Source organism: Bufo gargarizans, chromosome 8, assembly GCF_014858855.1.
Source record: "Bufo gargarizans isolate SCDJY-AF-19 chromosome 8, ASM1485885v1, whole genome shotgun sequence".
Taxonomy (NCBI): domain Eukaryota; kingdom Metazoa; phylum Chordata; class Amphibia; order Anura; family Bufonidae; genus Bufo; species Bufo gargarizans.
The window spans coordinates 169,602,063-169,746,241 of NC_058087.1; the positions used below are offsets into that span (position 1 = coordinate 169,602,063).

Below are 144,179 nucleotides of genomic sequence, written 5' to 3' on the forward strand. Positions count from 1 at the left end.
TATTTTTTCCTTTTTATTTTGTTCGCATTGTGCGGTTTTTTATGCTGTGGACCTAGTGTTTTTTTTACAGTACCTTGCAAAAGTATTCACCCCCTTGACTTTTTTTGTGTTTTGGTGCCTCACAACCTGGAATTACCGGTAACATGGATTATTTGAGGATTTGCATCATTTCGTTTACAGAACATGACCACAACTTTAAAGATGTTTTTTTTTATTATTATTATTGTGAAGCAAACAACAAATAGGACAAAATAACAGAAAAAGTCAATGTGAATAACTATTCACCCCCCAAAAGTCAATACTTTGTAGAGTCACCTTTTGCAGCAATCACAGCTCCAAATCGCTTTGGATAAGTCTCTATGAGCTTGCCACATCTTACCACTGGGATTTTTGCCCATTCCTCCTTGCAAAACTGCTCCAGCTCCTTCAGGTTGAATGGTTTGCGCTTGTGAACAGCAATCTTTAAGTATGACCACAGATTTTCTATTGGATTGGGATCTGGGCTGTGACGAGGCCATTCCAACACATTTAAATGCTTCCCCTTAAACCACTCTTGCTTTAGCAGTGTGTTTGGGGTCATTGTCCTGCTGGAAGGTGAACCTCCGCCCTAGCCTCAAATCACGCACAGAGTGGTACAGATTTTGCTCAAGAATATCCCTGTATTTAGCACCATCCATCTTTCCCTCAACTCTGACCAGTTTCCCAGTCTCGGCTGCTGAAAAACATCCCCCCAGCATGATGCTGCCACCACCACGTTTCACTGTGGGGATGGTGTTCTTTGGATGATGTGATGTGTTGGGTTTGCACCAGACATAGCGTTTTCTTTGGTGGCCGAAAAGTTCAATTTTAGTCTTATCAGACCAGAGCACCTTCCTCCATACATTTTGGGAGTCTCCCACATGCCTTTTCGCAAACTCATAACGTGCCTTTTTGTTTTTAGATGAAAGTAATGGCTTTCTTCTGGCCACTCTACCATAAAGCCCAACTCTATGGAGCGTACGGCTTATTGTCGTCCTATGTACAGATACTCCAGTCTCTGCTGTGGAACTCTGCAGCTCCCCCAGGGTTACCTTAGGTCCCTGTGCTGCCTCTCTGATTAATGCCCTCCTTGCCCGGTCTTTGAGTTTTGGTGGGCGGCCGTCTCTTGGCAGGTTTGCTATTGTGCCATGTTCTTTCTATTTGTTTATGATAGGTTTGATGGTGCTCCTGGGGATCATCAAAGATTTGGATATTTTTTTATAATGTTGGAGCGGGCTCTCAACCGGAGCCAAATACGTTTGCTCTACTGCTCCAAATTAGTGTAATCCTAGGATTTTACATGCAGGGAAGAAATCCCACTGACACCAGGCAAGGGTCAAAGCAGTTTCATGTTTATTCAAGAAAGTTAAGCAGTTTATAAGTACATCAGAGAGGACACCCCCCCCTGAGGCTCGTGTCATTGTTCCATTGGCTAGAATACAAAAAATAAGAAAAGAGAACATTTGGCATCTGCGCATTGTTTTACTAACTTTGGAATGCAAACTATATAAATATCTAACAGCAAGCGCCATCTTGTAATGTCTTCTTCTCTAACAGCAGTATAGCATACGTCATATGTGACACATCAGGAAGGCGGGTCCTCTTGGGGAGGGTGAAACCTTCGTGCTTTGGAGTAGATAAGACGTTGTCTGAGAGCTGGAGTATATGGGAGCCATCTTAGCTTATTAAGCGCCTCTGGACCGCCTAACGCAGGATCGCGGTCCGGAGGCGGCTGTCCCAGGCAGAGTGACGCATATACGCGTAATTTCGCGAGACGCGAGATTTCCTGTGAACGCGCGCACACAGGTGCGCGCGTTCACAGGATCAGAAGGTAAGAGAGTGGATCTACAGCGTGCCAGCGGCGATCGTTCGCTGGCAGGCTGTAGATGCGATTTTTTTTACCCCTAACAGGTATATTAGATGCTGTTTTGATAAAAGCGTCTAATATACCTGCTACCTGGTCCTCTGGTGGTCCCTTTTGCTTGGATCGACCACCAGAGAACACAGGCAGCTCAGTAAAGTAGCACCAAGCACCACACTACACTACACCCCCCCTGTCACTTATTAACCCCTTATTAACCCCTGATCACTCCATATAGACTCCCTGATCACCCCCCTGTCATTGATCACCCCCTGTTAGGCTCCATTCAGATGTCCGTATGTGTTTTACGGATCCACGCATCCATGGATCGGATCCGCAAAACACATACAGACGTCTGAATGGAGCCTTACAGGGGGGTGATCAATGACAGGGGGGTGATCACCCCATATAGACTCCCTGATCACCCCCTGTCATTGATCACCCCCCTGTAAGGCTCCATTCAGACGTCTGTATGTGTTTTACGGATCCACGCATCCATGGATCGGATCCGCAAAACACATACAGACGTCTGAATGGAGCCTTACAGGGGGGTGATCAATGACAGGGGGTGATCACCCCATATACACTCCCTGATCATCCCCCTGTCATTGATCACCCCCCTGTAAGGCTCCATTCAGACATCCGTATGTTTTTTACGGATCCACGCATCCATGGATCGGATCCGCAAAACACATACGGACGTCTGAATGGAGCCTTACTGGGGGGTGATCAGGGAGTCTATATGGGATGATCACCCCCTGTAAGGCTCCATTCAGACGTCCGTATGTGTTTTACGGAGGGGGTGATCAGGGAGTCTATATGGGATGATCACCCCCTGTAAGGCTCCATTCAGACGTCCGTATGTGTTTTACGGATCCACGCATCCATGGATCGGATCCGCAAAACACATACGGACGTCTGAATGGAGCCTTACAGGGGGGTGATCAATGACAGGGGGGGTGAACATCCCATATACACTCCCTGATCACCCCCCTGTCATTGATCACCCCCTTGTAAGGCTCCATTCAGACGTCTGTATGTGTTTTACGGATCCACGCATCCATGGATCGGATCCGCAAAACACATACGGACGTCTGAATGGAGCCTTACAGGGGGGTTATCAATGACAGGGGGGGACATCCCATATACACTCCCTGATCACCCCCCTGTCATTGATCACCCCCTTGTAAGGCTCCATTCAGACGTCTGTATGTGTTTTACGGATCCACGCATCCATGGATCGGATCCGCAAAACACATACGGACGTCTGAATGGAGCCTTACAGGGGGGTGATCAATGGCAGGGGGGTGATCAGGGAGTGTATATGGGATGTCCCCCCCTGTCATTGATAACCCCCCTGTAAGGCTCCATTCAGACGTCCGTAGATGTTTTGCGGATCCGATCCATGGATGCGTGGATCCGATCCATGGATGCTGTTTTGATAAAAGCGTCTAATATACCTGCTACCTGGTCCTCTGGTGGTCCCTTTTGCTTGGATCGACCACCAGAGAACACAGGCAGCTCAGTAAAGTAGCACCAAGCACCACACTACACTACACCCCCCCTGTCACTTATTAACCCCTTATTAACCCCTGATCACTCCATATAGACTCCCTGATCACCCCCCTGTCATTGATCACCCCCCTGTAAGGCTCCATTTAGAAATTTTTTGGGCACAAGTAAGCGGAAATAGATTTTTTTTGTTTTTTTGTTTTTTCTTACAAAGTCTCATATTCCACTAACTTGTGTCAAAAAAATCCAAATGCGTAAAATTTTTTAGACATTTATATTCCAGACTTCTTCTCATGCTTTAGGGCCCCTAAAATGCCAGGGCAGTATAAATATCCCACATGTGACCCCACTTTGGAAAGAAGACACCCCAAGGTATTTTGTGATGGGCATAGTGAGTTCATGGAAGTTTTTATTTTTTGTCACAAGTTAGCGGAAAGGGAGACTTTGTGAGAAAAAACAAAGAAAAATTAATTTCCGCTAACTTGTGGCCAAAAAAAAAAATCTTCTATAAACTCGCCATGCCCCTCATTGAATACCTTGGGGTGTCTTCTTTCCAAAATGGATCACATGTAGGGTATTTATACTGCCCTGGCATTTTAGAGGGCCCCTAAAGCGTGAGGAGAAGTCTGGAATCCAAATGTCTAAAAATGCCCTCCTAAAAGGAATTTGGGCCCCTTTGCGCATGTAGGCTGCAAAAAAGTGTCACACATGTGGTATCGCCATACTCATGAGAAGTTGGGCAATGTGTTTTGGGGTGTCTTTTTACATATACCCATGCTGGGTGAGATAAATATCTTGGCCAAAGGCCAAGTTTGTATAAAAAAATGGGAAAAGTTGTCTTTTGCCAAGATATTTCTCTCACCCAGCATGGGTATATGTACATTGCCCTACTTCTTCTGAGCATGGCGATACCACATGTGTGCCACTTTTTTGCAGCCTAGGTGGGCAAAGGGGCCCACATTCCAAAGAGCACCTTTAGGATTTCACAGGGCATTTTTTACACATTTTTATTTCAAACTACTTCTCACGCATTAGGGCCCCTAAAAAGCCAGGGCAATATAACTACCCCACAAGTGACCCCATTTTGGAAAGAAGACACCCCAAGGTATTTTGTGATGGGCATAGTGAGTTCATGGAAGTTTTTATTTTTTGTCACAAGTTAGTGGAATATGAGACTTTGTAAGAAAAAAAATAAAGAAAAAAAATCATCATTTTCCGCTAACTTGTGACAAAAAATAAAAAGTTCTATGAACTCACTATGCCTATCAGCGAATACCTAAGGGTGTCTACTTTCCGAAATGGGGTCATTGGTTGGGTTTTTCTACTGTCTAGGCATTGTAGAACCTCAGGAAACATGACAGGTGCTCAGAAAGTCAGAGCTGCTTCAAAAAGCAGAAATTCTCATTTTTGTACCATAGTTTGTAAACGCTATAACTTTTACCCAAACCATTTTTATTTTACCCAAACATTTTTTTTATCAAAGACATGTAGAACAATAAATTTAGAGAAAAATGTATATATAGATGTCGTTTTAAAAAAATAATTACAACTGAAAGTGAAAAATGTCATTTTTTTGCAAAAATTTAGTTAAATTTCGATTAATAACAAAAAAGTAAAAATGTCAGCAGCAATAAAATACCACCAAATTACAGGGAGTGCAGAATTATTAGGCAAGTTGTATTTTTGAGGATTAATTTTATTATTGAACAACAACCATGTTCTCAATGAACCCAAAAAACTCATTAATATCAAAGCTGAATATTTTTGGAAGTAGTTTTTAGTTTGTTTTTAGTTTTAGCTATTTTAGGGGGATATCTGTGTGTGCAGGTGACTATTACTGTGCATAATTATTAGGCAACTTAACAAAAAACAAATATATACCCATTTCAATTATTTATTTTTACCAGTGAAACCAATATAACATCTCAACATTCACAAATATACATTTCTGACATTCAAAAACAAAACAAAAACAAATCAGTGACCAATATAGCCACCTTTCTTTGCAAGGACACTAAAAAGCCTGCCATCCATGGATTCTGTCAGTGTTTTGATCTGTTCACCATCAACATTGCGTGCAGCAGCAACCACAGCCTCCCAGACACTGTTCAGAGAGGTGTACTGTTTTCCCTCCTTGTAAATCTCACATTTGATGATGGACCACAGGTTCTCAATGGGGTTCAGATCAGGTGAACAAGGAGGCCATGTCATTAGATTTTCTTCTTTTATACCCTTTCTTGCCAGCCACGCTGTGGAGTACTTGGACGCGTGTGATGTAGCATTATCCTGCATGAAAATCATGTTTTTCTTGAAGGATGCAGACTTCTTCCTGTACCACTGCTTGAAGAAGGTGTCTTCCAGAAACTGGCAGTAGGACTGGGAGTTGAGCTTGACTCCATCCTCAACCCGAAAAGGCCCCACAAGCTCATCTTTGATGATACCAACCCAAACCAGTACTCCACCTCCACCTTGCTGGCGTCTGAGTCGGACTGGAGCTCTCTGCCCTTTACCAATCCAGCCACGGGCCCATCCATCTGGCCCATCAAGACTCACTCTCATTTCATCAGTCCATAAAACCTTAGAAAAATCAGTCTTGAGATATTTCTTGGCCCAGTCTTGACGTTTCAGCTTGTGTGTCTTGTTCAGTGGTGGTCGTCTTTCAGCCTTTCTTACCTTGGCCATGTCTCTGAGTATTGCACACCTTGTGCTTTTGGGCACTCCGGTGATGTTGCAGCTCTGAAATATGGCCAAACTGGTGGCAAGTGGCATCTTGGCAGCTGCACGCTTGACTTTTCTCAGTTCATGGGCAGTTATTTTGCGCCTTGGTTTTTCCACACGCTTCTTGCGACCCTGTTGACTATTTTGAATGAAACGCTTGATTGTTCGATGATCACGCTTCAGAAGCTTTGCAATTTTAAGAGTGCTGCATCCCTCTGCAAGATATCTCACTATTTTTGACTTTTCTGACCCTGTCAAGTCCTTCTTTTGACCCATTTTGCCAAAGGAAAGGAAGTTGCCTAATAATTATGCACACCTGATATAGGGCGTTGATGTCATTAGACCACACCCCTTCTCATTACAGAGATGCACATCACCTAATATGCTTAATTGGTAGTAGGCTTTCGAGCCTATACAGCTTGGAGTAAGACAACATGCATAAAGAGGATGATGTGGTCAAAATACTCATTTGCCTAATAATTCTGCACTCCCTGTAAAGCTCTATTAGTGAGAAGAAAAGGAGGTAAAATTCATTTGGGTGGTAAGTTGCATGACCGAGCAATAAACGGTGAAATCAGTGTAGTGCAGAATTGTAAAAAGTGGTCTGGTCATTAAGGGTGTTTAAGCTAGGGGGGCTGAGGTGGTTAAGAATGATATCCACATCTCCATTAGTACCCCCTTGGATCTCATTCTTTCCCTAACAAAGCCTAGCACATCTGTCCTTTATCTGTCTTCAATTTTTCGACTCTCCTCTTCACCAGCTTTCATGACAACCCATTCCTTATGAATAGCCACCCGTGACACTGGATTTAGACATAGGTAAGTCACATGTATGTCGCTACCGCTGAATACCTCTCTAGGTGGTATTGGGGGGGACACAACAGAATGAAGTGGACCTTGTCTCCCATCCTCACACAGCTTTCCTATGATCACATCCGGGGCAGCCTCAGCTACGGCTTTAAACAAAAGCCTCCTAATGCAGGGGATGACACAACAGACAATTATACTGCAATGATCAATAATAATCATTTCAGTTTGTACCAAGGTCAGTTTCCAATTTTTAATCCAGTTTTCAAACCAATTCTCCCACGAATTGTCTATCCCAGAATTCCTCTTCAATTCTTCTGAGAGTGAAGAGTGAAGTGAAGTAAGCCCCTTCATGGCAATTATGACCTGGCCATTGGGTCCTAAGTTATCGGGAATTACAGTGCAGCAGGTCTTACCAATCATCTTGCACACACACCCTTTTTCTGCTAGTAACATGGCTTTGAATCCATCTGGAAAACCCCTGGGCACTCATATGACATCTATTTACACATGGGAGTTGACTAAATCTCTAGTAGGAAGACACAAGAAAAAAAATGCATGAACATGAAACCTGTTAAAAGACAGACAAGAGTATAAAAGGATTATTTTCTATGCGTTAAAAGTGTATCTACATGCTCACTGCAGGAAGGGGGCATAAGACAGAGCATCATTGAAGCCTTTCGGTTGTGTGGTGTCCAAGGTCCAGATCCATTTTGTCTCTAATTGGGCCAGGCGTTTCATTAGGTTACCACCACGCATCCCTAGGTCTATGTGGTCTATCCCACAGACCTTCAAAAGTGAGGGGTCACTATCATGAAAGTTCCTAAAATGTCTCGCAATCGTTTTCAGATCGTCCGCATTAGTGGAATCCTTTGATTTCACAATGTCTCGGATGTGTTCACGAACTCGTGTTTTTAGTTCCCTGCTTGTCAGGCCGTCATACAGTACAGACCAAAAGTTTGGACACACCTTCTCATTCAAAGAGTTTTCTTTATTTTCATGACTATGAAAATTGTAGATTCACACTGAAGGCATCAAAACTATGAATTAACACATGTGGAATTATATACATAACAAAAAAGTGTGAAACAACTGAAAATATGTCATATTCTAGGTTCTTCAAAGTAGCCACCTTTTGCTTTGATTACTGCTTTGCACACTCTTGGCATTCTCTTAATGAGCTTTAAGAGGTAGTCACCTGAAATGGTTTTCACTTCACAGGTGTGCCCTGTCAGGTTTAATAATTGGGATTTCTTGCCTTATAAATGGGGTTGGGACCGTCAGTTGCGTTGTGGAGAAGACAGGTTGTTTTTATTTCACTTTGTCATCTCTTTTCCTTCTGCCAGGTGTCACTTATTTAGACTAATCGTCTTCCTTTATATTCCCTCCCATACTGCCTCACTTTGCGGTTTATACTACTTCCTGGATAAAGCGTTCACTGCTGGAGGCTGCTGCTGCTGTTTGCTCAGATAAGTCGTACTTTATTGTGTTTCCTTGCTGGCTTGATTCTAGGTGACCCTGACTACATCCGTATTAAGTGCAGGGAGCTGGTGGTCGTGTCCCCTCACTATTATAGGGTTTTCAGGTGTCACACAGTCTTAGGTACGTGGGCATGCAATCGTCTACCATTGAGACCCTTGCATGTGCATAGCAGTCAGGGAGAGCTCTTAGGGTTTTATAGGGCTCCCCTTTATGCTCCTTAGTTTGGGATCAAGCCAGTCGGTCGTTTATTTATAAGTTCCAGCTATCTGCAAATTCATCCGTGACAGAAAATCATGGCTGCCATTAAACGATAATCCATATTCCTGATAACCATAAACATATACAGTACAGACCAAAAGTTTGGACACACCTTCTCATTCAAAGAGTTTTCTTTATTTTCATGACTATGAAAATTGTAGATTCACACTGAAGGCATCAAAACTATGAATTAACACATGTGGAATTATATACATAACAAAAAAGTGTGAAACAACTGAAAATATGTCATATTCTAGGTTCTTCAAAGTAGCCACCTTTTGCTTTGATTACTGCTTTGCACACTCTTGGCATTCTCTTAATGAGCTTTAAGAGGTAGTCACCTGAAATGGTTTTCACTTCACAGGTGTGCCCTGTCAGGTTTAATAAGTGGGATTTCTTGCCTTATAAATGGGGTTGGGACCATCAGTTGCGTTGTGGAGAAGACAGGTGGATACACAGCTGATAGTCCTACTGAATAGACTGTTAGAATTCGTATTATGTCAAGAAAAAAGCAGCTAAGTAAAGAAAAACTAGTGGCCATCATTACTTTAAGAAATGAAGGTCAGTCAGTCAGAAAAATTGGGAAAACTTTGAAAGTGTCCCCAAGTGCAGTCACAAAAAGCATCAAGCGCTACAAAGAAACTGGCTCACATGCGGACTGCCCCAGGAAAGGAAGACCAAGAGTCACCTCTGCTGTGGAGGATAAGTTCATCCGAGTCACCAGCCTCTGAAATCACAGGTTAACAGCAGCTCAGATTAGAGACCAGGTCAATGCCACACAGAGTTCTAGCAGCAGACACATCTCTAGAACAACTGGTAAGAGGAGATTGTGTGAATCAGGCCTTCATGGTAGAATATCTGCTAGGAAACCACTGCTAAGGACAGGCAACAAGCAGAAGAGACTTGTTTGGGCTAAAGAACACAAGGAATGGACATTAGACCAGTGGAAACCTGTGCTTTGGTCTGATGAGTCCAAATTTGAGATTTTTGGTTCCAACCACCGTGTCTTTGTGCGACGCAGAAAAGGTAAACGGATGGACTCTACATGCCTGGTTCCCACCGTGAAGCATGGAGGAGGAGGTGTGATGGTGTGGGGGTGCTTTCCTGGTGACACTGTTGGGGATTTATTCAAAATTGAAGGCATACTGAACCAGCATGGCTACCACGGCATCTTGCAGCGGCATGCTATTCCATCCGGTTTGCGTTTAGTTGATCCATCATTTATTTTACAACAGGAAAATGACCCCAAACACACCTCCAGGCTGTGTAAGGGCTATTTGACCATGAAGGAGAGTGATGGGGTGCTGCGCCAGATGACCTGGCCTCCACAGTCACCAGACCTGAACCCAATTGAGATGGTTTGGGGTGAGCTGGACCGCAGAGTGAAGGCAAAAGGGCCAACAAGTGCTAAGCATCTCTGGGAACTCCTTCAAGACTGTTGGAAGACCATTTCAGGTGACTACCTCTTGAAGCTCATCAAGAGAATGCCAAGAGTGTGCAAAGCAGTAATCAAAGCAAAAGGTGGCTACTTTGAAGAACCTAGAATATTACATATTTTCAGTTGTTTCACACTTTTTTGTTATGTATATAATTCCACATGTGTTAATTCATAGTTTTGATGCCTTCAGTGTGAATCTACAATTTTCATAGTCATGAAAATAAAGAAAACTCTTTGAATGAGGAGGTGTGTCCAAACTTTTGGTCTGTACTGTATGTTTGCATTTTACATTTGATTGGTATGCCCCGATTGGAGGAGCACCCATTTAAATCTTCTAGTAGGAAGACTGTACCCCCAGAGGAAGGTTTCAATCGAAACACGCATTGGGGTGTACGGTCTTCCTGTGGATTTGTTATTCTAATAAATACGGTATGTGACCTTTTTCCACCTATTTGCAATACACCTTTGTTGTTGAGCCTCATTGAATAGGTTTTTACCATACCTTCTGGCCACCTGAGTTTGGCTTGCACATGCACTTTACTATGGTATCTGCCGCATTGGATTAAATAGATGCCTATCCAATCAATTATTTACATTTGAGAGCTGCTATTTTACACTGGCTATATTGAAGTTTGCACAGGCACTTTATATTTAATGGCACTCTGCACTTTCATTGATAGCAGCATCCTATCTGTAGGCTCTTGTGTTTAGGTCTCTTGTCCCATTATACCTCTGTACTCTAAAAATTCTCCCAGGATTGTACTGCACTTTTTTCAATAATGCATTTGTCTGTCATTTCCTTTGTATGTTTTAATCATGTATTTCAATAAAACAATATTTTTACTTCCTCATTTGTAGTCACTCCTTTTTACACCCACTAGTCCCTTTCCTCCTTCCCTGCCTGGTTCTGTAAGGTCTTAAGAACTTCCAGGGAGACAGGAGGAGTTATATCAGGGCCTGAGCTGTGTCCACTAAGGCAGCGGTCTACCTAGGCAATTTGGCAGCCATTGTTGCGGTCTGATCTGCCTTGGCTTTTCCCTTAGCCTCCTCCGAGTCTGTTTTACAGTGGCCTTTTGTGGTCATCACTGCCACTCAAGTTGGCGATATGAGGGCTTCCATCATAGACCTTACCGATTCCCCATATTCGATGGATTTACCTGAAAAGGCCAAGCAGTCTCTGGCTTAACAACTGGGCCCATAGTCATGGGCTATCCCAAAGGCATACCTGAAATCAGTGTAAACGTTAGCTTTTTTTCCATCTGCTTCTCTGCAAGCCATCTCCAGAGCCCTTAGCTCTGCTTCTTGGGCAGACATGTGCGGTGGTAATGTTTATGTTTTTTCTTTTTCATGTTTAGTCACCACTGCCCAACCTGTGTAGTACCTGCCATTCTGGCCGATACTGGATTGCCTATTTCCTAATCTTGGTCTAACCTTTCCCCCTCAGCTGTCTTTGTGTCATCTTCACTGCCTCCCCAGCCATCCCTAAAAACATGGGTGTCTGTGGGGACAGTGATCAGGGCACGGTCAACCAACGCAGAATACTATCCTCATGTGGTGTGGACGAGGAGTACCACACACAGCACAACTCTCTAATCTGGGTTCTGGGTCCCGCAGACTATGCAGGTCTATCCCCCAGGACCATTATAGGGTGGCAGACTTCCTTTGTCCTTTCTCTGTTGCAGAGGTGGTTTAACATTATCCACTTTCTCTGTCTCTCTCTACACCTCCTCTATACCCTTTCTGTAGTGTCCCACTAGGTAAATGTGGGCACTACACAAGGGTCAATTGGGCCACTTTATCCTCCTACTCCTAAGGGACAGTGGCAGTGTATTTCTCAGTCCATTTTAATATGTATTTATGTGTATTCTCCCCTGTTAGCCATGCAGCAGACCTAGTAGGGTGCAGTTATTCATCCTAGACACTAGAGGGAGATAGGGAGCCCCTAGTATATATATTCAGGCCCAGACAGGGAGGGATTAGTCTGTGTAGTCAGGAGTCTGTGGAGAGACAGGAGTGACAGGGCACCAGCCAGAGACAAGCTGAAGGCTTCTAGTTGCCACCAGGAGGCTAGTGGAAGGATCCTAGCCTGCCTGAAGTTCTTGAGCCTGGGTTAGCTCAGAAGAATCACCCCAAGAGAAGAGTTTGCCTCCTGGGAGAAACCTGCAGATCCCCACAAGCAGAGCAGAGCAAGTGTTCCAGCTAGTCAAGTAAGCTGAAGGGCAGAAGGATGATCAATTTAAAGCAAGGGATATATACCGGAGGAAGATTGTTACCAAGGATAAAAGCCAGCATTAGGGCACCCGGGCCTTGGGATAAGAACAGACAGGAGTTCTTAGGAACAGTGTGCAGTATCTCTGAGGAGAAGGTACAGCCTGATCTGTGTGTATTATTGTTACCCTCTGAGTATCTTGTAAGGAACATTATACATGCCGTTAATGTGAAAGCCTGCTTGTAATGTGAACCTGCTATATGGATCTGAACTTACAATGGACTGTATAAAGTTTAACTGTCTCCAGTAAAGAAAAGTTTGGTTCACCACAACCTGTGTTCCTCACTTATTACAACTATAAACTGGTGTGCCACCGTCACAGGCACTGGCGTCACGAATCTTAAAGGGACCTTGCCCTAGGCAAGTTAAACACCTGCAACATCCAGGGCACCTTATCCACCATCAGGCCTGGTCCCTAAAGACAGAGTGTGCCCCAGAGGACCCCTGTGCCAGCCTCTCCATCACTGCTGTACACCTGCCCAGGGTCTCCCTAAAAACTGTGAGTAACCCTCGTTTGCCCATTAACCGTGACCTCACATCGCAGTACCCTGCAGGGCAGCGTACTGCATTTCCTCACTACTCACAGCCAGACTTCTGTCTGGCCTGTGAGCCTGTTATCTTTCAGCCACCCTTTTTCCTACATGCTTTTTTCTCACTACTATTTGCAGTTTACCATCGGGAGGAAGGGGGGAGAGGAGCACTATGGGGGCATGTCTACACCTTTCATTAGCTTGCTAATGTCCTTCACTGCCTGTCTACATTCTTTCTTCCTTACTACATCTCAAGGTTATCGGCAACCACAACAACCTGTTATGAATCGAGATGAAGTTGCCTCCAAGTGCTGACTTAATCCTAGTAAAGGAGAAAAAACATAGAAGTGAAAAGTGGTTCTGCAGTTTGTCTTAACTGATGATCTATCCTCTGGATAGATCATCAGCATCTGACCTGCGGGGGTCCGACACCCGGGACCCCTGCCGATCAGCTGTTTAAGAAGGCAGTGGCGCTCCAGGAGCGCTGCGGCCTTTTCACTGTTTACCGCAGGCCCAGTGACATTACGATTAGTATCAACTGGCCTGGGCGCGGCTAAGCTCTGTTCACTTGAATGGAGCTTAGCCCCACCCAGGCCAGTTGATACTAGTCGCGACGTCACTGGATCAGCGGTAAACAGTGAGAAAGCCGCGGCGCTGCTGGAGAGCCGCTGCCTTCTCAAACAGCTGATCGTCAGGGGTCTCGGGTGTAGGACCCCTGCCGGTCAAATGCTGATAATCTATCCAGAGGATAGATCATCAGTTAAAACAAACTGTAGAACCCCTCTAAGGCATTTCATATAATTAAACAATACTACAAATAATAAATTATCGGTATATGTGTATCCTTAACTTACTGAGTTCAGTAGTCTATGTGGTGCTACTTAGATTTATGTTTATTTTTTTCATGCTTGTAGCCGTATCAGGCACTAACGGCCAGTAACTAAAATGGCCGCTGGGCAGGGAGTGAAGTTCCCTCAATTAAGATGGCCGCTTGGGGGTGTGGTAGGGTCTCTCAGCGCCATCTTGGAGGGTAGTATCAGTTGCGTCATACATTTTGTCCAGCCTAATTCCTTATACTTAAAGGGGTATTCCCATCTTAATGATCACTGTTATATCTGTTAATGATTTGACAGTGATCATTTTTCTAAATACATTTTATTACACAATTCCCACCCTTTTTGAGAAAATAAGTCCCCTCTCACCTGATGTTGTCTTACGTCTCCCCTGGTTACGGCCACCTCTCCTGTCGAATGCCACCGGGACGCGCTTGCGCAGAAGACTGAAGATTCTCTTCCGGCCGGGCCGCGCACGCCAGCTCCGTACTATACAGGCCAGGAATAAGTCACCATGGCGCATGCGCGGCGTGCGTGTTCAGGACATTGCGCGGCCCGGCCGGGAGAAAAACTTCAGTCTTCTGCGCAAGCGCGGCCCGGAGAAAACGACACTAAATCCAGGAAGTGGATGTCGCGCTGGACGAAGGTAAGTATTAAAAGAAGATGGGAATACCCCTTTAATTATTTTTCATGCTGATGCTTGCATTGTTTTTCATAATATCTAGAATAGAATGTTCTAAAATCAAGGCCGAATCTCCTGTGAGAAACTTTGTAATAATTTCACTGCTCTTTCACCTAAGGCCAGATCTCACCCCACCCTGTGTCTCTGCGATTTCCTTCATTCTCGACTTAACCCTTAGAACAAACATAGAAACATTTCCCATACATTAAAGGGATTCTGTCATGAGATTTTACCCCTATAACCTAAACATATGCCCATGTCCGTACTAATAACATGAATCCTAAGCTGGCCTTATTAAACCTGCTTATGGCTCTATTAGCCCAAAAAACAGTTTTTTATAACCTGTCAATCACCTACCTAAGGTGCCCAAGGGGATGTCCGTTAATACAGGGTGCCCGGCCGCACCCATCGCCGTCTGGTGCCCAGCGCCGCCCTCCCTGTCTACAGTGCCGCCTTAGTTACCTCAGCGCCGCCTCCACAATCCTCCCGTTCCTCTGCCAGATCCCGTGCGTGCGCACTAGGCTCAGCCTGATGAGCCCGTGCGGACCCCTGGCAGCGGCTTCGTTGAGCAAAGTGCGCATGCACCGGCCTGATGCTCAGTACCTCACGCACATTGCCTCTTAGTATTGCAGATATTGTACTCGCATTCACACATTCCAAAATCGTGACATCACTCCCCTCACAGCTGCGGCACCCGCTGTCTCCCTTCATACATCTCAGCCACTAGCAACGGGGCGGTACATTCACCGGGCAACGGAGACATGGTGCCTCCCATGGTACACAAAGAGACAAGACACAGCACTCCCTAAGAGGGATGGCAGTCACAAACGGACTTGACTCTTGACGGGTACTGTCCCACAAGTTTACTCACTCGAACACAAACAAGACAAAAACAATCGGCACCTTCCCGTTGTGTTTCTCTCCAACAAGCAGAGCTCACCCCTGTGCAGGATTTTTTTTTTCCTGGCTCCCATGTCTGGTCTGCCAGGCAGATATATTCCAGTCCCCCGGGGCTAACCCTCTGCCACTGCAGGCAGATAAATTATAGCCCCCCCCCCCCGGGGCTACTCCCTCTGCCACTGCAGGTAGATAACTTTAGTAGCCCCTAATTTGAGCTCCACCCCCCTGCCAGGGAAATTCTCTTGCTCTGCCTGTGAACTGTTAAGGTGCCTGACACAAAAACACAGACAAGACACAAACAGAAATCCACAGCAGAGAAAACCTTTCTCTTTCAGTCTATGGTTCTAGGGCCCCGGGATTTCACATCAGCCGAAGCTGCTACTCACAATATAACATCCACAGCAGAAGAGCTCACCACAGCACGGCAGGGTACAGCAAGAGGCAGGCAAGATAACCAGTTTTCTTACCTTGTCTCTGGGGCTGTAATCCCCGTCCTCAAGTGTCATCCACCGTGCTCCTGGAACCTAAACCTTTGGCTAGTGATGCTAGGCTCTCCTAGGGCCCCACGTTGGGCACCAAACTGTTGAAGCAGGCTCTCAACCGGAGCAAAATACGTTTGCTTTACTGCCCCAAATTAGTAGTGTAATCCTAGGATTTTACATGCATGAAAGAAATCACACTGACACCAGGCAAGGGTCAAAGCAGTTTCTTGTTTATTCAAGGAAGTGAAGCAGTTTATAAGTACATCAGAGAGGGCATCCCCCCTGAGCCATTGTCTCATTGGCTAGAATACAAATATAAGAGAAAAGAAATAACATTTGGCATCTGCACATTCTTTTACTAAGTTTAATATGCAAACTATGTGAATATCTAACAGCAAGCGCCATCTTGTAATGGCTTCTTCTTAGCTGATTAAGAAGGATATCCAAATCTCCATCAATAACCTAACACTGACTTGTACTTCTCAACAACATTGTCCCTTACTTGTTTGGTCTTCATGGCAGTGTCTGGTTAGTGATGCCTCTTGTTTATGTGTTTCAGCCTCTGGGGCCTTTCAAAAAAAGGTGTGTGTATATAATGACAAGGGAATAAATACTTTTGCAAGGCACTGTATGATTTGTTATCTTACAGCTCGAAATGTCGCATTTGATGGCATTTTATGCGGATTCTCTTTGTTATGTGTGGCAAGATAATGAGCATTCCTTAGCAGGGAGTTTGTATATTCCCACCGCTAATTTGATCGAGAGTGTGAAGTGTATTTAAAGCCCTGCAGGGATAGTCTCATTAGGTTACGACTAAGAACACACTTGTGTTCGAAACGCGTCAACCATGCTGGGGTGAAGGTTTGTGTCCATGTGAGTCATATGCTACAAGAAGAAATAAAGTGCAACTGAGTTTTATTTCAAGTGCTGGAACTATTATCTTCCATTTCCAAAAGAGTGACTTGCTTGGCACGTTCCGTGCACAGGGCTTTGGATTACGAGGCGAGCTGGATTTTCTTTAATGGACTTTGCTGTTGCATTGTGTTTGTACTTTTGGAGTTTCAGCCATGCGCATTCACTTCATTTTATAGCTGTGCTGACTAAGGCCTCTTTTAGACTAGCGTGTCCTGTGCGGAAATTACGCTCTGTGTGTGAGCTTAATTTCCCATTATGGACGCTGCTCGTTTCACAGATCGTTTCATACAGATTTTTGTCACTATGATTCTGTAGAAGTAAGGTCATGCAGAGACACACAGCATTATACATCAGTATAATGCGGTGCGCTCCTGTGAAACAAGCAGTGTCCAGAACAGGGAATGACTCTCACAAGGAGCACGATTTCCACACAGGACACGCTTGTGTGAAACTAGTCTGACTGTCTTTTGTTTGTACTCAGGTACTGCCAACTGAGGGCGGCCAAAACCATTGCACATGACAGGTAAATGAAGGAGCTGCAGCAGGACACCCGGGGGCCACTGGACAAACTCAGTTTCTGGATGGTAGAAACGATGTTCTGTGTACGTCCAGCAGAAAGGTCTGTCAGGGGGATCTTCTGGTAGATCTGATAGGAAAAAAAATATAATAATAATAGAATGAATGAAAGTTTAAAAGCTGTCTTCAATTCCACCCATGATGGTGACAGAGCCACAAGTGATCGATCAAGTATTGTGCAGGATATTTTTTTTTTCCTGGCTCCCACGTCTGGTCTGCCAGGCAGATATATTATAGTCCCCCCGGTGCTAAACCTCTGCTACTGCAGGCAGATAAATTATACATATATTATATATATATGTAAGACTTTTTGATCACCGTTATTCAATTTTTGAAGGGGACAAGATGACCAAAAAAATATAGCCAATCGCGTGTTTTTCATTTTTCTTTACTTTACAGCAGGCATGCTCAACCTGTGGCCCTCCAGCTGTTGCAAAACTACAACTCCCAGCATGCCCGAACAGCCTACAGCTATTAGCCAGCCTACAGCAGGGAATTGTGGACGTTGTAGTATTACAACAGCTGGAGGGCCGCAGGTAGAGCATGCCTGCTTTACAGCATTCACTGCACAGGAATGTTTTTATTTTTTTATTTTAATAGATTAGACATTTTCAGATGCGGCGATACCCAATATGTTTATTTTTTTATTGTTTATATATTTTTTCATTTATATTTCGTTGTTTTTTTTTTGCTCTTTACATTCTGCTGGACATAACTTTATTATTTTTTGTCCATGGCTGTATAAATATATATATATATATATATATATATATATATATATATATATATTTATATATTTTTTTTTTTTTAATACATTAGTGTTGTGCTGCAATTTTATTTTACAGCAGACATTGACATTTGAAATCATAAATAAAGCTATAATTTTTTTCGGCAGGTTGTTAATTCTTTATTATAAATATAACTAGCATCTATTTAGTTAGGCCCCAAAAATAGACTATATGGTGAGACAGATCTGCGGTCCGTCAATTATCAACACAGATCTTCCACGCAGGGAAGAAAATGGTCTTCAGGGCCACCTTTTGGCAGCCAACATGTAAGGGCCCTTTCACACTTGCGTTGTCCGGATCCGTCGTGTACTCCACTTGCCGGAGGTACACGCCGGATCCGGAAAAACGCAAGTGTACGGAAAGCATTTGAAGACGGATCCGTCTTCAAAATGCGTTCAGTGTTACTATGGCAGCCAGGACGCTATTAAAGTCCTGGTTGCCATAGTAGTAGTGGGGAGCGGGGGAGCGGCATACTTACAGTCCGTGCGGCTTTCGGGGCGCTCCAGAGTGACGTCAGAGCGCCCCAGGCGCATGGATGACGTGTACATGCGATCACGTCATCCATGCGCCTGGGGCGCCCTGACGTCACTCTGGAGCGCCCCGGGAGCCGCATGGATGGTAAGTATGCTGCTCCCCCGCTCCCCGCTACACTTTACCATGGCTGCCAGGACTTTAGCGTCCCGGCAGCCATGGTAACCATTCTGAAAAAGCTAAACGTCGTATCTGGCAATGCGCCGAAACGACGTTTAGCTTAAGGCCGGATCCGGATCAATGCCTTTCAATGGGCATTCATTCCGGATCCGGCCTTGCGGCAAGTGTTCAGGATTTTTGGCCGGAGCAAAAAGTACAGCATGCTGCAGTATTTTCTCCGGCCAAAAAACATTCAGTTCCGGAACTGAAGACATCCTGATGCATCCTGAACGGATTTCTCTCCATTCAGAATGCATTAGGATAAAACTGATCAGGATTCTTCCGGCATAGAGCCCCGACGATGGAACTCTATGCCGGATCCGGACAACGCAAGTGTGAAAGGGGCCTAAGTCAATCCATGATTTAAAAAAAAATTCTAAGGGCTCATGTAGATCCTTAGCACAGCATTGTATCATGTATAAGACCATTCTACCCTAGATGAAATGCTTCTGTACACCTCCAATACATGGAGGCCAAAGGAACATGCCACACTTTTTTTCTGGTGGACTGGTGTTAAATAAAAAAAAAGCTCTTTATGTACGGGAGGTGAAAATGGCCAAGCATAAATTGAAAATTAAAATAAAAAAAATGTAAAATGCAAATACCTTTTTCCCAATTTATTCGCCACCTGCGTGTGCAAAATTAAAATGAAAATTAAATTGAAAATTAAAATGAAAAGCGTAAAATGGAAATGAAAAAAAAATCGAACATAAACGGCAGCAGGTGTCACTTTTCATTTTGGAGCCAAAAATGTCTTTAAAGATGTTTATAAAACACCAGTATGTGTGATAATAATAAAAAAATGAAAATTAAAAGACAAAGGGCTTTAATAAAAAAAAAAAAATTTCATTAATTTTGCATAGGTGGCAAATGAAATGGCAAAATGGTATTTGAATGTACACTTTTATGGTTTTCATTTACATTTAGTTTTTGGCTGCTTTTACCTCCCATATCTGTGCACGAGCTGTTGAAACAGAATTCTGATTTCCAAACCAGAATCACCAGTCTGTAGTGGCCCTTAGTTTTTTTTTCTCTGAAGGGACATATTCGTTTCCTAGTACCAATGGTCGGTGGGAGTCACAACAGTCTCTCCCAACTCCATTAACTCAGTTTGGTTCTATGCGGAGAAAGCAATAAGCGATGTCCGAAAGCTTTGCTGTCAGAGGGAAGACTAAATCGGTTATTCGATCAGGCCAAGAGTATTTTGATACTGTTGGCGTGGTTACATATTCACACCATACAGCCAAAACTGTGGGGCTGGGATTTAGGGCACAGTGAGGTTTTTACTAAAAGGATCTGTATTTTTGTTTGTTTTTTAAATGAACACCGCCATTTCTGTCCATGACCATGTCTGGTATTGCAGCTCAGCCCCACCAGAGTGGTGCCACCAGCCTCATCAGAGGTGCCATTTCTGGGGAAAAAAGCAGACAATTTTTTTAATCCTAAACAACCCCTATTACTCCTGGCAACCTGTTAAAAGAGAACAAGACAATCGCCGTTTGGCCCTTTAATGGTACCAGTACCAAATCCTAGCCAATTCAGGTCTACGCCTGATGGGTAGGTGGGTTGCTGTATGCTGGGCATTAGGAAGTTATTTCTAAAACGTGCTATCTGACTCAACAACCCTCTACAGTCTTGCCTGATATTTGGGAACAAGAAAGCTGAAGTTAACGACACCCAACATCCCCAAGAATCAGTTGATTTGAGAAGCCTCCCACTGGAAACTATACAGTGGACAGAGCTGGAAGCAGAAGGGCTTGGTCCACTGTATGGTGGTCATGCCGGGGAACTGCAGCTTAGATCTCATTCAAGTAAATGGCAGATGAGCTGTGGTATGCCAGCACCAAAAAATACACATTGGACGGAGATTTCAATATTATAGGCTTGGGAAAACGCTCTTTATACTAGTGTAATATGAGACTGTCCACTGTGTGGTTCTTCATATGTGGTGGTACATACAGTGAAGATTTCACTTACCTCATTCACATACTGACACATGATAGCTCTGACCGCTTGCATGTTGGTGGTGTCCATCATCAGCGTGACCGCCTGCCCCTTGCGGATCTTCACCACTCCCTTAAACACCTGCGGGTTGTTATAAAAGGCGGCCATTGTGGCTATAGACATGACCTGAGGACACAAGGAGGATGCATTATTATAGAAGCCGCAAGTGCTCCCCCCGCTAGACCAAAATCATGGCTGTATATTTATATGATGTCTCTGCAGCCAGATGGAACTCAAACGGAAATCAATGGAAGTTGAACTAACATACATCACATGCAGCTCTGGATTTGACTGGAGTATAAGACATGAAGACTCATGCAGTCAGTGTAGTGTTAAAGTTGCTTCACCGCTCCTTCTTCACTCACCTGTGGGATGGCGCAGAAGTTAAACACCCTCTGGTTTCTCAGCCGGGACAGGTAGAGAAGGACATCGGGCACGTGCTGCAGAGTATTGGTCACCAGTTCATTCAAGCACTGCACAGCCGGCACTACGTTCTCCGGCTTGGCAAAGTCTGACAGTTTTTTGCCGTATTTGCTCCACACCTGAAGAGGACAGATAAGACAGTGTTGGTTTTGATCACAGTCATGCAGCGAAGAATTCAATACTATCACCCCTATCAGCCTGTACTCACCTCTCTGGGCCAGAACTCTCTTCCTTCCAGCTGGTCCTCCAGGTAATCTCGGATGATGTTTGTTTTCTGCAGGAACATACCCACAGACCTTGAGAGTCTTATATCCTCACCAATGTTGGCGTCTTCCAGCCCTGAGGCAGAAAACAGACGGGACAGACCAAACATCCATAATCCGGATGCAGATTGACAGTACTAAGCAAAGAATGGAGAATCTAAGTATCAGGGTTAATACTGGAGTATTAGTCAATTTGTCATTAGTATTACTTAAGATATTGTCCCCTAACAGAGGGGGGCAGAATTACTAAGTATAGGCATGTGCAGGCAGGTTATTGGGACTGACTGCGCCTAAGGGCTACAATATACAGTATATTCACGTTGATGGGTTCTTGCTGGAAGTTGACTCAGATGGTTCCATGCAGGAAAGGAATTGGCACCTAAAAGAAAGGCCAGGACTAGACCCTGCTTGGTAATGTACTATATGGTAAGTAATTTTGATGGCTCCTGTTAAATGGGCGTGATAATAGTAAAAGAGGTGTGAATGAACCCAAAATGGGGAAGGGCTTACTGGGTCCCAAATAAATCTGGACTGTGTACATAGATCTCACAATGGACATCAACTTTCCTTTCTGTTTAACAAAAAGTAGGGGACTGTAAAAAAAAAGTTATGACTGCAGGATCAGACTACGCAGTTTGTGTTTGTTGTCTGTTACCATGGAAACACTAAGGTTTGTATAAGAGCTGCATAAACAAAATGATGGAAAAACCCTTTAAATTTTTTTCTAGGATCTACATACAGAGGACCTATCCTTATGATAGGTCATAAATATCTGATCAACGGGGGTCCAACTCTCGGCACCCTTCCGTGAGCACTTAGGCCTCTTTGCTAGGCCACGTGACACCACAATCATGAGTCACATGGCCTAGGCACAGGTCCGTCCCATTCAAGTGAATAGGGATGAGCTGCAATGCCAAGCACTGCCACTATACGATGTGCGGCGATGTGCTTGGTAAGCTTATAGTAGGTGGTGCTGGGAGTGGGACAGCCATTGTTCTTCTATTGACGTCCTATCCTAAGGACAGGCCATCAATATGTAAATTCTAGACAAACCTTTTAATGAAGACCAGTTGCAAAGATACTTTATTTTCCTTCTTAGGCGCAGTAATACTGTTAAAACATGATTGGGAAGGTGGACAGAGCCTTCACAGGGCTTAAAAAAAACTCTCACCTTATCGAAATCCAGGAGAGATTCCACCTTCTTCTCCAAGAACTCTGCCAAGCCCACCCCCATTGTGTCGCAGATGTCTACAATCACCTTCTGATAACCCACCTTCAGGTTTCTGAACTCCTGGGAAATCTAGGACATAGAGTTAGCTGAGAATATGATAGGGACACTGATGGACACACGTTACTTTTCTGTGCAGAGGCATACCTCAAAATATTTATGAAAAAAAAGTGATTTTATATGGGAGCCTATGGGCGACAGATGCCATTCTATGCCTGTACACTGATATATGTCAGGGCCTGACATATACTTCTAACACAAGGCTCAGACATAATGTGAACAGAGCCCTAGGTGGGGCTGGTACAACACAGACAAAATTTGTAACGGTCTTGAATCACCAAAACCTACTGTCTGGCACTTTGCTGTGAACTTACCTTACCAACAGTACTTTTACATGGCCCAGTCCAACAATTGCTAGAAACTGAGAGGCATAATAATATGGGCACTGTATAATACACAGGGTAAACTGTGGAATTATTCTGCAATCTACTATCTCTTACTGTGTGGCAGTTTTATGCAGGCACTGTATAGGGATTTTAAGTATGCAATGAATGGCACCATTACTTAGCTTTCTAGGCAATGTATAGTGCTATATGCCTCCATTATATTGGTATGGTATGATGGCATTATGTAGTTACTGTATGGCACCATTAAATAGGTACATATGGTGGCATTATAGCGTCACTGTATGTCACCATTATGTAGGCAATATTACATAAGCATTGTGTAGTGTTATTGGTTACGCACTATAGGGCTCCATTATATTCAGTTTGATGGTATGCAGTCACCACATGGCGCAGTTACGCAGGCACAATTATATAGGTGTAGTATGAAGGTATTATGGCACCATTATATAGGAAAAATATGTACCCGACATCAGTCCATCTTACCGTGGGGAAGTCCTGCAGAACTACACAATGCTTATCCTTGCTTTCTGTAAACCTCCAGTCCGCTTGGTACAGGTACTTGTGGAAGTTATGTAACATGGGGATTTTGGTCTCCAGACTGATGGTCATGTCGTCCTCCACGGTGTCCAGAGCTCGAAACACCAGGTATAAGATACACACTGCATTTCTACAACAAGGAACCAGCAGTCAGTACTCTGTGGGCACTTTTATGGGACTAGTCAAAATAATAATAAAAATAATAATAACAAGAATAATCATCTTTATATAGCGACAACATATTCTGCAGTGCTTTACAATCAGGGGGTTCATGTACAAACAAAATCATACATTACATGGCATCAAAAAAGTCAACAATTAAAACAAGAGGAATGAGGGCCCTACTCGCAAGAACTTACAATCTATAAGGAGACAGGGGTGACAAAAAAGGTAAAAAGTTCCCGTTTTTGAAAAAAAGTGCAGGAGGAGTAGATATAAAGCTACACGAGCCGGTCACCAGCTGATATCTTAGTGCTTCTGAGTGCAAGGGGTGTGAGGCAGGGGCGTAACTATATTGAGAGCAGGGGAAGTGGTTGCTATGCGGACCAAACTCAGAAGGGGCCCACCCAGGCAGAGGACTAAAAGATTTCGTCAGGGCCCCCTCAACAGCATTATACAATGACATTATATACAGGGACATGACATGTAGGAAATGGACAGAGAGGCTGCTGAGCCTGCTCTGAGAGAGCCAATTTGACTAGCCACAGGGGTGGGGGTTGCACAGGAGGACCTGAAAGGCCATCTCTCAGTTGGTTGTCCAATCGACTGCAGACGGCAGCTTCTGCCTGGTGCGGTCCATCAGGGGCCTCGCCAGGCTATTATGGTGGGGCACGAACCCCTAGCCAGGCTATTATGGTGGGGCACGAACCCCTATAGTACACAGTGGTGCCCAGGAAGGACATCACCTGGTTCTTGTCCCGGAGGGTAAGCCAGGATGCGCTGGGATCCACTCTCCCAGGCTCCGGTTCCGAAGCTTCCCCACCAACCCAGGGCCCCTCGCTTATGCCCAGCTGGCACTTTCCTGGGGTAAGGTTCAAGCCTGCCTGGCAGATATGCCCGAGCATCTGCGCCAGATGCTCTCTGGGATCCTCCAATGTAGGACCGAAGATGGCAATGACCTCCAGGTATGCGGTTGCGTACCCTTCGAGTCCCTTAAGCAGCTTGACCATCCGCTTAGAAGTGGCAGTTGCATACTCCATGCCCAACGATATCTCGGTGGACGCCGTCCTTCCGGGCGTTTTGGTGAACATTTCCCGGAAGGGGCGGCATTCCGGGAGGGCACCTGCCTCCCGCTCATGATGCGTCTGCATCAGGTTCACGGGTAAGGCAGGAAGTCCAGGGTGACCAGGTACATCCTGGCATTGAGCTGCTGGTGCTCAAGGTACAGGCCCCCGCACGCTGCCTGAAGCTTGTCCTGAGGTACAGGAACTAGTATCCACACTTGCTGACCCATCTGGTGGGTCCTCTTACAAGCCATCTGGTCGTACCCCCGTATCTGGACGGTCTGGGCCTGCCCATACTGTTGTGCACCAACCGCGACAAGGCCTGCGCCTTTTCCTGGAAGCGCACGACACACTCGATGACCAACATCCCAGGGGTGGCTACGTTCTCCGTCCAGGCATCTGACAGCGGCCCCTGGGTATCTGGCCATCGGAATCTCGTGCGCAATCCACAAAAACTCCACCCTGAATGGATAAGGTACCATGAATTGTATTGTCGTTCCCTAGACCACGCCTCCGGTGAGCCCGGCTGGACAGTTTCCCAGAACAACCATCCTTGGTCTCAAACCGCCCTCTGGAGGTCTGAGTCCAAGGGAGGCCATGCCACCTGCTCCGGGAGAGCTTTCAAGCTGGCGTTAGCCCCTAACGCCACCTGAAACCGCTGGTGGAACGTGGTCAGAATAGACGAGACTGTCACGTCCCCAGTCAGTTCTACTACCTGCCGGTCCCTATGCCACTCCTCTGGTGAGCCCTGCTGGACCGTGACCCGCTCGAGGTCTGAGTCCGAGGGAGGCTGTGCCACTTGCTCCTTGAGAGCGTTCAGGCTGGCATCAGCCACTAATGCCACCTGAAACCCCTGACCGGACGTATCCAGAATAGACGAGACTGCCACGTCCTATGTGAGGTCCCTGGGACCCGTCTCCTGGCCTCCATCTGACTTGGCAGCCACTGGGTCGGAAGGGGGAAAGCCTGATGGGCCTTTAGGGCCCCAGCACTCCCATTGCACGTGACAGCAGCTATGGCCGCTGCCACCGCTGGTAGTGCCTGCTTTCCCTTGGCTTTTGACCAAGTCGCCAGTCCAAATGTACTAACCTGGCCCTCTGACATCCCAGTTGTGGAGAAACCCTGCACTGAGGCTTTACCTGGGAGCCCTACTTCTCCTGGGACAGCCCTGACCTCATTTGCATCCTCCTCGTCTGCAGCTGTCTGCCCCCTGCTTGTCCCCTCAGTAGTCACACCTGAGGACAACAGGTTCCAGCATGCTTGCTGGCCACACCCTGGGGCCTCAGCACAGCGGGCTTGGATGACCCCCCCTCCCCACTGAGGGGAGAGGCACACATTACATCCCCCATCCCCACATCCCCATCAACAGGCATGCTAGCTACATTCACATCAGCTGCCTTGGAGTGAAGAGGTGTGTCTGTGAGCTCCTGAGAAGCAGAGAAACTTCCAGGGATTTTTCCACCTTTGTCCCTGGGAGCAGCACCAGGTTAGCGGGGTGATAACAGCTTCCCCAGCCCGGGCCCTGCCTCTCCCTAGGGAGCTGGTAGGGTCTGGGGCCATGGTTTCTAAAGCCAGGGCATCTGCTCCCCGTTCTGGGTCGACGGGGAGCAAAAAGACACAGTGCCTGACCCAGAGTGGAGGAGGCGAGGGGGCAGGAAGACCAGGACAAGGAGAGATCCGAGTCCCCCCTGAGGACCCTGGAAGGAAGGAGGAGGCTCAGGTCGAGGCAATGGAGGTGTCGTCCCAGGTAGGTTGGGGGTCCCGGTGGGTGGGGGAATCCACCACCCCCTATAGCCCCCGTATCGCATCCCACCTGCAGAGGTCTGAGGAGCTGGGGCGACACCTCAAAGCTCTGCGGGCTGAGCTGAAGTCAGAGTGGGTCAAATCCAATATGACTTCAAGCAAGAAAAGATTTCCCATAGCAGAGAGGATAAGGGAGCTAAGGGAGGCTATTAAAACTACGGAAGAGGAAAGAGAGCGATTAATGGCTGAAAGTGGGCCCTTCAGGGAGAAGCTCTCCAATGAGGACCGCTTTGCGGATATGAAGAGGAAAGGGGGGCAGTGTGGGGATGACGGTGAGGAAGAGGAGGTAAACCCGAGGCCCAGTGATGTAACTGGATCCGGGGCGAAAGTCGCCCCTCGGCCTGAACCTGCCCCTGCACCCCCTGAATCCCAGGAGCCAGTGCAAAGTCTGGAGAGCGAAAGCGGGGTCCCGGCCGAGCAGGTCGGCTTACCCACTTCGGATGACAGCGCTGGTGAGGACTTCAGTGACGAGGAAAGCGGCTGCAGTGGGGGCCTGATGCAGCAGATTAGTCCCCCATAGACTTAAGTGGATTTCCGTTTGGCAGTGAGCTGCCAGAAGAAGGAATTAAAATAAAAGGCAAGAAAGCTAAGGAACCGAAAGTGGAGATCCGCTATGTTTATGTCCCTGTGGCTCACTCTGTGCGGGCTGAAGGGTCCGTGCAGGGTGAGCTGCAGGCTGGTTCCCTGGATCCCGCTGTCATAGCGGGCACGGGAGGAAAGATGGCGCAGGACGCCGGTCGTGCCAGCGATGGAGGAGGCAGGGCCAGCTGCAGTGCTGGCCAGTTGGGAGTCTCTGGCGCTCTCGGCTGCTCCCCTGTGGGAGGGGGGAGTGGCTTGGCGCCGGGGTCCGCTCCCGTGGTAAAAGTGTCCCCGTCTGCCGCCCTGGTGGGCGCTTGTGGCGTGGGGCTGGGGCGGTGCGACGGGGACGCTGCTCCTCCCACACATGGGCGGAGCCTGAGAGTCCCAGAGACGGGAGGCGGTGCGTTGAGCGCGGCTGGGGGCGTGCCTGGTGATGCTCCCTTGTCTGGGGCGGAGCCGGGGGCGTGTCCGGGAGCGCGCCCAAGCGTCAGCGCTCGGTGGTAGCGGCTGCAGAAGAAGAGGGGACTGGCGTGCCTGGGAGCAGTGGTTCCACAGCACGCCAGTCCCCCGCTAAGGTAAAGAAAATAAAAAAAAAATAAGAAAGGAAAAAAGGTGAAGAGGTTAGGGAAAGCTGGGTTTGTGTTCCCCAATGCGGTAGCGGAATATGTAAGAACTGGACTTATTGCTGAGGACCCTGCCTCCTCCTCTAGCGCTGAGTCAAGCGCTGGAGGGGGGAGGGTAATCACGACCTGTGCTCAGGTATTGAAGGAGGCAGGCAATTATGAATACTGTAATGTCAGCTGGCCCAGCAGTTTTCTCGCGGGAGGCGGCTCCTGGAAAAGGAGTCGCCTCTAGCGGGCAAACATGTGATGTGTCGCTGGCCTCTGGGGCTGGGGGGGCTATGGAGGTGGTGGTCGGTAGGACACTGGTGGCTGGGGTGGCTGCTGGTGCGCCTGTTCGGCCGGCTGTTGCCTCTCGGGCTCCTGGGGTTGGTGACTGTAAGAGTGTGGGGGCTGTTGGCCCAGTGTCTGGTGGTAGGGTGGATGCGGGGGAGTGGTCGGCCGCTGTAAAAGTGGCAGGGGCTCCGCATGTGCCCCCTTCAGGGGGTTCTGGGGCAGCTCCTGCAGTGGCTGTAGGTAGTTTGGGGGGGAGGGGGCCGGCTCGGCTGCCCCTCCTGAGTCCGTGGCGCCTGGCAGAAGTTATGCCAGTGTGGCCGCGGCCGTAGGGGGGGAGGGGCTGCCTTCGTTGGCTTCCTCGCTCTCAGGGTCTGGTGATGGTGACTTGCAGCGACGACTGCTGGAGGCTCTCAAAAAGGGGGAGAGCTCCATCATTGTAGAGGGAAAGAAGGTTGACCTGTCATTCTGGTTTGACAGACATGGCATGAGGGCTTTCCGAGAGCAGAATGGGGGCGAAACCGCCTGGTCGTCGCCCACATCTGGCCCTGGAGTCAGATGGAATGTGGTCTGTCTCAAGTGGAGTAGCGATGAAGCTTGCCCTACAAGAAAGAGGGTGGCGAAGCTCCTGCTTGGGATGGGTTTCAAGGCGACTGACATCTTTGCCTTGATCCATCCGTACGGCTCCAAGGAGTTCGACGTCAGCTTTGTCTGGCCAGAGGGGCTGGAGCTCTTCTGGTCCGGGTATTTGCAGGCGAAGAACACGCCGGACTGGCGTGGTTTCCTTGCGAAAGCAATAACCCGTCAGAGTGAGGTCAAGAGAGTGACCGTTTTGACCCGTAACGAGTCGCTCTCTTGTGTTAACATCATGACCTGGCTGGGCAGGTACGGTGAGATCCAGGGGGTTCCATCAAAGAACCTGGATGAGTTTGGCATTTGGTCGGGCGCCTGGACGTTTAACATCAAGCTCAAGCGTCTGGGTAGTACGGTTTCCCACATTCCATCATCTGCCTTTATCGGCCGTGATAGGATTTTGGTTTTCAAGAGGGGGCAGCCTAAGCTCTGCCACAAGTGCCACTCTGCCACTCAGTCACCCTTTCAGTCGTTGTCCTCTCTCTGAGGTCAATGCGGCCCGAGCTCACGCAGGAGCGGGCCGGGAGGTCCCTTCAGCTGAGGCGGGTGCTGGCAAAGACAACAGAGTTCAGGGGTCGGTGAAGAACAAAGATGGTCCGTCCCGGCAGAGGCGGAGGGAGAGGCACCAGGCGGAGAGGGAGCGAGAGGAACCCCGTCCTGGGGTGATGCTTGCCCCATCCCAAGCGGCTGCCCCTTCCACATCGGAGACCCCAGGGGACAGGGAGCAGAATGAGGAAAGCGAAAGACTGAAGCGTGCCGAGGAGACTCTGTCCTCGAACTATGAAAGCGCTGCAGAGGATAGTGGGACAGAGTCCAAAAAATCAGATGGAAACACCGTACCAAGAAAAGACCTGACTCGACTAAAGTAGCCAGGGAAGGCCTAACCGGCTCCCCTCTGGAGCTCTCCAACCGGTTTCTCACCTTGGATGAGACCTCTGCCTTCTCTTCTTCTGAGGGGGAGGTTGAAGGAGGGAGACCGGGATCGAAGGAGGGAGGGCCTTCAGGAGGCCCCGCGCCCCCCTCTGGTGGGGGTGTAAGGTCCTCAGGAGGGGCAGCAAAACCGGGCCCTGAGACCGAGGAAGCCAGGGGTGGTGCGCAGGGGGAGGCGGTGGTGACAAATGAGATGGACACCACCGTCTCCCTTAAGAGGGTTCGTGCCGCCTTAGAAGACAGCCCCGGGAGGCGGAGGGTTGAAAAGAGTGGGAAGAAGGCCGTCTAACTCAATCACTCTGTATGGCGGTACCCGCTCTGCTGACAATGGCGACCATTAATGTCGCCAGTATTAAGTTGGATACGGCTCGTTTTACATCCTTTGATTTTTCTCAGCCGAGTTGAAGCTGACATTTTGTTTTTGCAGGAGACCAGGCTGCCAGATTTGGCAGCGGTTCACAAAGCCAGGAGGGAGTGGAGATCAGGGCCCTCCTACTGGTCTCTTGCGGCTGAGCCGTATAGCGGAGTGGCGGTCCTTTTTACCGCACCAGTAGAATGCCGACGGGCGATCGAGTTGGAAATGGGGAGGTGTTTGATCTTGGATATCCTCATGAAGGGACAAGAACTGCGCCTAATCAACATCTATGGACCCCAGTCCCAATGGGACAGGAAAAGTATCTTCATGAGGATCAAGCCTTTTCTTTTTACGAGCCGGCAAGTGGTCTTTGGAGGGGACTTCAATACCATCACAAGGTCCCAAGATAGAGGAGGCGCCAGAGACCGGCTGGGTTACAATAGTATTTCTTTAAATAGTATAGCTAGTGAGGCTCGTCTGGTGGATGTCCAAATCAGGCATACCCCAGGCCACGGGGGTTTCACTTTCTATAGAGGTAGTCAGACTAGGTCTAGAATAGACAGGTTTTTTTTAAAGGAGGAAGCTACTTTCTCACCCTTAAGGGTTGTGGAGGTAGAATTCTCCGATCACTGTCTGATTATGTTTTCTTTGAATATTTCAGAGTCCCCCCAAATGGGAAGAGGTTACTGGAAGCTGAATTCGAGAGTCCTGGAGGAAGCAGAGGTGAGACAATCCTTTGAGGACTTCCTTCAGAGTCAGGTAGCTTTGCTGGATCTTTGTGATACTAAGTCAGAGTGGTGGGAGATATTCAAAGATCGGGCGGCAAAGTTCTTCCGCCAGCTCTCGAGCCTCAGGTCCCTGGACAGGTACCGCCTGTACCAGGGTCTGAGGAGGAAACTCGAGCGTCTGGTCTCGACTGGGGGTAGCCGAGAGGATATCTCCAGAGTGAAATCTTTACTCAAGAGGTGCCAGTACGATAGGCACACATCTTTGGTTTTTGAGAGGGATTTCGGGAAGTACCGCTCGCCCGACCCTTACAGAAACTGCAAGATGTCAGTGAGTAGTAAGTTGGTGACAGGACTAGTTGATAGTACAGGATCCCTGAACAGGTCCAGATCAGGGATCCTGGAAATCGTCAGATCCTTCTACTCGTGCCTCTTGGGAAAGAAGGAACTAGATCGGGACAAGATGTCGGCTTTCCTGGCTGAAATCACCCCTGAGTCAGGAGCTCACCTCTCTTTTGACGGTTTGGTGGAAGAGATCAGTAAGGAGGAAGTTATCCTGGCGATGGAAGGGTTAGCTCTGAAGAAGTCGCCAGGTCCGGATGGCTTAACATCCGAGTTTTATAAGACCTTTAAGGACTCTTTAAGTCCCCTCTTGACTGAGGTGTTCAATGAGTGTCTATCCTCTGGCACTCTGCCGAAGTCAGTGAGGAGGTCAGCCCTGATCCTTCTGTCAAAGGGTAAAGATCCAAGTCGTATTGGAGAACTGGCGACCCATAGCACTTCTCAATGCGGACAGAAAGATTCTGGCCAAGATACTATTCAACAGGTTGGTGAAGTTTGCGCCACAACTCCTTTCAGTGGCCCAGCATTGCTCGGTTCCAGGCCGCAGCACTTTTAGTGCTGTGCTCGGTGTCCGAGAGGCAGTGGAGCAGAGTAGAGCAGGTCACTGGAAGGGGTACATGCTATCCTTAGATCAGGCAAAGGCGTTTGATCGTGTGAACCACGAGTACCTCTGGTCGGTCCTTCTGAAGTATGGCCTGCCGGGGGGGTTTGTTGATTGGCTAAAGACCTTGTATGCGGGGGCGGAGAGTTTCCCACTTGTGAACGGTTGGTCTGGCTGCTCTTTTGAGGTTGGGTCTGGCGTTCGTCAGGGTTGTCCTTTGAGCTAGCTTCTATACGTGTTCGCGATCGATCCCTTTCTTAAGAGGATCGGTCGTGGTCCGTTGGCGGGAGTCGGGATGGATCGGGCGGCGCCGGAAGCCACTCTGAAGGCAGTAGCGTACGCTGATTATGTCCCCATTTTCGTGTCCTCGAGAGGGGAGGCGGAGTACGTGATGTCTGAGGTGGACCGCTACTCGGAGGCATCCGGGTCCATGATCACTCGGGATAAGTGTGAGAGTCTCTGGCTGGGAGGGGGTGATCCAGTTTTCGATCTCCCGGACACCCTTCCAGGGCCCCAGTCGTCAGCAAAAGTCCTAGGCATCCAATTCGGCCATTGGGATTATCCCACCCAAAATTGGGATGACAGGCTTAAGATCGCCGCTCAGAAGGTTGACCAGTGGAAGGGTTGGTCTTTGACCCTCAGGGAAAGGGTGAATCTGATCAAGACTTACCTTCTCCCTATGCTGATCTATTTGGGCAGTGTGTGTATCTTGCCAGAGCCTCTCTGGACTCGGGTTTATAGCCTGTTCTTCCAGCTCTTATGGGGGAATAGGCTGAACCTGATCAAGAGAGAGGTGACTTATCGCACGAGGAGACTAGGGGGGGTTATCTATGGTCAACCCCGTGGTGTTCCTTGTGAACACCTTTGTTAAGATAAATTTGGCGAACCTCTGGATGGAGAGGGCTCCTCCGTGGATAGTCTCCTGCAGGGGGTGGTTTCAGCCTTTCTTCCAGGAATGGGAGACAGGAGGGCAAGTGAAGGACTTGCGTACGTCTCACGGATATCTTCCGGCTTATGTCACCCCGATTCTGAAGGTGATCCGCCGGTGGGGTTTGGAAGTTAGGGAAATCAGAACTCTGTCAAGGAGGTCCCTTGACGAGAGGGTCTTGTTGTCCCACTTTCAAAAGCCCCTGGCCCTCAAAGGATTGCCCAAGCTGGGATCTAGACAAGGGGTAACAGTTGCTAAATTCAGCAAAGATCCCCTTGAAGTTTTGGGACTTGACTTGGCGCTGCTTTCATGGGAGGCTGTATGTAAAGGACAACTTGAAGTACAGGAAGTCTGATGAAAGGGGTTGTCCCTGGGAGGAGTGTGGCTAAATATGGAGCACTTCCTGTTTCATTGTCCCTTTAATACAGAGGTGTACAAACGGATGGGAGCTTCCATTGGCTGGCCTAGGCTAGCCAGCCTTTCCTATGCAGAGTGGGCCTATGGAGTGTTCAGAGACCTGGGAAGGAGGGACCCGTGCACAGTTTTTCTAGTCAGTATAGTGGTTAGGTTCTACACGTGGAATGCATGGTGCTTAGTTTCTACGTGGTAGAAAGTCCTCCAAGTGGACGAGGTTTGTAGGAACATCCTGGGTGACCTGGTGAAGGTGCTTTCTCTTCAGTATGAGAGACTGGGTACCAGTCGGGCCTCTCTCCTTTTGAGAGGCTTTGCTTTTGATGTACCGTAAGTCTAGTCATAACGTTCCTGGTGGTGGGCTAATGCTTTCACCTTAGATTTTTGTTTTGTGTATATGTTGAGTTTTGGAAAAAGGCTTGCAAAGACCGAACTTGGGTCTTCGGGTAGTTTTTGTATAGTTGTAAGTTATGTAGTCATGTTGCTTGTTTCTGTTATAGAGATAGGGAGAGTTGGGGCCAGTTAGGTTGGGAGGGTTAAGGAGGGGGGGGGGGTTTATATGAGTGGGGAGGCCTGCATCTAGCCCTGGACTATGCGGACATGGGAGGACATTGGGCGAGGGGCTAGATGTGGGTGGTGGAGAAAGGGCTGGCCTCGGACTATGCGGACATGATAAAGACATGAGGCAGAGGTCAGCCCTGGGTGAAGGGTGATGTGTTAGTTAGTTGGAGGCTAGGGCTTGGTTAGGCAAAGTAGAATAGTCTTGTTTTGGTTTGTGTATTTTTAGATAAAATGGTGATAGTAAAAAAATAAAATAAAATTTTTATTAGATTAAGAAGGTTGTTTGTTTTTAGTTTCGTTTGGCAAGGTTCTTTATTTATGTTGTCTTATGCTATGACGAGTAGCAGTTGTGTTTTTGTTAGGGGTTTTTACAGTCGGGTCGGCCAGGTAAGTTTCAGTTAGGGTTTTTTATGTAATTGATTTTATAGGTCTGCTAGTTGAGGTATGAATGTGAGTGTGAGTAAGGCTGGGCCAGAGGGGTTATTGTTTAATTGTTGAATTTTAAAGCTTTGTTTTGTACTTTTATATAAAATAAAAAGAGTTACATTCACAGTATCAACATGGGTGGACATGGCATCACATTCTGGGGGATCAAACCTCAGGGTGTCAGCGGCCACGTACTTAGACACAAGCCACCGCAGGTCCTTCCCAGCAAAACAATGGAAGGAATATTTGAGGATACCCCCACCTCCCTTACTCCTCAACCGGCGCCCCAGTCCAAATAGACCTTGGTGACGGGCAGCGCCGGTTCTACTCCTCCAATCCCGGAGACAGTAAGGGATCTCCCGGGCAATAAATTATGGGGTGCCACCAGTTCAGGTCGTACCAGAGTCATCTAAGTCCCATGGCCACAGCCTGGCCCACGGTGAACGGTTGAAAATTGTCACTGGACCTCCCAACCACCCCCACACAACACAGTGGACGTTATCCGGGTCGATGACTGGGATAGGTCCCTCGGCGCTGGGGACACATGGTCTTGAAGTGTCCTGGCTGCTTACACAGGTGGCAAAGTCGGGGTTCCCCCACTGAGATGGAAAGTGTAGCAGGGGCAGGTGCCCACTTGGGCCTAGGGGCAGGGGTAGCAGGTGAAGCGTGCATCTTACCCCCTCTCCAGCCGACAGGTTTCCGGGCCTCTGAAGTCCTGTTGATGGTGTATTCATCGGCTAGGGCTGCTGTTGCTGAGGCCCCCTCTGGCTTCCAGTTGTGGAGGTACTGCTGTAGGTCCTCTGGGCAATTCCACAATAACTGCTCTGTGGCAATAAGCTCCTTCAGCTGCTGGACGGTTGTGAGCTCCAATCCTGTGGTCCATTGGTTGATCGCTCTCAGAAAGGCCTGCATGTGATCAGCCCAGCTCTGGGTAGAACCCAGCTGCAAACTCCTGAGCTTTTTACGGTATGTCTCAGGGGTCAAGTTGTACTGCCGGACTAGAGCCTGCTTGACGTCCTCGTAGCTCAGGATGGTCTCGCTGGGCAGGCACCCAAAGATTTCAAGGTCTTTTCCCCTGAGATGTGGCGTGAGGAAGCTGACCCACTGGTCCTCAGGCAGCTGGTACTGATAGCAGGCCGTCTCAAATGCCAACAAAAATGTGTACAGGTCCCCATCTTTGACCAGTAGGGGGAAGTCCTCCACCCGCAGTCTGGGAATACGGATCTTTGGAGACTCACATCGGGCTGGAGAGGGCTGCTGGAGTTGGAGCTAGAGCACTTGTAGTTGGTGCTCACGCTCGGCCTTTGCTTGCTCGCAACGCTCTGCAGCCTCTGCTTTCTCCCGATGCTCTGCCGCTGCCAGGAGGCGCTCAGAGGCTGCCTGGTCTCCGGCCTGGAGAGGGTCCAGGCCAGCTTGTAGGAGAGCAGCCGAGCCTGCCAGGCTGGGGGGATGGGCAACTAGCTCTTTGGGGAGCTTTGGCTGTGCTCCCCCTCGCCTTGAATAAAGTTGCCTTCCCCCTCCTCTCGGCCCCCTATCTGGACTGCATCCTTCCCGCCACCATTCATAGCATCGGCCATCTCCTTAGCTTTGCTCCTTGTGATACTGGCCGTCATTGCAACTGATGATCACTGACACAGACTGCAACCTGATGCACACACACACCTTATGGTATTTGCACTCAGACTACTGTTGAGCTGATCTTAAGACTCCAGACTACTGTTGGTAGTCTTTAGTGTCTGGGGGTATGGGTCCCACACTCACACACACACACTAGAATCACGATCCCACTTTGCTGCCACCAATATGTGAGGGATACCACCCCTTGTGCCCGCTTGACGGCAACTACATCAAGCTCACGAGCGCGGTATGGTCACTGGGTACCAAGACGTGATGTTACGCCCTCCCAGTGGTGACTGTAAGGTCAGCTTGGTACAGTTTACACCGACTCCTCCTGTCCACAGAGAGGCAACAAGCTGAGAGAGTCTGGTCACGGACCCAGTGAAACATCGCTTCCTCAGCCCGGGAAATCTGCCACCAGCTTCGCTTTTGATATAAGCCCAGTCCACTAACGGGATTATATAGGGTGAGAAACCAACCCGCGGTAGCTTATAACTAGGCTGAAACATGGACGTTGGGATTTGGGATCAAGATACAAGACAGCACAAGATTAAATTATATATTTAATCGCCTTAAGGGCACACTAGGTAACACACTATACGCAAAGAATTTATACAGTGGTCTGAGGTTACGAATACAGGTAGTATGGTACAAACAAGATTACACAGAGTACAAGTCAGTTACCAGGTAGATGAATGTTCCTTTGGGTTATGATGGTGGAATAGTCCTTGGCTGCGGTTACGTGGGGGCAGAGATGTCAACACTTTTCAGGTCTCTCCAAACACATGGCACGATGTGACCCCCTTTCAGAGAAAGACCCGCCCACTTGCTGGCACAAGCCTTTTAACCTGTTGCCGGTTACTCCCCTCCCAGCCTCTGGGAAGGGTCCACCCCCCCCCCCCTCTGCTGGACTGGCAGCAAATGACCCACAAGCTCCAGACCAGAAGTTCACAGGGAGATGGTTCTCAGACCAACGGAGCTGCCTGGGTTCAGGCTACCAGTAGAGTCCAAGCATGGTACCGTTATTTGGTTTCTGTGAGGAGATATGTATATCTCCCTTCCCTGGCATCCCACCGCCAGACTAAGACCACGGCCTGTTCATCGTGGCCACGGGACACAAATATGTATCCGGTTCATGTATGTAATGAACAGGCAATTCATAATTCCTTACGAACCGCCGGTTCCAACCTGTCTGATAATCTGATTGAAGTGGTGAATGGCTTAGACCTCATGCTGATAGATTCTTCCTGTCACATCAGCTTGGTTCCTAACTGACTGGATGACATGTAAATTTGTAAACAAGTGGCTTGCTTAAAGCTAGGACCCCTGCGAGTTCATTACCTCTGCTATCTGACAAGCCGAGTGTTGAAGTGAGAACTTATTTTGCATGTACACTGATCAAGGTGAATTAAATGAAAATGTCGCCGCCAGTTCTGGCAGACGTTCTTCTCTACCTCTTGTATGATGTTCTTTGTTTTGGTTTCACTTTTTCATCTCCTTTCCTTCTGCCAGGTGTCACTTATTTAGACTAATAGTCTTCCTTTATATTCCCTCCCATACTGCCTCACTTTGCGGTTTATACTACTTCCTGGATAAAGTGTTGACTGCTGGAGGCTGCTTCTGCTGTTTGCTCAGATAAGTCGTACTTTATTGTGTTTCCTTGCTGGCTTGATTCTAGGTGACCCTGACTCCGTCCGTATTAAGTGCAGGGAGCTGGTGGTCGTGTCCCCTCACTATTATAGGGTTTTCAGGTGCCACACAGTCTTAGGTGTGTGGGCATGCAATCGTCTACCATTGAGACCCTTGCATGTGCATAGCAGTCAGGGAGAGCTCTTAGGGTTTTATAGGGCTCCCCTTTATGCTCCTTAGTTTGGGATCAAGCCAGTCGGTCGTTTATTTATAAGTTCCAGCTATCTGCAAATTCATCCGTGACAGAAAATCATGGCTGCCATTAAACGATAATCCATATTCCTGATAACCATAAACATATACAGTACAGACCAAAAGTTTGGACACACCTTCTCATTCAAAGAGTTTTCTTTATTTTCATGACTATGAAAATTGTAGATTCACACTGAAGGCATCAAAACTATGAATTAACACATGTGGAATTATATACATAACAAAAAAGTGTGAAACAACAGAAAATATGTCATATTCTTGGTTCTTCAAAGTAGCCACCTTTTGCTTTGATTACTGCTTTGCACACTCTGGGCATTCTCTTGATGAGCTTCAAGAAGTAGTCACCTGAAATGGTCTTCCAACAGTCTTGAAGGAGATCCCAGAGATGCTTAGCAGTTGTTGGCCCTTTTGCCTTCACTCTGCGGTCCAGCTCACCCCAAACCATCTCGATTGGGTTCAGGTCCGGTGACTGTGGAGGCCAGGTCATCTGGCGCAGCACCCCATCACTCTCCTTCATGGTCAAATAGCCCTTACACAGCCTGGAGGTGTCTTTGGGGTCATTGTCCTGATGGTCCAAATGGTGGTCCAACTAAACGCAAACCGGATGGAATAGCATGCCGCTGCAAGATGCTGTGGTAGCCATGCTGGTTCAGTATGCCTTCAATTTTGAATAAATCCCTAACAGTGTCACCAGCAAAGCACCCCCACACCATCACACCTCCTCCTCCATGCTTCACGGTGGGAACCAGGCATGTAGAGTCCAGCCTTCCCCTTTTCTGCATCACACAAAGACACGGTGGTTGGAACCAAAGATCTCAAATTTGGACTCATCAGACCAAAGCACAGATTTTCACTGGTCTAATGTCCATTCCTTGTGTTCTTTAGCCCAAACAAGTCTCTTCTGCTTGTTGCCTGTCCTTAGCAGTGGTTTCCTAGCAGATATTCTACCATGAAGGCCTGATTCACACAGTCTCCTCTTAACAGTTGTTCTAGAGATGTGTCTGCTGCTAGAACTCTGTGTGGCATTGACCTGGTCTCTAATCTGAGCTGCTGTTAACCTGCGATTTCTGAGGCTGGTGACTCGGATGAACTTATCCTCCGCAGGAGAGGTGACTCTTGGTCTTCCTTTCCTGGGGCGGTCCACATGTGAGCCAGTTTCTTTGTCGCGCTTGATGTTTTTTGTGACTGCACTTGGGGACACTTTCAAAGTTTTCCCAATTTTTCGGACTGACTGACCTTCATTTCTTAAAGTAATGATGGCCACTCATTTTTCTTTACTTAGAATTTGTATTATGGCAAGAAAAAAGCAGCTAACAGTCTATTCAGTTGGACTATCAGCTGTGTATCCACCTGACTTCTCCACAACGCAACTGATGGTCCCAACCCCATTTATAAGGCAAGAAATCCCACTTATTAAACCTGACAGGGCACACCTGTGAAGTGAAAACCATTTCAGGTGACTAACTCTTGAAGCTCATCAAGAGAATGCCCAGAGTGTGCAAAGCAGTAATCAAAGCAAAAGGTGGCTACTTTGAAGAACCTAGAATATGACATATTTTCAGTTGTTTCACACTTTTTTGTTATGTATATAATTCCACATGTGTTAATTCATAGTTTTGATGCCTTCAGTGTGAATCTACAATTTTCATAGGTCATGAAAATAAAGACTCTTTGAATGAGAAGGGGTGTCCAAACTTTTGGTCTGTACTGTATATATATATATATATATATATATATATATATATATTTTTTTTTTTTAAATGTGCTTTAAGGGAGCGCCTAAAAATTGTTGATGAGGGCCTTACAGAGAACTGGTGCAGCTTGGGAGAACTCTTGGAGATGGGAGTGAGAGGTTCAGATTAAAAGGTGGACGTTAACATTAAAGGGAGCCGGTCACCTAACTTTTACCAATTAAACCATTAGTAATGGCCAGCAGCTTGTTGCACATGCATTCCAGACAAGCCTTTGTTATTTGACACTGTGAATTGTCCTGAAAAAGCATTTTTAATCCTTTGGATAATGGCTCGAAAGTGCCCAGTGAGGCAGGCTTTGGTTTTGAAAGTGCCCAATCCCGCCGAGCTTCCTCCCGCTATGTTCCACCCCCAGGGTAGAGGGAGAGAATGCCAGGCACAGCATTAGGGAGGAGCGCAAGACTTTAGGAGACGTCAGAGCCAGGCGTGATTATGTTTACACTGACTGGCCCTGTCAAAGTGCAGAGGGGGCAGCAGTTTTAAAGTTCTTGGTGTAATGGCAACGCCCCCGTTGCTCCTAGAGGCTAATTTGCATATATTAAAACTTGGGGCCAACACAGATGCCTTCAGCTGCCGAGTGCACCTGCAACAGGTCAGCCAGTTTCATAGGTGCAAATCTGGCAGCACTGATTAGAGCGCTGCTTTCTCTTCAAACAGCTGATCGGTGAGGGTGCCGGAAGTCGGACCCCCACAGATTTGATATTGATGAGGAGTGTACTAGAACTCAGTGGGGCCCACAGCAAATATTTCCCCCAACTTTTTCGCAATCCTCTCCTCCAGTGCAACCCCCATTTCTGCAGTTAGTCAACATCTCTCTCTCAGATCAGGCTCAGACAAATCACACATCTTTGGGAGAGATTTATGAAGACCAGCAGTTTCTGACAGTATCGATTTCTCCTGTGCTTCCGAAGGATGTGCCTAATTTAGGACGAAGTGCAGTAGGTAGTTAAGGCTGCGATGTGTGGCCTGTGATGGCTGTGCCCACGAAGGACATTCAACCAGGGCCAGACTGGTACTGAAATGCAGTCCTGGCACAAAAACGCCACATATATTATCATCCCACCTTCCCCCTCAAATCAGGGAATACAGAGGTGCACACAGCAGCAAATCTCGCTGTCCTTAAAGGGAGTCTGTCACCAACCTGACCGGTTTTAAACTGATCACATAGTTCAGTGGGACACAAAGACATGACACAGATGTTACCTTTGTTTCGTTTTTCAGATCATCCAAATCGCCCAAAAAGTAGTTTTTATGATATGCTAATGAGCTGTCGCAAAGTGCCCAAGTTCCCCCACCTAACTCCGCCCCTCAGTAAGCTCAGGCCAGCCCTGTGGCTCTGTGACATCATATTTCCCTATAGGCATTGTTAGGGACAAGTGAACACTAATTTTGTACACTGCCACTATACAATCAATAATACCACACTGTAACATAACTAATACAATGTACTGTCCCCCAGATATCGATAATATCATGCAGTACATCCCCTGGAATAGCTCCCTAAAAAAAATATGTAATTTATACATAGTGCCCCCTGCTTGAAATAATTTAAGTATACCGTCCCAGACAATGTATAATAGTATACAGCAGTATATGAGTGCATAATATGATACCGCAGTATATTACACTATATAGCAGTATACAGAAGTACATAACAGTGAATAAAAGTATATAGCAGTATATTACAATGTATAGCAGCATATACTGTAAGTGTATAACAGTATACAGCAGTATAAAACATTGTACAGTGGTATACAGCACTATATAAGTGTACAGCAGTATATAACAGCGTATAGCATTTTACAGCAGTACTAATTATATATATATTTTATACACCCAAACATACAGACACTATACACATATTTACATACAGTACAGACCAAAAGTTTGGACACACCTTCTCATTCAAAGAGTTTACAATTTTCATAGTCATGAAAATAAAGGAGATTCACACTGAAGGCATCAAAACTATGAATTAACACATGTGGAATTATATACATAACAAAAAAGTGTGAAACAACAGAAAATATGTCATATTCTAGGTTCTTCAAAGTAGCCACCTTTTGCTTTGATTACTGCTTTGCACACTCTTGGCGTTCTTTTGATGAGCTTCAAGAGGTAGTCACCTGAAATGGTCTTCCAACAGTCTTGAAGGAGTTCCCAGAGATGCTTAGCACTTGTTGGCCCTTTTGCCCTCACTCTGCGGTCCAGCTCACCCCAAACCATCTCGATTGGGTTCAGGTCTGGTGAGCTATATAGATATATATTTATCGCACACGCACACACACACACCACTCGGGTTTTCAGTAGTGAAACAAAGTGGATTTTTATTATCAAACAAATAAAGTAGCAGCACACCACTAAATGCACTAAGACTGAGTGAACAGGTGAATGTGTGAACAGGATCAAATACATGACGCCAATACTTACTGCTAAGCAGTTAAGAAGCTCTTAGCGCATACAAAAATATGTCAAGCCCACCTACCAGACGACAAGGTAGCTTCTTATCAGGTGGGACCTACTCTAACACGGAGGGTCCAGCTCCATTGTTACTCTGATTAAAAACACCAAGGGGTGGGGGATGGGCGGGGAGCGCCGAGTTCCAAAGAGGATGCCTGGTCCTCTATAATATACATTAAGTAAAAAACGGAACAGCACCTCCTGAGACAAATCGCAGGTGCAAGCTACCCGGCAATAATACAGCAAACAAAGAAAGTAGCAGTACACCACTAAATGCACTAAGACTGAGTGAACAGGTGTAAAGGGGGACTATTAATCACCAATATTATGCGAATATCGATAATTAATATTCCTAAATAGGAGGAGCCGTCTAGTGAAGACTCCGCCTATTTATACCTTTATATAACAATAACAATACTTTCGCTATGCCTTACACTAATCACTATACTAGCTGCATGCGCCTTACTTACTACCGCTAACAAGTACACACTACACAAAGGGTACAAGTAACACAGTATTTAATACACCAAGCACGCAATACAGTAATTTCACAACACTAAATACACAGTACTCCACTGCACTACACGTTCCCAAATTCCACCCACAAACTAACTATACAATACACACATACAAGTAACATTAACGACCCACCCACCTAGCTCTATACTGTCCCTAAGGGGTTACAAGAGGGTTAACTATACTGTCCCTTAAGGGTTTGTTTGCAGAGCAGAAGCATGCTCTACAGCGCAGCACCAGGGGGGTTAAATGGTAGGGGGTCAGGGATGTCAAGGTTTAACCAGGGGTTATCAGGGACACAGCAGGGGAACCAGGGGTTGTCAGAGGGTTAATCAGGGGATTGAGGGTATGGCAGGGGTTAACCAGATACTTATGGTTTGTTGCAGAGGTGGTACAGATGGGGGACGGCACGGCTCTTCTCCTGAGCGCAGGGGGGGGGGGGGTCCGGTCCTCCTTCCAGAGCGCAGGACGCGCTCTCCTATCAGTTTGGGGTCCGGTCGGGCGCTCTGACCTGAGCGCAGCACGCGTTCTGCTTCCAGGTATGGGGGGGGGGGGGTCCGGCCGTGCTCTTCAATCGGAGGGGGCGGGAGCCGCGCTGTACTGAGCGCCGATTGCACTCTCAAGGTGGGGGCCCGATCTTCCTGAGCGCAGGACGCGCTCTCCTCTACATGGGGGCCCTGACCCTAACTAACCTCTTGAGTGCCGGGCCGCCGGATATTTAAACCCGGCCGCCCGCACTCCCGCGCCCCCCTCATCCACGTGGGCCGGCGCAGTGATATGACGTCACTGCGCCGGCCCGCACATCAGGGACGCCCTGCAGACAGGCGGGAGATCCTTTGATCTCCCGCCTGTAGCTCTCAGCATTCCGGACATCCCAATGGTAATTGCGATGCCGGAATGCACATAATAGAGGGAGCGGAGGTGTCTCCTCTCTCTCTATTATGTTTAATTATCTCCAGCAGGGCTGCAGATAATTAGAACAAAAGGATTCAAATTCATTAGAATTTGAATCTTTTTGAGGTCACCAGAATGACCGGACCTTATCCGGTCATCCTGGCACCTTTACTCAGAATACATCAATGTGAATGCTTGGGCCACATTCACATTGATGCATCTGGGTCCATGGAGGGGAGGTTAATATAATATACATGAGTATGGATGCTTGGGGCACATCCATACACATGTATATACACTAATATTAGGGACATAAGGGGGCACAGATTATATAAGGGGGCACAAGGCCCCTACATATATTCTAAGGGGGCACAAGGCCCCTACATATATTCTAAGGGGGCACAAGGCCCCTACATATATTCTAAGGGGGCACAAGGCCCCTACATATATTCTAAGGGGGCACAAGGCCCCTACATATATTCTAAGGGGGCACAAGGCCCCTACATATATTCTAAGGGGGCACAAGGCCCCTACATATATTCTAAGGGGGCACAAGGCCCCTACATATATTCTAAGGGGGCACAAGGCCCCTACATATATTCTAAGGGGGCACAAGGCCCCTACATATATTCTAAGGGGGCACAAGGCCCCTACATATATTCTAAGGGGGCACAAGGCCCCTACATATATTCTAAGGGGGCACAAGGCCCCTACATATATTCTAAGGGGGCACAAGGCCCCTACATATATTCTAAGGGGGCACAAGGCCCCTACATATATTCTAAGGGGGCACAAGGCCCCTACATATATTCTAAGGGGGCACAAGGCCCCTACATATATTCTAAGGGGGCACAAGGCCCCTACATATATTCTAAGGGGGCACAAGGCCCCTACATATATTCTAAGGGGGCACAAGGCCCCTACATATATTCTAAGGGGGCACAAGGCCCCTACATATATTCTAAGGGGGCACAAGGCCCCTACATATATTCTAAGGGGGCACAAGGCCCCTACATATATTCTAAGGATCACCATGGGCAGACGTGCGCAGATGCTGGGCACATCTGCGCACATCATCCCATGGTGCGTTGGTTAATGTATGCATATATACCATACATGCCCGCACGTGTTTGCGGGCATGCATGGATATATATGCATCAGTCTCAACAACAGGTGAATGTGTGAATGTGCTACTTTATTTGTTTGCTGTATTATTGCCGGGTAGCTTGCACCTGTGATTTGGCTTAGGAGGTGCTGTTCCGTTTTTTGCTTAGCAGAAGGACCCGGCTTCGCACTGGTATATTTCATTTTAGGTTTCCGCGTGTCGTACAAAGATAGACAGTATCCCCCATAACAGTGACCTCTACAGTACCCGTTCCTTTAACAATGACCTCCACAGTGCCTCCCCTTTAAAAATGACTGCCCCTTTAGCATTGACCACCCCTTTAAACAGTGACATTTTTAGTGGCCGCCCCTTTAATAGTAACCTTCACAGTGATCGCCCATTTAACCTCTTCAGGACACATGACGTACCAGTACATCATGTATAGTTCCAATCACCACTGCCCGGCGGGCTAGATGCGCCGAGTGGGAAGGGGTCCTGTGACCCCCCCCCCCATGTCGGCGATCGCAGAAAATCGCAGGTCAATTCAGACCTGCGGTTTGCTGCGTTTCCGGGTTATTCGGGTCTCTGAGGACCCGATAACCCGTAACAGGATTGTGATCAGTGGTGTGATTTTACACCACCAATCACCATCCTGCGATCCTGAGAGGTGATGGTGACATCATTTTTTTCCCATTAACAAAGCAAGGGTTAACAACCAAACAAAACTTAATATTTATTACCCTGATACTGCAGTTTACAGAAACGCCACATTTGTGGTCGTAAACTGCTGTATCAGTAAAAGGCAGGGCGCAAAAGGAAAGGACCGACATGGTTTCTGGAAGGCCGATTTTGATGGCCTTTTTTTATTGACACCATGTCCCTTTTGAAGCCCCCCTGAAGTAGAAACTCCCTAAAAGTGACCCCACCTAAGAAACTACACCCCTCAAGGTATTCAAAACAGATTTTACAAACTTTATTAACCCTTTAGGTGTTCCTCAACAGTTAATAGCAAATGGAGATGAAATTTCAGAATTTCAATTTTTGGTAACCTTACCTCACAAAAGTGTAATATAGAGCAACCAAAAATCATATGTACCCTAAAAGTAGCCCCAACAAAACCGCCACCTTATCCCGTAGTTTCTAAAATGGGGTCACTTTTAGGGAGTTTCTACTCCAGGGGTGAACTCAGGGGGGGTTGAAACAGGACACGGTGTAAATAAACCGGTCCATAAAAATCAGTCCTCCAAAAACCACACGGCGCTCCTTTCCCTATACGCCCCGCCGTGTGGCCGTACAGTAGTGTACGACCACATATGGGGTGTTTCTGTAAATGGCAGAGTCAGGGCAATAAAGATAGTCTTGTTTGGCTGTTAACCCTTGCTTTGTTAGTGGAAAAAATGGGTTAAAAAGGAAAATTGGCAAAAAAATTAAATTCTCAATTTTCTTTTAACAAAGTTCGAAAATCAGTTTTGAATACCTTGAGGGGTGTAGTTTCTTAGATGGGGTCACTTTTATGGAGTTTCTACTCTATGGGTGCATCAGGGGGACTTCGAACGGGACATGGTGTAAATAAACCAGTCCAGCAAAATCTGCCTTCCAAAAACCATATGGCGCACCTTTCCCTCTATGCCCTACTGTGTGCCCATACAGTAGTTTACGGCCACATATGGGGTGTTTCTGCAAACTACAGAGTCGGGGCAATAAATATTGAGTTTTGTTTGGCTGTTAATCCATTTTTTCCAGTAACAAAGCAAGGGTTAAGATGTAAATTTGCCCAAAAATCTAAATTCGGAAATGTTATCTCCATTTGCCATTAACTCTTGTGGAACACCTAAAGGGTTAACGACGTTTGTAAAATCAGTTTTGAATAGCTTGAGGGGTGTAGTTTCTAGAATGGGGTCATTTTTGGGTGGTTTCTATTATGTAAGCCTCACAAAGTGACTTCAGACCTGAACTGGTCCCTAAAAATTGTTTTTTTGAAAATGTCTGAAAAATTTCAAGATTTGCTTCTAAGCCTTGTAACATCCCCAAAATATAAAATATCATTCCCAAAATGATCCAAACATGAAGTAGACATATGGGGAATGTAAATTAATAACTATTTTTGGAGGTACTACTATGTAATATAGAAGTAGAGAAATGGAAACTTGGAAATTTGCAATTTTTTTTACAAATGTTTGGTAAATTAGATTTTTTTTAACTTCATTTTACCAGTGTCATGAAGTACAATATGTGACGGGAAAAAAAAAAAAAAAAAAAAAAAAAAAAAAAACACAATCTCAGAACGGCCTGGATAAGTCAAAGCGTTTTAAAGTTATCACCACTTAAAGTGACACTGGTCAGATTTGCAAAAAATGGCCTGGTCCTTAAGGTGAAATAAGGCTGTGTCCTAAAGGGGTTAACAGTGACTTTCACAGTGACCGCCCCTTTAACAGGTACCTCTTCAGTGCCCGCCCATTTAATAACAGTGACCTCCACAGTGCCCGCCCCTTTAAGCCGTAAAGAAAAATGGCTGGGTTGTTATGGAAACCTGGAGTGAAACTGTGTTTATAGCAGTTGGGATTTGAAGAGAAAGACTTGCAGGCTTGTATTGGAAGGGGGGGCTCATTTTTTGGGAATATCTCAGGAACGGTACATCCCAGAGAGCTCAGACCCGGACTAAAACCTTCCCGGATACCTAATGTACCTCTGTGCCAAATTTGGTGAAGATCGGTTCGGTCGTGCATAAAGAACGTCTAGACAGAGACAGACAGACTCTCATTTTTATATATATGAGGCTAGCAGAAGGACCCGGCTTCGCACGGGTATATTTCATCTATTTAATTTTATGTTTCCATGTGTCCTAAAAAGATAGACAGTGACCTCCACAGTGCCCACTCCTTTAACACTGCCTGCCCCTTTAACAGTGCCCTCCACTGTGCCCGCCCATTTAATAACAGTGACCTCCACTGTGCCCGCCCCTTTAATAACAGTGACCTCCACTGTGCCCGCCCCTTTAATAACAGTGACCTCCACTGTGCCCGCCCCTTTAAGCAGTAAAGAAAAATGGCTGGGTTGTTATGGAAACCTGGAGTAAAACTGTTTATAGCAGTTGGGATTTGAAGAGAAAGACTTGCAGACTTGTATTGGGAGGGAGGGGGGTCTCAGTTTTTGGGAATCTCAGCAACGGTACGTCATAGAGAGCCGAGACCTGGTCTAAAACCTTCCCGGACACCTGATGTACGTGTTCGCCAACGGGTGACGATCGGTCACGCATAAAGAACAGACAGACACTCATTTTTATATTTATAAGAGATAAGAGACTAGCAGAAGGACCCGGCTTCGCACGGGTATATTTAATCTACTTAATTTAAAGTTTCTGTGTGTCGTTGAAAGATAGACAGTTTCCCCCATAACAGTGACCTCTACAGCACCCCGCCCCACTGTCTGCTGAGCTGTGTATCTAATATCCAACCCTGTGCGATACTGTCTGCTGTGTATCTAAGTCTATTGTACGATACTGTCTGCTGAGCATGTCGTCGTGTAGCCCTAGCCTAAAGCTGACTTAAAGCAGTGAAGAAAAATGGCTGGGTTGTTTTGTAATTTTTTGGCAATATCTCAGGAACAGCCCGTCCTAGAGTGCTGAGACCCGGTCTAAAACCTTCCTGGACACCTGATGTTCCTGTGTGTCAAATTTGGTGAAGATCGGTCCAGTCGTTTGGTCGCGCATAAAGAACATCCAGACAGACGTCTAGACCAACAAACAGAAACTCATTTTTATAATATAAGAGACTAGCAGAAGTACCCGGCTTCGCACGGGTATATTTCATTTTAGGTTTCAGTGTGTCATAAATAGATAGACAGTTTCCCCCATAACAGTGACCTCTACAGTACCCGAACCTTTAACAATGACCTTTACAGTGCCCGCCCCTTTAACAGTGCCTGCCTCTTTAGCATTGACCACCCCTTTAACAGTGACCTTCAACCTTCATAGGGCCCACCCCTTTAACAGTGACTTTCCCAGTGACCACCCCTTTAACAGTGACTTTCCCAGTGACCACCCCTTTAACAGTGACTTTCACAATGACCGCCCCTTTAACAGGGACCTTCATAGTGCCCACCCCTTTAATAACAGTGACCTCCACATTTAGTACAGAATAACGGAGATCTCACCCACCTCAGCTCTCCGTCCAGGGCTTGGATGACGGCGGCGAAGCTCCTGCTGGTCTGGTCCAGATACTTGTAGCAGGTCTGCAGACTGTCGCTCATGGAGTCCTGTTGGGACAGAGTAACAGAGTGAGGTTTGCACATGTCCAGGTTATTGGGGATAAAGCACTTGCACGCGGTGCTGCCCTCCTTCAGCCCCCGCTCCTGCAGCTTGGTGACAGTCAGTAGTGAGCACTGACCGCCAGGCTTCTGCGCAGGGTCCAGGCACAGAGTCCTCTTGAGCAGGCAGAAGGCCACTTTGCAGTTTACACTGGTGCAGTCACTGTGTACATACATTACTTATCCTATGCTGATCCTGAATTATACTCCAGAGCTACACTCACTATTCTGCTGGTGAGAGTGACTTCCCCAATAGAATAGTGAGTGAAGGGGGCGTGGCTAGCCAGGCAAGTGAGCGGCAGCAAGTTCGCTGAGCTCCCGCACTGAACCCGGCATTTTATCCTGTGGACACCTCTATACCTGCGCAAACTAAACCTTCCTGAGCCGCCGATATCGCCAGTCAGTTGAGGAGTGAGGTCCTGCTGCCCAGAACCGCCGATCCTGCTGCCATGTCCAAAAAGAGAGAAGGACGGGGTGCAGCCAGGGAGGTCCAAGATGGCGCCGGACCCGACACGCCGAGCCGCCGGGAGCGCGCAGGCACGATACAGAGAGAGGCTGCAGTGAGACTCGGCAAGTATGCACAAGACGCCGCTCTCTCACAGGCTACAGGGGACAGAAATAAGCGGGCTTCCACTGCCAATAGCCGACGTGCTGAGGAGGAAGAGGCTGGAGCAGACATAAGAGAAGTCTGCAGCCCCAATAGATATGGCCTGTGATGCGGACACTGGGGCAGATGCTCCTGATTCAGACACTGAGGAACCCACACTTAAAGATGTTATGAGAGCCATTGCAAAATGTGGTAAATCATTAACGGCTCTCAATATGCAGGTGGGGGCTATAAAAGAGGACGTCTCCATTGTGCGGCATGATTTGAAACGTTTGGCGGAACGTACCACTGCCCTTGAAGATCGTATGGGGGATGTGGAAGATGCCGTAATGCCTCTTCAGAGAGAGTCCGTTAACCAAGCAAGCCAGCTGGATTCCCTCATGGCCAAGCAAGACGACTTGGAAAATCGCCTGCGCAGAAATAATGTCAGACTGTCCGGAAAAAGTGGAAGGGGCGAATTCTACTGAATTCTTTGAGAAATGGGTGAAGGATCAGTTTGGGCCTGAAACTTTAACTCCTTTATTTGCGATAGAGAGAGCCCACAGGGTCCCTACCCGCCCTTTACCCCCAGGTGCTCCGCCAAGGCCTGTACTCATGAAAGTTCTCCACTACAGGGATCGTGACATCATCCTCAGAAAAGCTAGAGAACTTCCAGAAATATCTATTGATGGGCACAAGGTATCCTTCTTTCCCGATTATTCTATGGAGGTCCAAAAAAGAAGGGCGAGATTCCTTGATATTAAAAGGCGGCTGAGAGGACTTGACGTCTCCTACGCCATGATTTATCCAGCAAAGCTGAGAATCGCGGCGTTGGGAAATACCTCCTTTTTTGAAGACCCCAAGGAAGCTCTGCGGTGGTTGGACCGCCACGAACGCCAGCTACGAGAAGCAAGACAGAATGTGGATGGAGACTGAGCTGCTGCGATTCTTAAAGTCCCCGGCTATTTAAGTATTTCTGGGCAGGGTGTATGACTGAGTGTGTGTTTGCTATATACCTCATAGAGTCTTACTGCAGTGTAATCCTAAGTGATATTAGTTTATTTCTCTACTATGATCCAATCCAGTCTTTGATGTCCATGACAAGATTGTTCTGAATGCATACTGTCCGGGAATAGGGCGGGAGCTCGGATACTAATGGTTTAACTGTTTAAGCTTGGTTATATACAGTTCTATTGAGCACAGTAGTGCGGTTAACTATGTGCTTGCCACCCCTCCTCTGGGTAATATTTGTTACCCCTGGGCCTGATGACACCGACGGGTTCTGTTTTTCTTTACGCCTCCAGTCCCGCTATGGGAATGCCAGGAGGGAACGAGTTGGCGAACTCAGTAACCCACCTACGAGGGTTTATGTTGAGTTTAAGTGGTTTTGGGGAGTTTGTTTAATCTTTGCAGCCATGAGAATGTTCTTTAAGGGGTATTCTATCTGGAATCTTGTATTGTCTTCTAAAACTTACACTGTGAGGGAGAGGTCTTTGACTGAGCTGGCGAAATACTCAACATATGTAAATATTGAGTATTGCTAACTCAGTTAAATTCCCAAGTTGGAATGTCAGGGGTATTAAAGACGCAACCAAAAGAAGGGCGGTCATAGATAGCCTGAAGCAATACCAACCATTAATATGTTGCCTCCAGGAAACTCATTTAACATCAGACCAAACCCATCTGCTTACCCCTCAGTGGGCCGGGCAATGCTTTCATGCCACATATTCTACGTATGCCAGGGGTGTGAGCATTCTTATGCACAGGGCCATCCCATTTGAATGCAAGACAAAGCGAGTGGATGCGGAAGGGCGCTTTATATTTTTGCATGGTAAATTATATAACACTGAGTGCATTATTATTGGTGTGTATATACTCCCACCCTATTCACCGATGGTCCTTAAAAAGTTGATATCACTTATTATAGATTACCCGAGCATTCCCGTGGTCTTATTGGGAGATTTCAACAATACGATTAACCCTGCACTAGATAAATTTAATGCTACCACACTAACGGTTAATAGGGAAGTAACCCCCTTTGGGCGGCTATTACAGGAAGCTTCCTTACTTGACTTTTGGAGACTTAGAAACCCGGAAGCTAGAGTATATTCGCGTTACACAAGTACCTATAGATCATTATCTAGGATAGATATGATCCTTAGTAATGAAGAAATGGGCCAACTACTCCGAGATATCATGCATCTCCCTAGGCGACTATCCGATCATTCTCCTATCCTACTAACTGTTTGTTTAGTGTCCCCTTTAATTCGGGGAGAAAGATGCTGGAAATTTAACCCATACTGGTTAACTGTCCTGGCTGATACATCTCATGTTAAGGAGGAGTTGGCCGAGTTCTTCCAATTCAACACACATACTTCCTCCCGACTTGTAGTATGGGACGCCATGAAGGCCTTTTTAAGGGGCATATTGATTGCCAAAGTTAATGGGAGGAGAAATGAAAGTAGGGCTAAAGTACAGGAATTGCTTCTAAGGGTTAAAAATGCTGAGACTAATTACGTGATGTCCCCCTCTGCAGAACACGAATGCCAATGGAAAGAGGCTCAGCAAAAATTAAATGAAAGGCTATTACTAAATGCACAAAACAGAAGGTTCTTTCAGCAACAGAAATATTATGAGGAAGGAGAAAGAGCAGGGAGACTCAACACCAGACTAACTTTATAGCAGCGCTGCGAGATTCTAGTGGGGCGTTACATACCTCACCTGAGCAGGTAACGCAGATCATGTACACGTTTTATTCCTCCCTGTATACATCTAAATCTACTGCCCTTGAGTCGGAGATAGAAAAAGTTTCCTGCACCCGCTAGGCCTTCCCACTCTCACAGTTGAGCAACAAGCCATATTGGATGCTCCCGTTTCCCTGCGGGAATTAGAAATGACTGTAGGTGATATGACTAATAACAAAATCACCAGGGGGTGATGGTCTACCTGTTGAGGTTTATAAAGCTTTCTCATCTGTGCTACTACCTCAGTTATTAGAGGTGCTGAAAGAAGCCCAACATTTAGGCGAACTCCCTGCAACTATGAACGAAGCGATCATAGCGGTGATCCCAAAACCGGGAAAAGATGTCCTAGAAGCAGAGTCTTACCGTCCTATTTCTCTATTGCAGGTTGACGTAAAAATTTTGGCCAATCGCCTGAATTCAGTAATCACTTCATTGATACATACTGATCAGGCTGGATTTATGCCCAATATGTTGACAGCGGTAAATATTAGAAGATTATACCTTAATATCCAAGCAGGCCAGGTGCACGCCTCGGATGCGGTGGTCGCATCTCTAGATGCGGCCAAAGCATTTGACAGTGTGGAATGGCTCTACTTAATATCGGTACTTAAGGCTATGGGGGTCGGGGCAGGATTCATACAATGGATTAGGCTACTGAATGCTTGTCCTACTGCTAGGATTCAGGTGAATGGGAAATTATCGGCCTCCTTTAGATTATATAGGGGGACTAGGCAGGGATGTCCCTTATCGCCACTGCTGTTTGCGGTGGCGGTGGAACCGTTAGCTGCTGCCCTAAGGAAGGCAAGTGAGGTGAAAGGTATGGTGTATGGCACACTGACTGAGAAGGTCGCTCTCTATGCCGACGATTTATTACTATTTCTGGGGAGCTGGCGTTCATCCCTTGCTGCGGCCATGTCGATCATTAACGATTTTGGGAAATTATCAGGCTTATCCATTAATTGGTCTAAGTCGGTGATTATGACATTGTCTCCAAATCTAGAGATTGACTCCTGCCATGCAGCAGGTTTGCAGGTGGTATCAACATTTAAATACTTAGGCATTCAAGTATCAGCGCAAATTAACGAATTTGCTAACCTTAATATACTGCCACTCCTAGATAAGTTTAGGAAAAAGGTTCAGGTGTGGGTCTAAATTACCCTTGACTTTAATTGGTCGCACTAATCTTTTAAAAATGATCCTTCTGCCGCAACTTTTATATATCCTTCATAATGCACCGACTTGGATACCACTTAAAATCTTCTACACTGTTAATGCGATATTCCGTGACCTTATTTGGAAAAAAAGGGAATCCGCGCATAAAGCTTGCTACTCTATGTAGGTCCAAGACCCGGGGAGGGTTGGGTGTCCCAGATCCCTGCCGGCCCAATTACAACATATTAGAGGTTGGGGTGAAAGTGACACTGTTAACACAGTAGGAAGGATTGTGCAACACCTTATTGGTGGTAGATGTATAATGGCAGCTCTGGAGGACGGTACTTTTGATAAAATGGGAGGACAATATAGCCTTCTGCGTGTTATACATAAGGTATGGTGGAAAGCTAGGAATATAGCAGGAATTCGTGGATACACAAACTTTACCCCGATGTGGCCGAATTATGCCTATAAGGAATTGGATAATGTTCCGGCTACCAAGGCCTGGGAACGATATGGTCTTGCCCGAATATATAAGCTATATGCAGAAAAGTCCCTTAAGAGTTTTGCAGCACTACAGCAGGAATATGAGTTACCTAACTCTCTTTTACGTTTACCTACAAGTTAGACATGCTATTCAGGCGCAGGTGAAGCAGGAGGAAATAATTCCCGCTGGAAAGCATATTATGTTAGATCTTACTTCTTCTAGAGGGACGACGAAGGGGGTAATTACACTTCACTATCTGAGCCTCATGGAAGCGATCCACAAATCTCAACCGTTAAAATTGTATGACAAATGGAAGCAAGATATTCCCGGTTTGTCAGTAGAGCAGTGGGAAGATGTAGTAGAAAGTTTTCCAAATGTGGCAGTAAGCGAGGCTCATAGAGTCTCAACTCTTTCTATTACATAGGGTGTACAGGACACCGGTTTTGCTGTTTAGAATGGGGTATCGGTCAGATGATACCTGTCCACGATGTGGAGCCCATAATGCGGACCTGGTTCACATGATGTGGAATTGCCCGAGACTTCGGCGCTACTGGATGGATGTTCGGGAATTAATCAACACTGTATATCACGTACAGATTGATTTATCCCCTTTGGTATATATATATTAGGTCATATGGGAGATATCCCCGTCACTAGTGAATTGAGGCTGGCTATCCTGAGAATATTATACCAAGCCAGGAAGTTGATAGCTTTTCATTGGATTGCTCCTGATCCTCCACTCTTGTCGCAACCGATAACCAAACTACATATATTAGTTAGGCTACTTTCACACTAGCGTTCGCGTGTCCGCTTGTGAGCGCCGTTTGAAGGGGCTCACAAGCGGCCCCGTACGCTTCCGTCCAGCCCTAATGCATTCTCAGTGGATGCGGATCCGCTCAGAATGCATCAGTCTGGCAGCGTTCAGCCTCCGCTCCACTCAGCAGGCGGACACCTGAACGCTGCTTGCAGCGTTCGGGTGTCCGCCTGGCCGTGCGGAGGCAAACGGATCCGTCCAGACTTACAATGGAAGTCAATGGGGACGGATCCGTTTGAAGATGACACACTATGGCTCAATCTTCAAATGGATCCGTGGGGGCTTCTTAAAGTACATATTTGTCGTGACGCCAGTTGCAGTAAATCAACAAGGGCACAGGGCCCATTTTAATGACACTGTGGATAGTACCCAGGTATAGGAATGCCAGAGTGGGGTAGGGTAGCCTAATTGTCCCTTTAAGGTGTTGTGCACGTGTCACGATGCTCCTACCTGGATACGCTGAAACCCCAGGCATGGCCTTCCGAAGCGCAGAAAAAGGGGGTAGTAGTAGGGGGATGAAGAATAAATTGAGTCCAGACCATGTGATGAGGTTGATAACAGCTTTACTTGAATAAACTTTTCTCCAAACGATTTACAGGCTTCGTCTTGGCTTCCAGCAGGCTTTGGCATTAACTGTGGCAGGCAAACTCCTCTGCTACATCAGTAGCTCTATGGCTATGCTGTGCTAACAGGATAGCTGTATCACTTAGCTTTAGCTATAGGCTGTACTTTGCTCTTTACTCTGGTCTGTCTCTAGCTTTGTCCAGGGAACACTTTACTCCTGGTCTCTGAGGCTTTTAGCTTTGGCCTCCTTATCCAGCCAAGTTGAAGGTGCTCAAGCTGGCCCAGACAGGGCTCGTCGAAGCTGAACCTTCCCCTAGCAGGGGGCAAGCTGAACTGAACCCAAACTAAACGCCTCCATCCCTGCAGCAAGTGGGGCAACGCCCAACATTAGTGATGGACGAACAACTGCCGGGACTGTTCGCGAACCACAAGTTCGCGGCGGGTCCTATTCATTTTAATGGCAGGCGAACCTGAAGAACCTTCAGCTCATATTTGCAGCCAAGAAATAATTACTAGAAGTGCACAAATAGTTCCACAACATGGACAGTGACATACCAGATTAATTATTCGAATTTGATCTCCATTTTTTTTTTTTTTTCATTAATGCGAAGTATCGGCAATATAGTTTTCGAATACGCGCAAATGCACTATACAGTACTCAAATGCACTATAAAGAAAGTATATTGGTATATAACACCCCGCTTCAATCCGTTTTTTTGGGGGCAACTGGTAAATCACACCAGTAGAAATTATTTGTTCCAATAACGCTTGTCCCTCTATATACCTGCAGTAACGCAGCAGAACCGCACACAACTGCCGCACAATACAAATGCACTATAATATACTGTCTAACATAGAAAGTATATTATAACATTGTACACGGAAGGAAATCCATTAGAATATACAGAAAGATAAAACGTAACCTTTAATAATTTTACTATGAGGGTCCAGTCACACGTCCGTAAGTGTTTTGCAGATCCGCAAAACACGGACACCGGCAATGTGCATTCCGCAGTTTGTGGACCGCACATCACCGGCACTATAATAGAAAATGCCTAATCTTGTCTGCAATTGCAGACAAGAATAGGACATGTTCTATTTTTTGCGGAAACGGAAGCACAGATGCGGAAGTGCGGATCCGCAAATGCGGATAGCACATTCCGGCCCCATTGATTATAAATGGGTCTGCACCCGTTCCGCAAAATTGCGCAACGGGTGCGGACCCATTTTGCGGACATGTGAATGGAAAAGATATCCCTCAAAATGAAAATAAATAAAATTATTAAAAGTTAAAGGGGTTCTGCACTCTGGATAGATCATCAGCATCTGATCGGCGGGGGACCGACACCCAGGACCCCCGCCGATCAGCTGTTTAAGAAGGCAGTGACGCGGCCTTCTCACCGTTTACCGCTGGCCCAGTGACGTCAAGACTAGCATCAACTAGCGTGGGCGGGGCTAAGCTCCATTCAAGTGAACAGAGCTTAGCCCCGCCCACGCTAGTTGATACTAGTCGTGACATCACTGGGCCAGCGGTAAACAGCGGGAAGGCCGCTGCGCTGCTGCCTTCTCAAACAGCTGATCGGCGGGGTCGAGGGTGTTGGACCCCCGCCGATCAGATGCTAATATTCTATCCAGAGGATAGATCAGTTAAAACAAAGTGCAGAACCCCTATAAGCAAAAAGCATAGATGTGGTCGGCAATAACAAGTGCTCGGCGGCACCAAATCAGAAACCATATGTCCTACCACAATCCGGGGGGTTCCAATGCACATCGATGAATCCCGGAGGGAAAGCAAAAACCATCTATCCCTGGGCTAGATGATGATGTGGTATTGAAGGACAGGGTAGGCAAAGAACTGTCCCTGATATTGCCCTACAGGGGGGTGCTATTCTGGCCCTGATAGCCTAACCACAGACCACCCGCCCTGATAAGAGCGACCCCGTCCGGAACCTTACCCTATATAAAAAAATTAAATGGCCCTAGTAACCCCTAGCCCCCTGACTTCCAGGTGATCACTATATAGATCTATGTGTTTTTGACTCATTATAAAAGTATAAGTATATCGCACCCCTCTGTGTATCACACCTATCGATAGCACACCTATACCAGTCCTTAAAATTACTTTTGTGGCCCTATTAGCTAGCGTTTGGTGTCCCTAACAGCCTGTCCCTGCTCCACAGCAACCTCTCCCTACACTGGCAAAACACTGAATGTAAAATGGCGGCCAGATAAGGTTTATTTATAAGGTAGGGAGTATGTCCATGTGCTGAAATGATTCAATTGGCTGTCCTGTACCACCTGATAAATGTGTCATGGGTCAAAGTTCTTCATAATGTAAAAGAATATGGCGGGCGCAAATTTTTCCATATGTTCGGCGAATCGCGAACACGCAAAGTTCGCCGCGAAACGACCGCAGGGCAAACCGCAAAGCCATCTCTACCCACCACACCACAGAGGGGGATGTTAGAATGGAAGGAAAGGTTCCACTATGTAAGTCTACTTTCATGCTCGCGTTTTGGCTTTCCGTTTGTGAGATCCGTTCATGGCTCTCACATTCTGAATGGAAATGCCTCAGTTTGACTCCGTTCCGTCTCCATTCCACGAAACTGAGCCAAACGGATCCGTTCTGACACACAATGTAAGTCAATTGGGACTTTCAATGGAGTTCATAACGGATCCGTCTTGGCTATGTTACAGATAATACAAACAGATCCGTTCATGACGGATGCATGCGGTTGTATTATTGTAATGGATCTGTTTTTTGCAGATCATGACGGGCCCGCCCAAAACGCGAGTGTGAAAGCAGCCTAAGATATCTCTGCCTTTGATGCTGCCACCTGCTGGTGAACCAGGCATAACACACTTCAACAGTTACCTAACAAGAAATATAAATACACACTTTGCAAGTCCTGGAAATTAATACATAGGATGACGTTAGGTTAACCATAGGAGATAGCAGCAAGCAGTGTTCCCTCTAAGCCTTGGCAGCTGCTGAGCGTGGTCGGCTCAGAGCTGGGCACAGCGCCATCAAATGTGGGCGATAGGAAAACCTAAGATAATTAATCACATTAAAGAACATACAGTGTAACCCCTGCGCCATCCCATACAATACATTATAACCCCTGCACCATGCTGTACAGAATACATTATAATTAGGGTTGAGCGAACTCGAACTGTAAAGTTCGGGTTCGTACCGAACGTGAGGGTTTTTTGTACCCGGACATTTTCGTAAAAGTTCAGTGATTTAATGGCGCTTGTTGAAAGGCTGCAGGGCAGCTAATCAACAAGCGTTTAACTAGTCTGCCCTTAGAAGCCATCACAGCCATGCATACTAATGGCATGACTGGGATTGGCCAAGTGCAGCATGTGACCCAGCCTCTATATAAGCTGGAGTCACGTAGCGCCGCACGTCACTCTGCTCTTACTAGTTGTAGGGATAGAGATTAGGAAAGACTCGGATATATGCACTTGGTGTAAAGTCAGCGATCTACAGCGTTTTGGGGGTGCAATGCAACATTTTTGTACCCTGCCCTGAGCCCAATGAGACTGAAAAAAAAAGTTTTAATCCGTCTATTAGTTAGGTGGGCGTCGGCAGCCATTTTGTGCAACAGCAGTGCACCAGCACTGCATACAGTCATGTGAAAAAATTAGGACACCCTTTGAAAGCATGTGGTTTTTTGTAACATTTTTAATAAAAGGTTATTTCATCTCCGTTTCAACAATACAGAGAGATTAAAGTAATCCAACTAAACAAAGAAAACTGAAGAAAAGTCTTTTCAAGATCTTCTGTAAATGTCATTCTACAAAAATGCCTATTCTAACTGAGGAAAAAGATAGGACACCCTCACATGTATTCCCTCTTAAATTGGCTCAGATCTCACACAGGTATATCACACCAGGTGCACATAATTAGTAGATCGTTACTCTGCATGTTGAATGAGGCTTGCCCTATTTAAACCTCAGACATTTAGTTTGGTGTGCTCCTGACTGTTGAAGTGAGAGTGAGCACCATGGTGAGAGCAAAAGAGCTGTCAGAGGACTTCAGAAAAAAGATTGTAGCAGCCTATGAGTCTGGGAAGGGATTTAAAAAGATCTCAAAAGATTTTGAAATCAGCCATTCCACTGTCCGGAAGATAGTCTACAAGTGGAGGGCTTTCAAAACAACTGCCAACATGCCCAGGACTGGTCGCCCCAGCAAGTTCACCCCAAGAGCAGACCGCAAGATGCTAAAAGAGGTCTCCAAAAACCCTAAAGTGTCATCTCGAGAACTACAGCAGGCTCTGGCTACTGTTGATGTAGAAGTACATGCCTCTACAATCAGAAAGAGACTGTACAAGTTTAACTTGCATGGGAGGTGTGCAAGGAGGAAACCTTTGCTTTCCAAGAGAAACATCGAGGCCAGACTGACATTTGCCAGAGATAAAGTTGACAAAGACCAGGACTTCTGGAATAATGTTCTTTGGACAGATGAGTCCAAAATTGAATTATTTGGACACAACAGCAGAGGACATGTTTGGCGTAAACCAAACACAGCATTCCAAGAAAAGAACCTCATACCAACTGTGAAGCATGGAGGTGGAAGTGTCATGGTTTGGGGCTGCTTTGCTGCAGCAGGACCTGGTCAGCTCACCATCATAGAATCCACGATGAATTCTACTGTGTATCAGAAGGTGCTTGAAGAACATGTGAGACCATCAGTTAGAAAATTAAAGCTGAAGCGGAACTGGACCATGCAACATGACAATGACCCAAAACATACTAGTAAATCAACCAAAGATTGGCTGAAAAAGAAGAAATGGAGAGTCCTGGAATGGCCAAGTCAAAGTCCAGATTTGAATCCCATTGAGATGCTGTGGGGTGACTTGAAAAGGGCTGTACGTGCAAGAAACCCCTCAAACATCTCACAGCTGAAAAAGTTCTGCATTGAGGAGTGGGGTAAAATTTCCTCAGACCGATGTCGAAGACTGGTAGATGGCTACAAGAACCGTCTCACTGCAGTTATTTCAGCCAAAGGAGGTAACACTCGCTATTAGGGGCAAGGGTGTCCTATCTTTTTCCTCAGTTAGAATAGGCATTTTTGTAGAATGACATTTACAGAAGATCTTGAAAAGACTTTTCTTCAGTTTTCTTTGTTTAGTTGGATTACTTTAATCTCTCTGTATTGTTGAAACGGAGATGAAATAACCTTTTATTAAAAATGTTACAAAAAACCACATGCTTTCAAAGGGTGTCCTAATTTTTTCACATGACTGTATGTGCCAGGGACAAATCATTTAATCCTGTTCTTGTAGTTCAGTGGCCGACATACCCATTTTTAAAGTGCACCTGCACTGCATATGTGCCAGGGGAAGGGAAAATAATACCCTCTGAGTTCAGGGACCCAGGGGGTGACATATCCCCATTTTATTCTGTAAAGTATGCCTGTGCTGCATTTCTGAGAGTGAAATATAATCAGTTAAATCCATCTGTTCCATTGTGGGGTGACAATTATTTTTTTTTTTGTTGTAAAGTACCTCTGAGGCCTGCATATGTGACAGGCAGGCACATAAATTCAGCAAATCCATCTGTTCTATTGTAGGGGTGACATATCCACTATTTTTTAAGTAAAAAAACCCTGTACATAATTTGTGAGATTAAAATACAATCTCAGTTAAATCCATCTGTTTCATTTATGGTTAAAGAAACCCCTTTTTTGGGGGCAATAAAGTACTTTTTGCCCTGTGCTGCATTTCTGGTAGTTAAAGAAATACAGTTAAATCCATCTACAAACCGGATTCCCAAAAAGTTGGGACACTATACAAATCGTGATTAAAAACTGAATGCAATGATGTGGAGGTGCCAACTTTTAATATTTTATTCAGAATAGAACATAAATCACGGAACAAAAGTTTAAACTGAGAAAATGTACCATTTTAAAAAGGGAAAAATATGTTGAATCAGAATTTCATGGTGTCAACAAAAAGTTGGGACAAGGCCATTTTCACCACTGTGTGGCATCTCCCCTTCTTCTTACAACACTCAACAGACGTCTGGGGACCGAGGAGACCAGTTTCTCAAGTTTAGAAATAGGAATGCTCTCCCATTCTTGTCTAATACAGGCCTCTAACTGTTCAATCGTCTTGGGCCTTCTTTGCTGCACCTTCCTCTTTATGATGCGCCAAATGTTCTCTATAGGTGAAAGATCTGGACTGCAGACTGGCCATTTCAGTACCCGGATCCTTCTCCTACGCAGCCATGATGTTGTGATTGATGCAGAATGTGGTCTGGCATTATCTTGTTGAAAAATGCAGGGTCTTCCCTAAAAGAGATGACGTCTGGATGGGAGCATATGTTGTTCTAGAACCTGAATATATTTTTCTGCATTGATGGTGCCTTTCCAGACATGCAAGCTGCCCATGCCACACGCACTCATGCAACCCCATACCATCAGAGATGCAGGCTTCTGATCTGAGCGTTGATAACAACTTGGGTTGTCCTTGTTCTCTTTGGTCCGGATGACATGGCGTCCCAGATTTCCAAAAAGAACTTCGAATCGTGACTCGTCTGACCACAGAACAGTCTTCCATTTTGCCACACTCCATTTTAAATGATCCCTGGCCCAGTGAAAACGCCTGAGCTTATGGATCTTGCTTAGAAATGGCTTCTTCTTTGCACTGTAGAGTTTCAGCTGGCAACGGCGGATTGTGTTCACTGACAATGGTTTCTGGAAGTATTCCTGAGCCCATTCTGTGATTTCCTTTATAGTAGCATTCCCGTTTGTGGTGCAGTGTCGTTTAAGGGCCCGGAGATCACGGGCATCCAGTATGGTTTTACGGCCTTGACCCTTACGCACAGAGATTGTTCCAGATTCTCGGAATCTTCGGATGATGTTATGCACAGAGATTGATGATGATAGATGCAAAGTCTGTGCAATTTTTCGCTGGGTAACACCTTTCTGATATTGCTCCACTATCTTTCTGCGCAACATTGTGGGAATTGGTGATCCTCTACCCATCTTGGCTTCTGAGAGACACTGCCACTCTGAGAAGCTCTTTTTATACCCAATCATGTTGCCAATTGACCTAATTAGTGTTAATTGGTCTTCCAGCTCTTCGTTATGCTCAAATTTACTTTTTCCAGCCTCTTATTGCTACTTGTCCCAACTTTTTGGGGATTTGTTGACACCGTGGAAATTTGAATCAACGTATTTTTCCTTTAAAATTATATATTTACTCGGATTAAACGTTTGATCTGTCATCTACGTTCTATTACAAATAAAATATTGACATTTGCCATCTCCACATCATTGCATTCAGTTTTTATTCACAATTTGTTTAGTGTCCCAACTTTTTTGGAATCCGGTTTGTATTTCATGGTGTGCGAGAAAAAAAAAAAATTGGGGCAATAAAGTACCGTATTTTTCGCCCTATAAGACACACCTAGGTTTTAGAGGGTGAAAATAGGAAAAAATATAATTGAACAAAATAACAGACCAATATTTTAATATTAATAAAAGGTCACTTTATTGGGGGGGGGGGGGTGTCACTTTATTAGCAGTGGGGTCATTAGGGTTACCTTAGAGAATCTCTGTCAGGGCACAGCTCTGCACTTAGCCAGGAGCATGTAGTCAGGAGCAGGCAGTGTGACGACAGAGAGGGAGCAGGAATGTGTGACAGGGAAGTCTGGTCTGGTCTGCCCTGCCCCTCGTCTGCCTGCTCCTGTGCTCCTCAATTTTCCTCCCCCTCCCTCCTCCATAACAGCGCTTCAGGCCGGCCGGCCTTTACCACACAGCACTTGCTGAGGCCGTCCGGTCCCTTCCACAGACAGCCCACAGAGGAGACCATCCCCTGCATCTCAGCGGCGCCCAGTACCTGTCATTGAATACCTGCAGCGCGTCCGGCTCCTTCGGCAAACACCAAGCACCAGCAGCGCGGCAGGCCCTTTGATCATCGCAGTGCAGCAGCGTGGAAGGTACACTACTGTAATGCCAGACATGTTTTTTCCATATATTCACCACATAAGATGCTCTAACTCCCCCCCCCCCAAAAAAAAACACGGTACCTTTGCTGCCTGCACTGCATAGCAGACCGGGCAATAAATAAAAAATAAAAAACTTGTCTGTTCCATTGTTGGGTGACATTAACCCATTTTGGCCATCAAAAAACCCCTGCTCTGCATTTTTCAGAAGGAACTTCGGTGGGTGACCGCAAAAAATGAGGAGAGCGTCAAACAAGGGACGTGGCCCCGGTCGTGGTGCTGCTGGTGGAGCTCCTGTTACAGGGAGAGGACGTGGTCGATCTGTGCCAGCTACACGCCCAAGTGAAACACCTTCCTCAGGTGCGAGTAGGCGACAGAACCTTCAGCGTAATTTGGTAGTGCCGAATGCGGCTCTATGAATAGTGAGGCCAGAACAAGTACAGACGATAGTAGATTGGGTGGCTGACAGTGCCTCCAGTTCCTTCACATTGTCTCCCACCCAGTCCCCTGTTGAAATATCAGAGTTGGCTCCTGCAGCCCATGGCCATCAGTCTTTCACCTCACCCCCTTGCAAATCAGCCAAGCAGTCTGAGCCCCAAGTCATGCAGCAATCTCTTCTGCTTTTAATGACTCTGCTAGCAGGGTTTCCCAGGGCCATCCACATAATCTCTTCCACTTTGGGCAGGGCTGAGTGCACCGATGCCCAATCACTTATGTTTCAGGATGATTACATGGGAGGACCACCGCAGAACGTCTTGGATGATGATGATGAAACGCAGGAGCCAACTGCTATGGCTTTCTGCAGTCTGCAGACTGACAAGGAGGGCAGGGGTGAGGAGTGGGTGGAAGATGATGTAGAGGACGACGAGGTCCTCTACCGCACATGGAATCAAGGTCATGCGAGTGACCTGTGTAGTTCAGAGGAAGAGGCACAGCAAGAGGGAGCAGGGTGCAAAAGCGGAGTGGCCGTCCCCTAGACAGTATGCCTGCTACTGCCCACCGCACCAAGGGACCGAGCACACCAAAGCCAGCTCCAAGGAGTTCCCTGGCATGGCAGTTCTTCAGACAATGTGCTGACGACAAGACACGAGAGGTTTGCACGCTGTGCAATCAGATCCTGAAGCGAGGCATAAATGTTCTAAACCTGAGCACAACCTGCATGACCAGGCATCTAAGCATGAGCTGCAGTGGAGTAGACACCTCAAAAACCAAGAAAGGTCTCTGGCTCCTCCTGCTTCCTCTTCTGCTGCAGTCTCGGCCTCTTCATCCCCCTCTGGAGTGACAGTGCCACCTTCCACCCCACAAACAGAGGATGTGGCAGCAACGCCACCACCTCGGTTACCAAGCATCTCAGCAATGTCCCATGGAAGCGTTCAGCTGTCTATCTCCCAAACACTGGAGCGAAAAAGGAAGTACCCCCCTACCAACCCGCGATCCCTGACCCTAAATGCCAGCATTTCCAAATTCCTGGACTTTGAAATGCTGTCATTCTGTCTGGTGGACACAGACAGTTTTAAGAATCTGATGGCGGTGGCTGTCCCACAGTATGTTGTGCCTAACCACCACTACTTTTACAGGTGAGCCATCCCTTCCCTGCACAACCAAGTGGGGGACAAACTCAGGTGTGCACTGCGCAACGCCATCTGTGGCAAGGTCCACATAACTACAGATACGTGGACCAGTAAGCATGGTCAGGGACGTTCTCTCTAACTGCACACTGGGTAAATGCAGTAGCGGCTGGGCCTGAGGTGGATAGCAGTTTGGTGCATGTCCTTCCACCACCGAGGATTGCAGGGAGTTTCTCTTTGCCTCCTGTTGCTTCCTCATCCACTACCACCTTCTTATCCGGTCAGCGTAACACCTTCACCACCAACTTCAGCACAGCCAGGGGTAAACAACAGCAGGCAGTTTTAAAACGTATCTGTTTGGGGGACAAACCGCGCAGGAGCTGTGGACGGGCATGGAACAACAGACCGATGAGTGGTTGGTGCCAGTAAGCCTCAAGCCCGGCTGGTGGTGTGCGATAATGGGCGAAATCTCGTAGCAGCTCTGGGCCTAGCCAGTTTGACGCACATCCCTTGCCTGGTGCATGTGCTAAATTTGGTGGTGCAGAAATTCCAGAAAAATTACCCCAATATGTCAGAGCTGATGCAGAAAGTGCGGGCCATCTGTGCGCGCTTTCGGCGTTCTCACCCTGCTGCTGCTCTCCCGCTGCATCGTTAATAAAATAAGAAATCACAATGAAATATCCTATTCGACCGGCCTCTCCTATCAGTGCAAGAGGACATCGGGGAAAATAAATCTATATATAAAGAGGCGCTTAAATGTCAAAAATCACATCCTCTCAGCTGGAAGATAGTCACTGAAAAAAATTGTATGAATCCAAAAGCAAGATGTTTTAAATCGCTAAAAAACAAAACACAGAATTAGACTTACCGGTAATTCTGTTTCCTTGGATCCACCATGACAGCATATATAGAGAGATTGACCCTTGACCTCTGTAGGAGCAGGAACAGAGAAAGTTTAAATTGCCCCCTCCCATCAGTGTTTTCCAAATTACTGTAGTGATCTTACCTTGTCCGATGAGTATTCACTTCATACCTATACATTTTTATTTTTTGTGGGAGGGATATACAAGTGTCGTCATGGTGGATTCAAGAAAACAGAATTACCGGTAAGTCTAATTCCGGTTTTCCATTTCCATCCACATGACGGCATACACTACATAGATAACTAACCGATTACCAATCGAGGGGGCTACTGCTTGCAGCACTTTCCGACCAAATGCCAGGTCCGTGGAAACAGAAAGATTAAAGGCTATGTACACCTCTGGGGGGGCAATCTTTTTTTTTTATGATTGCACTGTACTCATTTTCTGCTAAAAATCTATTTATTTATTTTTAAATCGGTCTTTATTACAAATATGGAGCCCTTTTTTCTGTACAGGGCACAAATGCTCTTAGAGGGATGTGAATATTCTTCATGCTCGGTCAGCCAGCTCTGACGGGCTCCTTATCTCTGCTCTCACATATTATAAAAACTCATTATAGCTCAGTTCTTATCTTACTGATAGGAATGTGGATTAAATAAGTATTTATCACCTCTCAGTAAATTAGAGATAAGGGTTATTAGATGACCAACACAAAGTGAAAGTAAAAAAGTATGATTCACACAGCTGGACAGTTAACCCCTTTGTGACAGAACGGCTCAATATTTTTAATTAAAAAAAATATTATGAAAAATTTGCCTCCGAAGGTGTACATAGCCTTTAAGTCTATAATGTTTCACCAATGAACTCCGGCTGGGCCATGCTGCTGCTTTGCAGATCTGATCTAGAGAGGCTACAGCTTTTTCTGATTAGGAGGAGGCTATTGCCCTAGTAGAATGAGCTTTAATTCCAGCAGGACAGGAAAGTCATAGAAAACACTCAGGGGGTCATTTATTAATTCTTAATATCCCCTACAGCCGGCAGTGGAACTGTCAGAGTTATGTAGAGACACCAGCCTCTACATAACTTCGGTGGATCCACTGCCGCTTCTAAATGTTAGAGAGCTTCCTAACTGTCTTACATCTAGACCATTTTCTACACCTAATGCCTCATTCATACATCTGTGTTTTGATCAGCAATTTCCATCAGTGATTTTGAGGCAAAACCAGGTGCCGCTCTAAACACAGGACAGGTGAAGATCTTTACCTTATTTCTTATGTCTGGAGGCTCCACTCCTGGTTTGGCCTTACAATCACCGTTCGAAATCCCTGACCAAAACATGGTCTGCAAGCCTGTCCCCGCGCGCATCGTGAGCGGGGATGTCGCAGATTGCAGCGCAAAAACCTTTGTGACGCAAACTGCGCCAGAAATACACCTAAATATAGGCATATTTCTGATCATAAATGACCCACTCAGTGCTGACATCTGTACTGTGAGTGCTGGGTTTTAAACCTAGGTCTAGTCCTTGTTGTAGAAAATCTAAGATTCTTTGTATAAGGCATCTTAAACACGAGCGAGTTTTCAGCGCGGGTGTAATGCGTGATGTGAACGCATAGCACCCACACTGAATCCTGACCCATTCATTTCAATGGGTCTGCGTACATGAGCATTTTTTTTTTTTCACGCATCAGTTCTGCAACATGTTCTATATTCAGCGTTTTTCACGCAGCCCTGGCCCTATAGAAGTGGATGGGGCTTCAGTGAAAAATGCATTGCATCCGGAAGCAAGTGCGGATGCGATGCGTTTTTCACTAATGGTTGCTAAGAGATGTTGTTTGTAAACCTTCAGTTTTTTTTTTTTTTTTAATCACGCGTGTGAAAAACGCATTGCACCCACGCGGAAAAAACTGAACGCAATCGCAGACAAAACTGACTGAACTTGCTTTCAAAATGGTGCGAGTTTCCCTGAAAGCATCTGGACCAAATCCATCACGCTTGTGTGAAAGGGGCCTAACTGGTCCAAATCTGTAAGGAAATTTGTCCCCTGTCCAACTGCTAAATCTCTCCAGATTTTAAAAAAGGTATATGGCTGATGCAACCTTCTTCCTGATAGCTTTCAGAGTAGAAATTGCCCGTTGTTTTAAGATGTTGCTTTCAAGATACAGGTTGTCTACCTGAATATCTACGGATTAGGGTGACTAATCGACTCCTGGAGTGTTATATCTTCTGGACAGGGAAGAATCCATGGATCTTTTGCCATCTTCTTCAGGAGTGAAAAGCAACGTCTCTTTGGCCAGTAAGGTATGATCATACCTTACTGGCCAAAGAGACGTTGCTTTTCACTCCTGAAGTAGATGGCAAAAGAAGATCCATGGATTCTTCCCTGTCCATAAGATATAACACTATGGATTCTTCCCTGTCCAGAAGATATAAAAAGTTACCGGATATTGTATAACTTTTTGGATGACACGTGGAATTAATGGAAAAGGTGGGAAGGCATATGCTATATCCCATGTCCATTTTAGGGAAAAACCTCTAATGCCCATGGTAGCTTCTACACTCCCTGGCAGATCTTTGACTGAATTCCTGTACTGTAGGATGTAATCTGAAATTCCTTTGGAGGGGCTGAAGAGAATTGTATTCTGTAGTCCCCAGTTTATGAGGTCTAAAGCCCAGGAGTTTGATGTTGTGGATTCCTATGCTGGTAAAAACCTCTTCAGCCTTTCTCCTACTCATTGATTGTCGGCATATTTTGTAGGTTGAGGAGGAAACCTCTCAACTCCATCTCCCTGGAAAGGCTGTTTCCTCGTTTCCTTCTCTTCTTGAAACCCCCTCTTTTTGTCAGCCGCTTTTTCTACACTTTTGTCAAGTACTGGACCAAAAACAATTCAACTAAAAAAAAAAAAAAAAAAAAAAAAAAAGCTATTGAACATAATTTTGCTTTTGATGTTTTATCGCCTGACTCAGCTGAGGAGCCCACAAGAAATGCCATAGCTCATTTTAGGAGAGAGATGGATTCAATCATTTCATCCCTGGGTGTCTTATTTCTTAAATGGTTATCAAGCTTGTTTAACCAGAAGTGCATGGCTCTAGCTACTGAAGTGGCGGCTATATTTGTTTTCATGCCAAACATAGATGCATCACAGGCCTTCCTCAGTAAAACAATCAATTTTTCTTTCCATAGGATCGCATAACTTGGAAGAGAACTCAAATGGTAAGGATGTCTTTACCACCTGTACATCGATCTTTGGCACTTCAAAGATTTTAGATTTGGAATGATCAAATAAAGGTCTATTCCTGAACTCCCTGGATACCCCCGATCTCTTTTCAGGGTCTAGCCATTCATCCAGAATCATATCATTTACATCTTCATTAATTGGGAACTGTGACGAATACCACGACTCGTGCCCGTCTGACGTCACCTACGTCGAGCTCACAAGACGCGGTATGGTCACGGGTTACCAAAGCGTGACGTTACGCCCTCCAGAGGAGCAGGTAAGGTCAGCTTGGTACAGTTTACACAGACACCTCCTGTCCACGCTGGCACAGAGAGGCAACAAGCTGAGAGAGCCTTTTCACTGCCGCAGTAAAAACAGCGCTGCCTCAGCTCGGGTAACTGCCACTAGCTTCTCGTTTGATATAAGCCCGGTCCGCTAACGGGATTATATAGGGTGAGAAACCAACCTGGGGTAGCTTATAACTAGGCCAAAACACGGACGTGGGGATTCGTGATCGAGATACAAGATTAAATTATATGTTTAATCGCCTTAAGGGCACACTAGATATAACACAATACATGGAGAATATATACAGTGGTTTGAGGTTACAGATACAGGTGATCTAGGTACAACAGCGTTAAGAAGAACGATAAGTCAGTTTACCAGATACAGTTGCAAGAAAAGGTATGTGAACCCTTTGGAATGATATGGATTTCTGCACAAATTGGTCATAAAATCTGATCTTCATCTAAGTCACAACAATGGACAATCACAGTCTGCTTAAACTAATAACACAAAGAATTAAATGTTACCATGTAAACATTCACAGTGCAGGTGGAAAAAGTATGTGAACCCCTACATTAATGACATCTCCAAGAGCCAATTGGAGTGAGGAGTCAGCCAACTGGAGTCCAATCAGTGGGATGAGATTGGAGTTGTTGGTTACAACTGCCCTGCAAGAAAAAAACAAAAAAAATAAAACAAACACACACACACACACACACACACACACACACACACACCAGTTCTGGGTTTGCTTTTCACAACAAGAATTGCCTGATGTGAATGATGCCTCGCACAAAAGAGATCTCAGAAGACCTACGATTAAGAATTGTTGACTTGCATAAAAGCTGGAAAGGGTTATAAAAGTATCTCCAAAAGCCTTGCTGTTCATCAGTCCAGACAAATTGTCTATAAATGGAGAAAGTTCAGCACTGCTGCTACTCTCCCTAGGGGTGGCCGTCCTGTAAAGATGACTGCAAGAGCACAGCGCAGACTGCTCAATGAGGTGAAGAAGAATCCTAGAGTGTCAGCTAAAGACTTACAAAAGTCTCTGGCATATGCCAACATCCCTGTTAGCGAATCTACGATACGTAAAACACTAAACAAGAATGGATTTCATGGGAGGATACCACAGAGGAAGCCACTGCTGTCAAAAAAAAAAAAAAAAAAAAAAAACACACACCTTCTGGAGTGGCCCAGTCAGAGTCCTGACCTCAACCCAATTGAGAGCTGTGGCATGGCCTCAAGAAAGCGGTTCACACCAGACATCCCAAGAATATTGCTGAACTGAAACAGTTCTGCAAAGAGGAATGGTCAAGAATTACTCCTGACCATTGTGCACATCTGATCTGCAACTACAGGAAAAGTTTGGTTGAAGTTATTGCTGCCAAAGGAGGTTTAACCAGTTATTAAATCCAAGGGTTCACATACTTTTTCCAAGTGCACTGCGAATGTTTACATGGTGTGTTCAATAAAAACATGGCAACATTTAATTCTTTGTGTGTTATTCGTTTAAGCAGACTGTGATTGTCTATTGTTGTGACTTAGATGAAGATCAGATCACATTTTATGACCAATTTGTGCAGAAATCCATATCATTCCAAAGGGTTCACATACGTTTTCTTGCAATTGTATATGAGTCCTTTGGGAAGTGATGAGTTCTAGGATGGTGGAATAGTCCTTAGCTACAGTGACGTGGGGGGGGGGGGGGGGGGAGGGTGATGTCAGCGGTTTCCAGGTCTCTCCAAACACATTTGCACAATGTGACCCCTTTCAGAAAAACACACCGCCCGCTGGCTTGCATGGGCTTAATGACTTGTAGCCAGCCACTCCCCTCCCCGCCTATGGGTAGGGTACACCCCATCCTACTCTGGTGCTGGCAGCAAATGACCCATAAAACCACTTAGGGCTCATAGCCCCAGACCAGAATGTCGCAGGAAGATGGTTCCGGGCACAATAGATCCGCCTGGCTTCCGGCTACAACTAGAGTCCAAACATGGCACCGTTAGTTGGTTTCTGTGGGGAGATATGGCCATCTTCCTTCCATGGCATCCCCTCCGTAAACAAAGACCATGGGTATGTTCATCGTGGCCACAAATATGTATCCGGTTTGCGCCTGCGATGGCCGGGCGATTCATAATTCCTTATGAAATGTAGGTGCCAACATGTCTGGGAGGTATCATTGATCCTGGCAAGGGCTGATACCTCCTGCTGGGGGTTTTCCTGCAGGATCCACGCTGTCTGACTGTAGGTGTGAAATGTAATCAAATGTGGCCTGCTAGACGTTTTCTGCTATCTGGCTGCGGATTTGAAGCAGGGCCCTCCTTGTGGAGCTTGATTTACTCTGCCATCTTTCAGCAAATAGTGGGTGTGAGGACATGGATGACAGTAAATATTAATCCATATTCCTGAACACATTAGCAAGTTTTTAGCACGTAATCCCTCAAACATTTCATCTTGAACCTCCTCAATTTCCATTGTTGATCTTATGACTTAATTTGTCCATTTCATCCATAGAGAAATACTTTTCATCATCAATTATTGGAGGTGGAAGCTTCCTTTCCATCTCCTCCGGCTCTGGGGAAGATTGGGGGGAGGGGGGGGGGGGGGGGGGGGGGGGGGTCGGACAGCCTGGGGCATTTAGGAGGTATAACACTTGGGTTCGTTCACACAACCGCAAGGTCCACAATGCACGGGCACCGACTGTGGCCCAGCCATATGGGGATCGTGGACCCATTCACTTGAATGGGTCCACGATCCCTCCGTTCTGCAAAAAGATAGAACATGCGCTATCTTTTTGCGGTGCGGAGGCACAGAACGGAACCCCAGAAAGCACTCTGTAGTGCTTCCATAGTGTTCAGTATCTCCGGATTTGCGGACCCATTGAAGTGAATGGGTTCGCATCCGTGATGCGGAATGCACACGGAACGGTGCCCATGTATTGTGGGTCCGCAATATGGCAACGGGCAGCACACGTTCATGTGAGTGAGCCCTTAGACTGGGACCCCTCAAGGAGGCTAGGGAGAATTTAACGTCTTTGTGGATCAAAGATTTAAAATCTTCCATGATAGTTGCTCTTCTTTAATAAGGTTAGAAATGCAAACTTTGCATACCGTATTTTTCGCCCCATAAGACGCACTTTTTCTTCCCCCAAAATGGGGGAGAAATGCGCCTGCGTCTTATGGGGCGAATGCTGCCAGTTTTACATCGCAAGCTGCGATGTATGGGCAGAGCGGGGACTCGGGGGAGGGACTGGGAGGAGCTGGGGGCCGGCAATAGCGCCGGGGCGGTGCAGTCAGTGTAGTATAGCACCGCCCCGCCGCTCCGGTATAAGATCTCAAATTCAAGTAATAGATATTAAACATGCCCCCCAACTGCTATTACTACCTTACATCCTAATCCTTCTGTAGAATTCAGGCCGGGCGGGCGGCAGCGTAACTCGTGTCACGTGCCTGCGCCGCCTACTTTATGAATGAAGTAGGCGGCGCAGGCAAGTGACGTCAGTGAGACGCGCCGGCCGCCCGGCCTGAATTTTACAGAAGCGATTACCGTAGGATGTGAGGTAGTAATAGGAGTTGGGGGGCATGTTTAATATCTATTAATTCAATGTGACATCTTATATTTGTACGGCGGCGGCAGGGGATGGGGATTCGGATCGCGATCTGTGGATGGCACTGTTACAGGGGGGGGGGGTGATCTGTGAATGGCACTGTTATGGGCTGGGGGGTCTGTGGATGGCACATACGGTATATAACCGTGCCATCCACAGATCCCCCTGTACCAGTGTCATCCACAGATCCCCCCCATAACAGTGTCAGTCATCCACAGATCCCCCCCCATAACAGTGTCAGTCATCCACAGATCCCCCCCCATAACAGTGTCCGTCATCCACTGATCCCCCATAACAGTGTCAGTCATCCACTGATCCCCCCCCATAACAGTGTCAGTCATCCACAGATCCCCAGTAATAGTGCCATCCACAGACCACCATTAGTTCCAAACCCACAGCACACCTTTCGGTTAAAAATATTTTTTTTCTTATTTTCCTCCCCAAAAACCTAGGTGCGTCTTATGGGCCGGTGCGTCCTATAGGGCGAAAAATACGGTAATTTCTTTTTGCAATTTTCCCAAATTTTGTTTGCAGAAGTTGCACACTTGAGGAATTTAGGCTTAGTTCTGGTCTCTTTAACCCCCTATTAAGAGAACACACAGAAATTATTAAAAATGGTCAGATTTTATATTTTTCAGACTGGATTTGTAAACTCTTTTACTGTAAACACAAAATTTACATGCCTTACACATTACAGTCCTCAACATTGAAACTGCAACACAAAGAAAAGTCATGAAATTATGGAAATCACAGGATCAATAGACATGCTAATGATATGTAAATGCAAAAAAAATTGTAACAAAAAATTCAAAACATCTCGATTTATTCAGTATGGAGAAGCTCTACATGCAGAAATACACACACTTACACACCTTGGCATGCTATCATTGAAGTTATTAATGGATGTCGGAGGAAGGCTCTGCCACGCTTAATGCACTTGGGCGCACAAATCAAGATCTGCTGCTGCCAGCTCCCTTAGCAATTGCCAATCAATGACATCCTATAGACCAGTGTTCTTCAATTCCAGTCCTCAGGATCAAGTTTTTGGAATGTCCTTAGTATTGAGCAAGTGATATAATTAGGGCTGCAACGATTAATCAAAGTTATTGATAATATTCGATAACTGGGGAGGCGGGATCTATGGATGACACTATATAGCATCGTATGCTATATAGCGCCATCCACAGATCATCCCCCATAATTTGTCTTTACATTGTAATGCAAAATTTTAATAATTATGCAACTCCTAAACTTGTCTTAATATGGCCTTTGAACATAATTTTTCAAGTAAAATCATATAAACCCCTTTTATTGTCATTTTGGTGTTTTTTTCCCCCGATTAATCAATTAGTTGTCGATTTTAAGTTATTCAAATAGTTAGCTGCAGCCCTTGATATAATTAATTAGTGTTAATGCATCAGGACTTCCCACAGGTATTTATTCTGTGGGATATTCTCAAATCATGACCAGAAGGTGGGCCCCGAGGACTGGCGTTGAGGAACACTGCTGGTATTGATGCAGGGCATGGTAACACTTTGGGTCACGCAGGCTGCTCACCGTAGCACAAGCAACATGTGGCCATTAAGAGACGTTTAAATACTAATGACCCATCCTCTAGATAGGTTATCAGAAACTGATTGTGGTGGTCCGACACCCAGGACCCCTGCCGATGTTTGAGAAGGCACCGGCACTCAAGTAGTGCCCTTCTCTCAGCTTTGCCTCAGTCATGTGACATCACGTTAATCGCTCACGTGGCCTAGGCACAGCTCAGCCCCATAGAAGAGAATGGGGCTGAACGCGATACCAAGCACGGCCACTATACTGTGTACGGCGCTGTGCTTGGTGAGCAGGGAGAAGACAGCGGTGCTCACAGGAGCTGATCGGGCAGGGGTCCTGGGTGTCGTACCCCCACAATAAGATATTGAAGACCTATCCACAGAATAGATGATCAGTATTTAAGTCTTAGAAAACCCTTTTAATCCTAATAGGCAGGTACAGGTCATGCAGACTAACAGGAAGGGTGAAGAGGAGAGTCCTTAAGGGCTGATTGAAACGAATGGCGGTTCCAATGTATTACATAATAAGTGGCCCACCACGTAGGAGCCCTACCCTATATGTAGTGGGCATGCTTTATTAGATAATGGTGTAGAAATGGCACGGCACTCTTGTCTACTCTGTCTTAGGTGCTAGTTGTTATGGCTTCCCAGCCCAATATAAGTAGTAGATATAAACAGCACTCCGATGGTATGCAGAATTCAATCTTTATTCATAAGGCATCTTCACATTCAAGTGAGGTTTCGGCCAAACATGACCTTTTTCAAATACAAATTGCCAGAGAAGTAAATGGGAGAAAGTACATGCAGAAAATTGAGCTCAGGAATGGTGCCCTCACACAGTACAATGACCCCACAGTGGCCCCCTCACACACCCATCATTGCTGGAGCGCAGAGGAGCCAGCAGTCCTTTCATTCACTAACCTCTCTCCCCTTCGGCCCGTTGCAGCAGTGAGACACACATCATGACGGCATCGCTGGGCCGGGAGGAGAGAAGGAGCTGCGGTTAGTGAAAGGACCACCGGCTCCCCTGCACTCAAGCAATGAGCGCTGCCATCTGTATTGATGGTAGTGTCATAGCAGCCGGCCTGGGACCACTCAGAGCTGGACCGCCCCCCTTGGCACGCCACAGTGCAGTGGGCCCCTGCACTTGCCCAAATATACCGGGTGCTGACGCTGGCCCCGAGCCATTATCCTGCTTCCCCTGATGACACTGCCTCAGCAGTGAAACATGTCTGGTGGACGGTAGCACTGATTTCTGCTCATTTTAGCTAGCATGTGATATAAGATAGAGACAAGGGATCTGTCAGAAATATTGGGCAGAAAGAAATCTGTTAAAGGCCTATACATATTAATTCACAGATTGGTATCCGGGCATTATGGTAGCCATTTTGTCTGCTTGATAGAAGGTCAAGGAGAGTTTTTGCTGTTTGGACAAAGACCTAGAGGAAAGAGTCAGGAATAAACAAACACTCATATCGTAAATTGTGGGGGAGTCAGACAGGTACCATAAAGATAGTTCAGGCCTCTACAAAAGATAATGAGCCAGGAATGGAATGTTCTAATGAATGGTTTTTCCTTTCCCAATGAATAGAAAAGGGGTTTATTTAAAAGTTGCCTGATGTAACTTTACTATTCATTGTAGTGATAATAGTGGCAATAATGGGATTATATGCAACATCTATATGCTTATTTTTTGATTAATTGGAGGTAAAATATAAAACCTGTACTTTCAACATATCCAAACTATATTCATTATATATTGTTTGAGTATATACACATTGACTATATATATAATTTTAGTTGGGATATACCAATGTGTAAAAAGTTAATGTTTGGAACTAATTGCCTAATATTTTTTTAAGTATGTGGAGAAAGATTAAGTGCTTTGGTAGATGGTATTAAAGTAGTATATCTAAAAGCAGACTATATGTCTGACAGTCGGTATCCATTAATATCCTTTTTCCCCATATTTAGGGCTTTGTCCAGAGCTTAGGTCAAAGGTCATCTTTCTACTAGATTGTGGTCACGTCACGGGGATGAATTATACTAGTGAGCTCATCAATTTACCACAAATGCCCACCTACCTGTTCTAGATGATTGAATTATGCTAACTTACTCTCCCAGATTCTAACACCCCAATATTTTCTATCGCAATTGCTGCCACCACCTATACTATAAGGCAATAGGGGCCTATACTCACATATTCTCTCAACCCCAAATTAACACTAGTTATCTATATGGGACCTAACATCCTCTGAAACACTACCGGTAACGTTATTCCCGTCGAAAGAGCAAGTTCTATAAGACAACAAGGAAGGAACTTAGCAATTTTTTAAAATTTAATACACAAAAGTGCAATACAAAAAGAAAAAGTGTCAAATGAAAGATAAATATACATCCATAACAATGCAGTAAACAGATAAAATACAGAATACTGGCTTACCGAGATGCAGCAGTTATATTCCAGCTGTGGGGACAGTTGAGGATACGGGCAATCACTCCAATGTGGATCCCTAAAATGGCTGACAATTAACTGTTCCCAACCCCCCATTTCTACCCCCCTCAGCAGAGGGGTGGGCTGTGATGGAACCTCCCTCCTTTCGGTCCGGCCTTCTGGAACATCTGATATTATTCAGGTTTTTGTCCCACATTCCTAAACGTCTGACCGATGTGGTAATATGAATCACTGCAATTTCTCGCCGTATGACAGGGACTGCAGGTACAGGCAAGATCCCATAATCCGAGTCACCCCGGTCATAGACACCAAATATGATCGGGTTATGATTTCCAAAAGGCCAGATCCTGAATACCGAGAAATGCCTCGTGTCCAGAATGGTGTGTCTAGACTCTCCCCGAAGCCCATGTCAGGCTGAACACAATTACTAGGGTTCTGAGGATGTCGGTGTTATGAGGTCAGAGTTTTGGCTTCTGATATTATTTCATCCACCTACTGAATGGCTTAGACCACCTGCTGGGTTAGCAGCCACCATGTCTGGAGTTGCCCTGCATTCTTAGTGCCCCCTTCCAGGTCTTCATTAGTATGCCAATATGGCTTGTAAGTAGCAGGCCAGTGCTAAGTTGAGTTTCCTCTGAGAATGCGGAGTGTCTCACCTTTTTGCAGACTGGTTGGCACAATTTGCATAAGTCCTTAACAGATCAAAAAACACTGACATACAATCAGCTATTGATAATGCAAGTTTAGGAAAATCTAAAAATCTGTCTACCTCAGATTTCATTATACAGATCTTTAGAAAATATTAGAATGAAAAATTAAATGTAATTACCCAAAATTTTACATGGAACACTAGTGTCTCCTTGTGGTGGTGGAGGTGAGTAAGATACCTAGTGCATCGATGCACTATGATGTCATTAGTCACGTAGAAGACCAGACCAAGCCCACCTTCAGGGGGAAGGGTTAAAGATAAAAGATAGTATGGGTCGACAAGGCGGTGGATGGAGGAGACAGAACTAGAGAGACCTGACCATCCCTTGCTTCTGAACTGTGACCGCTGACTTCTTTCAGACAGCTAAATTTTAATTTGCTGGTAAAGTATACATTTCTATCTTTATAGTAAGCAATTGAGAACATCTAACGTTAAGGTTCTTGGAAATGGCTCACCTAACATAGTATGGGTGCGCCTGCTAAAAAGATCCACCCAATCTTCAAAAAGTTACAAATGTTGAAAAATAGATGTAGGGCACACATTGAGTTGGTATTTAACAATGTAAATTTATTGAACATCTCATCTAAAATTGTATAATCTAAAATACAGATAACATATGTAGATAAAAATAAAATAGAAATGTAGTCTCTATAGGTCCTTGACGTACATAAATCCCAATAGGGTGACGATATAAATAGCGAAGTTTGTCTGTTTCACCAACCTGGCCAATTGAAACATGCGTTTCTTTTATGCAGATAGTATTTTTTTTTGTGCTCAATTGTACACACCATAAGAGAACAAATTGCTTTTGAGGTAGTCTATAGTATAATGTATGGTACTTAGATATCGCTGTTTGTATAGAAGTTCAGCGTTAGCTTACTTACTGTTTCGCTGGATTTGCCGGCTAGCTGCATGTATCGTGGCGTCCCATGTGTAGCTTGAATTTTTTGCAGGCAGTGGTCTGGCCTCCAGAGACGTGTTCAGCGGTATGCATCTCACGTGGGACTTGGTGGGATCCTCGGTGGCTAGGTGCGGGTGTGCCGGTACAGTGACTCTCTGGTGGTTAACTTGTGCATATAGTTGGTTTAGCGCAAGACCAGGTTTTCACTCAGTGTATGATTTTTCGGCGTTCCACTTGTAGATCGCGTCACCGATACCCTCTCCCTGTTAATTACCTGAAGCGCTTCAGTTTTCAAATTTGTTGCTTACTTCATGAGAATTATTTAGCACTTACCATACGCGTTTCGGAGTTAGTCCTCAGTGGTCATTTTTCTCATGACTATAGCCAGTTTATATAGGTTCCCAGGTGTGGTTCAAATTAATTCATTTGTGTTGTGTTGAAACTATGGAATGGATTTCTGTATGGCCCTGGTTGGAATCTCAGTATATTGAATGAGATTATATAAAGTATAGACCATGTCGCTCTTGTAGGGTCTAGACCAGGGATGCCCAACCTGCAGCCCTCCAGATGTTGCAAAACTACAACTCCCAGTATGCCCAGACAGACTACAGCCATCATCCTACAGCCAGGCATGATGGGAATTGTAGTTTTACAACGGCTGGAGGGCCGCAGGTTGAGCATCTCTGGTTTAGACTGATTTGAGATCATTTCAACTGCAGTACAAATTATACCTTTCAGTCTTGGGAGGTAAATATATACATTTGATATTTACATTTGTATAAATCTCCAGAAAACCAATTTAAAGTTCTAGTCAATGGTCTGGTCGGATATATTAAATTGGTGGAAGTTTATCATTACTTTGAATCTAATGTTGGCTTATGCCTAAGGGACAAATTTTGCTCACGCGCTGTTAAACTTGGCTTTATGACCATCTGTTGGCTGGGAGAAGTCAAGCGTCAACTCTGAGCCTTTGGCTACTTACTTTGTGGGCCATTGATCAGCTACCCATTTCATTTAAAAAGTTCTTGTATTGGTTGCATTTATATGTTCCAAGTTACCCATGTTTTTCAATTGATCCTTATTCTTTGTATGTCACCAATCTTATATTTTATTATTTTGCACAGATTTTTATTAAAAATATATCTATATTTTGTATACGATTGCATCCCTCTCGTCTTCAACTCAGCGCAAATAACAAACTCATGTTAATTTTGATTTGTGAAAACAAGTTGGGAATCTCCTTCATTACAGATCCTTGCTTGTTTTCATAAACAGAAAACTGTTTATCAGAGCAGTATAAACATTGACAGATCCGGGATGCTGCATGTGATACGCGTGACTGTGTGCACAGCATGGAACCCATGGTTATAAACACTGCACGGCGGGTACAGTATTATCTGGACAAGTCTGAACCGCACGGTTCATTTTTTAATGGGAATTCAATAAAGTCAGTTTACGCGCTCGTTAGCGGGCGGCTGTTGTACCTATGGGGCCCACTTACCTCATTAGGATCTTTTTTCATGTAATAACACAAATGAGCAGCCGTCTCCACTGAAACGTATATTCCCAGCAGCACGATGCCACGTTATACGGGGACGATCCTGCCAGGACACATAATATTCACAGCACCACACACCGCAGGAGGCTCATGGGATTACATATTATTTAGAGAACATTACCCTTTTTCAATAGGAATGCTGCGTCAAAAAGGGACAGGACCCGTCTTTATTCCGCAGTGTGGCTTTTGTGGGGTTGAACATGCGGATTACCCATTGAAAGCACCAAAATACTCCATATAAAAATACCCTAAGGCCCCCTTCACACGGGTATCACGGGTGAGGGCCGGATGCGTTCAGGGTACATTGCGGGAAACCCACGCGAGTAGGTACGCAATTGCAGTTAGTTTTGAAATGCGATTGCGCTCCGATGTTCAGTTTTTTCTGCACGAGTGCAATGCGTTTTGCACGCGCGTGAGAAAAGAACTGAATGTGGTACCCAGACTTCTTCACAGAAGTTCGGTGTTCTGTAGATTATAATGGGGGAAAAAAAAAAATAGCATTCTGTATTAAAGAATGCCAAGTATAATGTTAATTGAGGGTTAAAAATAAAAAAACCATAACTCACCTCATCCACTTGATCACGCAGCCGGCATAGTCTCTTTCAGCATCTGCAAAAAAGGACCTCCGATTACATAATCGCGCTCACCACGTGGTGACGTCAGCACAGATCCTGCTGAATGAAGATAGGACCTGCGCGGACATCACCGCGCTCACCATGTGGTGAGCGCGATTACGTCAAAGGTTCTTTTGCAGGTACTGAAAGAAGATGGCGGCTGCGCGATCAAGTGGATGAGGAGAGTTATGTTTTTTTTTTGTTTTTTTAACCCTCAATTGACATTATACTTAGCATTCTGTATTAAAGAATGCTTTAAATTCTATTTTTTAACCCCTCAATCAACATTTTACTAAGCATTCTGTATTATTAATGCTATTATTTTTCCTTATAACCATATTATAAGGGAAAATAGTGAATTTACTTTAATTGGGTGCGGGATTGCTCATCCCTATCACCTCCTAGTAACCATGCGTGAGGGGAGGGAAAAAAAAAAAAAAAAAAAAAAACCACTGCATCCACACTTGCTTGTGATTTTCAAGCAGCCTCCTTCATTTCTATGGGACCTGCGTCGCGTGAAAAAAAGCAGAATATAGAGCAAGCTGCGATTTTCATGCAACACACAGCCCCATTGAAGTGAATGGGTCCAGATAGTCATCAATGAACACTATGGGCAACTAATAATTGCCAGTCATTGTCACCCAAGGTGACAAAAAATAAAAAAAAAGTTCAAATCACCCCCCTTTCCTTAACCCCTTCCCGACATATGACGTACTATTACGTCATGGAAGTCAGTGACTTCCTGCATTTGGACGTAGTAGTAAGTCATGGTGATTGGGCGGGCACCTGAGCGGTGCGCGCCTGATCACTGCAGGTGTCCGGCAGTCCCTGGTAGCCGGGCACCTGCTGTATCTGCCGGCATGCCAGCGGATTAACCCCCTTCTATGCTGCGGTCAGCGCTGACTGCGACATAGTAGTGGTTTGCTGCGGGTAAAGGAGCGCATCAAGTCCCCGCGCTGCTGTGGCGGGGACCTGATGCATGACAAGGCAGCCTGATCCCGTGCAGAGGCTGCCCAATGCCTTCCACAGCATCTGGACCTATCTTCTACGGGTGCCCGGGAGACCCAGCCTCAGGCAACCTGTTAGTGTATGACTTAGTGAATAGTGTCATACACTAACAGGCAATGCATTAAAATACAGATGTATAGTAAATCATTGCAGCGGGGAATCAGACCCTCAAAAGTTGAAGTCCCAGAGTGGGACAGAAAAAAAACACATCATCGCCACGTCCGTAACAAGCTCTAAAAATATCACATTACCTAACCCCTCAGGTGAGCACAAAAAAAAAAAAGCCATTTTTTGTCACCTTACATCACAAAAATTGCAACATAAAGCGATTAAATAGGAGTATGACCCCCAAAATAGCACCAATCAAACTGTCCCCTCATCCCACAAAAAATGAGATTCTACCCAAGACAATTGGTCAAAAAAATAAAAAAAAATGTAATCGTGAGACAAACATTTTTTGGTTTCAAAAATGCTATTATTGTGTAAAACCTAAATAAAGAAGTATACATATTCGATATTACCACGTCCGTAATGATGTGCTCTATAAAAAGCTCACATGATCGCTGTAAAAATAAACTGTGCCAAAATGAACAATTTTTTGGTCACTATGCCCCATAAAGTGTAATAATGAATGATCAAAAAAAAAAAAAAAGAGAAAAAATATATATATATATATATATATATATATATATATATATATATATATATATATATATATATATATATATATATATATATATATATATACCCAAAAATGGTATCAATAAAACTGGCACCTTATCACCTAGTTTCCCAAATGGGGTCACTTTTTGGGAGTTTCTGCTGTAAGGGTGCATCAGGGGGGCTTCAAATGGGACATGGCATCTAAAACCCAGTCCAGCAAAAACCATATGGCGTTCCTTTTCTGCTGCTTTTTGGTTGCTCTATATTACTCTTTTTGTGAGGCAAGGTAACAAGAAATAACTGTTTTGGCACCGTTTTTATTTTTTGTTATTTACAACATTCATCTGACAGGTTAGATCATGTGATATTTTTATAGACCAGGTTGTCACTGATGCAGCGATACCCAATATGTATACTTTTTATTTATGCAAGTTTTACACAATGATCTATTTTTTTAAACAAAAAAAATAAAAATAAATCATGTTTTAGTGTTTCCATAGTCTGAGAGCCATACTTTTTTCAGTTTTTGGGCGATTACCTTGGGTAGGGTATGATTTTTGCGGGATGAGATGACGGTTTGATTGGCACCATTTTGGGGTGTATATGACTGATCGCTTGCTATTACACTTTTTGTGATGTAGGGTGACAAAAAAAAAAAAAAAAAAGGGTTTATTTAGCACAATTTTTATTTTTTATGGTGTTCATCTGAGGGGTTAGGTCATGTGATATTTTTATAGAGCCGGTTGATACGGACGCAGCGATACCTAATATGTATACTTTTTTTTAACTTTATTTGGGGAAAATGAAGTTTGTTTATTTTTACTTGAAACTTTACTTTTTCAATTTTTGTCCCACTTTGGGACTTGAACTTTTGGGGGGTCTAATCCCTTTACAATGCATTCCAATATTTCTGTATTGGAATACATTGGCTGTATGAGTAATACAGGGGGTCCCCCCCGCGCATTTAGCCAAGGTGCCTTCTCAATGATTTGAGCAGGCGCCTCGTTCCGATCACCGCCCGCCGGTGAACGGAAATACACATGACGTACCGGTACGTCATGTGTCCTGAAGAGGTTAAAAAGTGGGTTTTGGAAATTCTTAAAAATTTCTAAATTTGCTTCTAAACTTTAACGTCCTAAAAAAAAATAAAAAAAATAAAAATATTACATTTACAAAATGATGCCAACAAAGTAGACATATGGGGAATGTTAAGTAATAAATATTTTATGAGGCACCACTTTCTGTTTTAAAAGCAGAAACATTTTTATTTTGAAAATTGTGAATGTTTAATTTTTTTGGATTTTTTCATAAATAAAAAAAGGTAAAATATATTCACTCAAATGTATGACTATCATGAAGTACAATGTGTCACAGGAAAAAAAATAAAAAAAATAATATAATTCTGAATAGCTTGGATAAGTAAAAGTGAATAATAATAATAATAATAATAATAATTATAATAATAATAATAATAATAATTCAAAAGTGCTACACTTCAAATTGGTATCACTAAAAAGAACAGATTGTCCCGCAAGAAATGAGCTCTCACACAGCCCCGTACACATAACTACAAAAAAAGTTAAAGGCATCAGAATACGGATTATACATTTTTTATTTTTTTCCCCCTCAAAAAGGTTAGTTTTTTTTCAGTATATAAAAAAAAAAAAAAAAAAAAAAAAATGTATACAAGTGTAGTATTGCTGCAACCGTACTGAACTGGAGAATAAAGATAACAGGTCAATTTTTCCACATAGTGTAAAAAAATATAAAAAAATAAAAAAAATATAAAATTACCCTTTATCAGAAGGTCATCAAGCGGTTAAAGTAACTGTCATTCTTTTTTTTTGGTAATAGGTAAGGGCAGTGATACTGATCATTTTTGTAATATACTTTAATTACTAAAATTGTACATTTCTATTACAGAAATATCTGTGGAGACTTGCTAACACTGACTGTTAGGGTCCATTCACACGTCCACAATTTCGTTCCGCATTTTGCGGAACGGAATTGCAGACCCATTCATTTCTATGGGGCAGCACGATGTGCTGCCCGGACACGGAATTGCGGACCTGCACTTCCAGGTCCGCAATTCCGTTCCCCAAAAAAATTATAATGTAATATAGAACAAGAATAGGCATTTTCTATTAAGTGACAGCGATGTCCGTGTGTTGCGGATCTGCAAAACACACACGGATGTGTGAATAGACCCTTAGGTTACTTTCACACTAGCGGTAGCGCGGATACAGCAGGCTGTTCCCCTGCCGGAGAAGGCTGCCGCTAGTGTGAAAGTAGCCTTATGTATTCAGAAGACAGGAGTGTTGCTAAGGCTTAAAAAGTGCCCCTTTAGAGCTATTTTTCTAATAGAAATTTACAATTTCAGTAATTAAAGCATATTACAAAAATGGTCAGTATCACTGCTTCTATACATTACAAAAAAATGATTATATATATATATATATATATATATATATATATATATACACACACACACACACACACACAGTTATACTTTAAGGTCTGCAAACCACCATCCCAGTACCCCAGGCGCTGTGATTATCGCTATGAGGGGCCTACAGTACAATATATTATAGCCTGTAATAAGCAGCAGATACTTGGTGTCCACATCACTGTACACACTGCTGACAACCTCTAGGACACAGATGAGACGTAGGACACTGCTGACAACCTCTAGGCCACAGATAAGATGTAGGACACTGCTGACAACCTCTAGGACAGAGATCAGACGTAGGACACTGCTGACAACCTCTAGGACACAGATCAGACGTAGGACACTGCTGACAACCTCTAGGACAGAGATGACACGTAGGACACTGCTGACAACCTATAGACCGGCGCCCCCTCTATATCTGTGCTCTTACCCGGTCCTGCTTAGACAGCACAGCCTGACAGCCGCCCAGCCGGAACCTGACCAGGTTGTAGATCTCCTCCGGGTGTCCTAGAGACCTCAGGAAGTCCATGTCCGCGGTGTACTATCTGTAATGCTCTGCCTCTGCATCCTCACACAAGTCCTTTATATACCCGCCAGCGGTTCATCTCTCTAGCCCCGCCTTCACCTTTCATTCCCGACCAATGGCTGCTCAGCTCCACAGCGGACTGACAACTCTGATTGGAGCAAATGCCAACCAATTAGGGAAGACCTGTTGCCGGGGTAACGCATCGCGCTAGCAGGTGATTGGTTTTGTGGCAATGTGACGGAACATATCTTTGGAAATGTGGGCGGAGCTATACCGGTACTGTGCAATATAATCTATCCTTACAGCGCGCGGGATTTAGACACCGCAGAGTCCTCCTTGTGTCTCAGCGGGCAGAGGCATGCTGGGAATTGTGGTACCTCAGACGCTAGAGGAGGCTGGTGTTGGACTACAAGCCCCAGCATTCCTTGCAGTATTACTATATGCAGAGGCTGATGGCGCCGTATATCCAGAGTGTGAGAAATGGCGCCCACTACATAATGGGGGTCCTCACAGTCAGCCTGTAACTGCCTAGTGCCCATCTATACACCCGCCCAGTGCCCTCTGCCCCCCCACCACAGGGAAATAGTGCCCCACACATAGTAAGAATCCTCTTAATTCCCCAACCAGGTGGTCAACCAGAATTTTTCTTTTTTTCTGGACAACTTATCCCAAAATCACGGACAGCCACTATTATTTACATACAAATTTGAAAACCATAATGGGTAATAATTATTATAATTAGGGATGAGCGAATCGACTTGGTATGAAACATCCGAAGTTGATTCACATAAAACTTCGTTCTAACACTGTACGGAGAAGGAGCGCCGTGCAGTATTAGAATGTATTGGCTCCGATGAGCCGAAGTTATTACTTTGCAAAGTCTCAGGAGACTTCGCGCAATAACTTCATAAATGTATTTGTTCTGTAAAAAACCATTTACCGAACTCAGGTTCGGTTCCAAGGTACCACTTGATACCTAATACCACTGGGGTAGCTATAGGGGTCGCAGCGGTCGCAATTGCGACTGGGCCCCCTAAGTCAAGCCAGGAGAGCCACAGTAAAGCTTTAACCCCCCCCCCCCCCCTCATTGGTGGCAGTGGCAGTTCCGATCGGAGTCCCAGCAGTGTAATGCTGGGGCTCTGATCGGTTACCATGGCAGCCAGGACGCTATTGAAGCCCTGTCTGCCATGGCCAGTTACTGACTGCAGCATACTTACATGCTCTGTGGCTGCCTGGCGCTCCTTCTTGTAACTCACAGGTCTATGCGGCGCATTGCTTATGCTTATAGCAATGCGCCGCACAGACCTGTGACGAGTTACAAGAAGAAGGAGCGCCAGGCGGCCACAGCGCATGTAAGTATGCTGCAGTCAGTAACTGGCCATGGCAGACAGGGCTTCAATAGCGTCCTGGCTGCCATGGTAACCGATCGGAGCCCCAGCATTACACTGCTGGGACTCCGAACGGACCTGCTGCCACCAATGATGGGGGGGGGGGGTCCGCACTGCCCACCAATGATTTTAATAAGGGGGGGGGGTCTGCACTGCCCACCAATGATTTTAATATGGGGGGGGTGCACTGCCCACCAATGATTTTAATATTGGGGAGGGCGCACTGGGGGCTGATGGAGATGGTACTGGGGGCTGGTGAGAGGTACTGGGGGCTGATGGAGAGGGTACTGGGGGATGATGGAGAGGCACTGGGGTCTGATGGAGAGGCACTGGGGTCTGATGGAGAGGCACTGGGCGCTGATGGAGAGGCACTGGGCGCTGATGGAGAGGCACTGGGCGCTGATGGAGAGGCTACTGCGGGCTGATGGAGAGGCTACTAGGGGCTGCTATGAGGCATGGGGCTCTTATCTGAGGTCTGATTGGGGGTCATTCATATTGGGGTCTGAGCTGAGGTGTGATCTGAGGTCTTATTGAGGTCTTATTAACATTGGGGATCTTATTGGGGCTGCCAGCTGAGGTCTGATTAACATTGGGGGTCTGATTGGTGGTCTGACCTGAGGTGTAATGAATTTTTTCTTTTCCGGAGCAGCTTGGAGAAAAAAGGCCTCACAGTCTCCCACACTCATTCTGCCCAACCAAGCCTGTCAGCACCCCTTAGGCCAAGCCAGCCAGCACCCCTGAGGCCAAGCCTGCCAGCACCCCTGAGGCCAAGCCAGCCAGCACCTCTGAGGCCAAGCCAGCCAGCACCCCTGAGGCCAAGCCAGCCAGCACCTCTGAGGCCAAGCCAGCCAGCACCCCTGAGGCCAAGCCTGCCAGCACCCCTGAGTCTTCAGAACTGTAAGTAAATTATATATAAGGGGAGCTTATAATATGAAAGAAACGAATTATGTCAGAGCGGCTCTTCACCTACACGTGTATCAGCACTAGATATATACCCCTTACTGTCCCTAATACCCAAAATACACAAGATACATATCCCTACCTTCTGTCTAATACACATACACACCCCACGATATGTACTTTTGCCTTCTTGTGTTACAGACCCCTGTACAATTTAACAATCTTCTTTAATACACAGACTTTAGATTCATACATTTACTACACTGACACAAATGCGTTGCCAGTGACCAACTGTCTGTGCTCAGTCCTACGCGTAACCGTCGCAACTGCATGAGGAGCTGCGGATGTGGCGGCGAGGTCCGAGAGGTATGCAGGGGTGGGAGATCCGGGAGGGAGGGCATACATTTTTTTTGCTATGGGGCCCAGTCATTTCTAGCTACGCCCCTGCCTAATACTGTACAGAGCTCCTGTTCCGTACAGTATTAGAACGACGTTTTATGCAAATCGACTTCGGATGTTTCATCTGAAGTCGATTCGCTCATCCCTAATTATTAGTAATCTGTGTCTATAGCTCAATATACTGATAAGAGCTCATTATCAGCATTTACTTTGAGCTGTGAAATGATGATAATTACCACCAAAATAATCTAGTCAAGAACCACCAGCCTTAAAAAATTCCCGGACACTAGGGTTGTTGCGGGTATCGAAATATCGATACTTTTGTCCCGGGATTGACACAATACTGGGATTTGACATTTATCGATACTAGGCTGCGCTACCGCGCGGCCTAGGGTAAGAGATCATGGAGCACGCTGCTGTCAGCGCGCGCCATGTTCCCTCAGCAGCACAGGGGAGAAGGAGTCACTCTCTCCCTCCCCCCGTGCCGCTGCTGCAAATAAGAAGAGAGAGGGGCGGGCGCACTGCGCCACATATGAAAGTTAATGTTTATTACAAATACAGGTGCCGGCAGCAGAATCACATAGACAGCAGGGAGCTGCGATCAATGGCAGTTAACCCGCTGATCGCAGCTCTGCCGGCATCCGCCTTCTGTATTAAAGGTAAATTATCATTGGTGGCGCAGAGGGCCCCCCCCCCCCCGTATTAAAAACATTGGTGGCACAGTGCGCCCCTCCCCTCAACCCCCCAGTATTAAAATCATTGGTGGCAGTGGCCACAGGTTCCCCTCCCTTCCTTCTCATTGGTGGCAGTGGCAGCTTCGGATCGGAGCCCCAGCAGTGTTATCCTGGGGCTCCGATTGGTTACCATGGCATCCAGGACGCTACTGAAGCCCTGGCTGCCATGGTAAGCTCCCTGCTGCCGTGTGTACTATGCACAGGGCTGCAGGGAGAGTGTAAGGTCCTATTCACCCTGATAGGGGGCTAACCCCTAAGGGGGCTAATAGTTTGTAAAAAAAAGTTTTAAAAAAACCTCCAAATTATTAAGTATAAATCATCCCCTTTCCCAATTTTACATATAAAATATATAAACAATAAATAAACAAACATATCACATATTGCCACGTCCAAAAAGTCCAAACTATTAAAATATAAAAAAAATCTCATCTGCGCAGAACGGAAAAAATAATAAATACAAACTGCGCGATTCGCCATTTTTTTAAAATGCGGAATGCACGTGGCTTCTTTGGTTTTTAATTTTTTTGGCGTGGTACCGAATGGTATCGAGTATCGCAATACTTTTTTATGGTATCGAAATCGAATCAAAATTTTGGTATCGCAACAACCCTACCGGACACATCTATTTTTTTTCACATACACAGGAAAAAAGTTATTTTTACGGACTGTCCAGAAATTTCTGGACGGTTGGCAACCCCCGCCCCAACACTGTAAGAATAGTCCATTACTGCCCCTACACACACAATAGTAGGACCCAAACCATTTCCGTTTTTGCATTTTCGTTTATTTATGGAGCCATAACATTTTTATTTTTCCGTTCACACAGCCGTATGAGGACGTTTTGATCACTTTTTATTCAATTTTTTTGTGGAAGGTGAAGTGACCACAAAAATGGTGAATCTGCCATCTCGACTTGTTTTTTCTGTTTCGCCGTTTGCTGTGTGGAACAAATATTTTTATATTTTAATAGTACGGGCGGCAATTCCTATGATGTTTATTTATTTTTATTATCTTTTTATTTTGGGGAAAGGGGGGAGATTTGAATTTTGATATTTTTTTTACAATTTTTGGATATTTTTGAAAAAAATTTTTTTTTAATTCTTTACACTTTTTAATAGTTCCCATAGGGAATTTGAGTAAGCTGTCATTAGATTGCTTCTCTTATAGACCCTAATGCATTAGCGTTGGGGTCTATGAGATTCACACTATATTCCTATGGAGCCCTGCCGTAGGAAGGATCTCCAGAGGAGCCTATGTGCGGCAGCCTCGTATCATTCAGGAGCACAGAGGCTGCTGCACATTGTGGAGCCAGTACACATCTGGAAGTGCATGCTTCTACGTTTTTTGCTCTGCATTATAGCTGGTCGCATAAATTCGCCCCGGGTCTCTGCTCTTTGAAACAGCAGGAACCCGGCGGCTATGTATGGCGGAGGTCGCAAGGCGTTAAAGACCCGACATGTGATGAAATAGTATGTCGCATGTCGTGAAGGGGGTCAAGCCTCCTTTTGTAAATGAGCCCTCAGGTACCTGAAAACAAATATAAACCTCACCTTTCGCCACATCCGCCATACGAATGTCATTTGCCCTTTGCCTCTGCACCCTGATCCCCCGATGTGCCGTTATTGACCACTGTTGACACCGGCCCCAGTGCCTTCCTCGGTGCAACCTCTCCCGCGGGTCTTTTCTCTGTTCCCAACCACCAGCGACAGGCAGGATACTGCAGACCCCTGTTCCACACTTACTGACTTCCACGAAACCACGATTGGTGAACCAGCCCCCCTCCTCCCTGACCAACAGATCCCATACCCACGACTTCCTCCTTCTGCACAACCTTAGATCCCCCATAACCCCCAAATGCTTTTGAATATTGCACCGAAGATTACTGACCAGGCGGTAAACCCAGCAACCACACGGTCAGATTTCTGTTCCCTGGAACCGCCGACCGACTTTCTCCGGGCTGACAACTCACTTGCGCTAGAAATGCCCATTCTCTTTCATGGCTCCTCAAGTAGATCTTCTGTGTAATGTTCCTTCTAAATCCACGCCACTGGTGTCACTGGATGCCAATAAGGGCTCATGCACACAAACGTATTTTTTGTCCGTGTCTGTTCCATTTTTATTTATTTTTTGTGGCTCGTGTGTGGAACTTTTCATTTCAATGGGGCTTCAAAAAAACGGAAATGACTCCATTGGCATTCCATATCTGTATGTCCGCAAGTCCGTTCCAGAAAAAAATAAGAACATGTCCTATTCTTGCTTGTTTTGCGGACAAGGACAGGCATTGTTACAAAAATAAAATAAAAACGGATGTAACACGGACATCAGCCATTTTTTTGGGGGATCTGTCACACTTTGGGCCACGCTCTTCGCAGTAGTAGAAGAAGTCACCCGAGATCCCATGTTTCTCTACTATCTGGTAAAGGTAGCATGTATCATACCCCCTTCCCCGCTCTCTCTCTGGCTGTGATGAGACCTTCCCACTTTTGGATGGAGGAAGGTTAGCCCACGGTGTCCCAGCCTGATGCTGAGCAACCCAGACAAAACAGCAGAAAATTCTCCAGGATCCCCTCCATGTTGGCTCTACGGACCATAAGGAAACTTTTTCTAACTTCTCAGCATTCAAGACTAGCATTACCTCACTTCCCCTTCCCCAGCTAAAAAAAACCCCATCCCAGGACCCTTCCATTGGCCACATATCCCTAGTTGCCACCCACAAAATTCTAGTAGTACAGTACTATCTGCACATTGTAAAAAATAAAATAAAAAGTAATCTGCAATATACTATATATTTGTGTCAGAAGTTGTGCTTTTTTAATTTTTAAAATAATGATACAGTCATTTTATTTGATACTTTTGTGCTGATTCTTTCCCCCCCCCCTCTATATTAAGGGACACTATAGTCACCAGAACCACAACAGCTGAATGTAGTAGTTCCGGTGTCTATAGCGCGTCTCTGCAAGCTTTTTAATGTAAACACTGCCTTTTCAGAAAAAAAGGCAGCATTTACATTACTGCCAAGGAACCTCTAGTGACCACTCATTATTACAGTTTACTACTCTACGAGGAGTGTGGATTTTTTATTTTTTTGTGGGTGTTGTGGTGGAGGGCGTGATTGCATGCTAGGGTGTGGGAAGGCGGAGGGTGCAAACATTCTTAGGCTACATGCACACGAACATAAGGGCTCTGTGCCCGTGTTGCGGACCGTAAATTGCAGTCCGCAATGCATGGGCAAAGACCGTGGGGCAGCCGCATGCGGCTTCCGTGGGGTTCCGATCCGTGCCTCTGTTCCGCATCTGCGTGATTGCGGACCTATTCAAGTGAATGGGTCCGCGATCCGTGATGCGGAATGCACGTGTATTGCAGACCCGATGTATGCGGTACGGCTACAGGGGGCACACGGTTGTGTGCATGTAGCCTTAATTAAAATGATTCTCTCATTCGACATCTGCAGCTTCTATGGAGATCTATGTCTCTAAAGGGACAGACAGCGCACAAACCCTAGTTATATGCTGAAGCCACAGAAGCCCATCTGACCTGCTTGTTGTGCTCACATTTATATTTCATTTTGGGTAAAAGTAGGAAGGTAAAAAAGGAATATCATGCAAATAAAAGTAAAACTACAAAACAACTTCAGCTGGTTTGGGTATTCACAAACGAAATATCACCATTCAAAATGCATGGTTTCCTATCCAGGTTATCACCGCCGTTTGCACTTCAAGGCTTTCTTCACATGTGTTGCGTTTGGTGCACCAATAACAATCTAAATCCCAAGACTTAAAGTTTTCCTAAGGCCTCTTGCACACTGCCGTGTTTCACGGCCGTATGCGGGCCGTGGAACCGCGGCCTGGATCCCTCCTGAGAGCAGGAGCGCACGGCGTCACTGGTTGCTATGACGCCGTGCGCTCCCTGCTGCCGGCACAGTACAGTAATACACTGGTATAGATCATACCAGTGTATTACTGTACTGTGCCGGCAGCAGGGAGCGCACGGCGTCATAGCAACCAGTGACGCCGTGCGCTCCTGCTCTCAGGAGGGATCCAGGCCGCGGTTCCACGGCCCGCATACGGCCGTGAAACACGGCAGTGTGCAAGAGGCCTAAAGAGGAATACATCTGAAGAAGGACACTACCGTTACCAATTGGAGTTTGCCGAGGGTTGGTGGATGTGTTGGCAAGTTGCGGTTTCCCCAATATGAAGCTGGATTATTATTTTAAACTTGCATACTGTTCCCTACTGTGGTTGATTACATTCCTCAGGACCTTTAGCCGCAGGATGTAGACTAAAATAATAAGTGTTTACTCCTTGTTTTCATTTTCTCAGTTATATCTTTGCATGCTCTCTATTTTGTATTTCAGGTCTCAGGACCTACTGTCGAGTTCTCATGCAGGAAAATTATTGGGGGTCCCCTTCATAGAGCCATGGGGTAAATATAATTTTTTGTGACGCCAGTTGTATTTCAGCAACGACGGACTAAGTCCCCCTATGTAGAAGGTGATGGTGGAACCCAGGTGAAGGAATGCCAGAGTGGTGTAAGGGTGGTCTATAAGGTCCATTTAGGTGTTGTGGCTGTGCACTTGTCACGGTGCTCCTACCTGGATATCTGGGAACCCCAGGCGTTGTCGGACGAAGCAGAGCAAATAGGGTGAATAGGTGGCGGAGAGGGTGATGAAAGAGATTGAGTCCAGACTTTGTATATAGTTCAACTGCAGCTTTACTTTGCATAAACGTTTCTTCAAACGGTTTACAGACTTGGTCTTGGTTTCCAGTAGGGCTGCACGATAAATCAAAAAAATAATCGAATCGCGATAATCGGCAAATGCGATATGGCGATTTGGCTGACCCGAAAATGCCGCGATTATATATAAAGGGGCCCCGCGCACATAACTGCCTTTGCGTGTAAAGTATTTTTACTAGTGTGTGAAACAATCTCTCTCCTATTGATAACAGGTTCGGTCTCTGTTCTCACTGTCACGATGAATGCAATGCACTGCAGCGAACGGCAGCGAGCTCCTGCTTCCTGAAGTGGGAGGAGCGTTACTAAGTGACGTCAGTCATGCGCAGGGCGGCCTGCTCGCTGCCGCTCGCTGCAGTGCATTCATAGTGACAGTGAGTACAGAGGCCGGACCTGTTATCAATAGGAGAGAGATTGTTTCACACACTAGTAAAATACTTTACACACAAAGACAGTTATGTGCGCAGTTTAGGACACATGAGGGGACACATAGGGCCATGAGGGGGACCAGCATAAGATGCTATATGTCTTATGCTGGCCCCCCTCATGGCCCTATGTGTCTTAGCACACATCCCCTATAACAGTGCCATCCACAGATCCCCCATAAGTGTCCTCCACAGATCCCCCATAACACTGTCCTCCACAGATCCCCCATATAACAGCGTCCTCCACAGATCCCCCATAACACTGTCCTCCACAGATCCCCCATAACAGCGTCCTCCACAGATCCCCCATATAACAGCGTCCTCCACAGATCCCCCATATAACAGCGTCCTCCACAGAGCCCCCACATAACAGCGTCCTCCACAGATCCCCCACAACACAGCGCCCTCCACAGATCCCCCACAACACAGCGCCATCCACAGATCCCCCACAACACAGCGCCATCCACAGATCTCCCACAACACAGCGCCATCCACAGATCCCCCACAACACAACGCCATCCACAGATCCCCCACAACACAGCGCCATCCACAGATCCCCCACAACACAGCGCCATCCACAGATCCCCCACAACACAGCGCCATCCACAGATCCCCCACAACACAGCGCCATCCACAGATCCCCCACAACACAGCGTCATCCACAGATCCCCCATAACTATGTCATACCCAGCCGCGTTAGCGGCTCATATGGGAAAATCCAAGCAAATAGACCTCTAGCACAATTCCCTTAAAATATCGCATCGCATATCATTATCGCAATTTTTAGGGCCCTAATCGCAATCGCACAAAAATCCCATATCGTGCAGCCCTAAACAGCAAGCTTTAGCATGAAAATGGCAGGCAAACACTCTTGGCTCTGCTATATCTGCTACTCTTTGGCTGTGCCGTGCTGACAGGATTAAATATAAACTTTTCCTTTCTGATGCAACTTCCCTCTTTGTCTGACTATGGAAGGCAATGCTCTGCTGGCTTAGGCAGGGCTCTCCCAGCAGGGACGAGCTCCCCTGCAGTATGGGTATGCCAGACTGACTCTCCCTAACTAAAACTCCTCTCTCTCTAAAGAGTGGAATAAAAAAGAAGGAGGGTTCGATTCTATCTAACATGGAGGTAAGTATTAGTGTTTTTTTTATTTATTTTTATATACAATAGTTTTACAAGCACATTAGGGGGGCTCTTGTTACTGGCACATTGGGGGGCTCTAAGCTCTTGTTACTGGGCTGGCACATGATGGGGGATTTATTACTGGCACATCATGGGGGGGGCTCTTATTACTGGCACGTGATGGGGGGCTCTTTTTTTATTTATTAATCTTTATTGTTTTCTTTTTTTTTTACAGACATTACAAAAAACTTTTTTTTTAAAATTAATTTACATTCAGCCACCACTTATAAAAAAAACGAAAAACAAGTTGTATATTTTTCTCCCCTCCCCCCCCCCCCTCCTCCACAACACTCCACCCCATCCTCCCAGAATCGTCTACCAATTAATTTAACCATTTCTGCCATGTTCTGGCAAATGTTTATTTTTTTATATTTTTTTTTAATATTTAGCAGGTGGAATTCCTCACTGGCCAGTGAAACCCTAGTGGAACTCTCCCATTCATTGACCGTGGGAGCAGCACTGTCCCCCCAATGTCGGACAATACATCTCCTAGCATAAAATAGGAGTTTAGATGCTATCTCTCGGTTATGGGGGGTATCCACTCCTTCCATCACCCCCAAAATACAGTTTTCAAATTGCCTAGGTACTTTAAACCAATGGTATTCCTCTATTTTATCGTTAACTTTTGCCCAGAACGCTCAAATTCTTACGCATGTCCAAAGTATATGTGTATCGTCTACTCCTATCTCTCCATATTTTTGACAACCAATCGCCTTGGATTTATAGCACTTCATTAAAGCCTTGGGAGAGTAGTAGAGACGATACAGTATATTAAATTGGATAATTCTATGCAAAAAATTCTTTGAGACCCTGCTTTTTTCCTGTATGGCCATTTCCCAAAACTCTTCCCGTTGGGGATTTAATACTCCTTGCCATTTGTAGATTAAACTACCAACTGCTCTACTCTTAGTTTTTGGTGTAGCAAGCCTTCATATATTTTAGAAACGAGTTTCTTCCCTGATGTCAATTCCATAATTTTTACTAGTGGTGGCGATAAGGTGGCAATTTGTGTACGTTTTCCTATAGTTTTTCTCAGTGCTTGTTTTAATTGTAAATAATAAAACCTTAATTCTGTATTGTTCAATTGGAGCTTCACTTTAAGATCTTCATAGGAAATGATGTCCCCCTCTTCCCATACCTGTCCCAATTTATATATTCCATATTGCCACCAAAATCTCTGTTCAATAGATTTTAATTCTATAAGATAAATGTTATCCCACAATATGGTACCGGTGTGGGGCCCACTCTGCGACCACAGTTCTCTAGCTTCCTTCCATACTTTAAACATCAGCTCGAATAGTGGTAGCTTTTTATCTTGCTGTTGCGGCAGAATACCTGCTTCCAATATTCTTATATCATATTCTTGTATCTTTGCGTACTACTCTATGTCAGCATATTTTTTATGTGACCAGAAATAAAATAGAGTTCCATGTCTGGTACTGATAATCCGCCCTCTTTCTCATGGATACACAGTATTTGTGCTTTCCCTCGCCTTTTTAAATCCGTTAATAGACTAGTTATTAATTTAAAAACTATTTTTGGCATTATCACCGGCGTATTCCACAAAATGTAGAGAAATACGGCGTGCCATCAAGACAAAGTTTTTTCCATATCTCTATTTTTTTCTTAATTTCCTTTACTTTTGGGGCCACATTCATCTGGACATAGTCCCTGGGGTAATATAAATACCTAAATACTTAACCGATTCATTAGTCCTCTTAATTTCCAGTGGTCCCGGCCTGAAACCATTTAGAGGATCAATCGGGACACAAGCCGATTTGGACCAATTTATTCTAAGTCCAGCATATTTACCATACTGATCTTAGTTAGTGAGCCATGTAAACCTACAAACAGCATGATGTCATCTGCATAAAGAGCAATTTTTTCCTCACATCTACCAAACTTAAAGCCTACAATTTCCTTATCTTGCCTGATCATATCTGCAAGCGGTTCCATCACTATAGCAAAGAGCAGAGGAGAGAGAGGGCAACCCTGTCTAACTCCCCTCCCAATATGTATATTGTCGGAATGTTCTCCATTTACTAACACCCTTGCTGAGATATCAGTATACAATAGCTCTACCCAGGAAATACAATTTTCACCAAATCCCATTTTCTTCAACGTGCTAATTAGAAAAGGCCATTCTACAGTGTCAAAAGCCTTTGAGGCATCTATGGTTACAATCATTCGTTCCCCGCAGTTTGTAGGTTCAACTTGAGTATTCAGAAAATATCGCATCATATTGTCAGTTGTGGTCTTTCCTGCCATGAATCCCGTCTGATCCTCATGAATGAGTTCCGAGACCGCACTCCTAAGTCTGGCTGCCAATACCCTAGCTAATATTTTATTATCAGTGCTAATTAATGAGATGGGGCGATAGGCTTTAAAATAAGTGTGATTAAAGCTTCTCACAGGGAGTCTGGCAGTTTTCCCACCTTCCTCGATTCCGCCCACATAGTGAGCAGTTTCGGTGTTAATGTTTCCTTATATTGTGCATATACCTTAAACGGAATACCGTCTATTCCCGGGGCCTTATTTTTGATTATCCTAGATAGTGTATCGTCTACTTCACATTGATCCACTGTTAGTCTAGAAATAGAAATTTTATCCAGAAACTGTTGTATTTCCTCTGAGTTCTTATTAATCTTACTGCTATATATTCCTTCAAAATATTTTTTAAACAGTTGTTCTTTTGCCATTTGTTCAGTAATTTTACATCCTGATAAATCAACTAAACAGTGGATATAGTTATTCTTTTTTACTTGGGCCGCTACTAAAGCTGCTAGCTTTTTACCCGGTATGTTTGTCTGAAGGTAATTATCTCTTACGAAATTTTCTTTTTAATGTTCTGCCGATAGAAACAGTTCGTCCTGTAATTTAGAAGCTTTCTCTGTCCAATCCTTATAGCTCCATTCTCTTCCTTCCAATGTACAATCCAACAATACATAGCAGCCCTCCCTATCAGTAACTACTTTCACTATTTTAATATCGATATCCTGATGTATTAATATACTCACGCCTCTTGCATGTGATGAATATACTGAGTGGAAGGAGTGCTGCATCCACGGCCTAGAGACTCCTGCCACAGTCTCATCTGTCAGATGTGTTTCTTGCAAGCAAATTATTGCAGGAAGAGACCTATGTATGGCATCGAAAACAGCCACTCTCTTTATACCCCTACTCAGACCCCTAATATTCCATGAGATAATTCTCATAAGATATTATTTGCCATTAAACCCATTGCCCAAAGGTTATCGAGGCCCCGGGAAGGGGGGAATAGGAGAGACGAGTCGGAGGAGGGAGAGAAAGAAAAAAACACACACAACAAGCGGCAAGCATATACCCTCCCAACCCCTTCCACCCCAAGTGAGCCAGGATAGCCTAAAAAGCCTAAACCCTGGTTCTCTAACTTAGCATTCCCCCTCTCGGCCCCCGCCCAGTCCTGTTCCCACTCAACTCTTAATCTTATCCCTGACCCACTCTCCAGCCGCTTCTGGTGAATCAAAAAAACATGTTTTATTTTGCTATTTTAGCCTCAACTTAGCCGGGAACAACATTGAGTATTTCACATTCTTTAATCACAATATTTTTTTCACTTTAAGGAAACGGCTTATTTAATTTACCTTTTCTTTTGCATAATCAAAAAACACCATTATTGTTGTGTCTAAGTATTCCAACCGCCCCCTCCTCCTTGCCCTATGCAATATCTCCTCCTTATCTCTAACCGATCGAAAATTTATCATTAGGGTCCATTCACACGTCCGTTTTTTCTTTCCTGATCTGTTCCGTTTTTTGCGGAACAGATCAGGACCAGATCTGGACCCATTCATTTTCAATGTGTGCTGTCCGTTTCCGTTGTTCCGTTCCGCATGTCCGTTTAAATATAAAACATGTCCTATTCTTTTCCGCAAAATTCGGATCCTGGTACAATACAAAGTCAATGGATCCGCAAAAAACGGAAGACATTCGGATGTCATTCCGTATGTCATTCGTTTTTTGCGGAATCCGTTCCTGGAAACACATAACAAATTTTTTTTTTTTTTCAATTTTTTTTCAATGAATTCCAAACAACTTTATTTGATTATTGAAATTTATACATGTTTCCGTTTTTTGCGCATCCGCAAAAAACGGATGACATACGGAAACATTTTCAGGAACAACAGATCCGCAAAAAACGGACCGAAAATCGGGATATAGGAAAATACTGACGTGTGAATGTAGCCTAACTCTCGGTCTTGTTCCTGGAGGGGGTATCTTTGCAGATATCCTTTATGCCCTTTCCACAAAGTTTTTGTAGTCAGAGATGACCTGGCCCAGTTGTTCTATCAATCATGTTTGTATGAAGGCATCTCAGATTATCCCTCCTGGCGCTGTTGTCTAAATGCAGTATTTAGTTTTTGTTTTTTTTGTTTAAATATCTCTTTATTTCAATCATCTCAAATTTCATCATCAATAAGAAAAAAAAATTAAATTTTTAATCTATCAAAAACATTCTGGTATTTTCTATACATAGACAAATATTTTCAATCCCCATTTACCCACCCTCCTACCACCCTTGTGGGGAGGGAGAGGGAGACGTGTAGTAAACATCAAAGAAGAAGAAAAAAGAAAAAAAAAAAAGTATAAAAATAATTCCTCAATCTATCCAGCCCTAAAGTAACCATTTCTTCCATATTTCATCAACGCTTTTTACTTTTCTACTATGGCCCTCCATCACTCGTTCTTCTTTAATCAGGTTGTCGACTGCTTTTCTCCACTGTCGAACTGTTGGAGGGTCCGCCCCTACCCATTTCTTAAGTATTAGGAGTCTAGCTTGAAATAGCACTTTACTCAAGACCATTCGTGTATCTCTATTTAGGCTCAAATGTTCAGTTGCCCCCAAAATACAAGTCACGGGATCTTCTGATATTTGAACCTTCAAAATTAGGTATACAGTATCTGTTATTTCTGTCCAGTATCTGAACAGTCTAGGACAGTGATGGTGAACCTTTTAGAGATAGAGTGCCCAAACGTTAACCGAAAACCCACTTATTTAATGACAAAGTGCCAACACCGCAATTTAATCTGAATATATAGTATATCTTTCATGTACTTTATCATTAGCTAAAATATTGAACGGGTCCTGCGCTGATGAATGGCAGTAAAATTCTAAGGCATATTCGTAAACCATAGACTTTTTCAGGGTGCAGGTGCCCACAGAGGGGGCTCCGAGTGCCGCCTCTGGCACCCGTGCCATAGGTTCGCCACCACGGGTCTAGGACATCTCAAGAAACAATGTATTAAATCAGCATTCTCTCCCCCACATTTTGTACAATTATCTGAAACTCTTAACACCCATTCTTTTCAATATCCACGGGGATCGATGCAGCCTATGAACTACAAAAAATTGAGAGATCTTATGTGAGCCCCTATTAGAGACTCCAGAATAGTTTTTTAAGGCATCGTTCCATTTTTCTTCCGTAAAACATTGGAGTTCATTTTCCCATTTTTTCCTGGCAAGTATTGTAACCCGTTTCTTTTTTCCCTCCATCAATATCTTGTATCTTTTTGCCGTTGTTCCTCCTCTTTCACCCGCGTTGGTAAATTTATGCAATAACTCAGATCTTTCCATCTTATATTTATCCTCTTGCGTAACTGTCCGCAATGTATTCCTAAGCTGGAAATATTTATATATATCCTTTTGCGGTATACCGAACTCTCTAACCATTGTATTGAAATCTTTCAGTTTACCCTGTTCAAATATCTGGTTTAAGTATTTCATCCCATTTTTTTCCCAGTCTATATACGTCTTAATCCCTTGCAGTTCCTTAAGGTTAATATTTTTCCAAATAGGTGTATAGTGTAAAAACCCTTTAATCTCTAATATTTTTTTAATTTCCACCCATATGTATTCCAGTAAATTTAAAACTCTCTTTCCGATATTATTTCTCCCCAGTGTACCTGATTCCAACACCTCTAAGTAATTCCATTCTTCTTTCCACCCCAATCTATTTACTACCTGCCTACCCACTAAACCGTCTAAACTACCTTTTATGTGACCGTATTGTGTAATTATATAATAAAAAAAACTGTTCGGAACCGCTAATCCACCTTCTCTCACTGGGAGCTGAAGTATCTCTCTCTTTATTCTGGGACTCGTACCTTTCCAAAGAAAATCTCCCATTAAGCTGTCGAGTAATCTAAAAGTCCCCTGCGGCAGCCTGACTGGGGCATTTTGAAGAACGTACAGTATTTTAGGGAGGAAAAACATTTTTATTAAATTTACACAACCCTGTATTGAGATTGGTAGTCTTCGCCAAATATGTATTTTGGCCCTGAGTTCTTTTTAAAAGGGGGAGTACATTTAGTTTTTCATATTCTTCTATATTTCCAGAAATTTGTATTCCTAAGTATTTAAAGTTTTCTTGTTTTCCCCTGTGGTTGTGCATCTCCCAACATCAACATATGTGATTTCCCCCAATTAATATTTAGTCCAGAAAAACAACCAAACTTATCTATTATATCTATAACTCTATTAAACTGATCCCCAATATTGTGCATAAATAACAAAATGTCATCCGCATACATTAACAATTTTTCCTCCCCACCCTCATAATGAAAACCTTTAATCTCCCTATCATTTCTTATTATGCATGCCAGAGGTTCAATCGCAATAGCGAATAATAGTGGAGAGAGAGGGCATCCCTGCCTAGTGCCCCGATATAGGGCAAGGGGCAGGGACAAGCTCCCATCCACCATCACTCTAGCCCGAGGATTATGGTATATTAACTGTAACCACCTTATAAATCCTTCCCCTATACCGACCCTTTTTAATACTATCCATAAATATTCCCATTCAATACAGTCGAATGCCTTTTGGGCATCCAATGAAAGTACCGCTTTCTCCCCCACTTCTATACTATTAGCTTCAATATTTAAAAACAACCTTCTTATATTTGAATATATCGTTCTACCAGGTATAAAACCTGAAAGACAGACATGCAATGTGACAATGCACTGCAATATAAAGTACAAAAATTGCATGGAAATAACAAGTGCTACACTATAAGTGCGAGATACTTGGCAAATTATTTTGTACAAAATTATTTGAGCCCGTCTGCCAAGCGTCAAGGCGTTCTCTGTTAGACGGGTTCCTACGCTAAATTCAATTATGCGTAGGAACCCGAAGTGTACGGTAGCCGTTATGGCACCTAACAGGTAGAATTTAGCGTAGGAACCCGTCTAACAGAGAACGCCTTGACGCTTGGCAGACGGGCTCAAATAATTTTGTACAAAATAATTTGCCAAGTATCTCGCACTTATCGTGTAGCACTTGTTATTTCCATGCAATTTTTGTACTTTATATTGCAGTGCATTGTCACATTGCATGTCTGTCTTTCATGTTATTTCCTTGCCCCAGCAATGTGCTCCTGCGGTTGTTATGTGACTGAGCCCCTTTTTTGGTTTCCCTTGTAGTTTGTAATTGAGGTTTGGCTGCCTCCTCAGTCTCACATTTCTGACCACCCTGTCTGCCCCATTGGCTGATTTTAATTAGTGTCAGTGCATAGTCAGGCCTGCTCCACTTCATTCACTGAAGCCACAGCACCAGGACTCCCACTGCGGTCCTTGGTGGCTTGTAGGCGCCGGTGGTGTTGTGGAGTGGGCCTGCTGTGTAGCCTGCATTCCCTGAGTGGATGGTAGCCGTCATGGCACCCAACAGGTAGGTTACAATGCAGGTACGTGGAACCTACACTCCCTGAAGTGTACGGTAGCCGTTATGGCACCTAACAGGTAGAATTTAGCGTAGGAACCCGTCTAACAGAGAACGCCTTGACGCTTGGCAGACGGGCTCAAATAATTTTGTACAAAATAATTTGCCAAGTATCTCGCACTTATCGTGTAGCACTTGTTATTTCCATGCAATTTTTGTACTTTATATTGCAGTGCATTGTCACATTGCATGTCTGTCTTTCATGTTATTTCCTTGCCCCAGCAATGTGCTCCTGCGGTTGTTATGTGACTGAGCCCCTTTTTTGGTTTCCCTTGTAGTTTGTAATTGAGGTGTGGCTGCCTCCTCAGTCTCACATTTCTGACCACCCTGTCTGCCCCATTGGCTGATTTTAATTAGTGTCAGTGCATAGTCAGGCCTGCTCCACTTCATTCACTGAAGCCACAGCACCAGGACTCCCACTGCGGTCCTTGGTGGCTTGTAGGCGCCGGTGGTGTTGTGGAGTGGGCCTGCTGTGTAGCCTGCATTCCCTGAGTGGATGGTAGCCGTCATGGCACCCAACAGGTAGGTTACAATGCAGGTACGTGGAACCTACACTCCCTGAAGTGTACGGTAGCCGTTATGGCACCTAACAGGTAGAATTTAGCGTAGGAACCCGTCTAACAGAGAACGCCTTGACGCTTGGCAGACGGGCTCAAATAATTTTGTACAAAATAATTTGCCAAGTATCTCGCACTTATAGTGTAGCACTTGTTATTTCCATGCAATTTTTGTACTTTATATTGCAGTGCATTGTCACATTGCATGTCTGTCTTTCATGTTATTTCCTTGCCCCAGCAATGTGCTCCTGCGGTTGTTATGTGACTGAGCCCCTTTTTTGGTTTCCCTTGTAGTTTGTAATTGAGGTGTGGCTGCCTCCTCAGTCTCACATTTCTGACCACCCTGTCTGCCCCATTGGCTGATTTTAATTAGTGTCAGTGCATAGTCAGGCCTGCTCCACTTCATTCACTGTAGCCACAGCACCAGGACTCCCACTGCGGTCCTTGGTGGCTTGTAGGCGCCGGTGGTGTTGTGGAGTGGGCCTGCTGTGTAGCCTGCATTCCCTGAGTGGATGGTAGCCGTCATGGCACCCAACAGGTAGGTTACAATGCAGGTACGTGGAACCTACACTCCCTGAAGTGTACGGTAGCCGTTATGGCACCTAACAGGTAGAATTTAGCGTAGGAACCCGTCTAACAGAGAACGCCTTGACGCTTGGCAGACGGGCTCAAATAATTTTGTACAAAATAATTTGCCAAGTATCTCGCACTTATAGTGTAGCACTTGTTATTTCCATGCAATTTTTGTACTTTATATTGCAGTGCATTGTCACATTGCATGTCTGTCTTTCATGTTATTTCCTTGCCCCAGCAATGTGCTCCTGCGGTTGTTATGTGACTGAGCCCCTTTTTTGGTTTCCCTTGTAGTTTGTAATTGAGGTGTGGCTGCCTCCTCAGTCTCACATTTCTGACCACCCTGTCTGCCCCATTGGCTGATTTTAATTAGTGTCAGTGCATAGTCAGGCCTGCTCCACTTCATTCACTGAAGCCACAGCACCAGGACTCCCACTGCGGTCCTTGGTGGCTTGTAGGCGCCGGTGGTGTTGTGGAGTGGGCCTGCTGTGTAGCCTGCATTCCCTGAGTGGATGGTAGCCGTCATGGCACCCAACAGGTAGGTTACAATGCAGGTACGTGGAACCTACACTCCCTGAAGTGTACGGTAGCCGTTATGGCACCTAACAGGTAGAATTTAGCGTAGGAACCCGTCTAACAGAGAACGCCTTGACGCTTGGCAGACGGGCTCAAATAATTTTGTACAAAATAATTTGCCAAGTATCTCGCACTTATAGTGTAGCACTTGTTATTTCCATGCAATTTTTGTACTTTATATTGCAGTGCATTGTCACATTGCATGTCTGTCTTTCATGTTATTTCCTTGCCCCAGCAATGTGCTCCTGCGGTTGTTATGTGACTGAGCCCCTTTTTTGGTTTCCCAGGTATAAAACCTGTTTGATCTTCATTTATTACACCTTTAACCACCTTCGATAACCTATCGGCCAAAACTTTTGCCAAAATTTTAACATCCGTGTTTAAAAGAGATATTGGCCTATATGATCCAGGGTCTAATTGTTCTTTGCCCTTTTTTGGGATTAGTGTAATAATTGCCTCTTTCATAGAATCTGGTAGATCCCCTATTTTTTTAGCCTCATCCAATGTTGTTTTTAATTCGGGTACTAACACCTGGGAGAAAGTTTTATATATTTCAAAAGGAAGCCCGTCGCATCCTGGTGCTTTTTCAGATTTTACCTTACCTACCTAAATGCAGTATTTAGTTTTTTAGTTCCTTATTTTCTGGCATTAAAAATGTATTTTCTTTGGATACTGTCTGCATTAGGTCTTCTACATCTGATGTCCTTTTTTCCACTTCCATCAACCTATCTTTATATTTTTGTACATCCGCCCTAAGGAGTCCCACCGACTCCCTAATGTTCCCAGTCTGGAGAGAGAGGTCCTGTATCGCCAGATTACATTTTTTTATTTCTTGAAATATATCTTGCAGGCTTGGAGCCTGCTCTGGGATATTTTTTTCCGCCTCGTTTAACTGTTTTTTACCTCTCTCCCCTGACTGCGATCCCTCCTCAGATCGCACCAGGCCAGAATTTTCCCTCAAAAGTACTTCTCCCTCTTGATCTAAAGACCCATCTTCTTTCTTTTTCTTTGTGGGGCTGGTCTGTCCACGAATATTATTCAGAAGGAGCTGCTTCGATCTCTCAATCCTTTAGGCATTGGGGAGACCGAAGTGTTTAGCTCCGATTGTGCCTTTGACTTTTTTCCCTGTACCCTGTCTCGCCATCTCTTAGCCTCTCCCCTAACCGCCCTTCCCTCCTCCCCCAGCAGCCCCAAGATGTTCTACCAATATAGAGACCCGCGAAGGGGGGGAGTACCCATGCAACCCCAATAGACAACAATATATCAGTACAGCATGCGCATGTATATAAAACAACCAAGACTACTTCCCTATAGCCACAATTAATTAACAATCCTCCTTTGCTTTGATAGATTAGTAACGTTAGTTAATTATAGAGTTTGCAAATTATATGACCGTCTCTTTCAGAAGGTTGGTAGCCCGTAGGTCATTGGCAATCCCCAGTAAATTGACTTGTTTAGGTTAGTTCATATGTCACTACCAGAGCTTTGAGACGTTCTCACAGCTCTGTGTCTCCACCCCTGTGATGATGTCACTTAGAGTTTGGAGGTGTTCTCACTGTTCTGTTTCTCCGCCCCTGTGATGAGGTCTTTACTCCCAGCTGTCTCTCCTGCGTTTGATTTCCCTGCCTTTAAATCACCCCTCCTCCTATTGCAGGGCGTGGATTATATTTCTCTTTTCAGTTGTAGCTCTGCCTTGAGTATCTTCACTTGTTAAGCTACTAGTTCTCTGGACCTGTGTTCTGCTGCTGCAGGCACTCCGGATATTGCCAGCGGCCCTTGGATCCGTCTTCTCTGCGGCTGCAGCTCCATCAGCTAAGTGTGCAGACTTTGTTGTGTACCTGGTGATTTCCTGACTGGATCTGAGGTGGCCACGGTTCCCTCCATATTCTGAGCAGGGCATCGGTGGCCGTGCCCCTTCCACTATTGTAGGGGTTACAGGGCTCATCAGTCTAAGGTACGCGGGCATGCCTCGTTCCACCATTTGGATCCGGGCATGTGCTTTAGCAGCATAGGGAGAGTGTTGAGGGTCTGACAGGGGTCACCCTTTCTCTTCCCTAGTTTGGGTCCGGTCAGTAGCTCTTCTTACTGTGTATGCTCTGGTTACCCTTAAACAGCCGTGACATCATATTAGTTCAAATTAGTTTGTTATATGCCGGTGTTCCCCCACATCATGTGGAACATTGCTCTTCAGTAGCAGCTCCCATATGTAGTGGCGTCTCAATCTTCCCCAAGTCCATTAAGGATTAGCACATAGAAATAAATTGAGCGGATTCCCCTTATTGTGTCACCAGCTTTTCCAGTTGCTCCAAGTACAAGCTAATCAAGATATCGATTCAGCTTTGTCCCACCAATCGTGGACTCCCCCTGCCACCTGCAGCCCACCACTTGCGTTTTTATAGCCCAGAGCCCGCAATTAGTAGCGTTACTCCTCCTCTGCCGTGATCAAAATTCAAGGTGCCTACTGTATAGGAAGGGGGGACCACTCAAATCCCTCCTGTTTGTTTTAAGACATGCTATCGTGGCCCCCTCTGTCCCCCAGTTCGCACCCTCACTTGCTGTTGTGTCCAATCTTAAATAACACAATTCTAGAGATATAACAAAAGAGCATCTATTTTCTCACCGCGCTGCCCAGGTGTGGAGGCAGGGAAGGGGACGCACACGCCCGACGGTCCGAGTCACCTACTGTCGCTCCTGGATCTCACATAGCTCCACTCAGCTCTCGGTCTCCTAAGGCAGGGGGGGCGCTCCACATGCTTGGTCCTCATACGGAGGGGGAAGACGACCAGCAGGCGGCAGGGCAGTAGCAGGAAATGGCACAAGCGGCAAGGCGGTAGTCAGCCTAAGCCCGAGGGAGCTTGTTAACCGGTGTCTGAAGTGATGTCAGTAGCAGCTTCAGGGCAGTAGTCAGGATAGCCCCAGCCAGAGCAGCCCCAGTACGACAATCGAATCAGCCAGAACGGCCTCGAGGCGATAGCTGGAGCAGCCTCAGAGCGATGGTCGGAGTGGCGTCAGAGCATTGGGTCAGCGTGGGCTCACATCGTGCTAGGAACTCGAGCGCCGAGAGGGGGATGCGCATGTCACCGGCGTGCGTCCGCACGCATGCTCCTCCCCATGACTTTATTATTTCTACTCAAATTGGAGAGGCTCTTATTACTGCCACGTGATGGGGGGGCTCTTATTACTGCCACGCGATGGGGGGGCTCTTATTACTGACACGTGATGGGGAGGTTCTTGTTACTGGCACATTGGGGGGCTCTTGTTAGTGGCACATTGGGGGGGGCTCTTGTTACTGGCACATGATGGGGTTGTTCTTATTACTGACACATGATGGGGGGCTCTTGTTACTGGCACGTGATGGGGGGATCTTGTTACAGGCACGTGATGGGGGGGCTCTTGTTACTGGCACGTGATGGGGGGCTCTTATTACTGGCACATGATGGGGGGCTCTTATTACTGGCACGTGACGGGGGCTCTTATTACTGGAATGTGATTGGGGCACTTATTATTGGCACATTATTGGGGGCACTTATTACTGGCACATTATTGGGGGTACTTATTACTGGCACATTATTGGAGCCACTTATCACTGGCACATTATTGGTGGGCACTATAGGGGCATCTACTGAGGCCACAAAGAAGGGGTATTTTATATGGGGGGCTCTGTACAGTAGCATTTTATACTGGGACACATGGTGGGTACTAGGAGGAAGGGGGGAGAGGAGTACTATGGGGTCATCTATGGGGGGCACTAAGAAGGGGTATTTTATACTTGCAAATTATGGGGGACACCGGGGGCATCTACTGGGGCACTATATATGGGTCATTTTATACTGGTACATTATGGGGGGCACTAGGAGGAAGGGGGGAGAGGAGCACTATGGGGGCATTTACTGGGGGCACTATATAGGGGTATTTTATACTGGAGACCAATAAATCATGATTTATTGGTCTTTATTATAACTTAATTTTAAGGAGGACAACAGCTCCTTCCCAGGACATTTAGCTGCGGTATCATCCTATTCAGGCTGATATTTACATATCTAAACGAAGGGAGTGCAGGGAGGCTTACTCTTTTTGTATTTTATACTGGCACATAATGGGAGCACTATGGGGACATTAGCTCAACTGGGGGAATTACAAGGGGGTATTTTTTGCACTGTCACATTATAGGGAGAATTATTTCTACTGGGGGGGCATTATGGTGGGCTTTATTACTCCCCCATGGTATGAGCCCCCTAGTAGCAGCACCAGCCTCTCCCTGCTCTGCTCTCCCTCTGCCCCTTCTCCAAATCCTTATTATGAAATCTTTCTCATTAGGATAAAACACAACATCAGCTCCGCCGAGCCCCCGGCCAAAGTGTTGAAGTGGTGTCCGAGATCCCCAAGGGCCAAGTCAAGTAACTGTAAGTTTTCATGTGAAATATGTTTATGTTATACACATATAGCCTACACTGTGCCCCACAATACACAGTATACCTCTACACTGTGTAGTCTGTTCTATAAGCACCATTGTTTTGTGGCGACGGACAGAAAATAATCTGGAAGTGCCCCTCCCGAGACCAGGCTCTGGATCCGCAACGGGTCTGGGCTGCTCAGAGGAGTGCACATTTCTTCTAAACTGTTATCCGTATCCTCTGACCTGCAGAAATCAGCTTGGTAACAGCTAACAGGCAGTGCCTATAGGCTGTAGCCTGGCCCTGTTACAGAAGCTAGCTGAGTGGTGTAAGGTTAAGGTACTAGTAGAGATGAGCGGCCGCTGAATCCTGATTTAAAGTTACTGCAGGATATGGATTACAGTTTAGAAATGTCAAATGTACACTCCTGTGAGCGGCGGTGAGGGAGATCTGTGGATGACACTGTTATAGGGAGGGGAATCTGTGGATGACACTGTCATGGAGGGGAACACAAAAGGGGGGGAGGGGTCAGCACATCCCAATGCGTAGGTGCACGTTGCTTGTGGCTGCAAATATACATCTGAAAAACACATAGTGCAACAGCACTCTACAAACCAAAAGTAGAGTACCTAAGTATATTACATTGCAAATGCTATGCTATGCTAATAACTTAGAGATGCTTAGCAAATACATTTTGTACAAAAGTATTTGAGCCCGTCTGCCACACGCCAAGGCGATCTCTATAAGACAGGTCCTAATACTAAAGCTCACCTGTTGGGTGCCATGACAGCGACCATGAAATCCAGGAAGTGCAGGTCCCACATGCATGCTGGGCCCCTTTTGATTTATATCTGTGTGGAGCCAAAATGGCCTTCATTGAATCCAGGGACTACAAATACCAGCATGCATGCTGAGCAGACTATATACTCATGCTAATTAAAAATCAGCCTGTGAGGCAGAAGAGGGGCTAAAGGAGTGCACGACCATAGGAGCACTCAAAAGCCCCCCCTTTATTATATATAGGAGTTGTGGCTGACTCCTATGGTCGTGCACTTTTTTAGCCCCTCTTCTGCCTCACAGGCTGATTTTTAATTAGCATGAGTATATAGTCTGCTTAGCGGGCACTTGCATATAATGTTTTAGAGCGTCAGCTCACCAGCAGGCACTTGCATATAATGGTTTAGAGCGTCAGCGCACCAGCAGGCACTCTCATATAATGTTTTAGAGCATCCGCTAAGCAGAAGGCCCTCGTCCATAATATTTTAAAGGGTCAGCTCAGCAGCAGGCCCTCGCATATAATGTTATAGAGGGTCAGCTCAGCAGCAGGCCCTCACATATAATGTTTTAGAGGGTCAGCTTACCAGCAGACCCTCGCCCCTAATGTTTTAGAGGGTCAGCTCAGCAGCAGGCCCTCGCCCCTAATGTTTTAGAGGGTCAGCTCAGCAGCAGGTCCTCGCCCCTAATGTTTTAGAGGGTCAGCTCAGCAGCAGGCCCTCGCATATAATGTTTTACAGGGTCAGCTCAGCAGCAGGCCCTCGCCTCTAATGTTTTAGAGGGTCAGCTCAACTGCAGGCCCTCGCATATAATGTTTTACAGGGCCAGCTCAACTTCAGGCTCTCGCATATAATGTTTTACAGGGTCAGCTCACCAGCAGGCCCACACCTAAAATCTTTTACTTGGTCAGCTCACCTGCAGGCTTGCAACTCAAATCTTTTACAGGGTCAGCTCACCTGCAGGCCCGCAACTCAATGTGAATGAGGCCCTCCTTTATATCATATACAGGTTGTATCGGAGTGCCTCTTCCTTATAATTTTTGTCAGCACTTGCACTTTCTATACAAGTAAATATACAGGAAAGAATGTTTTCAATCAATTTTTCTTATAAAAATCAATTTTTTACTTTGGTTTTGTGCGTAAAACCTTAATTAGATTGTGGGCCTGGTGATTACTTTAAGCCCTTTTAAGTTGCATCAGCAGCAGCATGGTGATAAAAATGAGTGGCAAGGTGACATGGTGTGGAGATGGCAGCATGAGGAGGCCACATAGTGGCACAATGACTGAGTCTGGATAAAAGACTAAGGCCACAGATTGTTTAGACAGATGCAGATGGAAACCATCTGTGGACCTGTATCACGGTCACCAGCAGATTAATGCAGACCAGGGCCTGAGCTATAGGCGAAGCAGGGAAAGCTGCAGCTTTGGGGCCCAGACCCAGAAGGGGCCCATTCAGGAGGAGGCGGACTAAAGGATTTGGTCAGGGCCCCCTCAACAGTATTACACAATTAAATTATATACAGTGACAGTATAGACTGTATAAAACTGATGGAACAGCTGCCGGCCCTGGTCTGAGAGAGCGATCTTTACTAGCCACAGGAATGAGGGTGGCATGAAAGGAAGGGGTCGCTAAAAAATTACTGTGGGATGGAGCCCCATTCAAAAATCTGCTGTGGGGCCCAGTAAATTCTAGCTATGCCACTGATGCAACCCACAAAAGCAAGTTGGGTTTATCTATTACAAAACCTTAATTAAATTGTGGGCCTGGTGATCAGTTTAAGGCCTTTTAAGCAGCATCAGCAGCAGCATGGTGATAACCAGCACCTAAAATCTTTTACTAGGTCAGCTCACCTGCAGGCCCGCGACTTAAATCTTTTATAGGGTCAGTTCACATGCAGGCCCTCGCATAGAACTTTTTAGAGGGTCAGCCCAGCTGCAGGCCATCGCATAAAATGTTTTACAGGGTCAGCTCACCCACAGGCACTAGCATATAATATTTTACAGGGTCAGCTCACCAGCAGGCCCAAACTTGAAATCTTTTACAGGGTCAGCTCACCTGCAGGCCCGCAACTCATGCTGCCTTGCTTTGAAGTAGTAGCCATAGCCGTTTATCAGGCTCCTTCTCCGAAATCAAACAATTATTCCCCCTTACCGTTGGTCACCATGTTAGGCGCATTAAAGAACATTGATAGGGAAGATATCCAAATGGATCGTGGACGTCACAGGGACGTGCGATCAGGCAGAAGTTATCTAGAGTCAACAAAGCGGCAGCAGGGCCTCTCCTGTATAACGTTTCTGCATCCAAAATACTGCAGTGACATTCCCTGTAATTTTGTATTACTCATTCCAATAACAGGGCATCTTAAGAGTCCTGTATTGTTATTTATCGTCACTACCTCCCCGAGTCAGGAGTGGGTAATTGCCACGCGCCTGCTGCCTTCCTTGGATGTTTCTGCTTTAATAACTTGACCCACCCTCTCTGGGTGGTTCACAATTATGAAAAAGTGGCAAGGCAACAACAGCCAATCAAATTTCAGCCATTGACCTCCCTTGTGGTATCCGTTTCTCAAACTCCCTCTCCGGCATCGAACCCTGATTCCCAGTTACCCGTGATCACCATGGTAGGTGCAGAAAAGAACATTGAAAGCTGATAGGGCATACATCCAAATGGATTGTCGCCGTCACGGGGACATGCAATCGCCCAGAGGTTATCTAGAGTCATGAATGCGGCAGCAGGCCCTCGCCCCTAAGGTTTTAAATGGTCAGATCAGCAGACCCTTGCTCCAAATGTTTTTGAGGGTCACCAGCAGGCCATCAATCATAATTTTTCAAGGGTGTGTATGATGCCCTCCTTTATGTGTAATATAGGGTGTTTTGGAGTGCCGGTTCCTTGTAATTTTTGGCAGCCCTTTCACTTAGTGCATAGGCTTTATGAGTGCAGGAGTCCCACTACATGAACAATTGTACCACAATGTGAATGAGGCCCTCCTTTATGTGATATACAGGCTGTTTCGGAGTGCCTCTTGCTTGTAATTTCTTGCAGCACTTGCACTTTATATACAAATGAATATACAGGAAAGAATGTTTCCAAACAATTTTTCATGTAAAATTGATTTTATGGGGGGTTTTGTGCGTATTTGTATCAGTTTGTAAAAGTGGTGTACAACTCGGACAACATGGTTCCTAGCAGCGACCTGTGAATCCAAGATGCATCCAGACATCGTCCCTATGGTGTTCCTGATCCATTTCGGTGGTGTTTTTGTCACTTTCTGACCTTTTCCAATGGACCAGGCACCCTCCCCTCTTCAGAGCAGGGGGTGCCTGTGCAGCACGCCAGACCTGCAGGGTATAGCGACAGTGAGGTCACAGTATGGGCAATCGAGGGTTACTCACTTTTTGGAGGACCCTGGGCAGGCATGCAGCTGTGAATGAGAGGCAGACACTAGTTCCTCTGGGGCACACTCTGGGTGTAGAGACCTGGCCTGATGTTGGGTGAGGTGCCCTGGTTGTTGCAGGTGTTTAGAGTGCCTGAGGCAAGGTCCCTTTAAGGATCGTGACGCCAGTGCCTGTAACGGTGGCACACCGGTTGATAAGAATAGTAACTGAGGTACACAGATTGTATGGTGAACCAAACGTAGCTTTACTTGGTAAATAGTCCAACTTTGTACAGTAAATTACAGAGGTTACTGGTGATGATGCAGTCCCTTGAACAATATGTCCCAAGCAGGCTTACTTCACAATGATGGCAGGTATTAATCATGCAAGATACTTGGAGGGCAAACAGTTAATGCTTTGCAGTGCAATGCTGCTCTATCCCCTCAGCTATTCTAGCTGGCTGGATCCCAAGGCCCGGATGCCTAAGTGCTGGCTTAAATCCTTGGTATAAATTCCTCCCTCCAGTATAGACCCTTGCTCTTCACTTTATAGAGTTTCTGCCCATCAGGTTACTTATCTGTACTTGGTTGTGCTCTCCTCTCTTGGTAGGGAAACTGCAGGTTGCTCCCAGGAGGTGCTCTCCTACTACTGGGGTATCTCAACTGAGCTAAGCTTAGCCTCAGGAGCTTCAGGCTGACGAGGTAACTCCTCTAGTCCCCTGGAATACACACGGTCTCCAAGCAGGCTGTAATCCTTCTAGCCTCTTGGTACAGCTAGGAACCAGGACTGTCCAGCTGCATGTCAGGAGGAGGCCCTCAGCATATCCTGGACTGGTGCCTTCTCACTTCTGTCTCCACAGACTCCTGACTATGACCTAACCCCTCCCTGTCTGGGCCTGGACATTTATACTAGGGGCTCCCTATCTCCCTCTAGTGTCTGGAATGTTAAATTACACCCCACTAGGCCTGCAAAGCATATAACAGGGGAAATATACAAATGCAAAAACACATTGAAAAATACATTAAATGCATAGATCAATACAATATCACTGTCCCTTGTGAGCAGAAGTAACACGCTACCCAATTGACGCTTGTGTAGTGCCCACTCCTACCTAGTGGGACACTACACCTGGTTGTCTCCCATTGACTTCCATTATACTCGGCTGATTGGCCAAGCACACGAATATAGCAATGTGTTCAGGCTGGACACCCGAATACTTTTGTGCTCGATCATCACTATACATAGCTCCACCAGAGTTTCCATACTTTAATCCCGACAGCTTTGAGATCCTACAGAGGGAAACCGCCCATTTTCAGGCCCTGGGCAATGTTCTCATCTTTATAGATCTCAATGCAAGAACAGGGAGGGAGATAAACTACCTGACCACTGAAGGAAATGTCTATATATTCAAAGAAGACACTGACTGTGACAGCTCAGTGCACACAGAAAGGAACAGCTAAGACAGCACAGTAAATAAAAGTGGCAGAAAATTGCTGAACTTATGTCGAAGCCTCAAACTTCATATTATCAATGGCTGCACCAAGGGAGACTCTCTTGATAGACATACCCTAAACTCCCATGTAGGCAACAGTGTGGTAGACTATGCCATCACAGATATGGACCCCACAAATATTGGTGGCTTCATAGTCACCCCACAGACACACCTGTCAGACCAAAACCAACTGCTCCTGTACATTAAATCCACAAGTAAACCACCGGCACAAACATCACAGCAGACCAGCCTCTTTAGCCTACCTCCATCTTTTAAATGGTCCAAGATGTCAGCCCCAAAGTATATGGAGACCCTAAACAGTGCAGACATCCATGAGATACTCCATAACTTCCATAGTAAAGTGTATAAGCTGAACCCAGAAGGAGTAAATCTCACTGTAAGGGACTTAAATAATATATTTTACACCATGGCGGAAATGTCTGACCTAAAAAAGATGCAAAAAAAGGCCAAAAAAGCAACAACCCTAAAGATATACGGAAAGCGCTAAGAATGGCCTCAAATAGGAAACACCAAGATCCGAACAACACCAGTTTGAGGGAAACCTTCAAAAACATACAAAGGCAATACAAAAACATTCTCAGAAAGAAAAAGCAAGGCAACATCTCAACCAAGCTCCTCCAACTCCAAGACGCTCCCCAGGAAAACTCCTTCTGGGAACTATGGAAGCACATTGACAAAACCAGCAAAAACACCAACCTCCACATCCAAAATGGCAAGATCTGGCTCCTCTACTTCAAGGATCTTTACAAAGACATCTCGAGGGAGGACTAAAGCCCAAAACAAAAATAAATCACAAAAAAGCTGAAGGATATAAAGGAAAAAAATCTAAGATTTCCAAAACCCTCTAGACACACTGATCACACTGCAGAAGATAACAGAGAGGATCTCAGTAATAAAGAGTAAACAAGCCAGTGGCCCAGATGGGATCCTTCTAGAAATGATCAAATACAGGCTGCCAGTTATCCAGGCCGCATTAGTAAAACTCTACAATGTTGTGCTGAGAGCCAGCTACTTCCCCCAGAGCTGGAACAAGGGCATCACCCCCATACACAAGAGCAGAGACAGGTATGACCCAACCAACAAGAGGGATATGCGTCAGCAGCAACCTGGGTAAACTCCTCAGCAGTATCCTGAATAAGAGGATCCTAAGCTTCCTCACCCAGCACAACGTCCTCAGCAGAAGCCAAGTAGACTTCATGCCAAACCACCGCACCACGGACCACATCTACACCCTGCAGAGCCTCACCAAGAGCCATGCCCACAATACAAAGCATGGAAAAATCTATGCCTGCTTTGTGGAATTTAAGAAGGCCTTTGACTCAGTGTGGCACCCGGGCCTATTCCTGAAACTTCTCAAAAGTGGAATAGGAGGAAAAACATATGTCATCAGAAGTTCCTACACTGAGAACAGATGCAGCGTGAAGGTGAATGGGAGGAGAACGGCTTATTTCTGGCCGATCCATGGAGTTAGACAGGGCTGCAGCCTCAGTCCAACCCTCTTTAATATCTATATCAATGAGCTGGCGGCGACTATGGAGTCCTTCTCAGCACCTTGCCTCACCCTCCATGACACCAAGGTGAAATTCCTCCTTTATGCAGATGATCTTCTGCTACTATCACCAACTGAGAAAGGTCTCCAAGATAATCTGAAAATCCTGGAGGAATTCAATAACACGTGGGCACTGGCCATCAATCCAAAGAAAACCAACATCGTGGTATTCCAGAAAAGAAACCGGAAAGCAGCCAGGCATCCTCCCTTCCTGCTTAACAACTGTCCACTTTCTGAAACTGACAGCTACACCTACCTTGGCCTAGAAATCAGCCAATCAGGGAGTTTTAAGAAAGCCATGGAAACACTGAAAGACAATGCGAGCAAAACCTTCTATGCCAAGAGAAGGCGTCTGTATTATCTTAAGGCATCAGTGACCGTCTGGCTTAAAATCCTTGACACCGTCATCGCCCCAATCCTCCAGTATGGCAGAAAAGTCTGAGGCCCAGACTCCTACCCAGACTGGGCAAAGTGGGACTCTAGGCCAACTTAACTATTCCACTTAGAACTCTGCAAACACCTTCAACAACTCTCCAATCCCAGAGACAGATAGATCCTGAGCTGGTACAGACTGAGCGCCCACAGCCTGCTCATCGAATCCGGGCGTCACCAACAGAGGTACATGCCCAGGGAGAGCAGACTGTGCCAGCAGTGTGACCAGGAGGCCGTGGAGGATGAGGCTCATTTCCTGCTGCAGTGCCCCAAATATTCAGCAGTGAGGTATACTCACTTCAGGAGACTGTCTGATCTCTGCTCAGACTTTACCTCCATGGAGGAGGAAGAGAGACTCTCTATACTGCTGGGGGAAGAGGAGAACACAGCGGCCACAGCAGCACAATATATTACTGCCTGCCATGGACTGAGAGGAGCCTGATATACCATGGACTCCTATATCCCCACCCTGGATTTGTCCCCATTCCCCAACCCTACACAATTATTTCAATTTATCACTTGCTTTGGCAATGCTAAAATGTATTTAGTCCTGCCAATAAAGCTTATTTGATTTGACAGTCTCAAGACAAAACCTGGAATGTGCCTGGGGAGGGAGGATGTCATAGTATTTTTTACCTTGTTCTCGTGGACCCTTCAGAGGGTAGTGCACTGAGGTAGAAATATGGTTGGGGGCTGGTAATTATTCATGCTTCTACCTGCATTTGGGCTGGTTGATCAGCCCAAGGGAATTATTAAAGAGAAAGTAGAGGAAATGGAGGTTGGTAGTTGTAGTTGCTGGGGGCAAGTGTGATGATCTTCTGTTCGGGGGAGATGTGTTGAGGCCATCAGCTGAGATATACTTGTAATATTGGACCATAAATAAGAGTTATTTTCTATGTGGTTCATCTGCCTGCTGTATGAAGGAACCACGAGTCATCTCTTCATGAAAAACTGGTCATGATCTATTATCAGGACAGGATTCGATAAGAGCAGCTTAGCAGACAGTATCACACATTACAGGATTAGGCTACGATACGAGAAAGGGACAACTTTTCTTGTAGCTCTTATTAGCTGTGTATGGTTATTTGTTGGTGTGATTTTATATATTTTTATGCCTTTATTTAACCCCTTAGTGACCAGTCTGTTTTGGGCCTTACTGACCAAACGGTTTTCTTCCTTTTTTCATCATTGTCTTCCAAGAGCTATAACTTTTTTATTTTTCCATCTATGTATCTGTATGGGGGCTTGTTTTTTATGGGACAAATTGTAGTTTTTAATGGTGTCATTTGGGGGTAAATATAACTTTCTGATTAAGTTTTATTAAATGTTTCTGGGAGGGAGAAGGGGAAAAAAACAGCAGCACTGCTAATAAGTTATTACATTATAAATTTTCCGGCGTTCCTTTTTTGGTATAAATAACATAATATCTTTATTCTCTGGATCAGTAAGATTACAGTGATTCCAAATACATTTTTTTTTTACGTTTTACTACTTTTGTGCAACAAAACCTTTTTTTAAAAAAAGGAAGAAAATCTTTTTGCATCACTGCTTCCCAAGACCCATAACTTTATTTTTTATTTTTTGTGGATGACTTGTAGTTTTGATTGGCATCATTTTGGGGTAAATTACGCTTTTTGATTGCTTGTTATTAAGTTTTTCGGTGGGGACTAAGAATAAATTAGCAATTCTGCAATTTTTTTTTTTTTTATGGTGTTTACCATAGGGAATAATTTACATGATATTTGTGTAATGCGGGTCATTACAGATGTGGAGATACCAAACATGTGGGACAGATTTCATTTTTGCAATTTATTTTACTGAAAAGCGTATTTTCAATAGAAAAAAAACATATTTATTTTGTTTTGACAAAGGCTCCATTGAGAGAGCTGAAATGCTGCATTGCTTTGGGGTGTAAATAAACATCACAGAATTATCACCACAAGACCGGAGTGCTGCCCATTTTTCATCATTTTTATTTTGTTTTGAATTTTTTTTAGGTTGAGGTTAGCAATACCTCGAAACGTGTCTGGTACTCTATCCTAATGCTCTAAAGATTCCAGGATTATATATAGCATGGCCATGCGATAAAGGACTATGTGAATATACAAAATTGGTTGTGAGACTGCAATATTAGTCTCTCCACGGCGAACACCGCAAGCATCGCAAGACTTACGGAGGTACGTGATTCTCTACTCCCAATCTCGTGAGATTTACACGCGGAGCACACAGAGCAATGGCACGGGACTCCGGCTCTACCTCCTTCCACCTGTCCGCTCACAGAGCACATGAAGAGATACGGGCCCCACGATGACTGTCCCCACAAAAGAAGGGGTGTGTGCTCACTAAGTGAGCAATCTCAATCCGCACGATACATACATGGTGTGGCTACATACCTTCTGATGATTGTATAAACCATGTGACGGTTGTAACCCTGGAAAAACGCTATATACGGGTGTCTGTGAGCTGACATAAACTTTCTGAACTTGCAACTCCTCTGGAAAATTCAGATGGGATTTTGACCATTTATGCCTGCAAAATTACATCAGCGCCACTGACTATTTTTTAAAGTATACGTATGGCTGTTGTTTTATATGAATTCACGTGAATTCCATCCTTATATCATTCCAATAATTACCATCTCCTTTACAATTTACCCTACATTTTATGTATTTTTAATGCATTTTATGTATTTTTAATATATCCTCACATATTGTTTATTTTTATCAACCACTCAAATAAATTTGTGTACCAGATTATATCCTCCGCGTAGCTCTTTGGTGTTTGAGTGCTTGCCCACCTATAGAGAAATTTAATTTTTTACCAATTTTTGATTGCTTTTAAAATACAATACACTGTCCTTATAGTGCATTGCATTTTAATGTCAGTGCTGTACTGACATTGACCAGCAGGCTAGACCCCTCGATTGCATTTTCAGGGTGCCGATGGGAGACACCACTTACATGCGGCGGGGGCAATTCTGGAGATATAGGGGAGAATACCTTTTGGCGGGATTCAAATTAGCATCCTCCTGCTAAGGCCTCTTGCAGACGAATGTAAGGGCCCCGTGCCCGTGCTGTGGGCCGCAAATTGCGGTCCGCAATGCACGAGCACCGACCGTGGGATAGCCACATGCAGATTGCAGACCCATTCACTCGTCACTAGTGCTGCCATAGGGTTCCGTTCCGCACCGCATCTCCGGATTTGCGTATTTGGCTCAACCAGAGCCAAATACGTTTTCTCTACTGCTCCAAATTAGTAGTGTAATCGTAGGATTTTACATGCATGGAAGAAATCACACTGACACCAGACAAGTGTCACGGGTAAAGTTTGCAGATAGCTGGAACTTATGAATAAATGAGCAACTGGCTTGATCTCAAACTAAGGAGCTTATAGGTGAGCCCTATAAAACCCTTAGAGCTCTCCCTGACTGCTATGCACATGCAAGGGTCTCGATGGTAGACGATTGCATGCCCACGTACTTAAGTCTGTGTGATACCTGAAAACCCTATAATAATAAGGGGACACAGCCACCGGCTCCCTGCACTTAATACGGACAGAGTCACCTAGAATCAAGCCAGCAAGGAAACACAATAAAGTAAAGGACTTATCTGAGTAAACAGCAGAAGCAGCCTCCAGCAGTGAACACTTCATCCAGGAAGTAGTATAAACCGCAAAGTGAGGCAGTATGGGAGGGAATATAAAAGAAGACGATTAGACTAAATAAGTGACACCTGGCAGAAGGAAAGGAGATGAGAAAGTGAAACCAAAACAAAGAACATCATACAAGAGATAGAGAAGAAAGTCTGCCAGACCTTCTCACAGAACTGGTGGTGACAGTACCCCTCCCTCTACGAGAGGACTCCAGACACCCAGAGCCCACCTTCTCAGGATGAGACCTCAAGACCATAACCCTCCCAATGAACGAGGTACTGAAGAGAACCACGGCTAATGCGAGAATCCACAATCCTAGAGACCTGAAACCCAAGATTACCATCAACAATAATCGGAGGAGGAGGCAAAGAGGAGGGTACAGTGGGTTGGACATAAGGTTTTAATAGGGACTTGTGAAAAACATCATGGATCTTCCAAGTCTGAGGAAGATCAAGACGGAAGGCAACGGGATTGATGACGGACAAGATCTTGTAAGGCCCAATAAACTTAGGACCCAACTTCCAGGAGGGAACCTTCAGTTTGATATTCTTTGTAGACAACCACACCAGATCACCCACATTCAGGTCCGGACCAGGCACACGTCTCTTATCCGCCACACGCTTATATCTCTCACTCATCCTCATCAGATTACCCTGAATCTTTTGCCAAATAAATGACAAAGACGAGGAAAATCTCTCCTCATCAGGTAAACCAGAAGACCCCTCTCCAGAGAATGTCCCAAACTGCGGATGAAACCCATATGCACCAAAAAATGGTGACTTATCAGAGGACTCCTGGCAACGGTTATTTAAAGCAAACTCAGCAAGGGAAAAAAGAATACTCAGCAAAAAAAAATACCAATCCTCCTGATTCTCCGCCACAAAACAGCGCAGATATATCTCCAGATTCTGATTGACGCGTTCGGTCTGACCAGTCGACTGCGGGTGAAAAGCAGAAGAGAACGACAACCGAACCCCCAAGCGAGAACAGAAGGCCTTCTAGAATCTGGAAACAAATTGCGTGCCCCTATCAGAAACGGTGTCTGAAGGAATGCCATGAAATTTAACAATATGATCAATGAACGCTTGCGCTGGCATCTTAGCATTGGGTAACCCAGGAAAGGGAATTAAATGTGCCATTTTGCTAAAACGGTCCACTACCACCAGAATCACAGTCTTCCCCGAGGAACGAGGCAGGTCCGTAATGAAGTCCATGGACAGATGCGTCCAAGGACGGGAAGGAATGGGTAACGGGAGGAGAGAACCTGATGGCCGCGAATGAGGGACCTTGGCACGAGCGCAGGTCTCGCCGGCTGCCACAAAACCCTCAACCGTCTTACGAAGAGCCGGCCACCAGAATCTCTGAGCAATGAGATCCACTGTATCGTGGTGCTCCTTAAAAACATTGTGTAGTAAAGCGAGAGGCACAACCAACCTCCCAGGAGGACAAAGATCAGGAGCCTCTGCCTGGGCTGCCTGAACCTCTGCCTCCAAATCAGGATAAAAGAGCAGAGACGACCACCCCTTCAGCCAAAATGGGACCCGGGTCTTCAAAGTTCCCCCCTCTCGGAAAACAACGTGACAGGGCATCCGCCTTCACATTTTTAACCCCATGGCGGAACGTAACAAAATTAAACCTAGAAAAGAACAAAGACCATCTGGCCTGTCTTGGGTTCAGACGCTTGGCCGATTCCAAGTAGGCCAGATTCTTATAGTCGGTAAACACAGTAATAGGGTGTCTGGCTCCCTCTAACCAATGGCGCCATTCCTCAAAAGCTAATTTGATGGCCAACAACTCCCTATCTCCCACATCATAAATTCTCTCTGCAGAGGATAGTTTACTTGAGAAAAAGTCACACGGTCGCCATTTGGCAGGAAAGGGACTCTGAGATAAGACCGCGCCCACACCCACCTCAGAAGCATCCACCTCAACAATAAAAGGTAGAGAGACATCAGGTTGTACCAAAATGGGAGTGGAAGCAAAACTCTCTTTAATACTAGAAAAGGTTTTAAGCGCATCTACCGACCACAAGGAAAAATCCACCCCCTTTTTAGTCATATCAGTGAGTGGCGTAACAACAGAGGAATAATTCAAAATGAACTTTCTGTAATAATTGGCAAAACCCAAAAACCGGATCAGCGCCTTCTGATTCTCAGGAAGCTCCCAATCAAGCACAGCGCGGACATTCTCAGGGTCCATCCGAAAACTTGAAATTGAATCTCCGGAACCGCAAACACACATTTTTCCAGTGTACAATTTATTCTCCCGCAGAATCAGCAAGACCTGACATAGGTGGTCCCGATGAGTCTTGAAATCAGGAGAAAAAATCAAAATGTCATCTAGATACACCAGTACAAATTTCCCCATTAAATGATAAAAAATGCTGTTCACAAAATGATGGAAGACGGCCGGAGCATTCATCAAACCAAAGGACATAACTAATTCTCGAAATGACCCTCAGGGGTATTGAAGGCCGTCTTCCATTCGTCCCCTTCCCTGACCCTGACTAGGTTGTATGCCCCTCTTAAATCCAACTTAGAAAAAACTTTAGCCCCAACAATCTGGGTCACAAATCGTGATACGGTTCAGCTCCCTGAAATCCAGACAAGGTCTTAAAGAAGCATCTTTTTTCTTAACAAAAAAAAAAAACAGCGGCAACAGGTGACTTTGAGGGTCGGATGTGTCCCTTTCTCAGGCTCTCAGAGATATAAGTACGCATAGCGACCCCTTCAGGTTGGGAGAGATTGTATAGTTGTGATTTTGGCAGCTTGACACCTGGGTTGAGATTAATAGGGCAGTTGTACTCCCGGTGAGGGGGCAACTCCTGGACACCACTCTTGGAAAACACATCTGAAAATTCAGAGAGAAAAGATGGCACAGTCTTGGTAGAAACCTCTGAAAGAGACGCCGTGAAGCAATTCTCTCAGCAAAACTCACTCCAACCAGTAATTTGCCTTGCTTGCCAATCAATGGTGGGGTTATGTTTATTGAGCCAGGGTAGCCCCAACACTAGAGGAGTAGGTAATCTGCTTAAGACGAAACATTACATATCCTCAACATGAGCGTCACCCACAGTCAAACGGATATTGTGAACTATGCCCTTTAACGATCTTTGAGAAAGTGGAGCAGAATCGATAGCAAAAACAGTTATATCCTTTTCCAAAGTGCATACCTGGAAGCCATGTGTTGTTGCAAACTATCTACAAAAATCTCACAAACAATGTTCTTGCTGTCTAGCGCCACTCTGGCATGTAGGAGAAAACGGGAACTACAAGCAAACGGCAAACCTTCCATTTCCGCATACACCTTGCCAATAGTAGCAAATGGAAAGGTTTTAGAGTTTTTTTTGTTTTGTTTTGTTTTTATTACCCTCACTAAACTTCATAAATCTCCTACAGGGGCAAACATTAGCTAAATGATTTATACCCCCACAACAGAAACAAACCCTTCTCTGAGAGCCGAATCCTCTACTATCAGAGGCAAGCAAACCCAGCTGCATGGCCACCTCCTCAGAGGGGATTGAGACAGACTGAGACCCCTGCACACTGAATGAGACAGCCCCACTGTCCTTGGGCTGAATATGACAGGAAAGAGTAATCTCCTCTCTCTCTCTCTCTCTAAGATGCCTGTAAATACAAACAGCTAGAGACATGGCTGACTCTAACGACGCTGGTCTCTCATGAAAAGCGAATGCATCTTTCAATCTTTCCGAAAGACCATGGCAAAATTGACTTTGGAGTGCAGCATCATTCCAACCAGTATCAGCTGCCTATCTCCGAAATTCAGAACAATATATCTCTGCGGAGTGTTTAGATTCAACCAGAGCAATACGATCCGGGTCATCATATATCTGCCCCAGGGCTGCAAAAAATGAATCCACCGATCGGAGGGGCCGTGCCCCCACCGGCAGCGAAAAGGCCCAAGACTGAGAGTTATCCCTGAGCAGCAAGATGATGATTCCCACCCTCTGCTCCTCATCACCAGAGGAATGGGAAAGTAGGCGAAAATGGAGTTTGCAAGCCTCCCTAAAGCGAACAAAATTCTCACTACCCCCGGAGAACGTATCCGGAAGCGAGATCTTAGGCTTGGAACAAACTCCATGAACGCCAGCAGAACCGGTCACCTGAAACTGAGACACAGTTTTACGGAGATCTGCTACCTCCAGCGAAAGACCTTGCATGCGGTAAATCAAGGCTAAAACCGGATCCATGCTTAAGACGGTAATGAAGGTTTATAATGTCACGGGTGAAGTTTGCAGATAGCTGGAACTTATGAATAAATGAGCAACTGGCTTGATCCCAAACTAAGGAGCTTATAGGTGAGCCCTATAAAACCCTAAGAGCTCTCCCTGACTGCTATGCACATCCAAGGGTCTTGATGGTAGACGATTGCATGCCCACGTACCTAAGTCTGTGTGGCAGCTGAAAACCTTATAATAGTGAGGGGACACGACCACCGGCTCTGGCTCGGACGGCGTCGGAGTCAGGTAGAGAAGAACGTCTGCCAGACCTTCTCACAGAACTGGCGGTGACAGCAAGTGTCAAAGCAGTTTCTTGTTTATTCGAGGAAGTGAAGCAGTTTATAAGTACATAAGAGAGGGCATCCCCCCTGAGGCTCGTGGCTAGAATGCAAAAATAAGAAAAGAGATAACATTTGGCATCTGCGCATTGTTTTACTAACTTTGGTATGCAAACTATGTAAATATCTAACAGCAAGCGCCATCTTGTAATGTCTTTTTCTCTAACAGCAGTACAGCATACGTCATATGTGACACATCAGGAAGGCGGGTCCTCTTGGGGAAGGTGAAACCTTTGTGCTTTGGAGTAGATAAGGCATTGTCTGAGAGCTGGAGTATATGGGAGCCATCTTAGCTTATTAAGAATGATATTCACATCTCTATCAGTACCCCCTTGGATCTCATTCTTTCCCTAACAAAGCCTAGCACATCTGTCCTCTATGTCTAGACTCTCCTCTTCACCAGCTTCCATGACAACTAGGGATGAGCGAACTCGAACTGTATAGTTCGGGTTCGTACCGAATTTTGGGGTGTCCGTGACACGGACCCGAACCCGGACATTTTCGTAAAAGTCCGGGTTCGGGTTCGGTGTTCGTCGCTTTCTTGGCGCTTTTGTGACGCTTTCTTGGCGCTTTTTGAAAGGCTGCAAAGCAGCCAATCAACAAGCGTCATACTACTTGCCCCAAGAGGCCATCACAGCCATGCCTACTATTGGCATGGCTGTGATTGGCCAGAGCACCATGTGACCCAGCCTCTATTTAAGCTGGAGTCACATAGCGCCGCCCGTCACTCTGCTCTGATTAGCGTAGGGAGAGGTTGCGGCTGCGACAGTAGGGCGAGATTAGGCAGATTAACTCCTCCAAAGGACTTGATTAACTGATCGATCTGCAGCTGTGGATCATTGAGCTGCTGATCCTCAATTGCTCACTGTTTTTAGGCTGCACAGACCGTTTGTCAGTCTCATTTTTCTGGGGTGATCGGCGGCCATTTTGTGTCTTGTGGTGCGCCAGCACAAGCTGCGACCAAGTGCATTTAACCCTCAATGGTGTGGTTGTTTTTTGGCTAAAGCCTACATCAGGGTGAAGCTGTCACACCAAGTGCATTTAACCAGCAATAGTCTGTTCATTTTTTGGCCATATACAAAATCAGGGGCAAGCTGCGCCTGTCACCAAGTGCATTTAACCCTCAATGGTGTGGTTGTTTTTTGGCTAAAGCCTACATCAGGGTGAAGCTGTCACACCAAGTGCATTTAACCAGCAATAGTCTGTTCATTTTTTGGCCATATACAAAATCAGGGGCAAGCTGCGCCTGTCACCAAGTGCATTTAACCCTCAATGGTGTGGTTGTTTTTTGGCTAAAGCCTACATCAGGGTGAAGCTGTCACACCAAGTGCATTTAACCAGCAATAGTCTGTTCATTTTTTGGCCATATACAAAATCAGGGGCAAGCTGCGCCTGTCACCAAGTGCATTTAACCCTCAATGGTGTGGTTGTTTTTTGGCTAAAGCCTACATCAGGGTGAAGCTGTCACACCAAGTGCATTTAACCAGCAATAGTCTGTTCATTTTTTGGCCATATCCCAGTCTAATTCTGTCACTAAATCCATACCGGTCACCCAGCGCCTAAATACTAGGCCTCAAATTTATATCCAGCTAAATCTGTCCCTAGTGCTGTAGCTGGGCGAGTTATTTAGTGTCCGTTCAAGCACATTTCTTGTTCTGGGTTGAAATACAATTCTCAATTTAGCAATTTCATAATTTAGTGGTTCCTGCTATATCAGAGCTCTTTGAAATCTATCCCAAAAAGGGTATATAATATTGAAGGTGCACATAGGGTCATTCAGAGTAACTTCACACACACCCGCTACTGTGTATTTCCAAGTCTAATTCTGTCACTAAATCCATACCGGTGACCCAGCGCCTAAATACTAGGCCTCAAATTTAATTCCCTCTAAATCTCTCGTTACCCACCGCTGTACTGTTGTTGCTGGGCAAGATATTTAGTGTCCGTCAAAGCACATTTTTTGTTCTGGGTTGAAGTACAATTCCCAATTTAGCAATTTCATAATTTAGTGGTTTCTGCTATATCAGAGCTATTTGAAATCTATCCCAAAAAGGGTATATAATATTGAAGGTGCACATAGGGTCATTCATAATAACTTCACACACACCCGCTACTGTGTATTTCCAAGTCTAATTCTGTCACTAAACCCATACCTGTCACCCAGCGCCTAAATACTAGGCCTCAAATTTAAATCCCTCTAAATCTCTCGTTACCGTTGTCCTGTTGTAGCTGGGAAAGTTATTTAGTGCCCGTCAAAGCACATTTTTTGTTCTGGGTTGAAGTACAATTCCCAATTTAGCAATTTCATAATTTAGTGGTTCCTGCTATATCAGAGCTATTTGAAATCTATCCCAAAAAGGGTATATAATATTGAAGGTGCACATAGGGTCATTCAGAATAACTTCACACACACCCGCTACTGTGTATTTCCAAGTCTAATTCTGTCACTAAATCCATACCGGTGACCCAGCGCCTAAATACTAGGCCTCAAATTTAATTCCCTCTAAATCTCTCGTTACCCACCGCTGTACTGTTGTTGCTGGGCAAGATATTTAGTGTCCGTCAAAGCACATTTTTTGTTCTGGGTTGAAGTACAATTCCCAATTTAGCAATTTCATAATTTAGTGGTTTCTGCTATATCAGAGCTATTTGAAATCTATCCCTAAAAGGGTATATAATATTGAAGGTGCACATAGGGTCATTCAGAATAACTTCACACACACCCGCTACTGTGTATTTCCAAGTCTAATTCTGTCACTAAATCCATACCGGTGACCCAGCGCCTAAATACTAGGCCTCAAATTTAATTCCCTCTAAATCTCTCGTTACCCACCGGTGTACTGTTGTTGCTGGGCAAGATATTTAGTGTCCGTCAAAGCACATTTTTTGTTCTGGGTTGAAGTACAATTCCCAATTTAGCAATTTCATAATTTAGTGGTTTCTGCTATATCAGAGCTATTTGAAATCTATCCCTAAAAGGGTATATAATATTGAAGGTGCACATAGGGTCATTCAGAATAACTTCACACACACGCTTCTGTGCATTTCCAAGTCTAATTCTGTCACTAAATCCATACCGGTGACCCAGCGCCTAAATACTAGGCCTCAAATTTAAATCCCTCTAAATCTCTCGTTACCCACCACTGTACTGTTGTTGCTGGGCAAGATATTTAGTGTCCGTCAAAGCACATTTTTTGTTCTGGGTTGAAGTACAATTCCCAATTTAGCAATTTCATAATTTAGTGGTTTCTGCTATATCAGAGCTATTTGAAATCTATCCCTAAAAGGGTATATAATATTGAAGGTGCACATAGGGTCATTCAGAATAACTTCACACACACACGCTTCTGTGCATTTCCAAGTCTAATTCTGTCACTAAATCCATACCGGTGACCCAGCGCCTAAATACTAGGCCTCAAATTTAAATCCCTCTAAATCTCTCGTTACCCACCGCTGTACTGTTGTTGCTGGGCAAGATATTTAGTGTCCGTCAAAGCACATTTTTTGTTCTGGGTTGAAGTACAATTCCCAATTTAGCAATTTCATAATTTAGTGGTTTCTGCTATATCAGAGCTATTTGAAATCTATCCCTAAAAGGGTATATAATATTGAAGGTGCACATAGGGTCATTCAGAATAACTTCACACACACCCGCTACTGTGTATTTCCAAGTCTAATTCTGTCACTAAATCCATACCGGTGACCCAGCGCCTAAATACTAGGCCTCAAATTTAATTCCCTCTAAATCTCTCGTTACCCACCGGTGTACTGTTGTTGCTGGGCAAGATATTTAGTGTCCGTCAAAGCACATTTTTTGTTCTGGGTTGAAGTACAATTCCCAATTTAGCAATTTCATAATTTAGTGGTTTCTGCTATATCAGAGCTATTTGAAATCTATCCCTAAAAGGGTATATAATATTGAAGGTGCACATAGGGTCATTCAGAATAACTTCACACACACGCTTCTGTGCATTTCCAAGTCTAATTCTGTCACTAAATCCATACCGGTGACCCAGCGCCTAAATACTAGGCCTCAAATTTAATTCCCTCTAAATCTCTCGTTACCCACCGCTGTACTGTTGTTGCTGGGCAAGATATTTAGTGTCCGTCAAAGCACATTTTTTGTTCTGGGTTGAAGTACAATTCCCAATTTAGCAATTTCATAATTTAGTGGTTTCTGCTATATCAGAGCTATTTGAAATCTATCCCTAAAAGGGTATATAATATTGAAGGTGCACATAGGGTCATTCAGAATAACTTCACACACACGCTTCTGTGCATTTCCAAGTCTAATTCTGTCACTAAATCCATACCGGTGACCCAGCGCCTAAATACTAGGCCTCAAATTTAAATCCCTCTAAATCTCTCGTTACCCACCGCTGTACTGTTGTTGCTGGGCAAGATATTTAGTGTCCGTCAAAGCACATTTTTTGTTCTGGGTTGAAGTACAATTCCCAATTTAGCAATTTCATAATTTAGTGGTTTCTGCTATATCAGAGCTATTTGAAATCTATCCCTAAAAGGGTATATAATATTGAAGGTGCACATAGGGTCATTCAGAATAACTTCACACACACCCGCTACTGTGTATTTCCAAGTCTAATTCTGTCACTAAATCCATACCGGTGACCCAGCGCCTAAATACTAGGCCTCAAATTTAATTCCCTCTAAATCTCTCGTTACCCACCGCTGTACTGTTGTTGCTGGGCAAGATATTTAGTGTCCGTCAAAGCACATTTTTTGTTCTGGGTTGAAGTACAATTCCCAATTTAGCAATTTCATAATTTAGTGGTTTCTGCTATATCAGAGCTATTTGAAATCTATCCCTAAAAGGGTATATAATATTGAAGGTGCACATAGGGTCATTCAGAATAACTTCACACACACGCTTCTGTGCATTTCCAAGTCTAATTCTGTCACTAAATCCATACCGGTCACCCAGCGCCTAAATACTAGGCCTCAAATTTATATCCCGCTGAATTTGAATACAATACATTGGGCCAAATAATATATTTGTTGTTGTGGTGAACCATAACAATGAGAAAAACATCTAGTAAGGGACGCGGACGTGGACATGGTCGTGGTGGTGTTAGTGGACCCTCTGGTGCTGGGAGAGGACGTGGCCGTTCTGCCACATCCACACGTCCTAGTGTACCAACTACCTCAGGTCCCAGTAGCCGCCAGAATTTACAGCGATATATGGTGGGGCCCAATGCCGTTCTAAGGATGGTAAGGCCTGAGCAGGTACAGGCATTAGTCAATTGGGTGGCCGACAGTGGATCCAGCACGTTCACATTATCTCCCACCCAGTCTTCTGCAGAAAGCGCACAGATGGCGCCTGAAAACCAACCCCATCAGTCTGTCACATCACCCCCATGCATACCAGGGAAACTGTCTCAGCCTCAAGTTATGCAGCAGTCTCTTATGCTGTTTGAAGACTCCGCTGGCAGGGTTTCCCAAGGGCATCCACCTAGCCCTTCCCCAGCGGTGAAAGACATAGAATGCACTGACGCACAACCACTTATGTTTCCTGATGATGAGGACATGGGAATACCACCTCAGCATGTCTCTGATGATGACGAAACACAGGTGCCAACTGCTGCGTCTTTCTGCAGTGTGCAGACTGAACAGGAGGTCAGGGATCAAGACTGGGTGGAAGACGATGCAGGGGACGATGAGGTCCTAGACCCCACATGGAATGAAGGTCGTGCCACTGACTTTCACAGTTCGGAGGAAGAGGCAGTGGTGAGACCGAGCCAACAGCGTAGCAAAAGAGGGAGCAGTGGGCAAAAGCAGAACACCCGCCGCCAAGAGACTCCGCCTGCTACTGACCGCCGCCATCTGGGACCGAGCACCCCAAAGGCAGCTTCAAGGAGTTCCCTGGCATGGCACTTCTTCAAACAATGTGCTGACGACAAGACCCGAGTGGTTTGCACGCTGTGCCATCAGAGCCTGAAGCGAGGCATTAACGTTCTGAACCTGAGCACAACCTGCATGACCAGGCACCTGCATGCAAAGCATGAACTGCAGTGGAGTAAACACCTTAAAACCAAGGAAGTCACTCAGGCTCCCCCTGCTACCTCTTCTGCTGCTGCCGCCTCGGCCTATTCTGCTGCTGCCGCCTCGGCCTCTTCCTCCGCCTCTGGAGGAACGTTGGCACCTGCCGCCCAGCAAACAGGGGATGTACCACCAACACCACCACCACCACCTCCGTCACCAAGCGTCTCAACCATGTCACACGCCAGCGTTCAGCTCTCCATCTCACAAACATTTGATAGAAAGCGTAAATTCCCACCTAGCCACCCTCGATCCCTGGCCCTGAATGCCAGCATTTCTAAACTACTGGCCTATGAAATGCTGTCATTTAGGCTGGTGGACACAGACAGCTTCAAACAGCTCATGTCGCTTGCTGTCCCACAGTATGTTGTTCCCAGCCGGCACTACTTCTCCAAGAGAGCCGTGCCTTCCCTGCACAACCAAGTATCCGATAAAATCAAGTGTGCACTGCGCAACGCCATCTGTAGCAAGGTCCACCTAACCACAGATACGTGGACCAGTAAGCACGGCCAGGGACGCTATATCTCCCTAACTGCACACTGGGTAAATGTAGTGGCAGCTGGGCCCCAGGCGGAGAGCTGTTTGGCGCACGTCCTGCCGCCGCCAAGGATCGCAGGGCAACATTCTTTGCCTCCTGTTGCCACCTCCTCCTTCTCGGCTTCCTCCTCCTCTTCTTCCACCTGCTCATCCAGTCAGCCACACACCTTCACCACCAACTTCAGCACAGCCCGGGGTAAACGTCAGCAGGCCATTCTGAAACTCATATGTTTGGGGGACAGGCCCCACACCGCACAGGAGTTGTGGCGGGGTATTGAACAACAGACCGACGAGTGGTTGCTGCCGGTGAGCCTCAAGCCCGGCCTGGTGGTGTGTGATAATGGGCGAAATCTCGTTGCAGCTCTGGGACTAGCCAATTTGACGCACATCCCTTGCTTGGCGCATGTGCTGAATTTGGTGGTGCAGAAGTTCATTCACAACTACCCCGACATGTCAGAGCTGCTGCATAAAGTGCGGGCCGTCTGTTCGCGCTTCCGGCGTTCACATCCTGCCGCTGCTCGCCTGTCTGCGCTACAGCGTAACTTCGGCCTTCCCGCTCACCGCCTCATATGCGACGTGCCCACCAGGTGGAACTCCACCTTGCACATGCTGGACAGACTGTGCGAGCAGCAGCAGGCCATAGTGGAGTTTCAGCTGCAGCACGCACGGGTCAGTCGCACTACAGAACAGCACCACTTCACCACCAATGACTGGGCCTCCATGCGAGACCTGTGTGCCCTGTTGCGCTGTTTCGAGTACTCCACCAACATGGCCAGTGGCGATGACACCGTTATCAGCGTTACAATACCACTTCTATGTCTCCTTGAGAAAACACTTAGGGCGATGATGGAACAGGAGGTGGCCCAGGAGGAGGAGGAGGAGGATGAGGAAGAGGGGTCATTTTTAGCACTTTCAGGCCAGTCTCTTCGAAGTGACTCAGAGGGAGGTTTTTTGCAACAGCAGAGGCCAGGTACAAATGTGGCCAGCCAGGGCCCACTACTGGAGGACGAGGAGGACGAGGATGAGGAGGAGGTGGAGGAGGATGAGGATGAAGCATGGTCACAGCGGGGTGGCACCCAACGCAGCTCGGGTCCATCACTGGTGCGTGGCTGGGGGGAAAGGCAGGACGATGACGATACGCCTCCCACAGAGGACAGCTTGTCCTTACCCCTGGGCAGCCTGGCACACATGAGCGACTACATGCTGCAGTGCCTGCGCAACGACAGCAGAGTTGCCCACATTTTAACCTGTGCGGACTACTGGGTTGCCACCCTGCTGGATCCACGCTACAAAGACAATGTGCCCACCTTACTTCCTGCACTGGAGCGTGATAGGAAGATGCGCGAGTACAAGCGCACGTTGGTAGACGCGCTACTGAGAGCATTCCCAAATGTCACAGGGGAACAAGTGGAAGCCCAAGGCCAAGGCAGAGGAGGAGCAAGAGGTCGCCAAGGCAGCTGTGTCACGGCCAGCTCCTCTGAGGGCAGGGTTAGCATGGCAGAGATGTGGAAAACTTTTGTCAACACGCCACAGCTAACTGCACCACCACCTGATACGCAACGTGTTAGCAGGAGGCAACATTTCACTAACATGGTGGAACAGTACGTGTGCACACCCCTCCACGTACTGACTGATGGTTCGGCCCCATTCAACTTCTGGGTCTCTAAATTGTCCACGTGGCCAGAGCTAGCCTTTTATGCCTTGGAGGTGCTGGCCTGCCCGGCAGCCAGCGTTTTGTCTGAACGTGTATTCAGCACGGCAGGGGGCGTCATTACAGACAAACGCAGCCGCCTGTCTACAGCCAATGTGGACAAGCTGACGTTCATAAAAATGAACCAGGCATGGATCCCACAGGACCTGTCCGTCCCTTGTCCAGATTAGACATTAACTACCTCCCCATAACCATATATTATTGGACTCCAGGGCACTTCCTCATTCAATCCTATTTTTATTTTCATTTTACCATTATATTGCGATGCTACCCAAAGTTGAATGAACCTCTCCTCTGCCTGTGTGCTAGGCCTAAATATATGCCAATGGACTGTTGCAGTGGTGGCTGACATGAAGCCTGATTCTCTGCTATGACATGCAGACTAATTCTCTGCTGACATGAAGCCAGATTGTCTGTTACGGGACCTCTCTCCTCTGCCTGGGTGCTGGGCCTAAATTTATGACCATGGACTGTTGCAGTGGTGGCTGACGTGAAGCCTGATTCTCTGCTATGACATGCAGACTGATTCTCTGCTGACATGAAGCCAGATCGTCTGTTACGGGACCTCTCTGCTCTGCCTGTGTGCTAGGCCTAAATATATGCCAATGGACTGTTGCAGTGGTGGGTGACGTGAAGCCTCATTCTCTGCTATGACATGCAGACTGATTCTCTGCTGACATGAAGCCAGATTGTCTGTTACGGGACCTCTCTGCTCTGCCTGTGTGCTAGGCCTAAATATATGCCAATGGACTGTTGCAGTGGTGGGTGACGTGAAGCCTCATTCTCTGCTATGACATGCAGACTGATTCTCTGCTGTCATGAAGCCAGATTGTCTGTTACGGGACCTCTCTGCTCTGCCTGTGTGCTAGGCCTAAATATATGCCAATGGACTGTTGCAGTGGTGGGTGACGTGAAGCCTCATTCTCTGCTATGACATGCAGACTGATTCTCTGCTGACATGAAGCCAGATTGTCTGTTACGGGACCTCTCTGCTCTGCCTGTGTGCTAGGCCTAAATATATGCCAATGGACTGTTGCAGTGGTGGGTGACGTGAAGCCTCATTCTCTGCTATGACATGCAGACTGATTCTCTGCTGACATGAAGCCAGATCCTCTGTTACGGGAGCTCTCTCCTCTGCCTGGGTGCTGGGCCTAAATTTATGACAATTGACTGTTGCAGTGGTGGGTGACGTGAAGCCTGATTCTCTGCTATGATATGAAGACTGATTCTCTGCTGACATGAAGCCAGATTGTCTGTTACGGGACCTTTCTCCTCTGCCTGGGTTCTGGGCCTAAATTTATGAAAATTGACTCTTACAGTGGTGGGTGACGTGAAGCCTGATTCTAGGCTATGATATGAAGACTGATTCTCTGCTGACATGAAGCCAGATTGTCTGTTACGGGACCTTTCTCCTCTGCCTGGGTTCTGGGCCTAAATTTATGAAAATTGACTCTTACAGTGGTGGGTGACGTGAAGCCTGATTCTCTGCTATGATATGAAGACTGATTCTCTGCTGACATGAAGCCAGATTCTCTGTTACGGGACCTCTCTCCTCTGCCTGGGTGCTGGGCCTAAATTTATGACAATGGACTGTTGCAGTGGTGGCTGACGTGAAGCCTGATTCTCTGCTATGACATGCAGACTGATTCTCTGCTGTCATGAAGCCAGATTGTCTGTTACGGGACCTCTCTGCTCTGCCTGTGTGCTAGGCCTAAATATATGCCAATGGACTGTTGCAGTGGTGGCTGACGTGAAGCCTCATTCTCTGCTATGACATGCAGACTAATTCTCTGCTGACATGAAGCCAGATTGTCTGTTACGGGACCTCTCTCCTCTGCCTGGGTGCTGGGCCTAAATTTATGACAATGGACTGTTGCAGTGGTGGCTGACGTGAAGCCTGATTCTCTGCTATGACATGCAGACTAATTCTCTGCTGACATGAAGCCAGATTGTCTGTTACGGGACCTCTCTCCTCTGCCTGGGTGCTGGGCCTAAATATATGCCAATGGACTGTTGCAGTGGTGGCTGACGTGAAGCCTCATTCTCTGCTATGACATGCAGACTAATTCTCTGCTGTCATGAAGCCAGATTGTCTGTTACGGGACCTCTCTGCTCTGCCTGTGTGCTAGGCCTAAATATATGCCAATGGACTGTTGCAGTGGTGGGTGACGTGAAGCCTGATTCTCTGCTATGACATGCAGACTGATTCTCTGCTGACATGAAGCCAGATTGTCTGTTACGGGACCTCTCTGCTCTGCCTGTGTGCTAGGCCTAAATATATGCCAATGGACTGTTGCAGTGGTGGGTGACGTGAAGCCTCATTCTCTGCTATGACATGCAGACTGATTCTCTGCTGACATGAAGCCAGATTCTCTGTTACGGGACCTCTCTCCTCTGCCTGTGTGTGTGCTGGGCCTAAATATATGCCAATGGACTGTTGCAGTGGTGGCTGACGTGAAGCCTCATTCTCTGCTATGACATGCAGACTAATTCTCTGCTGACATGAAGACAGATTCTCTGTTACGGGACCTCCCTCCTCTGCCTGGGTGCTGGGCCTAAATATATGCCAATGGACTGTTGCAGTGGTGGCTGACGTGAAGCCTCATTCTCTGCTATGACATGCAGACTGATTCTCTGCTGACATGAAGCCAGATTCTCTGTTACGGGACCTCTCTCCTCTGCCTGTGTGTGTGCTGGGCCTAAATATATGCCAATGGACTGTTGCAGTGGTGGCTGACGTGAAGCCTCATTCTCTGCTATGACATGCAGACTAATTCTCTGCTGTCATGAAGCCAGATTGTCTGTTACGGGACCTCTCTGCTCTGCCTGTGTGCTAGGCCTAAATATATGCCAATGGACTGTTGCAGTGGTGGGTGACGTGAAGCCTGATTCTCTGCTATGACATGCAGACTGATTCTCTGCTGACATGAAGCCAGATTGTCTGTTACGGGACCTCTCTGCTCTGCCTGTGTGCTAGGCCTAAATATATGCCAATGGACTGTTGCAGTGGTGGGTGACGTGAAGCCTCATTCTCTGCTATGACATGCAGACTGATTCTCTGCTGACATGAAGCCAGATTCTCTGTTACGGGACCTCTCTCCTCTGCCTGTGTGTGTGCTGGGCCTAAATATATGCCAATGGACTGTTGCAGTGGTGGCTGACGTGAAGCCTCATTCTCTGCTATGACATGCAGACTAATTCTCTGCTGTCATGAAGCCAGATTGTCTGTTACGGGACCTCTCTGCTCTGCCTGTGTGCTAGGCCTAAATATATGCCAATGGACTGTTGCAGTGGTGGGTGACGTGAAGCCTGATTCTCTGCTATGACATGCAGACTGATTCTCTGCTGACATGAAGCCAGATTGTCTGTTACGGGACCTCTCTGCTCTGCCTGTGTGCTAGGCCTAAATATATGCCAATGGACTGTTGCAGTGGTGGGTGACGTGAAGCCTCATTCTCTGCTATGACATGCAGACTGATTCTCTGCTGACATGAAGCCAGATTCTCTGTTACGGGACCTCTCTCCTCTGCCTGTGTGTGTGCTGGGCCTAAATATATGCCAATGGACTGTTGCAGTGGTGGCTGACGTGAAGCCTCATTCTCTGCTATGACATGCAGACTAATTCTCTGCTGACATGAAGACAGATTCTCTGTTACGGGACCTCCCTCCTCTGCCTGGGTGCTGGGCCTAAATATATGCCAATGGACTGTTGCAGTGGTGGCTGACGTGAAGCCTCATTCTCTGCTATGACATGCAGACTGATTCTCTGCTGACATGAAGCCAGATTCTCTGTTACGGGACCTCTCTCCTCTGCCTGTGTGTGTGCTGGGCCTAAATATATGCCAATGGACTGTTGCAGTGGTGGCTGACGTGAAGCCTCATTCTCTGCTATGACATGCAGACTGATTCTCTGCTGACATGAAGCCAGATTCTCTGTTACGGGACCTCTCTCCTCTGCCTGTGTGTGTGCTGGGCCTAAATATATGCCAATGGACTGTTGCAGTGGTGGCTGACGTGAAGCCTCATTCTCTGCTATGACATGCAGACTAATTCTCTGCTGACATGAAGACAGATTCTCTGTTACGGGACCTCCCTCCTCTGCCTGGGTGCTGGGCCTAAATATATGCCAATGGACTGTTGCAGTGGTGGCTGACGTGAAGCCTCATTCTCTGCTATGACATGCAGACTAATTCTCTGCTGACATGAAGACAGATTCTCTGTTACGGGACCTCTCTCCTCTGCCTGGGTGCCGGGGCCTAAATATCTGAGAATGGACTGTTCCAGTGGTGGGTGACGGGAAGCCAGATTCTCTGCTATGGAACCTCTCTCCAATTGATTTTGGTTAATTTTTATTTATTTAATTTTTATTTTAATTAATTTCCCTATCCACATTTGTTTGCAGGGGATTTACCTACATGTTGCTGCCTTTTGCAGCCCTCTAGCTCTTTCCTGGGCTGTTTTACAGCCTTTTTAGTGCCGAAAAGTTCGGGTCCCCATTGACTTCAATGGGGTTCGGGTTCGGGACGAAGTTCGGATCGGGTTCGGATCCCGAACCCGAACATTTCCGGGATGTTCGGCCGAACTTCTCGAACCCGAACATCCAGGTGTTCGCTCAACTCTAATGACAACCCATTTCTTATGAATAGCCTCCCATGACAATGGATTTAGACATAGGGAGGTCAGATGTATGTCCCTAACGCTGATGATCTCTCCAGGTGGTATTGGGGGCGGGAGACAACAGAATGAAGTGGACCTCGTCTCCCATCCTCACACAGCTCTCCCATGATCATATCCGGGGTAGCCTAAGCTACGGCTTTGAACAGAAGCCTCCTAATGCAGCGGATGACATAACAGACAATTACTGCAATGATCAATAAAAATCATTCCAATTTGTAACTAGGTCTGTTTCTTTAATCCAGTTCTTGAACCAATTATCCCACGAATTGTCTACCCCAGAATTCCTCTTCAATTCTTCTAAGAGTAAAGTAAGCCCCTTAAGGGCATTCATGACCTGGCCATTGGGTCCTAATTTATTGGGAATTACAGTGCAGCAGGTCTTACCAATAATTTTTCACACACACCCTTTTTCTGCTAGTAACATGACTGAATCCATCTGGAAAATTCCTGGGCACTCCTATGACATCTATGTACACATGGGAGTCGAGGCTGCCTCCTGGGTTGATATCCCGCTTTCTCCTCACCATTACGTCCCCTTGGGCGTACTCAAATCCTAGCTGAGGATTTTCTTAATTTTCCTAAAGTTTTCTGTCAATCAAGGGGGCTGAATACATGGAAAGGCATCAACACTAAGGCCCCTTTCACACGGGCGAGTATTCCGCGCGGATGCGAAGCGTGAGTTGAACGCATTGCACCTGCACTCAATCCTGACCCATTCATTTCTATAGGGCTGTGCCCACGAGCAGTGATTTTCACGCATCACTTGTGCGTTGCATGAAAATTGCAGCATGCTCCTCTTTGTGCGTTTTTCACGTAACACAGGCCCCATAGAAATAAATGGGGTTGCGTGAAAATCGCAAGTATCCGCAAGCGGATGCGGTGCGATTTTCACGCACGGTTGCTAGGAGACGATCGGGATGGAGACCCGATCATTATTATTTTCCCTTATAACATGGTTATAAGGGAAAATAATAGCATTCTGAATACAGAAGACATAGTTCAATAGCGCTGGAGGGGTTAAAAAAAAATTATAATAATTAAACTCACCTTAATCCACTTGATCGCGCAGCCCGGCTTCTCTTCTGTCTTCTCTTTTGCTGTGTGCAGGAAAAGTGTCATGGAACCATGAACCAGACGTACAACAAGAGATAAGTGGAAAATAAGAAGGCTTTATTGAAAAGCAAGCCGTAAGCAAAAGTCCAAACGGATGGCTAAACCGAAGCAGGGACTTGCGTAGACAGAGGTCAGGAACCAGAAGGGTAGTCAGACGAAGCCAGGATCAGGAACCAACAGGGTAGTCAGACGAAGCCAGGATCAGGAACCAACGGGGTAGTCAGACGAAGCCAGGATCAGGAACCAACGGGGTAGTCAGACGAGGCCAGGATCAGGAACCAGAAGCAGCAGCAGTCTTAGAAGCATGTGAACACAGGAGGACCAAGCAAGGAACTGAAGCCACAGACCTCCTATATATATGAGCTAGGCATCCAGCTCCTCCCAGTGGGAAGGAGAAGCCGCAGGGTGGGAGGCTACAAGAAACCCAGAAACCAAGATGGCCGCCAGCACATGTCAAACGAAGGAGAACAGTGAGAAGGTAAGACCATGACAGTACCTCCCCCTCAAGGACCCCTCCTCCGCGGAGTAAGGAACGGTTTCTGAGGGAAGCGTGCGTGGAAGGCTCGGAGCAAAGCTGGAGCATGGACATCTGCGGAGGGAACCCAGGAACGCTCCTCTGGACCATAACCACGCCAATGGACCAAAAACTGCAACCGACCGCGGACCAGGCGTGAGTCCAGGATATTGCTCACCTCATATTCCTCACGATTGCCCACTTGGACCGGACGGGGCCGAGGAACCGAGGAAGTGAAACGATTACACACCAATGGCTTCAACAGGGAGACATGAAACACGTTGGAGATCCGCATGCCAGGAGGAAGCGCAAGGGCATAGGCTACCGGGTTTACCCTGCGAAGCACTCGGAAGGGACCAACAAAGCGAGGCGCCAGCTTGGGAGTGGGCACTCGAAGGTTGAGGTTGCGGGTGGACAACCATACACGGTCTCCGACCTGGTAGGAAGGAGCGGGCGCTCGTCTGCGATCAGCCTGGAGTCTCTGGCGCTGCGCAGAGACCTCAAGGGACCTCTGGATCTGTACCCAAGAAGCACGTAGGACGGAAAGGTGATCCTCCACAGCCGGAATATCCTGGGGAGAGAATACCTCTGGTAACACGGCAGGTTGGAACCCATAATTGGCCATGAAGGGAGACGTCCCAGAGGAAGAGTTCACTGCCGTGTTCCTGGCAAACTCAGCCCAAGGCAGGAGGTCAACCCAATTGTCTTGGTGATCGGAGACATAGCAACGAAGGAATTGCTCCAAGGCCTGATTGGATCGTTCTGCGGCCCCATTGGACTGAGGGTGGTAGGCCGAGGAGAAAGAGAGATGAATCCCCAACTGGGAGCAAAAGGCGCGCCAGAACCTGGACACAAACTGACTCCCCCGATCCGACACAATCTCCTTGGGCAAACCGTGCAACCGGAAGACCTCCCTGGCGAAAATCGTGGCCAACTCTTGTGCAGAGGGTAACTTCTTGAGAGGAACACAGTGGCACATTTTGGAAAACCGATCCACAATCATGAGAATGACCGTAATGGCCTCGGGATGCAGGGAGGTCCACAATGAAATCCATCCCCAGGTGTGACCATGGGCGCTCCCCGGTGGCTATGGGTTGCAAAAGGCCCAACGGAAGGTGCCGAGGGGACTTACTCTGGGCACAAACGGAGCATGCCGCTACATATGCGGCGATGTCGGAACGTAGAGAAGGCCACCAGAACAGACGTGAAACAGCCCAGGACAGCTGATTCTTTCCAGGATGCCCCGCGGCCTTGGAGTTATGGTAGGTTCGCAACAACCGAATGCGCAACTCCTCAGGCACAAAACACCTGCCGTTGTGTCTCCCAGAGGGAGCACCAGATTGAGCCGCCAAAATCTGCTCACCCAGGGGAGAGGTCAGGCTGGTGCGAATGGCGGCCAGGATCTGATTCGGAGGTATGACCGAAGTCGGAATCGACTCCTCCCTGGACAGCTCGGAGTACTGCCGTGATAAGGCATCCGCTCTGATGTTCTTGGAACCGGGTAGGTAGGAGACCACGTAATTAAAACGTGACAAGAACAGAGCCCATCTGGCCTGACGTGGTGTCAATCTCTTGGCCTCAGAAAGGTAGGTCAGATTCTTGTGGTCCGTCAGGATGAGAACCGGAACCACCGAACCCTCGAGCAAGTGCCTCCATTCTTTAAGGGCCTGCACGATGGCCAATAACTCCCTGTCACCAATCTGATAGTTGCACTCCGCGGAAGACAGTTTCCGGGAGTAAAACCCACAAGGAAGCAGAGGACCCTCTGGTGTTCTACGCTGAGACAGGAGGGCGCCTACTCCCGTCTCAGACGCGTCCACCTCGAGGACAAAGGGCAACCCAGGGTTGGGATGCGACAGAATCGGAGCCGACACAAAGGCGGACTTTAGAGCCTCAAACGCTCGGATGGCCTCGAGCGGCCAGACCTGGAAATTACTGCCCTTCCTGGTCAGATCCGTGAGCGGCTTGGCTAGCATAGAAAAGTCCCTGATGAACTTCCGATAATAATTGGCGAAGCCCAAAAAGCGCTGCAGGGCACGGAGACCACTGGGCTGGGGCCACTGTAAGACAGCCGAAACCTTCTCAGGATCCATGGAGAACCCCTCAGCGGAAATGATGTAACCTAAGAAGGTTACCTGGGATCGGTGAAATTCGCATTTCTCAAGCTTACCGAACAGCCTGTTCTCTCGTAACCGTTGCAACACTCGTCTGACATCCATAATGTGGGCCTCCATGGATTCAGAATATACCAAGATGTCATCCAAATAGACCACCACACACTGCTGCAACAGGTCACGGAAAACATCGTTGATGAATTCCTGGAAGACTGCGGGCGCATTGCACAACCCAAAGGGCATAACCAAGGATTCATAATGACCGGTCCTGGTGTTAAACGCGGTCTTCCACTCATCGCCCGCCTTGATCCTTACCAGGTTATATGCCGCCCTCAGGTCGAGTTTGGTAAAGACCGTGGCCCCTTTGAGGCGATCGAACAGCTCGGAAATCAAGGGTATCGGGTAAGCGTTCTTGATCGTGATGCGATTGAGACCCCTGTAATCGATGCAAGGCCTCAACTCACCGCCCTTCTTTTTCACAAAGAAAAATCCAGCCCCTGCCGGGGACGAGGATTTGCGAATGTGTCCGCGTGAAAGTGCCTCCCTCACGTACTCCTCCATGGCCTCATTCTCCGCTACCGACAGTGGATAGACTTTGCCACGAGGAGGAACGGCACCAGATTGTAACTCTATGGCACAATCGTATGGGCGGTGCGGAGGTAGGGCAACCGCGCGCACCTTATCGAATACATCCCGGTACTCTTCGTATTCAGGAGGCAACAGAGAGTCCGAGGAAGTACACAGCAACTTGACAGGCCCATGGATGCAACTAGCCCCACACTGCGGTGACCACGAGAGGATCTCGGCCGATCTCCAATCGAAAGTCGGATTATGCTTCTGGAGCCAGGGGTACCCCAAGACCACCGAGTAGTGTGGAGACGAAATCACCTGGAAACAGACCGACTCTCTGTGAACGGCACCAATGGCTATCCCCACTGGAAGGGTCTCATGAGTTACGTGTGGCGGCAGAAGGGGTCTGCCGTCTATCGCCTCAAGAGCCAGTGGGGAACCTCGAGGCTGCAGAGGAATGGAATTGGCGGCAGCGAACACACTATCAATGAACAAACCACCAGCACCAGAGTCCACCAACGCCTGGGTCGTCACCGAGCCCCCGACCCAGGAGAGGACAACAGTGATCAGTGGTTTGTCAACACGGGAAACCGGGGACGAGGAGACTCCACCCAAGATCTGCCCCCGACAGGATCTCAGGTGCGAGCGTTTCCCGGACGGTTCGGACATGCCAACCGAAAATGCCCACCGAGACCACAGTACATGCATCGGCCCTCGCGTCTCCGGAGTACCCTCTCCCCCTCGGACAGGCGAGCAAACCCCAGCTGCATGGGTTCACCCCCAGACAAGTCATCCCCAGGAGGCGTGGGAGGAGAGGGAGGCACGGGTGGGACAGCAAACGTAGGCGCCAATCTGTTAGAAGACCTCCGCAGGCTCTCCTTAAAGGAAGGTCTCTCCCTGAGTCTGGTGTCAATCAAAATCAGGAAAGAAATAAGAGACTCGAGCTCCACTGGTAGGTCCTTAGCTGCAACCTCATCCTTCAAGGCATCCGAAAGACCATGAGAGAAAGCAGCGACCAGAGCCTCATTATTCCAGCCCACCTCTGCTGCCAGGGTACGAAACTCAATGGCGTATTCAGCTACGGATCGTGAACCCTGTCTGATGGACATAAGGAGCTTCGCAGCAGAGGCAGCACGAGCCGCCACATCGAATACCTTCCGAAGAGAAGCAACAAAACCGGAAAACTCGGCAACCACCGGATTGTTGTTCTCCCATAAAGGGCTGGCCCAGGCCAAGGCCTTGTCCGAGAGCAGCGAGATCAAGAAGCCCACCTTTGATCTCTCAGTAGGAAAGGCATGTGGCAGCAACTCGAAATAAATGCCCACCTGGTTAAGGAAACCTCGGCACTGAGTTGGCTCTCCCCCAAAGCGCTGTGGAAGGGGGGCAGAACCGGTCATACCCCGAGACACCGCAGGCGCAGCAACAGGTGTCGGGGTAGACTCTGGCGCAACAACCGGAGCGGCAGTAGGAACGGGCCCAGGAGCGACAACCGACCCATCGGCAACGGAAGCCAAATGAGCCGTGCGTTCAAGCAGGGTTTGCAACGCCACAGCGAACCGACCCAACAGGTGATCCTGCTGATCAAGTCTGGCAACCAGCGTAGGTAGCGAGGATGGCCCTGTACCGTCAGAATTCATGGCTTGGTCCTAATGTCATGGAACCATGAACCAGACGTACAACAAGAGATAATTGGAAAATAAGAAGGCTTTATTGAAAAGCAAGCCGTAAGCAAAAGTCCAAACGGATGGCTAAACCGAAGCAGGGTCTTGCGTAGACAGAGGTCAGGAACCAGAAGGGTAGTCAGACGAAGCCAGGATCAGGAACCAACGGGGTAGTCAGACGAAGCCAGGATCAGGAACCAACGGCTTAGTCAGACGAAGCCAGGATCAGGAACCAACGGGGTAGTCAGACGAGGCCAGGATCAGGAACCAGAAGCAGCAGCAGTCTTAGAAGCATGTGAACACAGGAGGACCAAGCAAGGAACTGAAGCCACAGACCTCCTATATATATGAGCTAGGCATCCAGCTCCTCCCAGTGGGAAGGAGAAGCCGCAGGGTGGGAGGCTACAAGAAACCAAGATGGCCGCCAGCACATGTCAAACGAAGGAGAACAGTGAGAAGGTAAGACCATGACAAAAAGGACCTGTGGTGACGTCACTCCGGTCATCACATGGTCCGTCACATGATCTTTTACCATGGTGATGGATCATGTGATGGCCCATGTGATGATCGGAGTGACGTAACCCAGGTTCTTTTCCTGCACACAGCAAAAAGAAGATAGAAGAGAAGCCGGGCTGCGCGATTAAGTGGATTAAGGTGAGTTTAATAATTTATTTTTATTTTTTTAACCCCTCCAGCGCTATTGTACTATGCATTCTGTATTCAGAATGCTATTATTTTCCCTTATAACCATGTTATAAGGTAAAATAATACACTCTACAGAACACCGATCCCAATCCCGAACTTCTGTGAAGAAGGTCGGGTTTGGGTACCAAACATGACGATTTTTCTCACGCGCGTGCAAAACGCATTACAATGTTTTGCAC

At 46.1% G+C, this 144,179-nt stretch overlaps 1 protein-coding gene across 1 annotated transcript; it reads right to left on the reverse strand.

Moving 5' to 3' along the window:
• Positions 1 to 15,999: 15,999 nt before the first annotated feature.
• Positions 16,000 to 84,887, reverse strand: LOC122944549 (squalene synthase-like). Its single transcript, XM_044302950.1, has 8 exons — positions 84,766 to 84,887; positions 48,433 to 48,530; positions 23,568 to 23,751; positions 22,621 to 22,749; positions 21,395 to 21,586; positions 21,129 to 21,305; positions 20,737 to 20,889; positions 16,000 to 17,351 (listed from the first exon to the last, which is right to left on the reverse strand). Exons 1-8 carry the CDS (start codon positions 84,862 to 84,864, stop codon positions 17,157 to 17,159), a joined length of 1,227 nt encoding a protein of 408 aa, XP_044158885.1. The 5' UTR covers positions 84,865 to 84,887; the 3' UTR covers positions 16,000 to 17,156.
• Positions 84,888 to 144,179: the final 59,292 nt, after the last annotated feature.

Coding starts and splice junctions, on each gene's coding strand:
- LOC122944549 (XM_044302950.1), bottom strand. CDS start 84,864: ATGGACTTCCTGAGGTCTCTAGGACACCCGGAGGAGATCTACAACCTG. Junction 23,752..48,432: donor GCCCTGGACGGAGAGCTGAG/GTGGGTGAGATC, acceptor TCCTTGTTGTAG/AAATGCAGTGTGTATCTTAT. Junction 17,352..20,736: donor TGTGTCAGTATGTGAATGAG/GTAAGTGAAATC, acceptor TTTTCCTATCAG/ATCTACCAGAAGATCCCCCT.